The sequence below is a fragment of the Canis lupus genome, chromosome 2 (genome assembly GCF_011100685.1).
Source record: "Canis lupus familiaris isolate Mischka breed German Shepherd chromosome 2, alternate assembly UU_Cfam_GSD_1.0, whole genome shotgun sequence".
In the NCBI taxonomy this organism is placed as follows: domain Eukaryota; kingdom Metazoa; phylum Chordata; class Mammalia; order Carnivora; family Canidae; genus Canis; species Canis lupus.
In genome coordinates, this window is record NC_049223.1 from 72,709,211 (window position 1) to 72,853,389 (window position 144,179).

The window sequence follows — 144,179 nt, forward strand, 5'->3', positions numbered from 1 at the left end:
AGCTCTCCCTGTCCTGTTCTGCTGCCTGCTTCCTATACTCATTCTCTGCCCTTAACTTTCAAATCCTTTCCATCTTTTAGGGTCTAGCTCAAAGGCTATTTCCCCACCAAGTCTGTTCAGGTATTCTAAGATAGAAGGGATCTCCACCTTGTGTGAATTTACAGAGGACTTATTCTGTACTTATCTTTTCATAAGCATACAAACAAAACTTTAATTCCTTCTCATCATAAAAGTTCAAGGAGGGAGGTACAGAGTGAGAAGTTTATGTGGCCCTTTGGTCCCCAGAATTTACCAGTTTCTATTTTTTTTTTTTTTTCTAAGATTTTATTTATGGGGAAGCCCGGGTGGCTCAGCAGTTTAGCACCATCTTCAGCCCAGGGCGTGATCCTGGAGACCCAGAATCGAGTCCCACATCAGGCTTCCTGCATGGAGCCTGTTTCTCCCTCTGCCTGTGTCTCTGCCCGCCCCCTCTCGGTCTCTCATGAATAAATAAAATCTTTTTTTAAAAAAAGATTTTATTTATGTATTTGAGAGAGAGAGTGCACACAAGTGGGGGGCGGAGCAGGGGAGAGAAATAGACTTCCCACTGAGCAGGGAGCCAGATACATGTGGGGCTTAATCCAAGGACCCTGGGATCATGACCTGAGCCAAAGGTAGACACTTAACCAACTGAACCACCCAGGTGTCCCTGTCAGTTTCTTTTCTTTTTTAAAGATTTGATTTACCTATTCATGAAAGACAGAGAGAGGCAGAGACACAGGCAGAGGGAGAACCAGGCTCCATGCAGGGAGCCCAATATGGGACACGATCCAGGCATTCTGGGATCACACCCTGAGCCAAAGGCAGACGCTCAACTGCTGAGCCACCCAGGTGTCCCGTCCCTATCAGTTTCTATCTTGATTAAAGTTTCTGTGTATCTGCTACTAAATCTATTATATAATTATTTGAGGACAGGAGGTATAGAGTCATCTTTAGTTCCTAAAATAGGCATTCATAAACAATTGTTGAAGGAATTGATCAATTTCAAATCCTGTGAGCCTGCACACTACATTTTTAGATGAAGGTGAGAAGGTCTGTTCAGGAAAAGAAGTGATTTTTTCCCCAAGGGGACTGGTAAAGACATGTCAAACACTCCCTCTCCTCCCACCTTCATTAAAGAACAAAAAAGCATCTACTTCTTAGGTGTATGAAGCGTCTGGTTTCTGTTTTAGCTGGGTCTCAGAAGGAAATGACTTTTCTCTGAAATTGTAGACGCCCAACCCAGCTGCAGCATTGTTAGGCCTCAGGGTAAACAGGAAGCTTCCTGCCTTGGGCCCTTCATGTCCCTCTCCCAGACTATTAAAGACTGTTAATAGGATGGTAAAAGGACAGCTGCTGGCCATAAAATCAGCCCATTCCTTAGATCCTTGGAGAACAGCAACTAGATCCCTCCAAGTTCAGAGAGAGAACTGTGTCTGTCTGCAAGTCACACACCAGGTTAGTCCACCTAGCTGGGGTCCTCAGTTATCTCCTCTATGTTCAACTGTAGCCATAATGGCCTTTGCAGCATACCAGTTTGGTTCCTTGGTATTAGTTGAGAAGGTGGAATTTCCATTTATAGGGTTTCTGGTCCTTGAATGTATTTGTGGGAGCAATCTGTCCTGAATATCCCCCAAAAAGAGAGAAAGAGGAGAATCCATGAGAGCAAAGGATCTAGTGCTCCTATCTCTGCAATACAGAGCTGAAACAGGACCTCAAATCTTCCTACACACAGGGTGGAAGTCCCTGGATTTGCAGCTGTTGGTGAGGAGGGAGGGAGCAATTTCTGCCAACTGGAGGGACACTAGGGCAGGGGTTATCCTCTTTTGCCAAGAAGGGCACTCGGGTGTCTTGGCAGAAGGCAGAGGGCTGCCCCAATCTGCGTGTACATTTTCAGAAGCATTTGACTCTGGACCAAATGCTCTCAGCTGTGCTAAAGCTGGGGCAATGGATGGGAAATGCTTATTGGCCAGGCTGACTAGAGGCTCCAACAGAGGGTGTTGGGGCTCAGCCAGGAGCTTCCCTTCAGCTGGCAAGTTTAGCTTTCTGTCATGGTCAGAGGGAGTGTGTCAAAATTCCAATTCTCAGTGCTCTCCAGAAGCTATGATTACCCATCTATTTTGAAGTTTCTGCTTGTTGGAATTTTTGGCTCAAATAGGGAATGAGTGGTGATGATGCAAAGCCTCTTACCTCACTCAAAGAATGAGCAAAAAGAGCTCAGCAGAAGTCAATGCTCTTACTACCAGCACAGTGATGGCCTCATAACCAAATGGGGACCAGGAAGATAACATTTCATTCAACCTTGGACTGCGCAACAATTTATGAATTCATGCTGCCTTGTTGGCATCTCTGACCCATGTCTACCAATCAAGTAAGCACAGGCCCTCGGGCACAGCAGGAAAACCAGTCACGGCTCAGACGATTTACTTGCCTGGAGCAGATTTACTTACACAGAACAAGGAACCTTATTTGCCAGGTGTTGCTGCTTTTCTTCTTTCAGAGGAAAGGTCACTTAAGTTACTCCTCAGAGTTGCACCCAAGGAGGGAGAGTTTCTTTGGAGCACTGAAAGCAGGAGAACAGGGTATTTTCTCCTAAAATCACGTTTGAACTTCTACGTGTTTAGACTGGGATGATTCCATTCTTAAAGCAGCTCTTAAGATCTTAAAGCAGAAAGGGACCTACTATATTACATGGCCCACCCCCTCACCTCTCCCAGTACACTAATATCTCCCCCAGTTTCAGAGGAGGTCACTGGGGCTGTGAAAACTCCGCCAGGGTCACACAGCTGATAAGTGGGGCTCTCCTGAGAAGACTAGAATCCAGGTCTCCTGCCTCTTTGTGCAATGTTCATTTTACCATGACTTTTTCCCTAAGTATTTTTTTTAAAAGATTTTATTTATTTATTCATGAGAGAGAGAGAGAGACAGAGAGACAGAGACACAGGCAGAGGGAGAGGCAGGCTCCATGCAAGGAGCCCGATGTGGGACTCGATCCTAGGTCTCCAGGATCATGCCCTGGGCGGAAGGCAGGCACTAAACCGCTGAGCCACCCAGGGATCCCTTTCCCTAAGTATTTTGTTTTATTTTTAAAAACGTAATTCAAGGGCACGTGGGTTAACTTGGTTGGTTAAGTGTTCGACTCTTGATCTCAGCTCAGGTTAGTGACGTGAGTTCAAGTCCTGCCCAGTGTGGAGCCTACTTAAAAAGAAGCAAATAAAGGCAGCCCCGGTGGCGCAGCAGTTTAGCGCCGCCTGCAGCCCAGGGTGTGATTCTGGAGACCCAGGATCGAGTCCCATGTCGGGCTCCCTACATGGAGCCTGCTTCTCCCTCTGCTTCTCTCTCTCTATGTGTCTCTATGAATAAATAAATAAAATCTTAAAAAAAAAAGCAAATAAGTAAATAAATTCATTGCACAATCAAAAGTTGTTTAATTTGCATATCAAGATTTTTTCATATAAATAAATGAACAAATCATGACAATAATAGAAACAATATCCCATTTAGAAAAGATGGCCCTACTTTATTTATTACTGCCAGTACACTTGTTCAGGCCTCCACCATCATGTGTCAACTATTATCAGCCTGTCAGCTAGAGCCATTGATGAAACTCATATTCAAATAATTTACATTTAAATTTACATGTGGGTCAGTGGTGAGTTTACAATCATCTCTGCTATGCTTGGTTGACAAGACAAATCCAAGTGTACTTTAAACCTAGAGTAAGATTTCTTCCCTTACAGAGAAAACAGGTACTGCTCTAAAATTTGCCATAGCCAGGACCAGATGGGGGCTCTCCCGTAGCTCACATTCTTCCCATCCCTGATCAACCTTCAGAGAGACTGGAAGTTCCTAAAGGAAAGAACAAGGGTCTCAGGGCAGCACACACAGTTCTAGTGTGTATTTGTACTTCCAGACCCCTGAGATTCCAGGTCATGTCCAAGGTAGGAAGTTGCAATGTAGGAGTAGTCCCAGGAGCCAGTAAGACAGGAAGTAGCTCAGAATACATCGTGTGACTAGTGAACAGGCTTTCCAGTTGTACAGAAGTCCCACAAGAGAATTTCTGGGAACCTTTTGTCTTGCTACAGATTCCCCTGCAAGTGGCTTCCAAGGCACAGTCTCTGGGGATCTCAGCAGTGGCTCTTGATTCTGAAGCAAATAAGCTGGAAACCAGTACACAATAGGAGTGGAGGAACCCAGAAACCTGGTGAGGACCTGGAAATCATTAAGAGGGGGGGAAACCCACACATTTATTAGAATATCACTGCTTCAAATTGGACCAGCCTGGGACTTCACTGCTGCTGAGGAAACTATAGGCCCATAACTAGAAATGTAGTGTTCTGGAAAAGAGATTTAGCAGAACTTAGAATCTGCCTTATAAAGAGCTGTGTGTGACACCAGCCAGGTGACCTCAATGTTACAAATAAGCAAAGCTACGGCTAAGTACTACAATAATGGGCCAATCAGCACTAAAAACTCTATGGGGTCCAATTTTAGCCTAGGGCCTGGACTCTAAATGCTGTGACGTGGGGCTATGGGAACCTGAAGTGGTTCCCTCGTCCCCCGGGGATGGCAAAACAGGAGGGAAAAGGGGGCAGAGGATCCTGTGGTTCAACATTTTCCCTCCTAGAGGAATTCAGAGCCAAGTCTCCACATGGCCTCCCTCATCTAAGCTGGAAACTCTAAGCTGCGCTGGCACTCACTCTACTAGTTAATCCAGCTACAAACACAGAATGCTACTTTCTATTTCCCCTGTGCCTCTTACTCATACAACTCAGAAAACTTTACAAACAGTCAATGTGCGCCTCCAAGAGGCAGAAGCTGTTAAGGAGTGGCCAGCATGGAGGAAAAAACTTCCACGGGGTTATGTGGGAACTGGGGCCCTAGCCAGGAATAAAAACATTTAAAGTATCAAAGGCTTCCCATCCCTCTGTCCATCCCCCACCCCACCCCAAACATTGCACAAGGGATCTCCTCAAAGACTGAGCACCTGCCAGAGCTGAGAGTGCCTTGAGTCAACATTCCAGTAGACACTCAGTGTAACAGGACTGGAGGGGAAGGTCCCGAGCTCTCCTCTGTGCTTATTCCTTTATCTCAGTCACATCAGATCCTTCTACAACTCTTGTGTCTCTGCACACACACCCTTCATTTTCCCAGAATGTTCTTCCTCTGCCTCTTAAATGCAATTCCTTCTTACTCTTTAGGACCCAGCCTTAATATGACTCCCTCAACTCCTTCAGTCCATTAGCTACTTTTTCCTCTGCATTTCCACAATACTTTATCTGAAAACAGCAGCTCCTCTTCCATCCCACTGTACTAGAATTTTATCTGTCAAATGTCTATCTCCTCACTTTTACCATGAGACCCACTAGGGCGGCAATCTTATCGCACTCATGTTCCATTCTTCAGTGGTCTGATTAGGGTCTGGACAAGGAAAGCCCCCAAATAGTTGTTGAATGAATAAATAGGTACAGGTCACTCAAATGGGAGAGACTAGCAGCCTTCCTCATCCCTGGTCAAGGGGTTTTGCCTGTATTCACACCTTTACCCCAGCCAGGAACCCACCTCACCTGGACATGCATGTAGACAACACCAAACAGCAACAGCGCTGCAGCGTGGACCAGGTACACAAACACCCGAGGACTGAGGAATCCAGGATGAGATTTCTCTCGGGTCTTACTGTTCTTGCTCCTTCGCATCCCAAGTGTAAGGCAGAGCCATGGGTGGGTGGTCACATATGTCCATGTTGCCCAGGCAACCAGTATAGCCACTGGTGCAGCCAGTAGGAAATTGGGCACCTGCTTGAACTCATAGTATCGCAAAAAGCCAACATTCCAGTAGAGATCCTGGATATAGCTATATATTAAGGGAAGTTTCCAGGAGCACCAAGGTGGCTCATTTCCCTCCACAGTCCGGTAGCCCTTGTCCACAGCTAACTGCAGCAAGGGCTTAGGGATGGGGCGGGCAGAGCCTGGCAGACAGAACTGGGTGTAGGCATAATACTGAAAGAGGGCAAAGGGAAGGCCAAGTGTGAACAAAGACAGGAACACAGAGCCCATCAGCATCAAGAGCTGTCTTAGAGGATTCAGCACCATGAGAGAAGACAGAAATCCCTGGCACTGAGAATACACGAGGAAGCCAATGTTGACCAGTCCATTGGAGCGAACGCCAGTGGCAAGGGCAAAGAGGAGTCCACTAGTCCAGCTTCGGCCCCTTTCCAGCTGCCCCATGGCGCTGAACGTCAGGAGGGCAAACAAAGCTTCTGAGTAACCAGCTGCCAGGAAGACATTGGCGGGGCTGAGGCAGAAGAGCAGGGCTCCATAAAAGGCCTGGCGGGGACAGCGCAAAACCAGACAGCCCAGGTCATGAAGTGCGACAGTGGCTAGCACGGAGAACAAAGAATTGAGCAATGCTACTGAGATTAACAGGCGACTCCGTAGGTTCAGTAATGCCCGCAGGGGTCTCAGCAGTTCAGCTCCCACCAAGAGAGCCAGGGGGAAGCCAGGGAAGAAGGCAAAGTTATGCTCATATAGATAGCCGTGCTCGGCAATGAACAGGAAGTGTTCAGCATCCCAGTGAGACAGGCCACCCAGGAGACCTTCCACGAGTTGGTCCACAACGCCTGAGGGGGTGAGGTGAGGCGGAGAGAAGGCTTCTGCACGGTGATCTGGGATGATGGCATTGAAGAGAGCCTGTGGGATGAAGGAGAGCTAGGATTTTGGTTGAGCAACTGGAAGGCAAGAAGTACCATTTAATAAAATGAGGAAGAACAGATTTGTTAGAGGACAAGCAAGAGTTCGGTTCCAGACTAAGTTTGAGTTATACATTCCAGTGCAGAAGTCAACGAGGCAGTGAGATATAAGTCTGAGGGTCAGGAAAATGATCAGGGCTGGAGACATAAATTCAGGTGTCATAATTGCACAGAAGGTATTTAAAGGCATGAGACTGAATGAGATCACCTGGGAAGGAAGTAGGGCTAGAGACAAAAATTCTGAGGATTGGGCTCTGGGCGTGTCAACATTTAGAGGCTTGAAGCAGAGTAAGGATCCAGAATGAAGATAAAGAAGGAACAGTCACTGAGGTACAAGGAAAACCAAGAGAGCCTGGGGTCTTAGAACCAAGCAAGGAAGTGATCAATTCTATTAAATGCTGCTAGTAGGTCAAGGAAGCTGGGGACTTAAAAGTGACTGCTGGTTTTAGAAGTGTGTAGGTCACTAGTAAGTTTGACAAGAGCTATTTCTCTATCCTCTATGGAGGATAGAGAAGACTGCCTGGACTGGGTTCAGCAGAGAAAAGGAGAAAGAAGACAGTGCATACAGACAACTATTGGATAAGTTTGGCTGTAAATGGGGTAGTAGATGAACAACCATGTGAGAGAGAAGTATCTGTGAATGGGAATAATCCCATGGAAAGGAAACCACTGAGTATGCAGGGGAGAGAGGAGAATTGCTGGCGCAGGCAAAAGGGGGTGGGAACTGCTACACAGGTAGGGGAGCAAGCCTGAGAGAACAGGTTTAGCCCCACCTCACCGGTGAAGGCACAGAGATACAGAGGTGATACAGATGTGGTGGGAGCATGCCCAGGGTCACTTCTGACTGCATCTATTTTTCTGAGTTTTTGCTCAGGGAAGCAAGTTGGGGAAAAGGTGTTAAGGTCTTGAATAAAAAAACAAACACATAAAATAAGTCATCTATGACCCTGGTTATCAAAATAGGCTGTCGTGCACTGGAATCATCTAGAGAGTTTCAAAAATACTGATGCCTGCATGTCTGGGACCTTCCCCCCGAATTAATGATTTAACCAGTAGGGGATACAGCCTCGTCACTGAGATTTTTTTAAAGCTCCCCCACATTATTATGACGTGCAGAACAATCTGAGAGAATGGCAGGGTGCAAGGGCCAGGGAGATACACTAAGATAGCCAGGTAGCACTAAAGAACCCACTTGGGCCAAAGATCTTGAAGAGAAAGAGACTGGTCAATACAACTATGTGTTTCTCTCTGGGCATGATGCAGAAGTAGAGACAGAATGAAACTGAGCCACAGCTGAGCTTCAGTCTTGTGACTTAGCCAGGGAGAGGGAAGCAAGTGAGTTGTGCACGAATGCCTGGTGGACCATGGAATCTACCTGGGTAAGAAGGGGCACAGTAGCCATAAGGTGGGTGAGACACTGTGAAACGACAGTGGAATCAATGGATTATAAGTCCTGAAGGGGTGAAAGAGCAGTTAGAACTGGGGTACTAGAGGGAGTGAGCTGGGAAGATAGGAGATAGTGATTAGTTGTATCAGCTTTATTAATATTGAAACCACTAAGAAATCAACAGTAGTTGATTGTCAGCTACTTAAAGGAAAAGACACCATAACTTTTCATTCTCACCACCTAGCACAGTTCTTGGAACAGAGCTGGCACTTAATACAATCATGGTGGTTGAAGGAGGGGAGAAGAGATATGCTCCTTTCCAAATCACCCTCTGAATTAGTCTTGGTTCTCTATCCCAGATGCCAGTTCACAGTCCTGCCCTGGGGGGCCTGCCAATCACTCATCTGATGCTATTTGGAGCCATCACTGGGTCAGTTTCCCCAGCCCCACAACTTGGGTATAACCCCATTCTTAGAAGGCTCTTTCTCTTTTTGGTCAGTTTCTTTATCAGGCCACTTTAAACAGTGAAAACGAATGGGACAGGAGTGACAGTAACAGATAACAGCCCCAGTCTCCAAGCTGAAGCTACTGTTGACTAAACCTGGGATGAAATAGAGGCTGCTATGCCTCATAGTGCGGGAAGGGAGAAAGGAGGTTTCCAGAAAGGAAACAGAAAATGGCATTTGTGGGGGAAGAAAGCACACGTAACTATGCTAATATAACATGCCTGCATCGTTGACATACAGTCAACAACAGCACACACTGAGAACATGCTAGGTAAGCACCAGGCTCTATGCTAGGCACCAGACAGAATTCATCTATGTGTGAAACTGGATTAAAATGTGTCAAAGGGAGCCTTGGAGGGCAAAGGGAGTTGCAAAAGTGCAAATGCATTCCAAAGGTTGTGATGAGTGAGGCAGCAAGGGAGACACCCCCTCCCCCGCCCCGGGAAAGAGCTGGAGACATTGCTGACTAGCCGAATATACAGATTGTCTCAGGACAGAGCCGCTCAACTGACTGACACCATGCTCAGTCTCCTGGTAAGAGGACCCAGGGCAAGGCCTTGGGCTGTCGCACCCTACAGGCATCTCTGGTTACAGAACCTCGTGGTCTATTAGAGCACTAACTCAGGAGTTAGGAATGCTGGGGTCTGATTCTGGCCCTTGTCTAACTTGCTATGTGTCTTTAGGGAAGCTATTGAACCTTTCTGGGCCTCTGCTGGTTCACATGTAAAACAAGGGATTAATAAACCATTTCTGGGCGCCTGGCTGGCTCGGTTGGTAGAGCATGAGACACTTGATCTTGGGGTTGTAAGTTCAGGTGCACGTTAGCGTGGAGTTTACTTAAAAAAATAAATAAAATCTTTTAAAAAACACAGACCATTTCTAAGAGTCCTGCCCACCTTTCAATGATCAGGTGTAGGTGTCTATGGTTCCATCCACATGGAAGGGCACCTGGGAGGCAGAAAGACTATGGGGACGGTTCTTGGTGCCTAGCCCCGTCATGTGGCAATAGCATGTTCAGGACAAAAGAGCAGAGACTGACCTGTAGCACCAGAGTCAGGACACGGCAGCTGACTGCAAACCTCAGCACCTCTTTCCTGGACTGGTCCAGGGACCACATCCTCTCACCGCTGGGAACTCAGGGGTGCTGCTGCCAGGGCTGAACTCCCACAGGCTTCTAAACTCCAAAACCCAAGGAAGAAATGTCATACATGGGCTGAAAATAAATTCTTCTTTTTTTTCCCCCCCACCAAAGTAAATTCTTGAAAGCATTCTTCACAGGAGACTCTCCCTTCAGCATTATATGGCAAACTCAACCGCCTAACTGCCTAGATGAACGAAAAGGTGTCACTTGGAAGCACTGTATTGTCAGGAAAGTTCTACACAGATAGGCATGAAGGTGGCAGGTAAGCTCACAGAAAATCTTTAAAAGCCCGCGATGTAGCCCTGTGTGGGAACTAAAGACTTGGGTTCAAGTACGGACTCTGTCACTCACAAGTTCTCATTCAGTCCTACTGGGCCTCGATTCTTTATGTATAAAATAGGATCAGACTGTTTTCTTTTTTCCAGCCTGTTTTCTCTCACAAAATTGTCATGATGGTAAAGTGGCCGAAAGTGTGAAGAAGTACCACCAAACCCATGTTGTGGTTACTATTATTTGGTGTGTGCCCTTTTCCTCTTGCCCAGAATAATAAACTACATCCCAAACCAGAGTCCCAAAAGTGGGGCACAGAACTCAACTGGAAGACCATAATGACTACACACTCTAGCCTCGCTCTCTGATGTGTGTTCAGCTGGTCTGTGAAATTAAGTGGAGAAGGAAAAGAAAACCACCACCCAGCAGGACTTCAGCCAGCTCACATTGCTAAAACAAACTCAGGGGGGGAAGAGAGAGTCGACTACTAGGGATGGGGAAAACTGTTATTTCCCCATCTCTTTGTTGGAATGGCAGCAATCTATAAACAACTGCAAAGCCATTCTGAGGCAAAGAATGAACTTTAAGGCTTTTATTTTATTTTGTTTTGTTTTTAAACACAATTCCTTGGGCTAAAAGAAGTAGCAATGACTCCTAGAGAACATTCAGACACCAGTCTGGGAAGTCAGAAGTGGTGGCAAGAGCTCCAGAGGCAGCTCACTGATTTGGAGTGAACTATCCCTAAACCAAAGAACATATCAACTGAGAAATTAACAGAAATTTACTATCAAACCTTTAGGTATCATTTGTTTCTGGAATTCTTCTCTGACGCTCACTAGACTATTTGATATGCTCTCATTGTACTCTGCTTCGTCGTCTTTGCTGCTATTGCTTATTTCAGTTGCTTGCGAGGGCAGGGGCTTTGTCTATCTTGCTCCCAACCGTACCCCCAGGCCCTGGCATTACAAACAGGCATTTCAAGCCCGTGTTCTCATTGAGTGGAAGTGGCAAGAACAAGATATGGCATCACTAGTTCACTGGCTCGGGATATAAAGCCACTGCTTTAAGTATTCCTCCCACCATATCTCATGTTAAGATCAAGACCTAAGTCACAGAAGCCACAGGAAAATACAGTTTCACCAGCAAAGGAGCAAGATTGGCCAATAGCAACAGTACGCTTTCCTCCGCACAAGGGGGCGCCCGCTGCCCACTCCACCACCCGGGGCCTGGAGGAAGGGAGGGGCCGTCAACGCCACACCGGTTTGCTCATCAAAATTCAGTTCAAAGGCAAGCTTTTGAAAACCCCAGTGAGCCGCGGTAGTTTGTTAGTCCACCCAACGTTTCCAGCATCTTGACTCGCGGAATGGAGAGGAATTGTAGAAACAAGTACAGCCAACCTCGCACGGCCGTCGATTCTCTATCTTCGGGTGAATTCACTTTTTCCCTTCCTTCACTTCCCACCCACATGCAGAAGAAAAGTTGGTGACAGAAAAGCGCTTAACCCACCTCTGCCTCTTCACCAGGCTTCCATTCTTCCTTTCCTCTCTCCAGAGTCAAGCTCTAGCCCCGCGACCACAGGAGACTTGTAACCTACACTCAGCTTACAGGTAAACCAAGTAAAAAACAAAACAGAGCCAGTGAGTTGTCCCTCTTGGCTAGTTGCAGACCTCACTTCCCAACAAGCCCTTTGCGAAATCAGACACGAATTGGCAGGACACTTAGAGCAACTAGCTTACTCTATTTTCCCGTGAGATAAATATCCCCAGAGTGGTGAGTAATAAAAATCTCCATGGTTTTTACATCAGAGATCTCATTAGACCCTGTGAAGCCAGTATAATTACCATCGCCACTTTATGGATGTGGAAACTGAGGCTCATCGGGGTCAAGGGGCACACCCAGGGCTATATTTAAAGAGAATGTCATTTTTCCCCCCCTTTTAGAACTTCATGGTCTTCCCACCGGCCCTCAACCGGGCCAAAGGGGATGTGCTCTTTCAGAGCCAGGGTAACGACCCAGGTCTCCCAAGTCCTAGCCCAATACTTGTCCAAAGACCGCGCATGCTCTTACTGGGTATGCTTAGGGAAGGGAAGGCCCTGAGACTCTGGGGAAGCCTGAATTGGAGCCCGGCACCCTCGGAGGAAGACCGCGTCCTTCTAGAGTGGGGAAGTCTCCATGACCCGGTCCTCGGGGCCAGAGGCGTCGCTGGCTGCGGCGAGCCAGGGGCCGCGTTCTGCCAGCCCAGCTGGGTCCGGAGACCATTCTAACCCTCTCCTTTCTAACAGAATCCCAAATAGGCAGTGGGAACCTCCTCTCCCCATAGCGGCCACGGCGCTGGGGCTACTCCCGAGGGGGCCGGCGGGGCCTGGCCGAACCTGGCCTACGGGCCGGAAGGCCGGGGAGGGCGGGAGGCTGTAAAGGAAGTGGCGGCACCGGGAGGCCGCTAGGGCGGAGGGGCGGGGCTCCCCACTTCTCGGCGGCCTCCGCCTCATTTCCCTCGGCCTCCGTTTGACGACTTCCCTCCCCCCCCCCCCGCCCGAGAACTCCAAGGCTCCCGAGCTGGCGCCGGGTCCAGAGCGCCGGCCCGTCTCGACCTCCCAGGCGGGGCCCGAACCTCAGCTCCTCCATCCGGGCCCCCAGCAGCCCGCGCCTGCGCACCGGCTCCGCCGAGGCGGCCCCGCCCCCCTCCTGCCCGAACTCGGAGCTGCCCCGCCCCCCTCCGCGGCGGCCATGTTGACTCCGGGCGCGCGGGGCGGGGATGGCTCAGACCCAAGACTCGGAGCTGTGTGCCTTGGCGCTTTCCCGCCTCAGTGACACCTGAAGAGTTCCTTCTGGCCCTTCATGCGCCCCAAGCCCCCTCCCCCGCCTTCCGTTGGCCGTGCTGCTGTGGCAGAGTCGGCGCTCTCGCTCGAGTCGCATCCCGCAAACATCCACTGAGTTCTCGACGCGTGTGCGCGGAGGCTCCCGGAGTTGGGGCCGCCCCGCGGCCTCTTCACAGAAGCCGGAGCCGCACTTTCCCTGCCGTCAGGCATCAACCGCTCATCACGGGGCCCGGCACACAATAGATGGTCTCTGAACAGGAGGAAAAGCTTTGGGGTTTCTGTGGCCAGCAGTGGCACCCTGCGTCCCGGGTGTGAGGAAAGTGGGGGATCCCCCTGCCTTTCCCCTCCTCCACATACCGGGGACCTCGTGTCCTACTTGGATCCTCAGCCCCACCTCAGGTGGCTAATGAGGACTGTGCAGGGCACGCCTCCCCCCCCCCCCCCCGCCCCCCGGACTCTTCTTCCTCATTCAAGCAGTTGCTCTCGTAGGAAGTGGGGCCAAAAAAGAAGAAGCAGCAGCAGCTAACTCAACAAAACCGGCTGTTAGGGAGGAGCGGCCAGTGGGTACCCCGTAACGGAAACTGTTAGAACAAATTTGCACCCTCCTTTCAAGGAAAGAGATAATAAATCCTTCTCCGTTGGTGGATTTCTTGTTTCTCAGGATTCCAAAGCCTTCTGTGGTTTCAGTTATCGGCCCTCTAAACGGAGCTGGGGTCTGGGTTAGCCTCTGGCCACAGCCCTGGCTGAGGGAGGGGTTTATCTTCTGCCACAGCTACTGATGTGGGTGGGAACAAAGGGATGGTTGCTATCTCTCCAGGCAAAGAAAACTAGCCTATCAGTTGGGGGGGGGGGGGGTTGGGGGGAGGGACAGGGACGGCACTCTTTGATTACAACTCATTTCAGGCTCTGAGACCTAAGCTGCCCTAAGATACTGTTGTGTGTAAGGTGGGTAAGGTAGAAATCACATGTTAGTCCTGAGTTGGAGAAGGGGGAAAAAAAAATGGAGAAGACTCTTGCCCAGTTTTTTCAGTGACACACACTTGTTCTCAGTTCCAGAGGCTTGTGAGTGAACCGGCAAAGCTGTGGTGCACACTCGCCATGAGGGCCTAAGGTTGTGGTTGGGGCCTAAGGTTGTGGCTCGAATCTCTAGAAGTCCATGAGGCTCCCAGCAGCATTCTGTTTTGCAAAGACAAAACTGCTTTGTGAATTCACAAGGGAAAAAGACATGCATTCTTAAGGTTTCCTCTATGCATAACAAATTACCTTAAAAATCTGTTTGTAAAAAAGGACAGGGGTCTCTTGTGACAAGTCAGAATGTTTTCTAACAGCTCAACTGCCACCCATTAGAGGTAGAACTTAGTCCAGATCTTCAGCTCTACTTTCCAGCAATTTCTCCTTCCTTTCCTTCTCTGCTGCCCACCCCCCTCCTCTTCCGCTCTGTTTCCTGTTTCATTTTCTGGCTCCTGCTCTGACAGGAAAACAAGAAAGCTGAACCTTGTGCTCTGAAAGCCCTGGCTTGTCAGAATGGGAGAAGACTAGGTGGGGTGGGAGGGGGTTCTAGAAGGATCTCCAAGGCTGTAGGTAAGTAGTTGAGGAGGCAGCTCTCCAGTCTGCTTTTAGAGTCTGCAGCTAAAATGGAGCCTGCATTTACACAGGGAATCAGCTGAGCAACTAGCACTGTGGGAGAGCCAGGGAGACAGAGACGTGTCCAAGGGCTCCAGAAAGACACTATACCAACCAGGCACTCCCATGAAGAAACAAATACCCCATACCACCAACAAATGATTTCATAATATAAATCCCTGACCTAAGCAATACAAGCAATTCATCACTGTTTCCAGAATCCTAGAAAGTAAGTTACAGCATTTGTTTCTTGAACTTGCCTGGCTCTGCCATTGCTGCTTCCCCTGCTTGAAATGTCTCCCTGCCAGACCACCCTTTGGCCAGCCCACTACCTTCAGGTCTCAGCTGAAAGGTGGTCTCCTCAGAGAGGCTTTCTCCCACTACCCAGTCACAACCAGCACCCTGTACTATACCATCCCCCCTGTTCTGTTATCTTCATAGTACTTATTGTCACCTGATTATCCTATCTATGAATTTTACTGCTTTCATTGTCCGTTTCCCTCTTGTGGAATATAAGCTCTGTGAGAGCAGGGGCCCAGTTCACCAAAGTATTACCCACGCTTACACACCATGTGTACTCAGTAAAGATCTGGTTTATAAATCACTTTGTTTAACCTGATACCTATATTTTATGGACGTGGGAACTAGGGCTCAGAAAAGGGAAGTGGCTAGCCTGAAGTCATATAGTTGGTGGCGAAGGCAGAACTTGAATTCAGATCTCCAGGCTATTTTTTTTTTCTGCCACTCCACACTATTTTAATCTTTCTCAGGTATACCTCTTTCTCTTCCTTTTGTTCCACACAACATCTTTATAGGCTATGCCAAGAATCCAGCATAGGGCACACACCACACCTTAACAGTTCCTATCCTTTCCTCCACTGAATTCCTGTTTTACCCTTTGACTCCTGTGACAGAATGAGGATGTAGCACTTAGCAAGACAAGTCCTTGTCCTCATGGAGATAGTAATATCTACTTCATGGATTCTTTTTTTTTTTTTTTAAGATTTTATTTATTTATTCATGAGAGACACAGAAAGAGAGAGAGGCAGAGACACAGGAAGAGGGAGAAGCAGGCTCCATGCGGGGAGCCCGACATGGGACTTGATCCCAGGTCTCCAGGATCACACCCCAGGCTGCAGGCAGCACTAAACTGCTGCGCCACCAGGGCTGCCCTACCTCATGGATTCTGTAGTGCTTGGCACAAAGCAGTCCATGAAGATGGGCTGTTGTAATTACCTGAACAAAAAGGGGGAAGAGCGATGTTCCCACCGGAGGTAGGAAGTTTGGTAGTTCTCATGGAACACTCACCATGCTGGAGCAACCTGACAACTCATTTCGTTCTGTAGCGGCCTTGCCTTGCTCCTGAACCATATCCGAAGATGGCCTTGGCCCCAGACTGAGCAGAGGAACAGACCAGTGTATCCATTCTCAGTAATTCAGTTTCAGACATTAAACTTTCCATGGCCCCAGTCCTAGGGGAACAATGAAGTAGCTAACCCTGATCTTGGCTTTGAGGCCACATCATTATGGGACAAAAGTGACCACACTGGCTTCTGATTCTGTCACTGCCGGTTGTTAGCAGGCAGGGCTAATGCCTGTGATGACAGGCAGCTATGCCTTCCCAGAACCTCATGCTACATCTTTTCTCTGTGGGCATTCACTGGCAGTTTCCAAGGGGGCTGGGTGAGACATCCATCCTGCAATCTGAGGGGGCACCAATCAAGTTTTGGACATCCCTTTTGGCCTCTGTTGTATCATTTGAAGATGTCTATCCACTTGGGGACAAAGACCCCACCCTGCCTCTCAATTGCAGGAGCCAAACACTGATCCTTTAAAGGCCATGGACACTAAATATTTTTCATCCTTCCTTTGGTGTTTGCCTTTCAGTAGTTAGAAAACCTTGACCCCACTGAGAGGCTTAGTGGGAAGGGCCTTAGCCACTTGGGGGTGGCAGTGGCTGCAAGGCAAAAGAGCCAATGAGGTTGAGAGTATTGTTTAGGCCAGACTTGGCAGCTGTCCAGCTATGAAAGAAGGTTAAGGTCATTTGGGGGGTGGGGAGGGAGGAGCCTGGGAAAAGAACTACTGGCCACACCCCTGGGTTCTCTACTGGAGAGGTTCTATTTACTTCTCAAAAGCAAATTACTCACAGCTCAGTGGCTAGCAGTTCTCTGCCTGTGGTAACTCCAGTCAGAAACTGGAGGCCAGGCTCGGCTCCCCCTGCATTGCAGGGGAGCAGATGAAAGGAACCCAGGAAACCAAACTCCTAGGTAATGCTCCACACATAGCCCAGAAATGCACTTTCTAGACTAGAAAATGGAGTTCGAGAGGCCTGGTGCAAAAATAGTCATTAGCAACACTGCTCACCAAAATATAGATATGAAAAGCTTCCCATGTAGTTTTTTCCCAGAAGAGTCCTAGTAAGGCAGCTTGGTTGACGAAGGTTAGCCATTGTCTCTACACCTCCCTACTCAATCAATAGAGGAATACTGATTATTCATTCCTGTCCTTGACCCAAATATTAACAACCACGCTTAGCTCGATAAACACTTGATTGAAATTCTTGAGACAATTTTTACCTCATGCTGGATACGACAAAAACAAATCATGCCTGCTGAGCTCCACGGCCAGATTCAGTTACTCCTGGTTGTCCTCTGACCCAGGAAGGAGGGCCTTGGTCAGCAGGACCCCGCTTCATGTATGAGCTCAAACCAGCCACTTTCCTCAACTGTATAATCAGAGCCAGAATACTGTCTCACAGGCACAAATCTTGAATCCTCCCTTGTAGGATTATTTGATGTACCACGTAGTCTGGTACACAAGTAGGTACTCACTAGAAAACTGTTTCAAGTTTCATTTTTAAGGTCTACCACAACAGCATTTTTCTGTTACAGCTTCTGGTCTATTGCTGCCCTAAGGAAGGAGATGAAGAGAAGCTGTATATTGCAACATTAGCCTGATAAAAGTAACTGCGTGGCCAACATCTACAATTTCATTCAACAACTACTTAAGTGGCCGCTCTGTGTCTTAGGTCGGGAATGTAGCAGTGAGCAAAATAATGCTCTCAGAGAGCTTACATTCTAGTAGGAGACAACAGAGGAGAGTATAACATACAGTTGATCCTTCAACAACAGTGGGTTTGAACTGTGTGGGCCCACTTAAACAGATTTTTTTGGGGGGAATACAGTGCAGTATTATAAATGTATTCTCTCTTATGATGTTCCCTCTTACTTGATTCTAAGAATACAGTATATAATACATATGACAAAATGTGTTAATCCATTGCTTATGTATCAGCAAGGCTTTTGGTCAACAGTATGCTGTAAGTATTAGGTTTGGGGGGAGTCCAAAGGTGTACATGTATTTCTGGGGGGGGGGGGGCACTTGGCTGGCTCAGGCCATACAGAATGTGACTCTTGATCTCGGGGTCTTGACTTCAAGCCCCACGTGGGGTGTAAAGATTAGTTAAAAAACAAAAGGTTAAAATAATTAAAAGCAACATTTGTAAAATTTAAAAGTATTTTTGCCTGGGTTGGGGTGGATTGGCCCCCATAGCCTCTGCACTGTTCAAGAGGCAGTAACAATATACATTATATACAATATAGCGGGCAGTAACAAGTGCCACAAAGAAAAAATAAGGCAGAGAGGGAAATAAGGCAGGGGAGCAGGGATTGCTATTTCATTTTTTTTTTAAGATTTTATTTTTATTTATTTATTCATGAGACAGAGAGACAGAGACAGAGAGAGGCAGAGACATAGGCAGAGAGAGAAGCAGGCTCCATGCAGGGAGCCCGATGTGGGACTCGATCCCAGGTCTCCAGGATCACACCCTGGGGTGAAGGCGGCGCTAAACCACTGAGCCACCTGGGCTGCCCGAGATTGCTATTTTTTTTCCCCCGAGATTGCTATTTTTAAATAAGTTGGCCAGGGAAGAGTTCACCAGCACAATTTTTAGGCAAAGACCCAAAGAAGAGGACTTCTGCCACAGTTATCTGGTCAGAGTAATCTGGACAGAGAGGATAGTAGGTACAAAGGCCCAAAGATGGATATGTTCCTATGTGGAGGAATAATGGGGAAGAAGAAAGGGACCCAGAAAGCTAACAGCAAACCAGACACTGAGGGCCTTGTAGGTCATCAGAAGGATCTGGACTTTATTTACTCAGAGTGAGAAGCACTGAAGGATTTTGATCCTAGGTCTTAAAGAGAGCATTTCTGGTTGATATGTAGAGAATAGGTTCAACTAGGCAAAGCAGAAGCAAGGTCAGTTTGGAGGACATTTCAAGAATTTAAGTACAATAGGACCATGTCTTGAACTACTGTGGTGGTGGCTTGACTGAAGGTTCTTTTTTGGAGAGCGCGAACGACTGACATGGAAATGGAAGTAGTTTTGTTTTGCTGTTTTGTTTTGTTTTGCCAAGCAATGGAGTTACTGTTTATTGGGAAAACTATGGGAGAAGCAGGTTACTAGGGGAAAGCAGGGCATTTTAGCTCAAGGGGTGTTCAAATTAAACTTTCAAACGTTAAGTTGGAGGCTGCCTTGAGATAAATGGTTGTCTTATTGTTAAAATTTCTTAGAAAAGCAGATTTCCTCTTAGCTAACTATTTCCAAAAGCTCTTTTTCCCTAGAGTATTGTCAATTTCTTTGGCTATTTATATCCATTATTATTTCAAGAGGCTAATGTGCCTTTTACGCCTAGAACTTCCCCTTACAGGCGAAATCATCACAGATGCTTTAAGTTTACTTATTACACTGTGGAAGGTAAAGTGGAATATGGTGCAGAAAGAAACGGTCCAGGATGCCACCATTCAGGGGAAAAAGCACCCTGAGGGACATTTTCAACCAAGAAGAGGACCAGCAACCCCTGACCCCCTCAAAAAGTCAAGCTTTTGAATAGTCTGAAAACAGTAAAAAGCCTCACAAACGTCTTACCAAGATTTAATGTACATTTATTCTTAACACGTGGAACATATAGTATAAAGATTTCATACTGAATAAATGATATTCATTAAGCCAAAAAAGGAAAAAAGGAGGAATTTACATCAAGTTTTAGCTACATTGTTTGAAATACAAATATGCAGATTTTATCACTGAAAAAATCTCAATTGTGTTTCTTCATCAGGAACTTCAACTGAACCTAGAACTTTTTCACACCTCGATTAGAAAGAAAACAAAACAAAACAAAAACCCAGAAAAAAATAAACTATAAGTTGATTGGCTGCTGAGACAGCAAGGACTTTTTACAGAGACCTGTACAGCATCGCACCAAGAGGGGCGATGTCTGGCAAGAGATTAAATAGCTGTGTCTCGCTTTGTGCAGGTCACCAACTTGTTAACTCGTCATACTATAAAGGGGCAGCTGGGAGGGGGACCAAACTGTGGGGATCCAAGGGTATGTGCAATGTACAACGTCATATATATACACACGTGGCAGCGCAGCCGCTGCAGCTAAAGGTTAAAACCAGTTCTAAGAGGTGATCTCAGGGTTATTCATACAATCAAGGAGGAGAGAAAGAGGTCAGGGTGTTGTAGGTTCACACATGATACTTTGGGGGAAAAGCCTTTTTTTTTTCTCCTCAACATTTAACTAAAAACATTTTTAAAAACTACATCTTGCTGCTGACCCAGCGTTTTCTCTTGTTTCCATGTGAGACATTATTATTACAGTATGTTTACAGTATCAGGTGTACAGTACAGTACATGAAAGGGTCTACACTCTACTGCACAGGCCTCTCCAGTGAACAGGGTCTGTCCACAACTGCGAACTTCTCGGCTCCTGCAAGATTGTGAATGTACAACAATAAACCACACACAGTTCAGCAGTCACCTTTTTTGTCCTTCAGAGGTTTTTTTTTGTATTTTTTTCCTTTTTTTTTTTTTTTACCATTAAAAACAGTTATGAAATGTGGCATCCCGTTGATGCAAGGGCCGGGAAAGCCATTTTTATTTTATTTTTTTTCCCCAAACTCACTGTAAACGACAGTAACTTTGGTTAAAATAAAAAAGTCTTCTATGTAGGCAGAGCTTTGTCTTTTCAAATAGGGTGGGGGTCCTGAGGGGAGTAAGGTGAGGACAAGGAACAGAAAGGTGTGAGGTGAGGTGGGGGTGGGGGTGGGAGGAGGAGGAGAGAAACAGGAGAGACTTTTTACCCAAGGGAGAAGCTGGACAGCACAGGGTAAACTGGATTCTGAGGTGGTTTTGCATAAATAAAGGGCAACAGTCAGTTTCTAAGTTCTCCACACACGCACACACACACAGGGAGGGAGGTGTCCCACGGCTGTCATGACTGGCCAATCAAAAACAGTACATCACAAATGACTTGTGAAACCAACGAGTTCATCAACGGTGATACCGAGATGTCCAACAGCCGTGACTCGTACAGCGTGAACTCCGAGTGGTTCTCGTCCACCTTGGCCAAGGCCAGCAGTGCGCGGGCAGCCCGCCGCATCATGTCCACACTCGTTGGCTCGAAGGGCGGGTTCTGCATGTGGAGCAGGCTGGCCTGGCTCTGCTGGAACTGTGTGGCAGCAAGGCTGTCCTCCAGGAAGCCCAGGAGGTTGCCGATGCTGCCCTTCTGCACTGCGATGGCACGAGCTGCCAGGCTGTCGCCCTGTGCCAGGTTGGCCAGCAGTACCACAGCCATCTCCCGGCACACCGGGTTCTTTCGGTCACTGAGGAAGCGCACCATGGTGCTATACAACTTCTCCAAGCGGCTGAAGGGGGGCGTGGCCAGGATCAGGTCCACATTGTTGTCCTGGATGCTGAGTTTGCTGAGGGTTTCCAAGACCAGTCTCTGGGGGGAGAGGACGGCATTGGGGCCCAGGGTGGAGAAGGGGTCCTGGGCTTCAGCGGAAGGGCAGACTGCCCAGTGTAGGAGTCCGTCCAGGACAGGCAGGCAAATGCTCTCAGGGTACGGAGAGAGGTCCAACTGCCCCGAGATGTTGGCGAGCGTGACCAAGGTGTTTTCCCGGAGCATCTCCAAGCAGTCCCACCACCACTCCACTTTGTTGCAGCTCACCCCTTGGTCCTGCTCCTCCTCCTTCTCATAAGTCAGTGGTGCCTGCTTCCGCTCTGGGTGCTTGTGATGCAGGAGGATCAGCTTGCCCAGGATCAGCAGCAGACCCGGGTGTTTGGACATCTCAAAGTCGTTGCCTGGCACAAACGATAGACTTCGGATGGTATTGGAGACACAGACGCAGCGTTTGGCGAGGGAATCCTGCCAGTCCAGAAGGGTACACAGTGGGGTCTCATCTTTACTGTGGGGTTCGTCCTCTAGGATCTTGATGTTCCGGTGGCTCTGTGCCGGGCTGATGCCGAATGGAAACTTGCTGCTCTCCTTGGTGGCCTCTGTACTCTTAGCTCCCTCTTCGGTCAACGTGCTAGACCGAGTGGACAACATGTCATCCATTGTGGCTGTGATCCGTTTCTCTGGAGGGCCATCAGGTGGGGGGCCCTCCTGTTCTGTCGTCCCTGGCGTACCCTCTGGTGCTGTGACATGTTTCCGGGTGACTGGAGGGCAGGGCACATGAGGCCGGTTCGGCAGCAGCTCTGTCTTGCTCTCAAAGTGGGTCTGGATATGCTCAGTGGTGTCCCCCCCACCAATCCGCCAGTGCAGCAGGCCACTGTCAAACTCCTGCACGCGCCCAAGCTTATCTGAGCAGTCCACCACAAACGGGTCATTCTTCTGCACGATCTTTACTGGAAGCTTGTCGAACTTACTAATAAGTTTCTCCTCACTACTCTCTGTGGCTGCCTTGTCCTTGCCCGAAAAGGCCATCTCCTCGTCATTTTCCACTACTTCTTCCTCTTCTTCCTCCTCTAGTTTAGGACCTAAAAGGTCTTCTTCCTCCTCCCCCTCCATGGGGGCTGGACTACACGCCTTGCTGAATCTCCCAGGGTCCAGTAGTGTTCTCTGTCCTGGGTCACCCACCTCATACTCCTTTAAAATGCCAAAGATCTCGATCAGGCAACGTCGGAAATATTCCACAAGGAGCTCTAACAAACCTGGGAGCTAAAAGAGAAAAACAGGAAATAAATGGAGAAAGGGAGCTAAAAGAGAGAATCCTTGACCTTAGAGGCCTCCCACGGTCTGCTACCTAATCTCCCCACTCCCTTTGTAGGCCAGACACCTATATTTCCTGGAAGAGACAGAGTTGCTCCTTTCCCAAAGGCTCACCACAAAGCAAGTCACTCAATCTCTCCTATGCCCAACACACACTTCTTCCTTCTCCTTAGCCTACCTTCCCATAAGAGAAGTGTGTCCATCCTGCCAGAGGTAGGACACATTGACCAACAGCTCTGTACCTCACCATCTCTTGGACTCCTCGTTCCCCACCAATCCCTGCTTTTCTTCACCAGGCCCAGGTCCCTTCCTGCTCATCATTGCTACTGTCCCTCAGGACACTCTACATTCCACTGCCAAGCACAGCCCAACGCTAAGCATGGTGGAATGACCCCTTCAACATGAGCTGAGAGAGGAAGTGTGGACAGATGTTCACCTGCTCTCTTCTCCAAGCTCCCCAACATTGCAGGAGCCTGGACCTCCATGAATCAATCATATAATATAATGAGTGGGATGAGGCTTCAGTCCTCCAAACATTAGTCAAAGCTGGTGCTAGTAGACCTAAATTTCAACTTGGATCTGTAAAGGCCATTTACCTCTAGAAGAAAGTGTTAATCTCCAGTCAGATTAGTTTTTGGCTGAAGAGTATAACAGAATGGAAAAAATAAGGGCTTCAGAATAAGAAAGATCTAGGTTTGCATTCTGGCTTTTCTAGGAACTAGCCATGTGATTTAAACTCTCTAACCTGTGCTGCTTCTATCTATCCATTAAACATGATGGAAATTCCTTTAATTGACACAGTTGTTCTGAGGTCTAAATGAAATATACCAAAAGCCTGGCATAAAGAAATTGCTCAATCAATATCTATTCCCTTTCCTTCTCGTGGGGGAGTGGTGGTGGTGGTGGTGGTGTATGTGTGGCGAATTTATGTAATGGACATGAAGTCAGGCTTTGGAATCAGAAAGACTGCTGACAGTTGTGTGAATCTGGGCAAAGATAAGACTCAGCCTATTTACTCATCTCTAGGAGGCCACAGGTGCCTCTGAAAGCTGCTGCAAGGGTGACATGAAAGAAAATATAAAGGACCTGGCACACAGTGACGGCACCAGAAATGGTTAACTATTAATAACAATGCCCTCTAGCCAGCCAGCTCCTTGATAGATGGGTTGAAAGATACTAAGGATCAAAAGAAAGAGTGGGATGGGGGAGCAGAAACTCTTCCCAGCTGTTGGGAAGACTCAAGGTGCATGTCCTGTGGAAAGAGAATCTTCTGGAGACTCACCTCTGCAAGAACATAATTAAAATACCACCACCACCACCACCACCACCCACGAGCAGACTTTTCTCCATTTCTCCTTCTACACCTTAGGAAAAGGGGATCAGTAAAGATCTCCTATATTCACAGTGGATAAAGTGAGGCGGGGAAAAAGAAACTGCCATGCTCACTAATAAAGACAGCAGGTTTTTCTTGGTAGTCTTGAAAATTGGTCTCCTCACTCACATCAACAGAATCTCCATTTCTTACCAATACCAAAAAAGTTTCTCCCAAATTCCCTTTGAAGTCAATCCTGATACCTTACACAAATTATTATTGTTCTCAGTGTTCTGGGCCCATGGCCAGTGGCAAAGTACTGGCATAGAATCAAAGCACTGGCATGGAAGATACCAGGGAGTGAGAGAGAGGGGAGACCATGTTAGCTAGGGATGGCTTAATTCCCTGTGTCACTTAGCACTGTCTACTTCGAGAAGATCCCAGGCCCTCCCATTCTTCCAATCTTTCCCAGGCACCTATACTCACCTGACTGAGGTTGAAGGTCATGATGCTGTTGTCATCATACAGCAGGATGTTAATGGTGTCTAATGCCCATGTGCTCTCTGCCAGCAGCCCAGACTTGAGGGACATCATTACCCGCCATGCCTCCGGGGTTCCTGAAATAAACCTCCATGTCGCCCATCTACCAAGCCCAAGTTGGCCGGATGCTCCCCCAGTGGCCCATCAGTCAGGCTACTCTGAAGATAACACACGGTGGGAGGCAGTTCCTATCTAGGAGAGGACACGCATCTGCTTCTAGGCTCCCTTAGGACATCACTGCATGGTGCTTGCTTTTGGTAAAGCCTGAAATCAGTTGTTTTCCTTATCCAAAGTTCTTTGGCTCTATTTTAGACAACACTGGACCGGATTTTATCCCATCCAGAATATCAGGATGGAGACAGAAAAATGGACAAGACTTTAAGGGGCAGATGAAGCAACCTGATCAGGGAGGTCTCCTTACCGATGTCTTTCATTGTGAGCCGCCTCCTTTGCTTCAACACAGGCTGTGTTGCTTCCACAGAGCCAGGTGGGAAGGTGATGTCCCGCCGAATCATGGGTGGCTGCACGGGGGCAGGTGCTATGTGCGAGGCAGGTACTGGGGGGCCTGCCTTTTGCATCTTCATCCCAGAGTGTAGGAATGGAGACTTGCTAGGAGAGGTGCGGTTCTCCATTGGCCGGGGCAGGGGAGCGGGGCTGGATACCTGAGGAATGTGATTCTGCATGCTTGGCGGGGGCTGGTAGTTGGATGGAGGGGGCCTTGTCATGGGGGGCACGGGGGCAGAGGGACCATATGGGGGCTGACGTGTACCATGGGAAGGCCATGGGCCTTCATGGTTGGCCCTCTGATCCGTATGCAGCATTTCATCTGTTCGGTTCACACCATGATAGGCAGGGCCCTGGGGGGCAGAGCCAGTGCTCTGCCTGTTGGTGTAATTGTAGGTCATGTCATTACGCCCCTGCCACATGGTGCCTTGCTGAGCAACCTCAGCCGATGCTTGTATGGGGCCGCCCATCATTTGCGGTGGCATGTTCTGCTGGGCATTGGAGCCAGGGGGTGCAGAGACACGGTCTCGGCCAAACTGGAATGGAAACTGGTTCTGGGGGCCGCCTGCTGGTCGGCGCTCAGTAGCAGCAGCGGCAGTGGCAGGATAAGCGTTGCCATACTGGTTGTATACATCTTGCTGAGGGGAAGGCTGGGCAGCTTGCTGCTGGCTGGCAGGCTGGGGCTGGGCTGGGGGCAACTGCTGCTGTTGCGGCTGCCCCTGCCCTGTGCTGTATGGCACGCTGTACATCTCCCCTTCGTGCCGCTTGGCGGGAGGGCCGTATGTGCCATCCATTGGCCGTTTGTAATTCTAAGACAGGGACAAGCAGAGGGCAAGTTAATACTCTGCACGCAGGGACACAAGACCCATCACAGATGCCAAGATGGCTACACCGGACACTTGCCAGGCTTACTTCTGTGCCTCCACAAGAGGACACAGACTCCAAGGGAAGAAAGGAATCACCTTTACAATCTTTTGAAGTTGTTTCTGAAAGCAAGAATCATTACCTATTCCCCTCTGGTTCTCCCTTGCTCTAGGTAGAAAACTGTAGAAAAGTTCAAAAATCAAAAGATAAAGTCTGTTTCTAGTCCTTTTAGAGAACTAGAGAGACTGGACTGGAATCTAAACACGGATAAAATGGAGGGCTTGGCTCTTCAGCAGAACTGACTATGTGGGTGGGAGAACACCAAAGTATCTAAAGGAGGCTTCTTAAACTTTTCAACTTAATCTTCTAATGGGCTCTCAAGGGGAATCTGTGTGTCAGTGTACCCTGCTACCCACTCCCTCCTCACCTGCTGCTGCTGCTGATACATTGTGGTCTGCTGGCTGGGGAAGGGGCTGCCGGAAGGGGTGCCTTGAGTGGAGAACTGATTGCCATAGGAATCATGTCTGCAGGAGGGAGAGAATCAGAGGATCAGGGTGGGAAATGGCAAAGCCTGAGCCACAATGACACTAAAACCAGGCTTCACTTACCGTTGTTGCTGCTGCTGCTGTTGCGGGGGGTAGCGGCTGGGAGAATACATCCCCGAGTCTGGGTTGGAAGGCATGAGATTCGGCTGTGGAGCTCCAGTGCCCATGTTTCCCTCGGGTCCTATTCCAGGCTCCGTCCTAAACACAAATGGAGAAGTGGATTGAGTTCACTCTTGCTGTGGGGTGCTGGGGTGGGACACGTGCAGGGGCCATGCTCACCTCACTCTGTCATAAGGACCTCCATAGGGATAGTGCTGTCGCGGTCCCATTGCCACATTTCCCAGCCCAGGGCCAGCAGCACGGCTGTAGGGGTCTCCCATTCCGCCATTGGGGCCCTGCCCTGAGGACATGAAGGGATCGCTCCCTGGAGCTGAACGCAGAAAGGAAGGCAGTGAGCAAACTGGTAAGCCAGGAGGCCTAGCAAACTACACCTTGCCTGCCCCGAACACCAGGCCCTCTTCAGGGCTCGGGTTTGATCCTACTGTTTCCCCAACAGGTTCAAAAGAGATCTAAAGAGACTACCACCAGCAAAGAGCACGTACTGGTTTAGGTGTGCAAGGTGAAGCCAGTGAGAGGGAGACAAGAGGTAGGGATTAAGAGTGGTGGTTAGGACTGGAAAGGCCTTATCTCAGAGAATGGCTTTACAGGAACCCTGAATCACTCTCAACATATCCTCCCCATTTCCCTGGCCCTGTCCTCAAGGGCACAAGGCTAACAGCAACTGGTTACCTTTCCTCATGCTGCCATAAGGATCCTTATTTGGCTCGTAGGACATGCGCCCCATCATGTCAGAGGTATTCATACTGGGCTGGTACCCAGGGTTTGGAGTCATGGAATTCCGCTTCTGGAATGTGGGGTCACTTCCATCAGGAAAGGCATCCTGGATCCCAACCGAATTGCTCCTGCTCCAGAGTGAAGAAAGCCAATTAAACCCCAAATAAAGGAATTCCTCCTGTAGGCAGGGCACATGAGAGTCACTGGCTGAGCAGGCAGAGCAGGGACCACCCTGGGCTGCACAAGAACTCATGCACTTCTGCCCAGATCCTCCAAGTCACCTGCCTCTGTTCCTGGCCTTACCTCATGCCTGGCAAGGGGGGGATCTGACTGTGTGGTGTGGATGCTGGAGTTGGTGGCTTCAGGTCTCCTCCTTCTGCCATGGAACTGCTGGTTGACTGAGGTGTCTGTGGCCCCTGCATAGACCCAGATCCCGCTGTGGACAGAGATATGGGGTGAGCTGGCAAATGTTTAACTCTCACAGAAATACACAAATGCCCTGCCATCTCTGGAAAGGATTGTTGTAAGGCTAAAGCTGGGGTTCTTGAAAGCCTAAATCACCCTTCTCAGCAAGGGATGTGTAAGGCCAGGTAATAAGAAGAGAATCTGAGGGTGGTTCTTCTTCTGACATGGGGCTTGAACTCATGACCCTGAGATCAAGACCTCAACTGAGACCAAAAGTCGAACAGATGCTTAACTGACTAAGCCACCCAGGTGCTCTGGGGAATCTGAGATTTCTATTGCTCCTTGCTACTGTTTCACATTTGGGAGAATAGGAGTAGTGTGGTGATGGCATCACCATGCTAGTGATTTTGTTGAGTTCCTGCCAGTTTCCCTGACTACTTTTTTCTTTATTTCCCCAAGGACCCCTGTCTAACCTACTAAACCCTATAATGCTGGCACACAAGTTCCCAGTAAGAGCCCCTGGAATCCTAAGTAGGAAGGCTCCATCTTGTCCCAAACCTGCAGTGTACTTGAGGAACCTAGGAGCTCCTACTCACAAGTATCTAGCACTGTATCACCACTCAGGTTCCAATATGCCTCCAAGCTGATGAGAGCAGAACTACCAGTAATTAATGTTTCCATTAGTTACCATTCCCAGCAGCAGATATCCCACTGCTTAGGCCTCCCCAGCTGATGAGTCATCTCAGGCACTCATTACATCCTCAGAGGTCAATAGCAGGGCACATGTGTTTACACCCACCTTCTAGGAGCCCTGGCCTTCCTCCCTCCCCATGCTTGCCCTGGCCCCAGCCTCCTCTCAGAAAGGAGGGTGGGCAGAGGCACTCCCATCGAGTTCCATTCATATCCCCCTCTCCCTCCTTCCCATTCATTAGCATCTCAGCTCCCTGGGGAATTTAGGGCTCCAGTCTGAGCTGCATTCTAAGGCGCTGACATCCGTGGGCCAAAGCTCCCAGATGGCCCTGCCTCATTGCGATTTGTCAGATTTCCCCACTCCTCTGATGTCCCTCCCACTCACTAGTTTACAAACATTTGGCAAGTTGCCAGGTGCACAATGAAAATTAAAACTTAAGGGCTGCTGCAGACTACCTCTCAAGGGAGTCGCCACTGCCCGCTCCTAGTGTGCCAACATAGTAAGCCCTGAGGTAGTGCTGGGCAAAGCACACGTCCTTGGAGTCAGGCACTGTTGAATAAGAACCCGGACCCTTGAATGCTACTTGCGAAGGGTGAGCCTTAGTGGGGCGGCTCACCCGATCCTTACCAGGAGAGGGAGGCTGGATCTTGGGCTGGGACTTCTTGGAATCAGAAGCTGCAAAGATGTCTGGGGGAGGGTCTTCTCCCCGTTCAATCTTGCACTCAAAGGCATAGAGACACTGGATGTACTGCTTTTTCAAGGAGCTGGCAGCACTGCTCGAGGTGCCCACATTGAGGTTGGTCGCAAGTTCCCGCCATTTTTTGTTCTTGTTGACCTGTACAACCAACCAGAAGAGTCGAGGTACATCTTCCACCTGGTCTTCCTGCCAATAAGCCCCAAACCCCCACCAGGATACCAGGTACTCATGTTTTATAGAATCGCAGTTCTCAATTAACCACTAAAGTTAACCCCCCTTGAGGCATAGTCCACAACAAACGTTAAATCCAAGGCTAGCTCCCCTCTACCCTCAGCAGGTTCTATCCATAGACCACCGCAACTAGCAAGCTAGCAGACAGTGCTTATTTGAAAGAGCACAAATTTTAGATCACTATTAGTGGGAGAAAACAGAATTCAGAAGGTATGATGCTTTACAAGTATAGTTCTGAAAAATGCTGTGCAAATCAACATCAGATGCAAACCCCTTCAAAGGCAACAATAAAAATCAACCTTTTCCAGAGATGTGGCAATATCAGCTACCACTCTGCTTGACTTACTTTGTCAAACTGGAGGTTTCCACATCTGGGTTGTTTCTTGGTGTGGGGCTCTTTGCCAATTTTACATTCTGTGCCACAGCTGCTCTATTTCTCAGTGACATGTAACTAACTACAAGCCCCCTTCCTATACGAGACACTGTCCTGATTGTCCAGGAGATGCTTCAGGCCCTCTAACTTCTCTGTGCCCTCCCAGTAGCCTACACTAATCTCTATTCCTAAGCTTCAGGATGCACTGACCAAGACCATTCCCAAACCCTACAATTAGATGATCTTTCTGTTCTAGCCAGGCAGGTCCTCCTTTTCCATGTATTTTTATGCTTATTCATCCACCTCAAAGGCTGGGAACACCAGCTTTCCAGTCTAAACCCACAAAGGAAGCTCAGTATGTTGTGGTATCTACTGACCTGGTACCTGTGATACCAGAGAGAAGAGTGATAAGGAAGCAAAGAGAGGGACAACCTAGAAGGCAGGGTGGTGACCAAAGAACACTTCCCAGAGCAGGCTAATATCGGCGCTGAAGCCTGAAGGTTGGAGATGGCGCTGGTCAGGTGTATTCTAGACTCTGTCCCATCTCCATGCCACATAGGCCAGTCAATTGGAATGACCCCTTCCTCTACCTATACCCTACTAATCCTTCACAGAAGCTCAGGACTCATCATCTGCCTTCTTGGAAGCTTCACAAACTAATTTATAATGACACTCTTTCTCCTCTAAACTCAGTCTTGAGCATTCAATTACATCATAGCACCTAAAAGGATGGCATCGTTTCGCAAACTGGAAGACAGCTCAGGCTTCAGGATTCCCTCTGCATCCCATCCTAGGTTCAGTGAATCCAGAAGCCCATCCAATCAAAAGTATGCCGAACCTAACCTGGCAACCCCTCCCTTTCCCTACAAGCAGGAGAAGCCCGATTAGGAGATTTTAATACTGGGGAGAATGGCAGGAGTAAGCCCAGGGTCACCTCAGAAGCCTGCTGTGGCTCTGCTTCCCACGCCAGTTATGTGGCGATGTGCACGTGTCTTGTTTTGTTTTGTTTTCCTTTGTGGGGGAGGGGAATAAAGCCTGAAGGGAGAAGGAATTCATAACTGACTGTTGGTTGGCTTCATTCCAATCACTTTCTTTTCTGCTGGTGACAGCTGTTTTCCTCTTCTGATTTAGAAGGTTTGGAATATGTCTCTCCCTGCCACGCCTCCCCCCGAGCTCAGCCACAAACTCAGATCCAATAGCAGGCTTCTGATCTGATGACTATAGAACACGCATAGGAAGAAAGTTTGCAAAGCACAGCATTGCCTCAACTGTTTGCCTCCTGGGCTGAGTGTGAAGCAAAGCTATAAGGTATCAGAGCAGGGGCAAGGCTCAGGGTCATGTTCAGTTCAGAGGTTTTTAACAAAGATTAAAGCATTCATTCACTTAAGTATGCCATATGGAGTAACTAAACACAACTTCCCCGCCTACTTCATCCTTCCTAAACTCTTTCTATTAAATAGCTCCTGAAATCCCATCTTCACTGGGATTGGAATGAAAGGGTCAGCAACTACTCTGGCTACATCTGTACCATCTTGCAGACCAATTTACATGGCAGAAATCTCGTTGCAAGCTTTGCATTATTATTTTTAGCTTTTGACAGTCTAGCAGGACACACACACTAACCCTACTTTACAAATAAGAGGAGTTAGGGCTAAGAGTGGTCATACACCTTGATTAAGGTCACATATAGTGTTAAGTAACTGAAGAAAGAATTCAAAACCAGACCCATCTCTCCAAACCATGCCCTTGCTTACTATGCCAACTGCCTTCTGTGGAATCAGAATGCCCACATTTTCCCCTATCTTTGTACCCCAGTGAGACCCTAGGCATTCGGTAAGCTCAAAGCTAACACTTCATACTACCCAGGGAGGTCTCGGCCTCTTGTCTTTGTCTTATCTTCTGGAAGCCCTGTGCTTCCAGTCTGTCACAGTATGTGCCTCAGAGAGCAGGAGACGGTGATGTCCCTGTGGGATGCTTGGCACCAGGTGAAGCCACTGAGTACCTAGAGAGAGGCTTGTTGAAACCACAGAGGAAGCCAAGTGCTAGGCACTCACCTGAGTCAATCCACCAATCTCCTTCACAGACACATAGAGGCGATAGAGGTCCAGAGGTTTCCTACCCACAGCAGGCAGATTTGTCATGCCCATGGCCTTCTCCTCCGTGAAGGCCAGATAACGGTCCACCCACATCTTCCTCTCAGGCTCACCACCCAGCTCATACAACTTGGTGATCTTCTCATTGGTTGTAGTAGAAGAACTGGATTTCTGGAAGGGGCAGGTCAAGATTCATAGGAACCGGTCAGATTCAAAGCCTATGCTAAGGGTCTCAGAAGTCCCTTGATTAGGGCAATGGTAAAGCTTATTCTGGGGTAATCACTAACACATACCTTGCCTTTGCAAGGTCAAAAGACTAGAAGGGAGCTAGAAATTCTTCCTGTAAAGGAAGGAAGCTAACACTGCCTGTACATTATGCATTGGGTGCTGTGCTAGATGCCTTTATATGTTAGGTATTGTTATCTTCCTCTTAAAAGATAAGGAAGCAGGCACAAGGAGGCCATTCCTAAAATGTCATAGTTTTTAAGTACCAGAGCTAAGTGTCAAACCCTTATCCACCTGACAACAATGTCACTATACTACTCCCATGCTATTACTGAGGAGCCTTGGCATGCTTTTATAGACTGTTTCAGAGAACTCAAGAAACTCAAAATATGATTTTGAGAAAATGGGATGGACTAAAACGAAAAGAAACTTCCTCCTCTCAAGAAAGGAAGGGTCTCCTACCTGCCTGAAAGGCTTTGGATGTTAATTATCCTGTCCAAGACAGGAGGATGGCTAAAAGGGTCTGAGAGTCAGAGGTGAAGGTCCACAGGAGGGGCAGCTGTATATGTTTATTTCTCCTACTTTATAAGATAGGGAAAATGTGGTATGACAAAGGGCAGAAATGTCTCAAATGATTCAAACACTGAATAGGTCCCCAGACTGCCACACAACCCAACAGCACACTCAGGACCATCCCACAGGGAGGCCAAGCAAGGACCCAAACCCCACCTGCCTCATCTTCCTCTTTATAGAACACAGGGCACCAACCATTCCTGCTGCTCTGAGGAAGGTCCAGGAAGAGAAGAGCAACTAGTTGCCCATGGCACATACCACCTATCAATGCATGAGGACAGGGTACACAGTTTCACAGAGGGCAATCCAGAGAATTCTCACTGCAGGCCTCGCATTTCCTCTATCACAGACAGCTGTGAGAACATTGTGTTATTTATATCAGGACCCCTTAGGCTAACTGAAATCTAATTCAATGAGTTATTAGCCTGGGACCCTTCATGACTAGAAGAGGCAAGAGCAGCCTTTTCCAAGACGATCTAGTCCGTGTTATAAAAGGCTCGTCTAGTCACCCTTTTTTCTTTTTCCTTCCTATCCCTGGAAAGGATGGGACAGAGAGTTGAGAGGAGTCAGGATATAAACCATTACCTTGGATTTGGATTCTGTCTTGGGTGTCCCATCTGCCTTGTTGTTCATTTTGGTGGCTGGAGTTAACTTGACATCCCCAAGGCCCATCATCTCTGGGCTGGCTGCCATCCCTATAAAAGAGGAAAAAAAAAAACAAAAAACAAAAAAAAACCCCAAAAAACTCAAGTCCAAAAGTTTGTGACATGAAGATCATTCTGGAAGAAATTCTTGAGGTAAGCAAGGATGTGGACTTACCTGCTGAATTGTTGGCCATAGTCCCACCCATAGGATACGGGGGTCCCTGAGGGTTGATCATGCCAGCCATACTATTAATCCCTTGTCCGTAGGGAGGTCCAGTTCCCATCATGCCCCCCTGATTCATATTGGGGTAGCCTGGTGGCCTGAGGAAAAAGACGGAAAGTGAGAGAGAGAGACAAGAGTTAGAGACACAGAGCTTTCATATTTGGACCTGAGCTAAACAGTTTGTGATCCAAGATCATCAAATGAGGCTTACAAGGAAAAACTTAACGAGTTTCCCAAAACACAACCATGTAACACCTGACCTAGATATTCCTATCTACTACCTCCCATAAAAGGTTCTAAGATGGTTCAGGCTCCAAACAGGAAACCATAGCTCAATTTTAAAGGATACAATTCTTGAAGAGGGGACACCTACTCTGTCCCTTAAGTACTGCCTCTAAGGCACCTCCAATGTCAAAAATGTATTTTTTTAAAAAATTTTTATTTATTTAGGATAGTCACAGAGAGAGAAAGAGAGAGAGGCAGAGACACAGGCAGAGGGAGAAGCAGGCTCCATGCACCGGGAGCCCGATGTGGGATTCGATCCCGGGTCTCCAGGATTGTGCCCTGGGCCAAAGGCAGGCGCCAAACCACTGCGCCACCCAGTGATCCCTCAAAAATGTATTTCCATCTAAGGGCCCTCTCTATGACAAAAAGCCTACATTAAACACTCAACTTTACCACTCTGTCATATCAAAACCCAACCAAATTGGACCCCTCAAGGCATAGAGCACCCAGAAGTGTGTTCTTGATGGACCTACTGCAAACTCCATGCTTCCATCATTCTGAAGTGCTATCAAACCCATCACTTTACCACTGATCACCCTATTAAACCTTAGTTCATCAACATTCCAGTAAGACAAGAGTTACTTGGGATCCCTGGGTGGCGCAGCGGTTTAGCGCCTGCCTTTGGCTCAGGGCATGATCCTGGAGACCCTGGATCGAATCCCACATCGGGCTCCCGGTGCATGGAGCCTGCTTCTCCCTCTGCCTGTGTCTCTGCCTCTCTCTCTCTCTCTCTCTCTATCTCTCTCTATGTGTATGACTATCATAAATAAATAAAAATTAAAAAAAAAAAAAAAAAAAGACAAGAGTTACTTTAAGAACTGTAAGAATGGGGGATCCCTGGGTGGTGCAGCGGTTTGGCGCCTGCCTTTGGCCCAGGGCGTGATCCTGGAGACCCGGGATCGAATCCCACGTCGGGCTCCCTGCATGGATGGAGCCTGCTTCTCCCTCTGCCTGTGTCTCTGCCTCTCTCTCTGCCTGTGTCTCTGCCTCTCTCTCTCTCTCTCTGTGTGACTATCATGAATAAATAAATAAAATCTTTAAAAAAAAAAAAAACTGTAGGAATGGGGTACATGGACAGAGCCTTCAAAAACCAATAGAATAATTAGGTATGCCTGGGTGGCTCAGCGGTTGAGCCTCTGCCTTTGGCTCAGGGCGTGATCCTGGGATCCAGGATCGAGTCCCACATCAGGCTCCTTGCAGGGAGCCTGCTTCTTCCTCTGCCTGTGTCTCTGCCTCTCTGTCTCTTATGAATAAATAAATAAAATCTTAAAAAAACAAAACAAAACAAAACAAAACAAACCCATATAATCATATTTACTGAAGTGAACGGCCATAGAAGTTGAGTGTCCAAGGAAGAATGGATGAATATTCGAAGTCAATAAATCAAATCACATGAGCTCTCTGTACTTTACTACTAGACTCAAATACAAAGAGCCACACAGAATGGTTGAGAAATGGCAAACCACAACCCTGTCATCCTCTATTTCTCACACTAGAGATCCAAGTCATGTGTATCATTAAAAATCCTTTTGGAAACCAAAAGACTAGACTGAGAGAAGAAATGGAGAAACTCTTCTTTTACTCATCAAAATAATCTACACTTTATAAAGTTCTTTACATACAACATCCTGGTCGTGAAATTTGATAACAATTGAAGGTGCTTAAGAATCAGCACTTAAAAAAAAAAAAAGAATCAGCACTTTTGTTACGTTTTTTTTTTTATTACAAGGAAACCTAGTTTTCTAAGGAGCTCTCAAGAAAATACATATTTACCAAGATGACATGATTCAGATCCAGAAGCATCTCAACAACCCGAATCACTTTACAAATTTATTTCCTTCTGCTGACACCCTCTTCACTTCCCAGGCCTTACCTGTTTTGGATAGAGTTGGCAGCAACATGCATGGCGACAGCAGTTTCTTGAGTTTTCCGGTTCATGCCCCCTGGTGGGGGACACATCCCTGACCCAACCTGAGGTGGCATATTGGCCATGTTAGGGCCATAAGGTCGGTTGCCCATGGAGGCATGACTCATTCTCCCTGGAGGGAGTGTGCCATAAGGTGGGATGCCAGGCTGCCCATGCATCTGACCTCCAGCACCCATAGGGTTCATGCTTCCGGCCATGCCTGCACTAGGGTAGTTAGCATTGGGCAAGGCATTATAGTTTGGCTGCCTGGGGTAGCCTCCTGGGAAGGAAAGTAAAAGAGAAAATGCAGAGACTTGGTTAGTGACTCACCAGCAACTCCTTAATCTCACTCAGCTCTAAAACTCCAAAGATAATAAATGATAGGAATCACTCAGTATTTGGCCTGATAAGAGCCTTCACCCCATTTAAAAACAGTTTTTAATGAAAGGAAAAAGAAAGAAGAGGCCAGGAGCATAGAAAGGCAGGCCTCAGTTGTCCTCTCATCCTAAAGATAGCACAGAACAGGACAAGGCTGGCTGCAGGCAAGAGTGGCTTTGCTGCTACCCAGGCCCCTCAACTCCCAGAACTCCTTCCTTTCTACATATGTAATCCACCGTCTCTCCCACGCTCTGTGTAAAACATTGTTTTAGATCCATCCAGGGCTCATTTTGAGCAAAGATACATTTTATTAGGATTAATTTATACTTTAATTACCATTAAGTGTCTGTGCCCAGTCTTGAGCTAAATACCTTCTCCCCATTTTACTGATGGAAGAGAGGTTCAGGGATATTCAGGGACTTTCCCATGCTGATAGTCCTGCCCTATTTTAGGGCCTGGCTCTGGTGGATTTAAAGCAAAGGGCATGGGCGGCCCGCGTGGCTCAGCAGTTTAGCGCCGCCTTCAGCCCAGGGCCTGATCCTGGAGACCCTGGATCGAGTCGCATCAGGCTCCCTGCATGGAGCCTGCTTCTCCCTCTACCTGTGTCTCTGCCCCTCTCTCTCTCTCTCTCTGTGCCTCTCATGAATAAATAAATAAAATCTTAAAAATAAAAATAAAAATAAATAAATAAATAAAGCAAGCAAGCAAGCAAAGGGCAGTCCTCTTACCATCCAGATCGCAGCATATGAGACAATGAACTATTTTCTCTTTCCACCTCTATATACCTCTATATACTCCTAACTGGGCAGCATACTCACCCTGTGGGCCGTACTGACTCCCCTGGGGACCGTAGCTCCCCATGGAGTTCTGCTGGTAGGAGCCCATGCCTGTGTGCATCTGTCCACCCGAAGGCTGACGCGGAGATAAGGCCGAGCCGGGCTGGGGGGAACTGTACTGGGGCATCTGGGGGTTCCTCTGCATGTAACCTATTTGTAGGTAGTGTTCATATAATTATTACCTCAGTACAATGAGAGCAAATGTTCTCCCTTATTGTAGGACCTCACCATCTACATTTTCTTTAGCAACTACTTGTACAACACGTCTCTATCTTATTTCCTATGTAATTATGTGCCCTTTTAGACACCCTCCACAGTGACATAGCCATTAACCAGGGCATGCCAATTGTTTCTACTAAATGGGGATCTGAAAAGAAAAACAGCAATAACAACAAAATCAGACATGATTTAAAGGGTAAAGATTTGATGCCAAGTCTTTAGTATTTGCTGACCAAATGAGACACAATGTAGGGAGGAATCCATCAGAACACAAACACTGAAAAACAAGACTGGGGGTAACACAATTCTGGAGATACCAAGTTGATCAAGCCCACTCTAACTTCACAATTTATTGTAGCAGTGTCCTAAGCTTCTTGGTCACACAGTTCTCCAAAAGCTATTGCACAGGATAATCAAATGGCTCCCTCAGACTCCTGCACCTCCCTGAAAACCCAGAATCTCACCTCGATCTTGGGCAATGCTCGATTGATTCATGGAAGGATGCATGATGCTGTCCGACTGGCCACTGGGTGGCCGAGGTGGCATCTGGTTGCCTGCTCCAAATACAGAAAGAAGCCAATCATGGCTAAGCCTGGCAATTCTAACTAGGAGGTCATTTCAGAGCTGGAAATGGCTCCTGGCAAGGCCAAACACCTCCCAATACCACATATACAAAAGGGACCCGACCAAAGTGCTCCCATCTTTCTTCTTCAAATGCTGAAGAGAAACCTCGCATATTGTGAACCAGGGATGCTCTTTGTGGCAGTGGAAGGCTGGGGCTCCCTGATATCACTGGGGCCAGTCCCTTTTCCCTCTCCCCAAAGACCCAGTATTTGAGGGTACCTGGCACTGCAGCAGGCGAGAGTGGTCCTGAGCGAGACTGAGCAACACTGGCAGGAGAGCCAACAGGGGATGGGGAGGGGCCTCGGATGCCAGGCAGGTGAGGGGAAGTATGAGGAGAGAAAGGAGACTGAGCTGGATTACTCTGCTCTCCTTGGCTGCTGGAAATCCCTGATGTGCTCACTCCAGGGCTCAGAGCTCCTTCTGTCCCCATGGGGAGATCGTCTATTGAACCAGATAGATCCTGAAACATATGCACAAGGATATGGATTAGTAATATTAGGCAGAAAGACTTCTGTTTCAACAGCTGTACTATACAATTAATATCTTCCTTAAACAAGAGCAAATATACTGCACACGTTATGTAATCATGATACTAAAGCTTACAGATGGCAAACTCCATTCATAGCTAGAAAGGAAATATTTTGGACTCTGTGGGCCATTAGTCTCTGTCACAACTACTCTGTCACCAGAGTGCAAAAGCAGTCACAGGTAATACATAAACAAATGAGTGTGACTTTGTTCCAACAAAACTTTATTTATAAAAACAAGTAAGTAGCCCATAAGCTGTAGACAGCTGACCCACGGTCTTTCTACTAGAAGCAGATCACCTGGTACTTTTGTCTTCTTTCCTGTCCCCAACTTCTACAGTCAAGAAAGCTGCTTTCAGTGAGGCTTCAGTTCTTTTCTGGTGGGGAAACTTTACAAAACATTGCCAGGATGGCACCAGGAGCTAGCTGCAGGAGACTTTTTTTTTTTTTTTTTTTAATGCGCTGCAGGAGACTGTTAAACAAGTTTGAGCAATGTTCACAGATCCCCTCTGTAACAGATTATTAGAACCTACATTTACCAGGATGCACTTACTCCAAGTTACCATACAGTAAACATAAAGCGTAGGACGTGTGAAAGGGATATACTGTATAGGAAAGACAATTCCTTAACTGCCAAGAAGGTCTGAGACTATGTTCCTAACAACTGGCCCACAACAGGGATGAACGAATGTTTACCAAATGAACAAATCCAGTTTTCCTCCTAGCTTATTTTTTCAGTGAGAACTTGATGTTTATTGGGGGGGGGAGGGGTTCACTTACCTTGAATTAATCAGTACAGAGTTCACTCTAGGTCAGCAAGCTGAGATTAGCAACCAGGAGCTCAATATGAAAAATATTCACCACAGGAAATGCACACCCAGCCCCAACTTCATTCTCTAGCAATACTACTGGTTCAACACCACACGTTAATTTCAGGCTGGGGACTAACTGCACCCAGAAGAAAGGATGAGTTTTGGGTATGGGCTCAGGTCTGGGAAAAACCTAATGGTCAAATGGTTAAGAAATAAGTTCTCTTTAATTAATAAAGAGACACATCTGAAGAGATCCAAAATGGCCTGATTTAAGTCTATTCCTATTCCTACAACAAGCTCACTCTGAAAAGAGTAGTTTGAGATGACACTGACCCTGGAGTCTGACAGTAACATTGAAGGTCAGAGGGCACCTCTTAGCCTCTCCCCAAGTATCTGACTTGGTTGGACCTTTTGTAAAACCAGCTGGTTACTTTAAGCTGGGAACATTTCTGCTGAGTTCTATGGGAACAAAACTTGCCCTGAAGGCAAGGCAGGGAGATAAGTATGCATTTGTACCTGTGTCCAGTTCTCCAATGTTAGTTAGTTCAGAAGTCGGAAAATGCTAGCTTTCCTATAAGAAGCAGACCTAGCATACCATAGCATGCTTTATTTAAACATGCAATTAGAATTAGTCCCAGCATGGACAAGAACTCAAGAAGGCCCTCCTGTAGGTAATACCAGAGAGTGTCTTTTCTTCCGAAGGACTAAAGTACCTGGAGCTCTAAGAAGCCCTGGGTTCATCCCAAGAAAGGAGGATTCCACCCTCATGTTGAGGGCTAAGCTTTATCAGGGACACCTGGCTACTGAGCCAAGGAGAATAAACTCAAAGAGGGAGCGAGAGGAGAAGAGAAGCCAACTGTGTGTAGACCTTGAGAACCACTTGTTAGGCCCTGATCTATAACAGAAACCACAGTTCAATGCTCTCTTTTAGGGACCAGTCAGTTCCCTCAGGATTCCTTCCTTCCTTCCACCCCCAGTCCTTATTGATCTGCCAGCTTCCGGTAACAAGAACTACTTGCTTACAGAAAAAAGAAGTCAGTATATTTTGAAATAGAATAGGAATCAAGATCCATCCATAAGAACTTGGCCCTATTCAAATGGCTTTGAAAAATTAAATGTTTTGAACATTTTTGTTTTTACTTATTCTTATTTTTTAGAGAGAGAGAGAGAGAATACATGCAGGTGCTCACACGTGCAAGGGGGGAGGCAGAAGCTAAGAGAGAGAGAATCCTCAAGCAGACTTGTTACTGTGGGCAGAACTCAGGGCTCAATCCCAGAACCCCGAGATATCACAACTTGAGCTGAAATCAAGAGCCACCCAGGCATCCCTTATTTTTTTAAACAATTATTTTAAAGATTTATTTAAGTGTGTGTGTGTGTGTGTGTGTGTGTGTGTGTAGGCAACACATGCATGTGGAGGGTGAGAGAGCAGAGGGAGGAGGAGAGAGAGAAACTCAAGCAGACTCTGCTGAGCAAGGTGCCCGATGTGGGGTTGGATCTCATGACCTCTGAGATCAGGCCTGAGCCGAAAGCAAGAGTCTGATACTTAACCAACTGAGCCACTGAGGCTCCCCTGAATATTTTTTTCTTAAAGATTTTATTTATTTATTTGACACAGTGCAAGCAGGAGGAGTGGCAGGCAAAGGGAGAGGGAGGAGCAGACTCTGCTGAGCCAGAGTCCCAGGATCCTGGGATCAAACCTGAGCCAAAGGTAGATGCTCAACCAACTGAGCCACCCAGGTGCCCAATATTTTTGTTTTTAATTAAACAAGTAAAATATGAATATCATCATGGTAAAAACAGTTCAGATAGTATAGGTAAAGCCAAGTTCCCCTTTGCCCTTTCTGCTGCCTTCAACTGAGGAACCCCGGCTCAATTTGGTATCTATCCTTGGAAATCTTCTGAGGAACAGAGGAGGGAAGAAAAAAAGGAAGGAAAAAAACCAACAACAACCCACCAACCATGCTATAGGTGGGGGCAGAGCCTATGGAGGGCTTCTTCAGCCACACTTCTGTTAAAAACCAGGTTCCCCACAGATCCACAAGTGAATGTTCTAGTCCAGGTGAGAGATCCTAGGAGCCTGAGGAAAACAGGCAGCCCCTGGGACTAGGCTTGCAGGACCCTTGAGGTATCTGTGGTGGCAGTGTGGTGGCTTCCTTTACAGAAACACTCTGAGGGTGGCTGTCAGTTTTGTGCCCTGAGCTCCTCAGAGAAAAAGTGCTAAATAAACCACTGTCAACAGTAGCTCCACGTGGGCTGGGACGCCTGGGCATAGAAAATAGTGGGGAAGGAAGCAGCATTAATCTTATCTCTCTGATTTGGCTGGTTTGAGGCCAATCTCTCAAATTGTCATTTTCAGGCGATGGCAAGTTATAGCATGGGGGTAGGTGATTTTAAAAAAAAAAAAAAAAAAGTTTTTTTTTTGTTTATTTTTATTAGAACTAGAATGTTAGCATAGGAAGGGACAGATCGTTTGCCATTTACCATTTGAGCATGTATGATGGGCCTGACACTTTATGGAGTTCCTTAATTTTCTACCATTCTTGAAAGCAGGTACTACTACCATTAACATGTTGAAGATGCGCATGCTGCTGCTCAGAGAGATTAGGTTATGTGCCCAAGTTATCCAGCAAGTAAGTGGTAGAAAATAGATTTCAAACCCTGATTTCCTGAACCCCAAAGCCTATGTTCTTTCTCTCTCCATTATGCTGTGATACTATACTATATGATACCACACCTCTGAGTTAGAAGACCGAGGCCTAGTTCTTGGTACTTATCAGTTGTGGCCCTAGACAAGCTGGCAACAAACTGCCTGGCTTTCTCAGTTATACAATAGGTGGACTGGACAAATTTGAGTTGGTGGTACCCCTGGGCCGTATGCATGAAACTCCCCTGGAAACAAAGGGTTGGGGCCATATAGAATACGCAGTACCAGCAGTAGCAGCCTGGAATGAGAGATTGACAATACACAGCAGTGTAGGATGTAAGAAGTATCAATCAGTTCCAGTAGCTTTATCACAGTATATGTCTTCACTGGGAAATGGGAGGGACTAGTGGGGAGGAAGACTCCAAAAGAAGTGTCTCCCCTCTATCTACATGAACAGATACTGCTCTGAACTCCATATCCTTTTATTACACAGGACACACCTCTGCTTTCTACCCCACAAAAAGCCAGTTTTTCAGGTCTTTTGTTCCACAAAAAGCCGGATGTCTGGTTGTTGAGTCAGACCTCAATGTACCGAACAAGTTTGGCTTTCCACAACACACCTATCACACAAAGTTCAATCAACCCAAGCCCCCACTCTCCCTGGTGGGGGCCACTTTTAGCATTTCAAAAGTCAGGGTGTCTCAATTCTTCCAAAAGGGCCCACCTAACAAGTACCTTCCAGGAGGTCTACTGAAAGAATTGTAGCACTGCCCCTAAGTGGAAAGATCTCTTTTTCCGGGTTTGCTCTCTTCCAAGCATAATCCTGCTGAGAGATGGGAGGTGAGGATCAGCCCACTCAGTGCCCTGCCAGTTCCAAAGAAGCAGCAGGGCCAGGGAGAATTTCCTCACGTGTTTCCAACGTGTTTCATGCATTTTATTGCTCATCTACCATGCAGATCAAAAGCGCTGGAGCAGGTCCAACTATTTCACACAGAATCTCACACTCCAGGCTGGCTACAGCCCCGAAAGCCTTCGTTTCTTCACTTGAAATACTGCCCAATGTTATTTTGGGATGTGACCTGATAGAGGAAGCCCATAGGGACTCCATGACGATAACCGTTCCAGCTGTGATTGGTTGCCCAGCCCCAGCAAGTGCCAGCATGGGTTTGTCAGGCTCTGCTGACAAACAGAACTCGGCAGCTAACACCTTTTCTTCACACCACAACAAAACCATGCCTGAAATCACACAGTCCATACCTCGTTGGGGGGTGGGGTGGGGGGAGGCCTGCTAGTGCTCTCACAGGAAGGGCTGCAAGTTCTAACATGAATTGGCTGCTTGATGAAGTACATTTTTAAGCAGGAAGATACCAGATCAGGGTTAGAGGAAGGGAGTTTAAACAGTCTCCTGACAGAGCCCAAGAATGACATCAGTTCATTTTGCCGAGCAGATTAAATAACATCAACAGGCAAGTCTAAAGAACAGGCTCACGGAAATGCTCAATTCAGAGTTTTCTCATAAATTTGGATGAGTCCTTGAGAAATGGAGCTTTTGTTAACCCCCAGATGGAGTTCTTGTCCTCTTTCAGTTGAAAAGAACTTTTGCCAAGTTGTGCTGACTACTGGCGGGGAAACCACCTACCAAGGGAACCAGGTAAATCCTACATACATACTTAGAGGGTGTGTATGTGTGTGTGTGTGTTGAGAACCCTGCAATTCAGCCACACTTACTTAAATGACTTTTCCTTGAATGAAAAAAGCCCAAATGCACAGACTGAAATCACCAAATCTGCATTGGCATTTATCAAGTGTTTTCCCAGCAGTGTACCTAACAGATCCACAGCCACAGCAGGAGGCTGCTCCCATGCTGGAGAATGGGAGGAAATCCTGAAGAATACAGAAAAGACTGGAAGACCTGACCCTTGAAGAAAGGCAGACAGCAGGAAAGGAGACAAACTTCAAGGAAAAAGTACAGCAAACATAATTACATAGTAACTACTTAAGGTAAATAAGTTTTGGGGAGACCTGGTTTTTCTTTTCTTTTTTTTTTTTTTTGAGACCTGATTTTTCATAATGACTTCCTTAAGCAACTTATTTGTCAAGGGTCAGGGGAGAAGAGGCTATCTCTGCCAAACACTTCTAGAAAATATTCAATATAATAAAGCTTCAGTCGTAGGCCCTCTTTTCCGCAGTCTTTGTTAAATTCAAGTTAAGGGATCTGACCCCCAGACTGGTAGGGACTCCAGAATTACAGAACTGCACTTGCTCCAATGAGTGGTCACAGTTCAACAGATGAGCTGCTGTCCCTGTCCAGAGAACAGGCTATCTGGTGCGGGCTGAAATGCCAAGAATGAATCAATAAACAGAACAAACTGCCTCTTAGTACTGGTGTACTTTTGAGTCAGGGGCTAACAGGTGGTTAAGAAGGGGAAAGGAAAGACACAGAAGCTGGCACTATCTTTCTAGCTCAGGACCAAACACCATCTCCTGCTTGAACTACACCAACAGTTTGGAATAGCAGCAAGTGCTCTGGGAAAGGCTAAGAGAATGTGATTTCCTAACCCCTACCTGAAGTTTCCAAAAGCCCCTCACCAAACCCCCTCTTCTCTTTTTCACAATAGGCTATCATTCTGGGGATAATGGGTCATTTCTTCCCAGTACCTTCTGGCTGCCTGGTGGGGGATGCATAGTAAAGAAGAGTCAGAACTCATCTGGTACCCAGAATGCTTTCTGGGGGCCCACCTCTAAGAGGAAATCCCCTATATATATATACACATCAGAACATAAATAAAACTTAAGGAGACCAAATCTCCAAATTCAAAGGGTGCTGGAATGAAGAATAAAGGAAGTCTCTTTGTATCTCCCTCTTGAAGGGAAACAAATATAGGACTCTCATGTGCTTAACCCTCAGGTACACAGCTGGCTCACATTTAATTCTCACAGCCATCTTCTAGAAGCATGTATCTTCCCTGTTTTTTTGCCAAAGCAGGAGCTCAGAAGTTAAAAAATGTGCCCAAGGACAGAGAGCTATCATACAGAAGAACTGGAGTTCAAACCCATATTCTGATTCCAGAGCTTGCGCTCTTTCTACTATAAGGTAGAAGCTTGCCACTCTCAGAAGCTGGGTTCCATATGCCAAACAAAGCCTGGTCACAACCTGCCTCTGGACATGCTGAGTGACTACTACATCCATGGCTTTAACAAGTAAACCACCCTAAGCCTTGCTTGGCTCCTCTGTAGAAGGAAAGAGTAAAACTAGGTAATTTAACCATGTAAGTCTATAATGCTACACACTTCCTCTTGCATAGTCGCTCCTCCTATAAACCATTTCTCCTTTCTAAACCTCCTTTCGTGATTTATTTCAAATCAGCCCTTTTATCTGTAACTCTCAATTTAAACTTACTTACTTTCACCACACTAAATGGTATAGTACTTTCTCTTACCTCTGGGTCCTTAGAAGGGTACTTTTTTTTTTTAGGATTTTATTTATTTATTCATGAGAGATACACACACACACACACACACACACACACACACAGAGGCAGAGACACAGGCAGAGGAAGAAGCAGGCTCCATGCAGGGAGCCTGATGCGGGATTGGATCCCAGGACTCCAGGACCACGCCCTGGGCCGAAGACAGGTGCCAAACCGCTGAGCCACCCAGGGATCCCCTAGAAGGGTACTTAATGTATAGGGAGGGAGAGAGTGACTTAGAATCTAGGGAGACCCTCTGGAAGCTAAGTCCTGTGAAGGTTGGTATCTGGTCTTTGCTGGTATTCACACTGAATGTGCTCTATGCCTATTATCAGACACAGGGGTGTGGCCCAGAGAGAGAAGTCAAAACATCCCTGGCCTCTAGATGGCCTCATCTCAGGCGATTTCAAACCCTCATCCAGCCCTGCAGCTATCATTCCAAACTGCAGGACAATTAGGCCTTGTTTAGGAGCCCCATTCCCCAAACTCTAAGGTGGGGAAGCTCCTTTGTGGAGGGAAGCTAAGCAAGCTTCAACCCTGTGTCCACAGTTGTGATCCACCAAGGCTGGTACCAGAGCTTTCCTATAACACAGCAGGATGGTCCACTTCCAGGTCACCTGAAGAGAACTGGGTGGGAAGACCAATTACTTGGAAGTTGAGCTACAGGTGCAGCAGCTATAGACTAAAATCATTTTTTGCCTTGGAGACTTCAAAGACAGGAAGAGCTTTGTGGGGACAACGCCTCCACAGCCAGCACAGCTTCCCTGGCCCTTCACCTTCACCCTAGGGACAATGCTCACAGCCCCTCCAAGGACTCTTCTGGACCCACCGTGGCAGGACTGATGGCACTGTGCAGATTCTGCCTGTAGGACCAGAGCAGGACCAGGCCAGATCCTCCCCTAAATTATCAGTGAGCAGAAAAACACCAAGCACACAAAAGACAACATGTTTGATGAGTTATTCAATGAATAATCTACTCAAAAGCATCCTCTTTAGACCCATTCTCTAGTAGTCTTCTTTCCTTTAACCTTGATCCCCCACCATAATCCCATACCTGAGCTCTAGACCTCCACATGGAGGGGATTCTTGGGTGCTGGCATGGAGGAAACAAACTCTCCTGTCTAAAACTGCAAAGTACGACCCCCAAATAGGCCCTGGCCACTTGGGTAAGAGCACTTGATAGAACTGCAGTGCAGGGAAGGAACGTCTGGAAAGGAGGCTGTCGGGAGGCGGGGCTCTGTGTCACTGGAGAAATTTCAATCTAATTACAAAAATACAAGAACCCGCTGTTCTAATCTACCTCGGCAAAATCTCTTGAGGTAGGTTTGCCCCTTTGGGTGGGGGCCGAGGGCGTTTCTGAAGTAAGAAAGGGGAGAAGAAAGACCATGGGGCTGCCTGCACTCCCGCGGTGGGAGCCCCTGCGAACAGCAGCTCGGCCACTGCAGCAGCCATTGATTTTCCAGGGGTCGATATTCTGCTCCCACAGATCTGCTCGGCTAGAGGTTTAATCACATTGAGTGCTTCAGCCCAACATCTCCCCTGCACTTCCCACTCCCCAAACCAATAAAACAAACACCAAACACAAGGGGAGTCAGCAATGGGTAGATGTATCTCCCCACAGCTGGCCCCCACCGCCAAAAAATTCTAAATACCAGCTCCAAGGGAGCCAAAGCTATATGGGCAGTTCGCACGAAGCTGCAGGGACAGACCCATAGGTGCCATTGCCTAAGGCTCCCATACAGACCCTACTAATAATTCTGAGATTTTACATTAAAAACTCTAGTTTCCCAACTTGTGGGGGAAAGAGAAAAAGATCCTAGAACTCCCACAGTGTAGCGATTGGTTGAAACCTTGTTTTCCAGTTTGTCACAGTCCCCACCAGGTGTATTACCTACCTGACCTGCCTTGGACACACACCCCTCCCCTGCAAAGGCTTCTCACTTGGGCCAGGAGAGAATGTCTTAACTAGTCAGAAACCACCTCTTGGCCAAAAATGTACAGTGCTTTAAGGGTCACTAGCTAACAGACTCAAATCTGGAAGAAAAAAAAAAATGAAACTGGGTCAGAGCTGGGCCTGAGTTAGAGCAGTCAAGAACAGTGCATATTTATGGAATAGGGCTGTTCTAATCCCAGCAGGAAACGAGCACTGTAAAGCTCAAGAAAGCAAAGAAGTTAGGAACTCCCTACTTTCCCCAAGTTAAGCATTTCCTGTTAGGAAAGCCAACCACACAGACCTTATTCCACCATGATCAGCTGAAATCCTAGAACTTGAGCAAGGAGGGTGGGAAAAGGGGGAGAGGAAGGAAACAGAAAAGAAGTCAGAGTTCTAGATATGAGAAGTCTAAGGGAGAGGGGGTGTGGCCTTAGGCTTCCACCTCCTCTAGCTGCCCCTCAGAATTATAGCAACCAGAAAGCAAGCAAGGATGCAGTGTGCATAAACAGGGAAGGCAAGGTTGGCACTGTGCTGAACACAGCTTAGACCAAGGTCTACAGAGCTCAATGGCCTCCTTGGTTTGGCATTTAATCCCCTAAATTTATATTTGCCAGTGGTCTTCCCTACTATGGCCTACTGGTTTAGATAAAATCCAAAGATTTGGGGGAAGGTATGGAAGAAACATCTGAAAATAGGGAACAAATAGCATCTTAAGCCAGAAAAGACAGGCATCAACCCAAACGCCCAAAACCAGAAGAACAACTCTGAACACAAGGAAAGACACAGTCAAGTTCTAAAAGGAAAAGATGAGGGGCACCTGGGTGGCTCAGTGATTGAGCGTCTGCCTTTGGCTCAGGGCATGATCCTGGGGTCCCAGAATCGAGTCCCGAATCAGGCTCCCCAGGGATCACGCCGAGCCAAAGGCAGATGCGCAACCACTGAGCCACCCAGGCATCCATGACCAACTATTCTTAAGAGTTCCTCTGAACACTGATCCCGTTTGTCCAAACTTTTTCTTCTACCTTCCCCAGAATGTCAGGAAATTACCTTCACTTATCTCCATAAACAATATTCAATATTCCTCCCATATCAAAGCTGGCCTTAAAGGGCAGGTTGGCTGACTCTCAGCTTGAGCCTTCAACTCTTAGTTTCCACTTTCAACAAGACCTGGCTTCTTAGCTTCCTTGGGAAAGGTCAAATGGGAAGCAAGCTAGCCATATGAAGGTGAGCTCTGCCCAATGGCAATCAGTGACTATGTCACAATACCAGCCAATTCCATGTGGATACCAACTGGGGAAGATGGAGAAGTTCAGGCTGTGGAAGTAGATGGCATAAGAGAGCAAGCACTGGCCCCCAAAGGTTGAATGCCAAATATGTTAGAAACATGGGGCGGTAAAGAAAGACAACAGAATTCTATGCCTGATTTATCAGGTATGTTAATATAGCTCCATATACCAGGGGTCCTCCCCTCTGGACCAAGTTTGGTGGAACAGATTCTCACTCTGGTGTAGGAGGGTCCTCATGGCTTCTGAAGGATAGCATTTCTAGGAGGGCTTGGTTTATTACTTGTTTGAAAAGCCCAATACCCCTCTAACCCCCAAGGACAAATGAGAAACAGCTTGGCAATCACACATCTGGGGGCTAGCTTTCTGATTTTGCTGGTCTTTTTAGAGAAGGACAATGGCAGAAGCCAGCGCATGTACTTCACTGAGGTAATCTCCCAAACAGCTTTGCAGAAGGTTATAAAAGCACCAATAGGAGAGAGGGGGAAGTAGGGTAGGGGGTGGAAGAAAGCCATGGTCACCAAGGCAACTGAGTTCATCCATATGTTGACTCAGGAATTGTAGGAAATTCTAGTTTTTGAGGTTTCTTCCTTCCAGAATATTTCCTACATCTTCCTGGAGAGTAGACCTAAATCCAGAAGCTACAGTATCACTACCTTTGCCCAGAAATCTCAGCCCCACATTTCTACACACCTCTTCCTCCTCTCCAAAGAGAAGAGAATATGGCATTTTTTCTTTCTCTTCAGCTTTTTACCTATACTTTTTTTTTTTCTTTAAGATTTTATTTATTTATTCATGAGAGTCACACAGAGAGAGGCCCAGACACAGGCAGAGGGAGAAGCAGGCTCCCCTCAGGGACCCTGATGCAGGACTCAATCCCAGGACCCCGGGATCATGACCTGAGCCAAAGGCAAATGGTCAACCGCTGAGCCACCCAGGTGCCCCTTTACCGATCCTTTATAGGAATTGGTCCTAATAGTGAAAACACTGGACTAGAAGTCAGGGAACTGAACGTTCTGATTTACTAAATGACCTTGGGCAAGTCCATTGCCCTTTCTGGGCCTTCGGTTCCTCATATGTAAGTAAGGTAAGGAATAAGGGGGATGGTTGTAATTTTTGTGTTGGTGCAGTGAATATTCTGTGGACTAGCTCAGGCTACCTCCATCCCACTGAGGTTAAAAAGCTAAAAAAAAAAAAAAAAAAAAAAAAAAAAAAAAAAAAAACCCACATTTCCCAGAATCCCTTGTGAATGGGTTTAGATACAATTCAGGTTCTACTAATTAGAAGCAAACTCAAGATTAGATCAAAGTATGGCAGAGACCATATTTCTGTCTCTTTTACTTGTTCCTACAACAGCATTTTGGCTTCCTCTTCCAGTAAACTGGATGCTGCTTCTGGTGGCAGCAGCTGCTCCTTCTTGACTCTAGCTTACTAATCCCTGGATAGCAGACTTAGGGCAATTAATATGATAGTGGCTCAAAGACAGGAGTTTCCCTGGTGGGTCAAATCTAGTTTTAGGTCCTGCTCCTGAAGGACAAGCCTAGAGCATGCTTGCTTCCTCAATCTTTCTAGCAATTTTGTAAGCTCAACTCCCTATATTAAATCCCTCTCTATTAAACATACCTAGGCCTAGGGTTCGGTATAGAAACCACTCCATCTGACACAGGATTATCAGATGATCCCCCAAAGAGTAGTTGTGAAGAAGAGAGAAGGACAGAATTATTCACAAGGCATATTCTCTACTAAGACATCTTCTGGGGAAAATGGGTAAGATGGAAGAGCCTTAGAACTTTACAATACATTTGTCCAGAACAAGCTCCTTCAATTCTTCCCTTTTTTAAAACCTCCCTGTACTTTCTCCCTCCCACTCTAACCCCAGGGCGGGGGGGGGGGGGGTGGTGGCTATTGAACTGCTCACACAGGATAGAAGGCTGAGTCAGCACATGCTTTCTTTCCATCACTATACTCTGCAAGCTTTTACTCTGCTGAGGATAGCATTACCTGCCCAACCCCATGTAAGTATTCTCTGGACTTTAGGGAGGTTTGGGATAAAAAGGGTACCAAGTGTCTTCTGCAGTAGCAAGAAATAGGCTTGTAAAGCTCCAGGTGAAAAAGAACCAGTCCTGACAACACTGCACAGCTGAGGAACGAAGACAGGTTTGGGTACAAAAAATCCCAGCTCCTCTTCTTGTAGCAATTTCTGGTCTAAGCAATGAGCCACCAGCTTCCTGTAGCGGGGCTAGGGACAAACTGAAGAACAAGGTCAAATCCAAGGGGTATGGTTTGCTAGGTGGGAAAGAGGTATACTTCCTGCCAGTCCTCAGAAGGGCTAACTGATCCCAGGAGCCATCATACCAGAAGTAAGGCTCAGTTAGTTTTCAGACTGAAGTTCTTCTGAAGAAAACAAAAGGTTCTAGCAAGAGGAATCTGTGTGAGACACACAGGCAGGAAGCAGAGCTGAGCCACCAGTGACTAGAATAGAAACAGGAAATGGGCCCAGGAACAAGCATACAGTAATGTGCTGCAAGCAGCACAGGCTCTGGCAGGCACCAGGCAGTATCAAGGGCTGGAACAGCGTGACTAAGATGGAGAAGCGGATTGGCTAGCCCTGCCAGAGAACCAGCGTTCTAGAGAAGGGATGGCTACTTGCACAAGGTACACGCTGCTCTGAGCAGTCTGGGCAGATATGACAGAGGGGGTGGGAATTTCCTTTCTGAGACTTTTTAAGAGCACCTGGGCTACAATTCAAGGGGAGCAAGCATAGATACCCAGTCAGATACAAAGAAAACAGGTCACCAACCTCAGAAAGGCCCAGCTTCTCTGAATACCAAAATTGCTAGTGGCATTTTTGTTACCCCCTTGAAAATAAGCCATCAAAAGCCTAGGCAAAAACTGTTGGCCTGTTTCCTTTTACCATGAAATATGACAAAAGGCAACACAGTGTAAAATTTAAATCCTTCAAGCATTTCAATTTTTTAAACCTTCAGAGGATTTCTGTCACTCCCCCCAGGAAGCCTACACAACAAAAAGCTGGTTCCCAAGCTCAGGTGGGCAGCAAGAACCTGGGTCTGCCCAGCACAGGTTTACCAAGTGGGACTAGCTGCCCTGGCACAGGCACTAGATGCAGACCTGATGTCCAAGCAGAGGTGCCTGCATAATGCTGGGCCAACATGAAGAAACTGGGGAAGAAATCCCAGAGAAAGTATTCCAGCTAGGTTCTGAAGCCACAGTAGGAGTCTGCTGGGTATTCAAAGAGAGTGGGAGGGTAGGTGGGCAGACATCTTTAGCAAGAAGACAATGGCAGGAAGGACCGGGGGTTGTGAGGAGCTTGAGACACACCCAAGAGGCTGGAGAAGAGGCTACACAGGTCTGCTGGGAGCTGCAGATGGCCCCACAATGGGGTCAGGCCTGTAGATACAGGGAACCAGGGCCCCCAGAGCACTGTAGAACAACAGGTGGTGGTCTCCCACTCCTATCCCCCCACACTCAGAGATTCTTGAAATTTTATTAGACACAGTAAAACTCCAAAGTCCCCAGCTTGATATTTCATTTGAAAATTTTACTCTCAGTTCTCAGGGTCTAACTCCTTGCTTCTAAACCATTAGACAAATGAATCACCTGGGGATCTTGTTAACGGTGTTGGGATTCAATAAAGCTGTGCGGGACCCAAGAACCTGCATTTCTAAGACAATTCCCAGGTGATGTCTGTGCTGCTAGATAATGGACCACATTTTTTCAGGAGCAAGGATCTACCTGATTAACATCAGCATTAATCAGGACACTGTGCTCTAAGAAGAAAAGCACTGAACAAGGCTTGCTTCCATCCAACCCAAGGGGAACCAAACTCTAGTCAACTTTTCACATTTTGAGGTGATTCCCTAGTTCCTCTAGCTGACCCGTCCTATCAGTTTGGGCATGTTCCCTCTCCCACCCCTCCCTGTACCTCAGCTGTCCTTTTCATAACTCATCTGTGCCTCCATGACAAGAAATCCAGGGAAAACAAAAGTGAAATCCCTTCAGGACAAGTCTAGTAAATATTAGATGGTATAGGGGTTGAGGCTTTTGGCTGACCTTGAAGAGAGGATTAAGATTGTCCAAGCCTTTCTTCTGCTGGGTGGGATGCTAGAGGAAATACTTAATTTGAAATATCAGATAGAGCTGGACTAAAATCCTAGTTCTGACCGTTAGTTTCCTTCTTTAAGATTTTATCTATCTAAAAAAAAAAAAAAAGGTTTTATCTCTCTCTGTCTATCAGAGAGAGAGAGAGAAAATGGGCAGAGAGGAGGGGCAGAGGGAGAGGGAGAAGCAGGATGCCTGCTGAGCAGGGAGTTTGACATGGGACTCAATCCCAGGACCCTGAGATCATGACCTGAATCAAAGGCAGATGCTTAACTGACTGAGCCACCCAGGCACCCCTCCTCTTAGTTTCTTCTAATACGAAAAAGGAGTGGTTACTAGGTATGTTTCAATTCCTGCTCTTCTAGGAGGATTGGTGTTGCCTGTAAGCTCTGTTCCTGGCCTCACTCCTGCCCTCTTAATATCTGGATTCTACAGGAACAACATAGTTCCCCTCCCATTTCCTCTTTCCAGATCACTGTAACCCAAGTTCTGAGAACATCACAGTAGTAAAACATGAGTGCTAGCTAATAGCTACAGTGTTATTAAGTGAAATCTAAAGGAGGGGCTTGGAAACCCAAGTGATTTAAAGGAAAAAAATTGTAATTAATTTAACGAACATTAAAAATCCTAATCCTCTTCTCCACCTAATATCCAGCATCAATAACCTCCACTCCTACCTAACCAGAAGAAACAAGTATGATCCAGCACTTTGACAGCAGTCTCTAAGACTTTTCCAGTCAAGGGTATAGTGTCCTTTGTGAGCTAACCCAGGGAGTGCCCTTGATTGCTTTCCTTCACAACTCCTGAAAGAGAAGTCTGTTTATACCCTCCTAATATTCTGCCAGCATCTCCACCCTTCTATCTATCTGCCTTATACACATGCGGGTCTTCAGATGAAGTGGAGGAATTTGGGCTGATTCAGCTGCCCCCTCCCTTCAATGCCTTTCAAGAATGCTCTTTGTCTTTATACCTTTCCCGGTTTATTTCCTTTCCTCTAGCCCTCAGAAATCAGGTCCTCTCCACATCTATAAAGGATCCCAATAACCTGCTGCCTGACAAATCCAACTTTATACTCTTTGAAATATAAATGTGATGTGGACCATTCCCCCTTTCTTTTGGCTTTCATAAATATGATAATCCTGGTCCTCCTTCAAGCTCACCAGCTATTTGCTGGGCAAAGGCACTGTCCAGGGCTCTCACTGGCTCCTCTCTCCATAAGCCATGGCCTGGGAGGCCTCCTTCATTCCATTGTTAACTATGAATTACACCACAGACAGACATCTCCCCAACTCGAACCAGACTCCACTCTTAACCAACTTCCAGTCTCCTATCTCCAACTAGCAGCTAAACATTTGTCTTTAAACATTTCACTACATGGAACTTACCTTCTCCTCCAAAAATGTGTTTTCCTATTAACCTTTCTATTTTTGTCAATGAGATCTTTCTCCCCACCTCATCTCAGGTCTATAGTCTTTCCTGCACAAATCAGAGCTGGGACTAGGCTGGCTATGCAAAGAGACAGAGGGGAACAACTCCATACCTCTCGTCAAAATTATTCCAACAGTTGAACTTCTTCCCTTGCTTCCAGACTCTCTCCTTTGCAAACCACACTATACACGAATGGATTGTTTTTTTAACGTTATTTTTATCATGTTACTGCTCCAATAGCCTATCTGCAGGTCTGTAAGATCAAATTCATATGGCTTAGTAGGCCCACTAGGGCCCTAACCCCTGTAATCTAGCTCTCCTTTCTGTTACTCCCTACCCCCTAGAAGCCTAATCTCATCAATCCCTCAGTATCAGCTATACTATACCCCACCCCTATCTGGCCTCTGCTCAGGCTAGATTTTTCCTTTCCAACCTCCCAAGTATGTCCATAACTAAGGTCATTTTAAATTCTGCCATGATGTTTAAATTCTGCCCTCAACTACTCAGACATAAATGATCACCGACTTGACCAAATTTTCAGAAAGCACCCATTGTAACACTCAGGCATACATTCTTCTATTTGTTTTATTAACGAAACAAAGAGGATACTCAAGGGCAGCAACCATGTCATATCACAGGCTACCTCTCAGAAGGCATCAAAGTCTAACCCTTGTCTAATGCCTGTCTGCCTTCTATAGAATACCCACAGCAAACAGTGTGCTAGCTTTTACTCGAGGGACAGGAACCTTATCCACTGTTTTTTGTTTGTTTTTGTTTTAAATATTCTCATCCTCCAGATCACAAAAGAACTTGTATCACCCTTGGGCTTAAACCTATAGGCAACAGGTAGTCAGAGGTTTTGTTTTGTTTTTGTTTTTGTTTTTGTTTTTTAAAGAGAAAGAGAGGCAGAGACACAGGAGGAGGGAGAAGCAGGCTCCATGCCAGGAGCTGGACGCAGGATTTGATCCCGGGACTCCAGGATCGCGCCCTGGGCCAAAAGCAGGCACCAAACTGCTGAGCCACCCAGGGAATCCCCCTAGTCAGAGGTTTTTAAAGCAGTAATGTTAACTTGCCAGATTTCTTTTTAAAGATTTATTTATTTGAGAGAGAGAGAGAGAGAGAGAAAGAGAGAGTGAAGCAGACTCCCCACCAAGTGGGGAGCCAGATGATGATGCAGGGTTCGATCTCAGGACCCTGAGCCCAAACCAAGAAGAGTCACTTAATTAAGCCACCCAGGTGCCCCCAGGGTTGATTTTTTTTAAGATGACTAGTCTGATGATTATGGAAGGAAAATAAACAGAACCACCAGGGGCAAGGCACTAGGTAGGAGGTAAAAGGGGCCTTTAAAAAGGGGGGCAGGGGCAATGGGTAGGACAGGGGAAGCCAGATTCGAAAGCCATTTCTGAGGTAGACTAGGAGGAGATGACCAACTTTTGGAAGGGATCCAGTGATGTGTGCCACATGGAAAACTTCCAGGGTGGTACTGAAAGTGCAAAGACTACACACAGTGTTTCTCTCAAGTCTCTTTTCTTTCCACCATTTTCAAGCCATAGCCTTCCCTCCAGATCACCAAGAGTCACCACTGTTATATTCGGTTACCACTGTGGTTTCCTAGTCTAGTAATTTTTTTTCCTTCTCTTTTCAAAGGGCTACTACCTAAACTCACTATTTTTTTTTTAATGTTTTATTTATCTACGATAGTCACACACAGAGAGAAAGAGAGGCAGAGACACAGGCAGAGGGAGAAGCAGGCTCCATGCAACAGGAGCCCGACGTGGGATTCGATCCCGGGTCTCCAGGATCGCGCCCTGGGCCAAAGGCAGGCGCCAAACCACTCTGCCACCTAGGGATCCCTAAACTCACTGTTATTAAAGTATGGTTTTTGGAACTTCAACACCACCTGAGAGCTTGCTGGAAATGCAAATTCTTAGCTCCCATCCTTATACCCACTTAATTAGAATCTCTCTGGGTAGAGGTCAGTAATCTATGTTTTAATTAATCTCCAGATGATTCTCAGTGCATGCTTAAGTTTGAGAAGCACTGATCTGGTTAACCTTTCCAGATCTGGGCTTTCAATCCTATATCCATTTTCCACCACTGAATGGAAACTCTATCTCAAGCCTAAAATGTAAATTTACAAATGTGCCTCAGTAAGAAAAAAATTGGGAAACATTCACTAGAGAAACCACACATACTTGAATGAATCACTTAAACAGAAGCTTGTATTTTATTTTTTTTATTTTTAATTTTTATGTATTTATGATAGTCACAGAGAGAGAGAGAGAGAGAGAGAGAGAGGCAGAGACATAGGCAGAGGGAGAAGCAGGCTCCATGCACCCGGAGCCCAATGTGGGATTCGATCCCGGGTCTCCAGGATCGCGCCCTGGGCCAAAGGCAGGCGCCAAACCGCTGCGCCACCCAGGGATCCCTAAACAGAAGCTTTTAAAGATGCAATTCCAAGTCATTCCCGGAAATGATTATAATTGAAAGTCAGATACCAATTTTCAGATAAGACCCTTAAAGATTTTGCCCCACGCTCAAGAAAATTAGAGACTTAATGAAACACCTTGGGCAACTCGGGTGGCTCAGTGGTTTAGCGCTGCCTTCAGCCCAGGGCGTGATCCTGGAGACCCGGGATCAAGTCCCACGTCAGGCTCCCTGCATGGAGCCTGCTTCTCCCTCTGCCTGTGTCTCTGCCGCTCACGCGCTCTCTCTCTCTCTCTCTCATTAATAAATAAATAAAATCTTCAAAAAATAAATATATAAAAGTTAAAAAAAGAAAAAAAGAAAAGAAACACCTAAAGGTTTGTTCACCCATTCCTTACAAGAACTTTCTTACCATAAGGTGAAGTAGTGGCTCTTTATAAGATAGATGACAAACCCTAACCCCTTCTTAAAGCAACTATTAGAAAGCATAAATAAATTCATCTGTCCTCTAAATGAAGTTTGGGCCTTCCTATAAGGCTGTGATACCTGCCTTGCCCTAGCAGTAAAAACAACAATTTTACAATATGGTCAAGCTGTCCCCTGTCAGCCATACACTTTGTGAATGAACAATGTAATAAATACTGCTCAGGTTCATTTGTTCACTGAATTAGAGACTACTTTATGCCATGCACTATGATGGCCAAGAGCAAGACAGAGACAGTCAGCCCACACTGAGCTTGTGTTAAATAATTGAAGTTACACTTAAGATAAATACTGACTGAAAACATGGGTGCTACGATAGTCTGTTTTAGCAAAGGAAGCTGACACAGTTTGGATTATGAATCTCTACCAGGGCTACAAATCAATCACAGCTTCTAACCATAGCAGAGCCCAAGTTCCCCCAGCCCCTCAAATGATTCAGAACTCTGTGAACCCTGGACATTGTTTTTTTTTTTTTTTTTTTCTTTAAGATTTTATTTATTCGTGAGAGACACAGAGAGGCAGAGACATAGGAAGAGGGAGGAGAAGCAGGCTCCATGCAAGGAGCCCGACATGGGACTTGATCCCAGGGCCCCCAGGATCACGACCTGAGCCAAAGGCAGATGCTCAATCACTGAGCCACCCAGGCATCCCCTGGCCATTGGTTTTGAAAGATCATTTGCTCCTCGGGTAATTCTAAGATGCAGCCAAGGTAGAGAACCACTGGTCTGGGGCATCATGTGATAGGTGTTAGGGGCACATAGATCAGTAACACAGTGCCTGCTCCCCCAAGCTTACCATCAAATGAAGAGACCCAAATGTAGAGGTATTAGCAAACTGCTCTGGTGACATGAAGCAAACAAACCTCAGATATAGGATAGTATTTTTCTTGGTACACGGGTAGGGAAGTGATCCCAGAGGGCTATATAAGGTGCTTTTACCTATGTTAGCAAGGTCTGCTTGCTTTCTTTCTTTCTTTTTTTTTTTTTTTAAAGATTTTATTTATTTATTCATGAGAGACATAGAGAGAGGCAGAGACATAGGCAGAGGGAGAAGCAGGCTCCATGCAGGGAGCCTGACGTGGGACTCGATCCCGGGACTCCAGGATCATGCCCTGGGCCAAAGGCAGGCACCAAACCGCTGAGCCACCCAGGCGCCCCAAGGTCTGCTTTCTAAAGATGGGTCCTGAGGCACCAAATCATTCTTTACACCTTTTAAGAAGTCTTAAATATTGCAGAGGTTTTTGTTTGTTTGTTTGTTTGTTTTTAGGTAAAAACTGCCTTTAGCCAGTGAGGGCATCAGAGCAGTTATTTAGGCTGAGTTTTGACATTTGATCAGGAAGGAGTTTTCTGAGGAAATAATCTTGAAGATGTAGTCTGAAATATGAATAAGAGGAGTTAGGAGGAAATGTGTATTAGACAAAAGGAAAGGCCTGTGCAGAGATCTAGACGCAGAAAAAAGCATGGGGCTTTACAAAACCTAGACAAAGTCCATAGCAAGGCAAAGGGCAAAGAATTATGAAGTAGATGTTCTCAAAGTGTCACCCCTGGTCTAGTAGCATCAGCAGTATCAAGGAATTTGTTAGAAATGTAGTCTCAGTCCTCCTTCCAGATCTAAATCAGAAGCGGGGGGCAGCTTATATAATATTAAGGATTTTGGATTTTATTCTAAGATTAATGAAAAACAGTTGAGAAGTTTTAAATAGAGGGATAACATAACCAGGATAAAAGCAGCTAAATGGTTTGGCATTAATAGCTGAGCAAACACTCCTCAAAATCTAATTTTTGTAATAATCAGGATCAGAAATCATGAGTCTTTAAATCAAGGGTCACAATCATAATGCCCTTAGGGCTAAATGGATAAGGTGAATGAGCAAAGAGGGGAATGTGAAAATGGGAGAGGCTTAGCTTCTCTTCTGGAGCCAAATACAAAGAGGTGCCCCATATACATCTGCTGAGTGAAGGAATGCACCAGCAAACCTAGGGATTCCTTGACACAACTGCTTCAGAAAAGAATGGGCCTCTTCTAGGGAATCCCGACTTCTTTCTTCAAATGTGACCGTTTCCCAGCCTGGCTAGGCAAATCTGGCATCAAACCAAAATTTCAAAGAATAACCACCTTTTGTTTCTTAGTCCAAGTAGCAGAGGGATAAAAAGCAATTCAACAAACAACATGCCAATAACCCAGCCAGCTCACCTCCCACATAGAGCTTCTACCACAGAGCAAATGACCCATTTGGATGAATCTATAGTAGAAGCCTGAGCTTGGGAATGCTCCTTGTGATAGGCTGCCCAGGAACAATCCTCCCCTGGGCCCACGAAGCTGCCAGTGCCTTCACTTCAGCAGGTCAAATCAGAAGCCCTGGATTTGACAATACAAGGCTCTCAACCCTTAGAAGACATGCAATGTGTTTGTATGCTAGGCTTTCTCAGGACTGAAAAATAACAAATACAGTTCTGCTGGAAGATTACTAGGAGCAAGCAGAAACTTTTTGATGGGGAACAACTTAAAACACTGACAAAAATCCACTGATTTGGTTTCTTGCCACAGTTGCACCTCACTCATTTAGCTACAGACCACAGATGATGAGGGAGTAGTTACATTTCTGACTGAATCAGGTTAAAAAACACATTCCAGTCAAGTTTGGGATGCAGAAAAGGACTGCAACAGTAATTAATGAAAAGGGAACAACAAGGGATTGCCTTATTCAGACATACCCTCACCCAATTCCTTAACTGAGAGTCAACAGTCTCAGGGTCCCATCTGACAGGGGCTATGCACCCTGGCCTGAGATGCCTGTTATAACAGGTACTGAGGGATCCCGTAGACCTTGCCCTATCCAGGTAATGCTCAGAGATCTTCAGGGAAAGCCACAAGAGGCTTTGTGATGAAGAGAGTTCTTGCCTCCTACCTATTCCTTAAAAATCCAGAAACCATTTTCTCCCAAGTCAGAAGAACTAAAGAGAAACCTTTGAGTAGAATCAAGATTTCAAAAGACTTATCTAGACATGTATGGCTGAATTTCTATTTACTAAAGCAGGATTTGTAATGGAAGGTTTGCTACCAACTATCTTATTAGATTTTAGAGTAGCCCATTTCATTCCTGTGCCCAGTAGATTAACTTTCAGAGCCTGTGTAACTTGTTCACATATACCACTAGAGCTAAGACTAGGGGTAAATGTTCCCAGAACCTGTCTACTATTATCTAGTTGGTACTATCTCTCAGGTATCAAATATAGTCCCTATGTCCTCTGAGGAGAGGATGAGAATGTCTGACATTAATGCAGTGCCCACAATGCATGAACACTCTATTTTGATCTATCTCATGTTAATAACCACCCCACAAAGTGGGTTCTTTAGGTTCATTTTACAGATGCAAAAAAGAAGGCATGGGAAGGTTAATAAGTGACTTGCCCAAGGCTACAGAGTTAGTGGCAGAGTCAAAATGCAGACTCAGGAACTCTGGCTCTAGAGCCCAAGCTTTTCATCATCAGACCATACTGCCTTTCTCAGGATACAGTCAGTCCATCCATAAACACCAATCAAGCATCTGGGCACCAAGCACTCCACTAGACAAAAGAACCTATTCACACAAAGGACCAGAAAAACTGCTTTTACTCAGCCCATGATCAGTGTGACATTCCATGCTGGATGCACCCCAGATCCTACCTCCTAGCCAAACATTAAGACAAAACCCTAAAAATTTAGCCCTCAAAAGTAAGGTCAAAATAACCCTAAAACTTCGCTCAACTTTGATGGAGAGCAGACAGAGCTTATAACATCTTCATCTTCTCTGTCCCTTACCTGGTCCATGCCTCAGAGCCCAAGATTTAAAAAACAAAACACAAAATTAAAAAAACTCTACAGAGATCACCAAACCTACTTCCCAGGCAGCAAGCCAAAACAGACATTCCACAAGTTATCCATAAATTTCTATTTAGAATTTTCAACCTGAATTCAAGAAATAGCTCATTGTTTATTTAGGCCACACCACCAAAACATCCAACCAGAAACCAGTTTTCTTTGCTTTTTTTCTCTGCTCCATCACCTTTCAGAGGTTGGCAAGAATACTCACAGGCAAGCTTGAGGGTCTTGACTGAAGACTCAGGTTCATATCTTCTTGTCCTCCCTTACTGGAGGTCATTGAGGGGGCTGAGGATGCCTGAGACCCAAATGAATCTTGAGATAACTCCTAAAATAAGAAAAACAAATGCTGTGAAGGCCTGGTACTGGTAAACCAGGCAAGCTTGCTTCATGGTAAAAGGGCTATAGGACTGACTGTCTCACGGAGGACAGGTGGGAGCAAGAAACTCCCCAAGTGCCCTCTATATTATCTGAAAGCAGAAAAATATAAGGTATGGCTCATAAGACAAGAATATCAATGAATACTGGGTGACATATGGAATTGTTCGATCATTATACTGTACACCTGAAACTAATTTAACACTATGTTAACTGGAATTAGAATAAAAACTTAAAAACAAAGTTGCTGGCTTAATTAAAAAAAAAAAAAGAATGTCAATAGTGGATTAAGACTCTGAACAGCACTGCTGACCATCTATCAGCACAGATAGCTATTCCTTGGGGTTAAATGCTGAAGTATGGCTAACTAGAAGTTTTATCCATCAAGGAATGAAAGCAATTAAAAAACAAAACCAAAAAAACAACCTCATGGTAGAATCTCTGCATTAAAATGAGTACTGCTTCCTTCAAAGACATTGCCTTAGGATAAGATATTTATTCCAATAATGGCCAGAATCATTAGTGGACCTGTCAGGACTCGGGTACTTCTTCTCATTTTTGCTCTTTAAAGAATAAAGCCCAAATTGTTATTTTTAGGCTTCTTCATCTACCTTATTCAGAGACATGGCTACAAACGTATTTTCGCTATTTCCTAAAATCAAATCCACCTTTAACAAATGAAAGGACTTGCCACCACTGAGAATATTCTAAAGAATGTAATGTGAGCTCTGATGGCAATTTCAAATGAAGGGGTCCAAAATATTTTGAGCAATAGCAGAATGTGATGGCAGTTGGAATGAAAGTACAGTATAGCCTCCTAAAGTAACTTTAAAAAAAAAAAAACACTCACTTGGATGATCAAGTTCTGAATGCTAGGTTATAAAATAAAAACAAAAACAGTCCCATTATCTTTAGTTTCTTATCTGTCTATGTAATTTTCCATTGCCTTATTTCTTCATCAGTAAGAAGAGCCACAGGTATTTTATGCAGTTAAGAAGGTTATGCCTTTATTAGTTCAATCAATCTAGTTAGCATGTTTACCCAGAGTTTAATTGGTTTTTAAGTGCACATTAGAGAACCAATTTGTATGGCAAAGTCCTCCTGACACCAAGCCCCGAGCTGCCTGTGGTCACACACGGGGAAGGGCGAGAGGCAGGGCCACCTTACCTGCGGCGGAGGGAAGCGCTGCTGGGAATAGGCAGTTTGCTGTGACTGCTGAGACTGGGGCTGAGGGTATGCAGCCTGCTGGGAGAGCGTCGAGGAGGCTGGCTGCTGAGGTTGCTGCTGCTGGTAGGGAGACTGTGCCTGTGGCTGTGAGTAGGGGGGCTGGCTCTGGGGGTGCTGCTGGGTGGTGGGCTGCTGGGAGGGGTATGGAGTTGGGGACTGCTGATGCGGAGGCTGGGATGGCTGCTGGGAATAGGGAGGCTGAGAAGCCTGGAGCTGTGGTGGCTGAGACTGTGGCTGCTGCTGATAGGAAGGCTGGGCGTGAGGGTTCTGGGACGGTGGCTGCTGGGAGTAGGGCGGCTGCTGCTGCTGGGGGTGAGGACTTTGCTGGTTGTAATATGGAGTTTGGCCCTGTTGACCATACCCACTGGGGCCTTGTTGTCCATAAGGAGGAATCTGTAGAAAAGGAAAGGATACTTTTAGCACAGACTCTTCTGGATGAATAAAGGTATTCCGTCAGAAGCTACAGTCTGAGGAGGAGTATAAAAAGCAGGTATGCCAAGCCTCCCATCTAGAAGATCCATGGTTTTTCCTACTATGCCTTTCTAAACCGAGCCAGGAAGGACAGCCCAGCTGGGTTACTAGTTGGTTTGTCTACAAGTGGACTGCATTCATTCACAGAAAACTTACACTAACATTTGGGCAACTTAACAAGAGTTCAAGAGCAGCCGTTTTCACCAATGAACTTCCTCTTTACCATGGTTTAAGACTGTTCTATAAGCATTAGGAATCTATATCCTAGCCACAACAAATAGTCAATAGCAGCCTGGCTAAGGCGACTGAAAACCTAGGGTTTAGTAACCCAGACAGCATGCAAATCACTAAGCTACTCTGGTTCTCTTTTCATTCAGTCTTCATTAAAAAAATATCTGAGAGCCTACCTGCTTACTTGTACCAGGCACAATTCTAGCATTTGCAGGGTGGGGCAAGGTGGGGTGTGTGTATTTGATAAATTGGCCAAAAGAAAAAAAAAACATCCAATAATATCCACCCATCTCTCCATCTTCTCATTGGAAAAAAACCCCCAAAAAACAAAAAACTCCCTAAAGTGACAGTATCCTATTTTCCACATTTAAGGGCATATTTTGCTAGAATTCTTAGAAGTAAAGTTAGGCTTTATATTCTATCCATCTCCGTTTTCAGTATGAGTATTACTCAAATATAAATGATAGAAAATGCTGTCAAAACAAAAAATGACAATAAAAAGATAATGGTGCAGATGGCCAGACAAAAGGAGATGAGGGAAATCTTAACATTTTTAACAGCACTGTTAGCATCACTACTGTTCAATCTTCCGCTTTTCTTCTATTCCCAGTCCCTCCTAATCATTTAAAATCAGATGCTATATATTGAAGACTTCAGGAAACATCAAAGGCCCTTTCCATCCCCAGGGCACACAATAAAGGGCTTTTCTTGATTGTAGTAGATAGGTGCCCAGCTCCTGCCTTTTTTCCACACCTCCTTCAGAGATCACTACTCAGTGGGTATCAGCAGGCCAACCAGGTCAAAGGACACAGATATGTACAGCCTGTGGCCAGGGAGCAGTTTTTCTTTGTGCATACATGGGATGATGCCCACAATCTTGGCCTTGTAAGTAGCATTGTAGCCAACTGAGCTCTTGGCCTATGCTCCTTTCGAGACGTTTAGATGCCAAAGACTCATTCTGATTCTACAGCTCAAGACCACATCCTGGACAGCAACAAGGGTTAAGGTAATTGGAGTCATCATCTACCTGCTGTGCATAAGAGAGGCCACCCATGGCACTCTGCGCCCGGCCTTGCATGGCCATCGGGTACCGCTGCGGGGTCTGGGACCCATATGGCTGCCCTGGGTACCCATGTCCTTGCTGCGGTCCTGATGAAGGTCCCTGTTGTTGCGAGTATGGGTTAGTCCCGCCATATGGCTGAGGTCTCATCTTGCCCATCTGATCCATTGGACTGGATGGCTACAAAATAAAAAGCATTTCATTAACCTGAAGCTTTGATAGCCTCTGGCCAATATGAACATAAACCCAAGCGTACAGGTCTGTATGCCACAAAGGAAAACAGTTACTGTGAAAAAGTAGTGGTACAGACCAGTAATCCTTGGGCAAGTCATTTAATCTTCCTCAGAACCTTGATTCTGCCATATGCAAAATGTGAATACCACCATGAAAGCTATGCACTACCTTTATAAGTGTGGTACTACTTGAGATCCAAGGGACAGGCCAGGTGTGGAGCAATGAATATATGTACTCTGTGGTGTAGAAAATCAGAACAAAGACCCTTCATTGGGAAAAGACGGTGCTGTTATACTCTGCCAAGATCTAATTCAACACCACCAAAACTAATGCTTCAATACTATAGTTGGGAATTCCCTTGTTTTTTTTGGGGGGGGGGATTCAAATATATAAGCATGTAGACTTTTCCATTCTTTAATAGTGGAATCTTTTTTCTTGCCTATCTGTAACCTGTTCACACTATGGCACAAGCACTTACATTTGTGCTTTCTTCCAAATAGATACTGTGGCTAAGTTATAGTTGTTGACTCTGAATTTAGAGCCTTGGGCATCTCAACTAAAAAGTTCATCTCCTTTAATATTCAAGAGTTTGAATGTGTACGGAGGATAGAACCTTTGTCTCCTTAAAGGACAAGATATAGAGGTACACCAATAATGGAAGTTCAAAATACAATTCACAAGTATTTGGCTACAAACACAGCTTTCTTTCAGCTCTTTGTGGGACAACAGATTCAATCAGCTCATTCACTTTCTGACACAATTCTATCCTATTGGATCTATATAGGTAGGACAGACCCAGCATGTTTTCCAGCCAGAAATACCTACCTATATCAATGGGGATAAGAGTAGGGGGTGTCTCTAAACACCTTAAATAGATACACCCAAGTTGAAGATTAGGCCTGGACTTGACACAAAACTTGAGAACTGAATCTTAAATTGGGAATGGGGAACAGATATTAATACTCTGGGCCTGAATATCATTAGCCCTGAAATTAAGGAGTTCAGTGGTTCTCAAACTTTAGCAGGCATCAAAATCACCTACAGGGCTTGGTAAAACATAGGCTGATGAGACTCATCCCTAAGGTATCTGATTTTACAGGTTCAGGGTCGGGCCTAGATTATATACTGGTAATAGTTCCATGGTGATTTTGATGCTGCTGGTCCAGAGGCCACACTTTAAGAACCACTGGTCTAGATTAAACTTAAGGTCCCTTCCTGTTACTGCTATTCAGTAGTTAATTTTCTATAACTTAAGGTAGATAAGACCTTAAAAAAACAACAAAAGCCCTCTAAGATAAGTGGAGGGAGGCACATTCAGATAACTGGTTCTCTGCACATTTCTTTTGGGGGCAGAGTACTACCTAAATATTTTTATAATAGAGGGAGAGTTGAACTGTCATGAGGAAAATGGGTAAGACAAAAGCCACAGAAACTCTTCTAAACACCAAGAGGGAAAAAGCAAAGGCAAATTCTTAGGCTGCAGCAAAGTCTGAGCTAAAAAGGTAACAGTGAAGATGGAAGCACCCTTCAAGTTTCTAAACTACCGTGAACCATAGTAATAGTAAATTGTATCCCAAATCACTACTGCATGTCAATATTACTAAAGTGATGTTTCTAACAATCCCACCTAAACAATATTTGCGCAAGTCCTCCCTCTGTATCAGAAGCCCCAAAAAAGTCTGTCATTAATTTTGGAGCTACATGAATTCTTTGGGGACTGTTTAGGAAATTCAAATTTAACAACAACTGGACTAGTGAGTAATAAATAGCATGTGGTCTTCCCCAGATACACTTAGCAATGAAGCCAAAACATCACCAGTCTATCCCATAAAGAGCTCAGGGGCTTACACAGCCACATTATGCTGCATATAACGACCAGATCCTCATCTCATCCCCAACTGCAGCTGCTGTCCATGTGGCCCTCAGGTGAAGAGACTACATTTGCTGAACAGAGAGACTAGCCCACTCTAGGTATCTCTGTCAATCCAGGTCTCCTCATAACACAAGAGGGGCAGTCATTACCATGGTTACTGTGGAGCTTCTAGAGCAGTAGCTATCAACCAGGGCTACAGATCAGAATTTTCTGTGAGGCCGCACAAATGCCTGGGTCTTTCCCCAGAGATTCCAACTTAGTGAAATCTGGAAGGGCTTGGGCTTCCCCACCCCTTCCACCCCTTAAGATTCTTGGCTGACTCTAATGTATACTATTAACTGAGATCTAGAGACACCCTGTCCAATAAAATTTTCTGTGACATGTGACAGGTATTTAAAAATATGGCTAGTGTAACTGAGAAACTGAATTATTTTTATTTACTTTTAATCAAATTCAAATAACCACATGTGGCTAGTGACTGTCATACTGGACCGCACAGTTCTAGAGCAATGCTCACAAATCGTTTTCATCTTTCCCTGTTCACCAATAGCTCCAAACTTCCTATTTATATCCGGTACAGTATTGCATAGAAACAGTAAAGAATGTAGTAAGTCTGTAAACTTGAGCTCAAATCCTAACTCTATCACTGTCTGATCTTGAACATAAGTCCATCTAAACAGAGAAAACTTTTTCACCTAAAATGCACATAACTTGGAGTGCCTGGGTGCCTCAGTCAGTTGAGCACCCAACTCTTGGCTTCAGCTCAGGTCATAATCTCAGGGTTGTGAGATCAACCCCCCCCCCCCCCGCCCCCGGGGCTCCACGCTCAGCAGGGAGTCTGCTTAGGATTCTCTCCCTCTGCCCCTTCCCCACCCTCAATAAATAAATCTTGAAAAACAAAAATAAAATGCACATAACACACTACACACAGTGCCTGGTATTTAAATGTCCAATAAGTAGTAACTATTATCGATAATGATAAATAGTGCTTCTGCCTGGCTCTAAAGCCCTCCACAGTGTGCTCCAGTTCTACACATTTTTCAGTTTCACATCAACCTAGGCATGCCTAGCTCTACACAATGGTATCCTGCCTCGCCCTCCTATCCACAATGGCTTTCACTAGCAGAAACAACCCTTCAACAGGAAGGCACTTCCCATTCTTCAACACACTCTCAATCTGCCACATTTCTAAATGTCCTAGAGTAAATTCAGTCAGAATTGTAAGATTTACCACTTCGTTGTCTAGTTAACTGACTGCATCTCTCAAGACTAGGAAGCCAGAGATTGGGTGTTTTTCCCTTCAAAGTCCTTTAGTGCAGAGCTAGGGGTCAGTAACTCCAATGTGCTAGGCTGCCCTACTGTAAAAAGTAGGTAGGGGACACTATGGGGAGAAAGCCCAGATCAAATCATCTAGCCATAGGGCCAGGGTGCACCCTAAACCAGGCTATGACTTTGAGGGAAGAAAAAAAAATGTGGATTGAACTGAAAGAAAAAAAGAGGGCAGGATGGAACAAACAGCCAAGGGAAAACAAGCACACTTTTGAGAAGATTCTTATGTGCCATCCTACACCAGAGAAGTCTTCAAACTGCAAAGACATCCTCAAACATACTGCTTAAAAACAAAAAGTCACCTTTTGCTCCCTCATATCTAGGTTCCTGTACTCCCAATGGAGGACAGTTACTTAAGAGGGGGATAGATAATAAAGGTTTCAAGGATTCCTCTATCAACTTTAGGAAATCTTTGTAGGCCAAAAATAAATGCAAGTCAAAGAAATTCTTATTCTAAAAATAAAATTAAGACATTTCCCCTTCCTGGACATCAGATTTCTGACCCCTTCCCTTCACCAAACATTTATCACCAACAGAATCAGCAGCATTGCAAACTAAAATATACTCAGTTCAAACAATCTGACTACTCTGGTCTCATGTCAAAGTTAAACATCTGTTCGTATCAGAAGAGGTAGAGACCTAACTCACACTTCTGACATTTAAAACTATTGTGAAAGATTTGTGATTTGTAGTTATAGATGAAATGCCATCTTACAATCTCTCATAACAGAGAAGGGGGCCTTAAATCATCACTAATCAGTTTTATTGAAAAATAGCAATTTTAAGCCAGAAAAATTCCTACTACATACAAGACAGAAAAGCCAGTATCAGCAGTCAAGCAGGCACCAAGGAAGAGGCAGGGGATGGCAAACACCAAACTCTGGTTGCAAAGAGCCAGAGATTCCACTCTGGGAATGATGGAGAAGAAACTCTTTCAATAGGAAACCACAGGAGTAGATTACTGTGATTACACTTCAAAAGCAAAGGCTCTGCCACAAAGACACATAAATGAGAGGAAAATGCTGTCATTTTGATCAGGAAAGTAGGGCCCCTTGCTATATACTCTCCTGCATCCATTAAAAAATAAAAATAAAAAAGAGGGAAAGAGCCATAAGGAAAAAAAAATCCAATTCCATCTACCACTTATCTCTTTCCAGATCACTGGCCATGTCACAAACTGTGTGCCAAATAAAACGCATCAGAAGATGCAGTTTAGGGGCATCAAAGGCAAGGATGCCTAGTAGGCTAGATCCTCTGAATATTCAGAACAGCTTGTTGACTAAGCATTTGCTTAGAGTCCCTCTATTCCAGGCAAAAGAAATTATATGCCCCTCCAGACCAGTGGGCTAATGGTGGGATCCCTTACAACTTCTTATTGCACCAAGGAAAGCCCTAACAACCCTCAGGATTCCTGAGATAGAACAAACTTCAAATTTTTCAAATTCTGACTGTGACTGAGAAGACAGCAGAGAAGACCACCCTCAATGCCCTCTTCCTTCAAACTTCCAAGTAGAAAGATACTATTCACCAAAATGTATCACACCATTCTGTAGTGGCACCAAGAAAGATAAACTTAACTTTCCTGAAATAAAAGTCCAACCTAAGAAAGCTCTGGCTTCAGTCTCAACCCAAAGATACAGAAAGGAAGTGACCAGGCAGCAAATGTTTAAGGAACCAGATTTGGTACCCAAAGACTGGAAAGAACAGGAGTAGAGATGGATGGGCCAGGGCTGCAGAAAAGGTGTCCATCAGAAACAAGCCTGGACTACCATTTGTTCTGTCATCCTAAATGCCAACTAGTTGGGGTCAGTATAAACTTAGTGCCATAACCTGGAATTTGGACATTTAAATATTATTTCTTACTCCTTGTGCTTTCAATTCATTCCTGGCCAGATTTGTTGTATGACTTTTAATAATAACAATAAAAAAAGGCATCCCTGGCTCTTTAACCGAAAGAACCCCCTAATTGATTCCCACAGTAATTAACCTGCATTTTACCTCAGAGAGCGGTAGTTAAGGAAGTCGGCACTGCTATTTATAACTCATCTCAAATTGAGGGCAGACTGCCTAAAATCTAACACATCCCAGCTGTACTCCTGTTTGAACTGGGGCCAAGGGAATTTTTTAAAGCAATCTTGGCACCGAATGAATGACACCAACAGTATGAGAGCGCGAGCGGTTGTGTTGTGGTGACGTAGCACTGGAGGTGGAATGGGAGGGGGCCAGTGTACTGTGATCCCTCTCGTGCACGCCTGCTGCTTGCTGAGTCCCAGTACAGTAAGCTGGGAACCGCCCACTGAGAGCCAAACACAGGAAAAGGCTTTTCCTGTGGAACGCCTTGAAGTGAGAAACACATGGCTAATCTGCATAAACGCGAAGCCACACCGCCCCTGCCAGGAAGGTTAGTGCTCGTAATCTCTGGCCATGAAGCTGGCTGCCTGGGAGGACTTGGACTGGGGCCTGATAACCCAGAAAGAGCCGAGAGAACAGATGGGTAAGGACCCCGGCAGAAAACAGCCCCAGGTCACGTGACTCGCCACATGGCCCCGCCAGCACAAACTATTGTCTGGCTGCGGAGCTCCCATACAAAGGCACCCGGCCTCAGCTTCCTGTGATTACAGGGACAGGCGGCAGCTGTTGATCCAGTTCCCGTTTGGGACCCTCCCCTGTTGAGGAGCATTCCAGGCAGGGACAAATATAAAAGGTAAGGCCTCTCCCAATCAACGCTTTCAGCTTCCCCCAAGCTCCACGTGGCTCCACTGGGATCCTAGGATGGACAGAGTAGACTCCCCTAAAAAGAACTACCCTTTTTACCTTGGTACACAATAATTAACCAGAGTAAATTATTCTCATTGTGCCCTCTTCCCCAGCCACATCTGTATCCAAACCTCTTCATCCTTTTCTTACTCTTCCAGTATTTCATGGCTGGGAAAATTGGTCAAGGACCCCTACCCAACCTGAAGAGAAATTGCCCAGAAACGTGCTTGTTTAGTTCCATCCTCAGATTCTGTCTCCTAAAATAAGGAGACTTCCTTTATTTTGTTTTGCATTTTAAGCAGTCAGGTTTCCCTACTGTTCATGGGCCTAGGATGACAATAAGACATTCCTTAACCTCCAATTTGGCCTCACCCAGAGACAGTATTTAAGATTTTTCTGAAGCTAAGCTGATGATAGGAAAAAAAAAAAAAAAAACCTCATCAGACCAACACCTGACCCAGGAAATCAAACCCACTCAGCCTAAAATTGTTATCCTCCTTAACCTGAGAATCACACCCCAAAATTTCTACTTTACGAGAGATGAAAAACAATTCATTCTAGTTCTAGTTCATTCAAGTTCTAAGCAACTGGTCATCTGCCTCTGGGAGAGAAATTACCACTATCACTGCAAAGAGGTATAAAAAAACTTACAAAATTCTCTAAGTGTTCAAATTGAATGTAAATTTAAAAATCCAACTCAATGAAAAGTTCTATCAACCCTATTCTGTTTACAGAAATGATTCTAGAAAATTAGGGCGTGTTCCTCCTTTGCAGACTAAGAACTCATTTCAAAGCCATCACCTGAAGCACCAGCCTAACCAAATCCCTAGGAGGGGCTGCACTCAGACATCAGACTTGACCTTCCAAACCATACTTGTCTCTAAAGTGATAGAGAACAAGGTGCCTCTCTCCCTGGCTCAGAGATATTTAGGCTAACTATGCTCTTTCCAAATCAGATGATCAGAGAAAACTCTCTAAGGGTAGAAAAAAAGAGACCAAAGAGGTAAATTATTGAATCACCTAGCAAACTCAAACAGATTATGAGAGCCAACTGTAATAACCACCTCACAGCTGTCCACCCAAATGAGGCATGCCAGAAAAACCACAACCAGGTGGCTGCTATTTTCTTTATTTCTTCTTTGGTTCCAGAAAGAGTCCTTCAAATAATGCAGCAATAGCACCAAACTAAAGAACTCAACAAATGATAAAGTCCTCATCCAGAGCACTTTCATTAGCCACCTTTCACAGAGAATATGCTCTTCTGAAAATGATGAAGATCACTTTTTTGAAAGGCCAAATTTAACCAATCTCTCCCATTTCCAACGAATTACAAAAGCCTCTGAGGAAACCACACAGCTTCTTGAAAAAGAATTCCTCTTTAGGTACTGCTTCAATCCCAGGTTTTAAAAACAGTAAGGCCCCAAGAAGATGATTAAACAGGAACTGAAATGCCATTTGATAAAATTAAACATCCTCTTCTTTACAACTTTTTAATCTCAAGAGTAAGGGAGCAGCACAACATGGTAAAGAGTACTAGACTAAAAGGACACCTGGGTCCTCTCCTAGTTCTCTGACCAACTCCCTGGGGTAGACTGGGGATGGCAGGGTGGGGGGAGGGGAGCGGTAGCAAAGTACTAACCAGGATGTACCTTAACCTCCTCAGCAACACAGTGGAATCCTGCCCTCCAGATTCTGAATCAGCAGCTCTGGGACAAGGCCAGGAATCTCCTCAGGCGATTCTCATGTCCAGTCTGGGAGCATTTGGGCCACATGCCCTCTTTCCAAAACTCCTCCCATCTCCAGTACCAAGGACTCTAGAACTCAGATCCACATTCAGTTTCCTTAACCAAACAATGGTCTAAAGAGGGCAGTGCCTGGCCAATAGAGAAACCACCAGGAATGCACCTCAGATTCCCAGATTCCCAAATAAATAAGCAGCATTCTCAGTCAAAAGCCAAGCTTTCCCAAATTCCTCTACCAAGTCCCTACATTGTCTTGTTCACCTAAACATGTATCACTAACATACTATATACTTATCCTGTTCATGTCTCTATCCTAGGCTAGACTATAAGCTCCAGGTTGGTAAAGACTTGTGTGTAAAACAAACTTTCCTTCTTTAAAAGTAGGAAAAGAAAGAGGACTGTGGAAGAGAAAGTGAAATTCTAGAGGCCTTGCAATTCCTAACCTCATTCTTGCAGAGAAAATGCTTTGGCCCTGGGTGGCCAGTCCTAAACAATGGTTAAGAGCTCTGCCTTTGCAAGGTCTTCGACTTCTCCATCCCTCAGTTTCTGCATCAACAGAATAGAGACAATAGTAGCACTCTTTAGGCTGAATGAACCGAGTTAATACATTAAAACAAAACCCTCTTCCTCAAACCAGTTGGACATACTCTGGCCTCACCCATCTCCACCAGGAATACACTTTCTTTAGGTATATTAGTATAGCTCTCTTCCACATCAAGTAACACTTTAACTTGGCCTTCCCTGGTGAACACATCTAAAATTTCAATCCCGTGGGGCACCTGGGTAGCTCAGTGGTTGAGCATCTATCTGCCTTTAGCTCAGGTCATGATCCCAGGATTCTGGGATGGAGTCCTATATTGGGCTCCCCGCAGGGAGTCTGCTTCTCCCCTCTGCCTAGGTCCCTGCCTCTCTGCGTCTCTCATGAATAAAATTTTAAAATAAATAAATAAACAAAATTTCAATCCTGCACACCTTAGACCTGGTCCATGATTAACTTTTCTCCTGAGCATGTATCACTAGAAGACTATGGTTTACTACTGATCTTGTTTAATGTCTATATCCTAGACTAGAATAGATAAGCTAGTGGGTATGTGTCAAGAGGTACTAGAGGTAGATGTGTGTTTAATTGTTATATCCTCTAGCACCCACAATTTTGCTATCAAGTCCTAAATTTCCAGAAACAAGGGTAGGCAACTAGAACACTTAAGGTCTGGTCACATACTCTCAAGACTAGAAACCCAAAGTGATCAACTAGAGGTTAACTAACAAATAGACTGAGGTTATGCCTTTTAAAAAAGAAAAAAAAGCACAGGCTTTGAAACTACTTTGAGCAAGTCACTTCCCTTGGCACCAGAACCATCCATATAATGGGGATTAAAAACTAACAAAGATATAAGACCATTGAAATGATTAAATATGTGAAATGCTTGTTAAAGTACCAATTCATAAACTACACATACAACAGACATTAGTTCCCTCTACCCTCAATAAGAGAAAAAGCAGAATAAGTTGGAAGCACTTTCAAAATACCAGCTTAAAAATCAAGAACATACAGGTCAGACATCAAAAGGGTTGACCAGTCCAGTTTTCAAGCTCTACCTACTTTCAGTCTGTTCTCCCAAAGGAATCCCAAGGATTCTCCTCCCAAGAATCCTGACAGTAAAGCCCAATAGTTTTCAACCAGGACAATATTAAACCCCTGAGAAGTGTTTGGAAATAAATGTATGCAAGTGCCTTTTTTTTTTTTGGTTATCACATCAACTCTGTGGTGCTACTGGCATTTATTACCTGGGGAGCAGGATGCCAAATGTCCTGCAATGCATCTCCACACAAAGAAGAGCCTCGATGAGAAACAATGGACTCTAGCCCATTACAAGTCCAATCTTAGATGGAGAATTTCCTGTAACACTTGACCCTGGAGCAGTGAAGGGAAAGGGAATCAGAACTGACCAGTACCCATCCCAAGAGCCCAATATTACAAAGCCACCCAGTAGCCAAGGTAATCATAAATAAAAATTCACTTTAAAAAATAGTTGGAAGATAATTTACTGAAGGTGGTACTTCTCCAGCACATTTATTACAATTATGGTTACTTGTAATTATTTACTTACATCTTTCCCCACTAGAAAGTACTTCATGGAGGCAGAAATTAGGACTCCTATGTTCACAACACAGTGACAGATACATTGTAGAAGTTCAGTAAGTATTTGTTGCATTACTGTAAGCAACCGGCAAATGGAAGGTAGGTACTCACAGGTTTTCCAATAAAAGTTCTGCTATAAGACTTCTTACATTGGCAAGTAAGTCAATACCAGGACTGGGCAATTAAGCGAGCTAAGAGAAAGTTATTTTCCTGAAAATTCCTGAGAAATGGGGAATATGATCAAAGTCTAGGAAATCTTGATGTATGCAAGAAAGATAGGTTGGGTTACTGCATCCCAATACATGCTCAATAATTAAAAACAATGTATAGACCTTGCTACCCACATGAGGTGGTATGAGTTGACACCAGTAAAAGATACTTCCTCCCACAAACCATTCTTTGGTGTTTCTACTAGTGGATGGACCACAAGCCGAACTGAGAGGCACAGGTTTTTAGATATTTTCTGCCCTGCTTACTTATCCCTTATCATTAAGTGAAATGGCACACTTAAGGAATACACGGAGAGACAAGGGTCGTGTAACGTTATAAACAGAGCTTCACCCAGGAGGGTACATAGCAACTTTTCAATAAAGACAACACTTCTAAATCACACCTACTTCTTCTGACCTAGTTTCTAAAATATTCTTCCTTCTCCCATATTAAACTGCTTCGCAGATAACTGCTCAAAAACAAACACAAAAGGCAAAGGCCAAAGCTGCTCCTAGTTGCAAAACTTTAAGGCCTCATTTGCTTTCTCTTTAAAAAGCTCTCATCCCCCCCACACACACACTCCTTTTATTTTATCTCTAACTCCAAACTTGGACTGGTCTTGCATGGGTTATATAAAAAGATCCCAAATTTCTCTAAGTGCACAGTTCTACATCCTGCCAAAATTTCTCCTTCTGTACTAAAAAAGGTATCTGTGACACATCACTGAGCTGTAGGAACTTGATTTACATGCAGTCGGAGATTCCGTTTGTCACCAATCCAATCAAGTCCTGTAAAGACACTGAGAAGCAGCAATGCCACTATGGTTATTTAATTCCTGGGGCTGCCTTGGACCACTTTCCAAATATGAAGGTCTTTCACCTGGTCCCCTTAAGTCTACTCTGAACTGAAACGGGGACAATCAAGTAAGTTAAAGAATGGCCCAGGGCACAGCCAACCTTATTAAGATTAGGTGCCTCCAAATCCTCAGGCTTTTTTAAGGTCAGCAATTCCCCAAATGAAAAGCCGTAGAGTCCTGTATGTTTTCCAGCTCTTTTCAGCTCCAAAAGTACATTGGCACCCACCTCCTCTATACCACTGTTCACAAGAATGTGTCCCAGAGTCCCTGGCTTCATCATTTATACCAGAAATATACTGAACCAGACCAAAGTTACCAGCTATCTTTTCTGAAGCTTATTTGTCTCTCTATTTGCTATCTCTGGCCAGTATAATCAAATTGAGATGGATACTTGGCATGCTAAGTTATATAAATCTAGCTAAAATTTATCTCTTCTTCACCACCACCCCCCTCCCCATCCCCAAGTCTGTTCTGGCTCATATACTCTTTGGAGATAGTCTTATTCAAGACTATCTTGATAGTCAGAATTCCCTTCTGGTGAATGTGTCTGGGTGGATGAACCCAGCTATCTCAATCTCATTTTATTTTAACCCAAAATACCATAATGAGACCACATATTGGTCACTTGAGGTTTTATGTAGGGGTTTTAAAGAAGCCGATTCAACATTGCTTTGGAAAAGCAAAAGATTCAAATCACAGACTAGAAAGAAAAACAATATGTTACAAATCTGTCCTGTACCAACACAACCCCATAAACAGACTAAGGAGGGCTAAGAAACAGTCTGCAGACCAATAAAGTGGGGAAAAGAGAGAAGAGGTAGAGATCATTTAGGAAAACTTCTGTTTATTAGTTAGACAAAGGCCTTTCCTGCCTCTACTTGGGCAAGTACCTCCAACAGAGGTAGAGAGAGACCAGGAATCTTTTCACTGAACTGATGTTGATCTGAAAGTGGTTTAAGTTGCATCTTCAGTACTTTAAAGACATTTTACCAGCTCTATGTGGTAAAACTAGGTCTCCATGTGCTCTGCATTCTACTTAGTTAGACACCACCAAAAGAGAGAATGAAAAAGAGAAAAAATAAGAGAAAAATCAAGCTAGAAGGCAGAGGGATGATAAAGTTTAAAACACACACACAAGCACACACAAAGAACATATGACTCCCTACTAGAATTATTTGTCTGTACCTACAAATGTCAAATCACAGATCAAACTGTCAGCACACTGCCTCCTAGAAGCCTTGGCCTTCATCGCAGCTGGGTCACGGTGATCACACCGTCACTCCTAGGCTAGGCTAGGAGGGAAAAGAGGCCTGGTACAAGGAAACTTGTAATGAGATCGATACAGAAACCACACCAGGCTTTCAGAAAGCACAATTGTACTAGAACACTGGTTCTCCACGAGGTTTTGCATTGTTACTGTTTATTACCTGACCATTTCTCAACTTCCATTTCTATGCCAAGCACAATCATTATTTATTAAGTTATACAACTGGGGACAGGTCTTGGCTCAAACGTTCACTCATCAGAGAGACCTCATCCACTTCAAAGATGGGCAGCTTGTATGGAGTTAATGTACAGGGTTTATTTGTTAGAACTTCACAACAAGGGACACAAAGAAAGGAATCACAGCAAAACTCTGGCTAGCCACTGGGGACTAAGGGGTGAGAGAGGGAGGGAGGTCATTAAGGATGACCTACCGAGAGACCACCAGATCACCACAGGCCCTGGTCTCAGATCAGCTGGCCATCACGAGCAGAAGGGACATCATAACATTTAACCAAAGCTCCCAAACTGGCCTATGAGCAGCATTTTCAAGAATCACTTTCTTAGGCAATTTACTTGGCTGGTCATACCTAGTGACCACACAGTCACCATCCTACAATGAACTTTTCCACCTTCATCAAACAACCAGTACCACAGATTCAGATTATCTTCATGCTACATGTCACCAAAGAGCTAAGAGAAATGCAAGGCAAGGAGTCCCCAAGCCCTATAAAGAAACAGATCTGTTCGGTCACTGGAGTTTATCATTATTGCATAGAAGATCCATCTCAAAAGTATTTCCTTTCTTCTCCCACAACCCCAAACACTTTTAACCTTTTCTCTATCCAGTAACTCTCTCACATCATGAGTGGAGCAGATACATCTGAAATATCAGCCTATGATGTAAACTGGAAAAAGCCCCTCAGGTAATTCAGATATACTCTGTAGCCCAGTTGAGCATAAATGCACCAATGTGGTAGCTCTAACTTGGGTATGCATCACAATGGCCTGGAGGACCTGTTAAAACACCCTGCTAGAGTTCTGGATTCAGTAGGTTTGGATGAATATTTGCATTTTTCTTTCTTTCTTTCTCTTAGCTACCTCCACACCCAGCATGGAGCCCAATGTGGGGCTTGAATTCATGACCCTGAGGATCAAGATGTGAACTAAAATCACGAGTCGGAAGCTTAACTGACAGAGCCACCCAGGTGCCCCTTTACTCTTCTAAACTGGGCCCAGGTAATGCTGATGCTGATGTTAGGAACCCCATAGAGAACCACTGCACTAATCTATTTCTCAAACTAGAACAAGTACTTAATAAAAAAAATTTTTTAAGCATTAATATAACTTATATTTAGCTAAGAACTATAGGATAGGTTTTAATTCAGTGAAGACCAACTGTCTTTAACCCATCAGTACTATCCCACTCTCAAGCAGGGGCCTCTCTACCAACTAGGAGTCATGTTCAAGTTTTATTTGATAATAGTACTTTCATATATCTTTTTAATACTTATTAAAGCCTGGTATTTTTTACCTCATTATATAGTTGAGGATACAGATTCAAAGAAGTTAAGTGACTTACCTAAAGTCACACAGCCTAAGGGAACTTTAAACTTTGGTTATAGAGCTGTTTCTGCCATGGAACTTTGTGTGAGGTACTTAATCTTTATGTGTTCACTTTCCCCTAATGGAAATTAAGACAATAATCCTTGCCTCTCCTGCAAGTGCTCCAAGTCATAGAAAGTAAAATCACTCTGCAAATACTCCCATAATGCAAGTTACTCTCACTTTGATCTAAGTGAAGGACTCTATGAGCCTCAATCCCACCCCTACCCTCACTCTACTCAAAGATCCCTCTCGAAAAGAAAGTGGCTTGAGGATCAAATGTTGCCAATTCTTACCATTGAGATGACATGGCCATTTATCAGAAACTTAAATAAAATTCTAGATGGACAGAAATTTAGGCATAATGTACAACTGTAACTAAAGGCTTTTAGGGCAGCCCCAGTGGTGCAGCGGTTTAGCACCGCCTGCAGCCAGGGTGTGATCCTGGAGACCCGGGATGGAGTCCCACATCAGGCTTCCTGCATGGAGCCTGCTTCTCCCTCTGCCTGTGTCTCTGCCTCTCTCTCTCTCTGAATAAATAAATCTTAAAAAAATAAATAAATAAAGTATCCGATACTGAAAAAATCAATTAAAAAAAATAAAGGCTTTTAATCTTTCACCCCATTTAAGAGTTCCAGGCTATTACAAAAATAATGTCCCAGTAAGTCTTAGTGCTTAAATAATTTATTTTGAGGAAACAAATTTAGTATTTTATGTTACAGCTCTAGAGAATCAGACAAACCTTTATTCATATCAGAACTCTACCTTTTACTAGCTTTTTGCCCTTGGGCAAATTTCTCATTTTTACTCTATTTCCTCATCTGTAAAGTGGGAGGAGTAACAATACAACCCACCTGTTGTGGTTTTGAAGATTAAATAAGTAAATTCATGGAGAGACCCAGCAAAAACTTGGCTCACTGTTAGGTGCTCAAATGCATGGTCGCTGTCATTAATACTCACCTACATCATGCCATCATTTGAAAACTGGGATCTCAGTGAGATTCTCAGCCTATTCCCAGACCAGGACAAAATTATATATCAACTGCCTATAGAACTGTTCCCCAAATCCTTTATAATAGAGTTATCTCTTGCAGCCAGATTCCTAAACAGGTAAAAAGTTAGAGGCCTATTAGTGGTGGACTAACCCAAGAGCTCTACCACCTTAAGCAATCTGTATGCATCAGACAAGACACAGTAACAAACAGCAACTAATTCTCACATTTCTGCTCAGGTGATTTGTTCACTAAGGACAAGTGAAAGCCATAATAAGGTCTACCCAGAGAGAGGGGGAAATCACTGTTCAAGAAGAGCCCAAAGACATTTTTGTTTCCTCTAAAAGGAAGTGCCCAGCACTATGGAGCCTTTAATCATCTACCACGTGGCTGAACTCACATTCTGCTTAAAGTCAAAGTATACCAGGCGTAAGTCAGTTGAGAGTAAACAGCTGGACCCAGATGCACTCATGCCCAGCAAGCAAGTTGTGACCTCAAGGAAAACAGGAGGCAAAATAAAAACCACCAAGCACACAGCAAAATGGGTTTTTAAATGACTGATATCACACCAACCCCTAAGCTCCCCTGCTGCCGTCATGCTGGTGCTAGATCTTGAGCAGGGAGTTCCTTTTAACAGAGATGTCTATAAACAAGCAAGCTGAAAGCTAACAAGTTTAAGAGGGAAAAAGCATACAAAAATCTTGGCTGCCGGTGATGAGCCACAGAAAATCATGAATGTGCCCGTGCCAAGGGAGGAGGAAGTCTAATATCTAACATCGCAGACTTGGGAACCCAGAAGCAATGAAGCCATAAGGAAGCCCAAATGCAAAAGAGGAAAAAAAAGCACATGGCACATTTCCTCTTCATATGTGTGGCAATTTAAGCAGCACTCGGCCTGCGGAGCACATAGCCCCGGTACCCAAAGCCCCTTAGTATTTCATATCAACATTAGCTTCCTGGAGGGCGACAAAAATCTGTCCTGGATTACTGGGTGATTTCTAATATGTACCATAACCAACACTAAGTCAACATTTTAGGGATCAAATTTCCTACTCTGCAGCATGTTGGAATGCATTCTTGGCATTAGACTTCTCATTGCACTACACCCTTAGAAAATCCAGAAGCCACTGGGAAATAAAGACTCAACCTGTCCCAAGACCATCTTCTAGTATGTATAAATGACTAACAAAAACAAATGAAAGTTCATTCAGATGTCCTTTTACATTCAAAAAACTAATTCCATCCCACTTGAATGGGAGGAGGAACAATTTCAGAGAAGGATACTCAAGGTATGTTAGGTCAACATTCACCCTAACTTGGATTCCTCTAAAACCTAGATGAGACTAAGGAGTTCATCTCAAGCCCCTACTCCCCTGCTATCCACGGCAGATGAACCACTGTGTCCCAATTTCGAGTTACTAGAAACTCGCTTTACAAAATGCCAGAATGGCAAGGCAAAAGAAATTGGAAGAGAGATTTCTAAACTAGAATCTGTATTCCAGACTCCATACTTGCATACTGGAACAGTGTAACCTGGCCTTCTCTTCCAGGTAAAAGCACTGTAGCAGCCTGGCACTGGTCTCTCCATACATCTTCAGCTGTTAAGCATGCACCTACAGCCCTTGAAAAGTGCCAAATCATGTGTGGTCCAGTTGCACATGAACCAGCAGGTAAAGAGAAACCAAAATCACTGCATTTCAGAGGCTCCCGTAAGGAATAAGCATGTGTTTGCAGCATTTATGAGCTTCTTGGCCACAGCCAATCTAATCAAAAACAATATTAAAGGCTACTTCTGTGAACAGATGGGCAAACTGCATATGTGCAGGCTTACCCACCCATCAACCCTCAATATAAGGTCTGATCCAAGCAACTCAGCTTCAGCACAGCTCCCAATTCTTTAGAAATAGCAGCAGCCTAAGTGTCTGGACAGGTACTTCATAGCTCTTGTTTTATTTAAGAAAAGTCAATTAACTCTGCCAAAAAAAGAAAAAAAAACCCAAGCTCTCCAACTAAAGTTGAATCGTCGTCACTGCAGAGTTGTCCAGGACACACTACTCTGAAGGTGACAAGACCTTCCAAACCCAAAATTACTACAAAAGAGCCCCTGAAACTGGCCAAGAACTTGGCAGGTTGTACTAAAGGCCCCACATAACCACAAGAACCACTAAGACCCTGGAGCCACTCTCTTTCACGGAATTTTATAGTTACAGTCCAAATTCTCAAAGTCACTAGAATGAAGCAACTACGGGTCTGGAGATGGTTGTGTAACGTGGTTCCTATAAAAGCCCATGGAACTCAGGGTAGCATTATGAAAAAGCAAATTAATATTTTAACTTTCCCCCTCTTGAACATTAAACTTCATGAAACACTGCCTCTGAAAAGCTGTCCCGGGTTAACCTTGCCCAACTTTGCTCCTTTATTCTTGAATTCCTTCAGCCCATACACTTCGTTTGGTCTATACCAATTTATAAACCCTGCTTTGCAAGTTTTCCAGATGTGTGCATATAAGCATGTTTCGCCAAGAAAATGAAATTCCTCTGAAGCAGTTTCTAAGTCCCTTCCTAGTATCTAACTGGTGTGTTCACACAGGGCTATTTCCTACTCCCATTTGAATCTCCAAATCCCCTTGAGCTAGAAATCATACTCTCAGTGACAAGCCTCATGTTCTAATACTCTTTTAACACCACAACACTGAGAAAGGCCTGGGCAACCAATGTCCATGTCAACCTAAGTTTTTGTATTTTGTTTTAAAACAAGCTGATAGCCTTTGGTAAGTTAGAGGAACCTAAAAATTATGGTCAGGGCCATAATAACATTCATATTCCCTACTACTATGCTAAGTCAAACAGGCATTTCCAGGACTCTGGTCTATAAAAACACTTCTTGTGAAGAAAATTCGTGTCAGAGTCAATGGATTTTGTTTAAAAAGAGACTTTGAGAAGATAAATATGGTTATCTCACAAGGCTACCAAAGCAGAGTACTACAGGCACACAGCTAAAATACTTCTAAAATATTTCTTCCTCCATAAAAAGAATGTTTCACTGAAGGAACCCAGAAATGTTTTTAATCCTAAAATGGCAATTTCAAAAACAAAGATTGAATCTACCCATATAACCCTTCAGGCAGGATCTAGTGAGTCCCCAAACATTTGGACTTTGTACTAAAAACCCAGGAACCTGGGAGCATTAATTTTAATATATGTATGTATGATGCACAGAAGGAGTCCAGTAAAAACTATACAATAAACCCAACCTGTAAAGTGGGCTTATAATTCTGAGAGCCACAGCAAAACAGAAGCCGAGGACGACCCAGAAGCTGCAGTATCTTTTTTTCCCCTCCTTTCTGGTATTCCAAAAACGCAAACCCAACCCTAAAAACATCTCACCAAACTACAAAACCTTTCCGAAAGAACGAGGCTCATAAGTCAAACTCAAAGTCTCATAAACCAAGTTTTTGGAGCACACTTACCTCAATACTGAAACTTAGAATCTTCTTTCCAAACTTCTGTTTATTTTTACTCTGAAACTGCAATCCATTTTGAACAGGGGCTCCATTGCCCTGAACTTAGCCTAGAGCCAGGACCATGGAGGCTTCTCTTCGAGGGCAGCATCTTTTCACTTCCAATCTCTTTTAGATCATCTCTCCGTGTCTCCATAACCCCAGTACTACCTCTTCCCTACCCACATTTCTTTTTCTCCAATGTTATTTTATTCCACCACATGAGAACAGACTAGCATTATCTTTGCTTGAAAACTGTTTATTAATTTGCCTGTCAAACATTCTATAGAGCCGTTTACATCTTACTACAGAAACCTCCTGGGTACATATTGACAGCTCAGCAAGTATTTACACAAAGCTCTGAAACATTTGGTTCCTTCAGAAAGGAAGAAGCTGCTGTGTCAAGCAGAGAATTATCAAACACCTTTTCCTCTACCTTTTCCCCTCTTTTATAAAGGAAAGCTCCCTTCAAGCATACTTCTAACATGCCTAAATTATACTTCTAAACTAACTAAGCTAGGAGGAGAAAGAATGGAAATTCAGGTGTGCTGGAGAAGAGAACATCATTCCCAGGATCACCTGCAAATCACACCATGTAGTTTCAAAAAACCAAAGGTATGAGAAAAGGCAACAGGCCTATGAAATTGACCCTGTAAATGCTTGGCTTTTCCTGTTCCAGTCTCAGGAACTTTTGCTCCTCTCTCAGCAAAACTTACAGGGCAAGTTCAGGCACTCAGATTACAATCAACTGCCCAAACCAGACCTAGACCTGCCCAAACACCCAGAGAGTCTGGAAAACTTAAGGCTATCTCTCCCCCGCTTTCTATCCCACCAAATGCAAAGTGTTAATATTAAGAGAATCTACTCCCTACCCTACCATGAATCTACTCCCAAAATCCCCTCTTGGAGATTCTGAAGCAACTGTTTTTCAAGTCTTGCTTTAATGAAGTCTGCCCAATTTTTCAATTAATGTTTAGTGTTTTAACAACCAGCCAGGTGGAATGATTAATGACAAACAAAGTTTCAAAGCAAAATAGTCTGGTAGCGCTTTTTCCGTAAAGGGCCACAGATCATTGTGGTACCCACTGTTCAGAGCTTGCTCCTGTAAATCCTTAGGAGAAAAACAGCCTTGAGTTCTTCAGGCCCACAGGAAGAAAGATAAGTCTCAAGACCCCTACCGGTACCTGTACAGGAAGAAGCTGCCCTCATAATTAAGTCAGGTATGAAAGCACAGCCCAATATGTAGCATCAGACAGAAAGAAGGCCATGCAGTCCACCAACTTCACTTTACTGATGAAGAGAAAATAAAACCGAGGTGAATGGCTTGCCCCAAATCACACAGCTCAATCTAGAGCTGCATGTGGAACCAAAGCCTCTTGCTCCTGAGTCTTGTGCTCTTAATCCCTCACCACTATGTCACACACAACTCAGTGTGCATCAATAATGATAATGACCAATCTAAACAAGGAGAAACCCAGAGATAAAAGCCATGAGAATCAGGACTCCATTTTAAAGACCAAGGTATCCTAGCTCACTGGCAGGAAAGAACAATTCAGTCCCAACGTATTTTGAATACCATATTTTAACCAGACATTTGCTTGGTTCAGTTGCTTCTAGAATTTTGGGATTTGAAGCCAACCAATACAACCTTGAAGGGGGGAGCAGGGCAGCGGCGGTGGGGGAGCTATTGGGAAAGGGCCCTGATCATTACTTTGTTAGCCTATTTCCACATTTTAAAAAAGAGTTTCACTAACCTTGCTGCCAAAGCCTACTTTAGACAGCACACCTACAGGAATCAATCCAACAGATGAATGTTTAATGCAATCCAAGACATCTTATTACAGCAGGTGCCACTTGTCATGGTTTACTCTGTGTCACATACAAAGGAAGGAACCTTAAAAAGTCCTTGCAGGGCCTAATACAAAGAAGCCAACCTTGGTTCTGATGCTTTCTCTTCACTTGCCACCATCCCAACCCCCATCATCCCTAGTTCTCTCATGGACAGTAGAGAAACATGAAGCCTCACAACTAAGTGCCGTCTCAGTGTGGTTTTCCTGGTCCCTCCTACTTGAGAGAGCTCCAAGAGTCCTGTATTTTAGCCAGCCCAGAATTTCTGCCAGTAGGCATTCCCATAATAAGCCCAAGATTCTTGTATTTGTTTCCCAGGAGTAAGAAATATCATTTTATATTTCTATACCAAGAACTAACAGCCAAACTTCTACAATCAAATCCATCTTGATCCTGGACTACATATTCTATTTCATTTTTTACTTTGATGAGCTGATACTACTCTCAAGGTATGAGAGCTAACAGCATCCCAAATAAAAAACTTTACATGAGGTTCAAGTGCATAGGTGACCAAAAAGTATTTCAGCAGTAGCAGGATTCAACACCTTGAGACACACTATTAGTTATGGAAAGCGATAAAGGAAAAGTTTGCCTGCTGGGATCCTCCCGCTCCTGTGAAAAAGACAGAGCCACAATACAAACACTTAGCTAATCTTTATTTCATAAAGGAAGAGTCAAATGAGAACATTACCACCTTAGCTGTGTCAATCAATTCTCTGCAAAACAGTCTTAATCCAAGACTGAGAATGGGACAGAGCAAGACCCTATTATTTAAGAATGCTTAAGAATAAGCCATCATCGTCTGACAAGAGATTTATCCCTAAGTAGCAAAGAGGAATTCATATCAAAATCTATCCACCTACATGCCGCATGGAGCCTACCACAAAACTGAAAAAGTTGCACGGTCTCTTCCCACAAGTGAACACTCACCAGCCCATTCTCTGGGTATCAGGGGAGTAAGCAAGTGAACTGAAATTGAACAGGAACTTATGTTGCATGAAGTGCTAAGAACAGTTAGTGTTAAAAGTGAATCCAAAAAATTCACCCAGAGGCAGCACAGACAAGCTTCCAGAGAGGGACTACATCTATTTTTCTACCATTTACTCAGCACAGAGCATAGTACTTAGCACATAAAAAGTGCTCAAATATTTGTTTAATGACTGAAAACCAGAAATCACTATATGGCAAAAGTTGGTTTTATCCCCCCCCCCAAAAACAAAGTGTATGCCTGAATACCCTCAAACCAACATAATTCAAACTAATTTTTGCTTTTAAATGAGTCTGGACCTACCCAAATTACTTCCTCTAAAAATTTAAGAAAGGTAAATGGCTCAGACCCTCTCCCCTCAAGGGGAAAAAGATGTAATAGGTCTCTTATCCAGAGACAAGAGGATACTCTCTTTTCTAAGACAAAACTTAATCCTCTAGCACCAGAAATTCAATTTAAAATTTCCGTTTCTTGCCCAAACACAGAACATTACAGACAATGTAGAGTCAAGGCACAGAGATCTAAATCTGCCATTTAATACAGCTATTTTCATAATTCCCAGCTCAATAGAAGAGGAAAGCAGTTCTAGGATGAGGAAGGAATACGGCTCATCAGTGAACAAAATCTAATAGCAGGAAGGTACAACTGGGTACTGCTAGGGTGGTGGTGGTGGGGGCACAAAGAGCTTTTTCTCTCTGAAAAGATACAGGACTCCACAGAATACCCAATATTCTTGACTAAAGCACTGAAGTAAGAACATGAAGGGATATTAAGAGCAAAATAAACTAGAATGCATAAAAATGTACCTAAATGTTGTCATTTCTAAGCAAGTATCAAGTATCATTATAGGTGATATTTTCATTATCTTGGAACACAGAAAACACAATGGAACATACCTTAAAATGCAAAGAAAAAATTAGTTGACCTCTATCTCAAAGCTCTAAAGTGACTGATGACAAAACAGAAAACTAGCCTTTTTGATATCCCAGGAACAAATGATAAATTTTACCAAACCAGGCCTTTAGGAGAAAGTCCCTCCCAAGATCATAAAAGATATCGGCTTCTCTTTAAATTGAGCTGCTTTCTCAAAGTTCAATTAACAAAAGAGTTAACAAGATTCAACATGTAAACAAAGAATGAGGCCAGTCTTCCTTAAAACAGAACACTTGAACGTAATATGAAATTCTCTCAGGAAGCTTCCAGTTCAAAAAAAAAAAAAAAAAAAAAGAAAAAGAAAAAAAAAGTTTTCTTCTACCCCCTCCCATAAAGATCCCACATTTGTCACTCAATAAAAATCCCAGTAAAATAATCTCAATTCTGCAACGCGAACAGGGTCAAAATTACTCAAGACAAATGCATCTTCAGAGCCATCAAAGAAGTCATTTATACCACCAGGAAAGTCACAAAACCAAAACAAACAGCAAACCCATTGTAGAGAAAAACTCAGCTACTGTTCTGACAACACAGAATCTATTTCAGGCTGCATAAAACATAACAAGCAAAATAAATCCAAGGTACAAGCAAAATGCCACTGCCTCCTCTTTTGTTTCGGCACAATGTAACAAGGGCAGCCTGTCTGGGGCTCTGCTCCTGCTGATACAGTATTGCTGCTTAAACCTTCCTCCTCAAGGTCACAGCCAATTTCAGCTCTGGAATAAAAGGCAGATAGTGGCAGCGATGGTTTGGGTTATCACTGGCAGAAAAGCAGAGTGTAAAAGTTTATGAGCTCATCAGGATTGTTGTACCATTACATCAGAGGCAATTATAAATGGCCAAGAGCAGGAGATGGGGAGCCAATCAGATCACAGATAGGATGTCAACCTAAGACCAACTGTCTCCTGGCTTTGACAGAAGGATTTTACCTCCATAATTCAAATCCCAAACCAAAGCAATCTGCACTTACTACTCCAATCACTCAGCTGTTTACCAGCACTTCCAGGGAGAAGCCCAGGCCACTGGGCCGACGGAGACTAAGACAGGAGATGGCCCGGGCTGCCCTGGGTGAACCGCAGCCGGCCTTTAGCTGCCCCCAAGCAGGCCCCTGCCCTCCCCCGAGGTACCCCAGAGCCCGAGGGGCCCCTCCTTGAAAGCACAGATGGGGAACGGCCTAGAGGAAGGCAGGAGGGCGGGCAGAGAGGAGCGGCAGGTGAGCAAAGAATTGTTCACTCAACTCCCGAGCTCCTAGCTCTGCACACCCCAACCTGAGCCCCCAACACACCCCTCAACCCCGGGCCAGGCCCTTCCCCGCACATTCTGCCCCGCACCCCCTCGAAGACCCCAGGAGCGCGAAGGGACCAGGGGAGAGGGAGAAGGGGAGCAGACACCTCAGGGAAAGCCCCACACAAAGGCTGAAGGAGGGAAGGAGAGGAAGGCAGACAGGCAGCCATTTTAAGAGAAGAGCCAGACAATGGCAGCTCCCCAGCAGTGGGGGCCCCGGACTGGGGGTAGCCCAAGGCTGTGGCCTGCTCCCCGCAGCCGCCACCCACTCCCAGGACCCCGCTCGCCCCGGCCCCCTCCCCACTCAGCTGTGTACCTGCGGGGTCCGGGCGAGCGGCTGCGCCCCGCCGCCGCTGCTCCCGGGGCTCATGGGCGCGTGGTGGCTCCTTTGTTGGGCCCCTCCCGAGGCGGCTGCTGCCGCCGCCGCCGCCGCCGCCGCAGCCCCCCAGCACTGCGAGGCCATGTCCGCCGGGCCCTTGCCGGCGCCCCCGTCCTGGGGCCCGCCGCCGTAGTCGCCCCCGGGGTAGCCCTGGTAGCCCCGGGCCGAGCTGGGCGACGTGAGCAGTTGGTTGAGGGTGGGGGTGGCGGTGGGCTGGGGGGTTCCCCCGCCGGCCGCTGAGGGGCCGCCTCCCCCCATGGCCCCGAAGCGCTGCTGAGCGAAGGACGAAGACGACGAGGAGGCGGAGGCGCTGGAAGACGGAGGCGGCTTGGAGCCGGCGGCCGCCGCCGCGCCGGAGCCCGGAGTGCCACCTCTCGGGGAGCTCAGCGCGTAGGCCTGGGGGGGCGGGGGGTAGGCGCTGCGGTTGGGGTAGTAGGAGTTGTACTGGTGGTTGGGGAAGCCGTGGTCGTGCGAGTTCTGCTGGGGCCCCGCGTAGGGCTCCAGGCCCCCGCCGCCGCCGCCGCTCTGCAGCGCTGCCAGGCCAGGGCTTTGTTGTCCGCCATGTTGTTGGTGGAAGACGGCGGCCGCCGCGGCGGCGACGGCAGACGGGCTCCGGCCGTAGGGTTGCCCGAAGCCGTAGGCTGGGGGCGGCAAGGCGGCCGCGGCTGAGTGAGGAGGCGCCCCCACCCCATCGCTGCTGCCGCCGCCGCCGCCGCCGGGCGGCTCCGTGAGGTTATTGTTCAGGGCGGGCCTAGGGCCCGCGTTCCCGTTCGAGTTCTTCAGGTCCGGCTCCGCGCCGGGCCCGCCGCCGGCGCCGGCTCCACCGCCGCCGCCACCCCCATTGCTCTCGGCCCCGTCCTGCAGCTCCTTTCCCAGTGGCTGCGGCGGCCCCACGGCGGGGCCCTCGCTCTCCTGCCCGGCGGCTGCCTTCATTTCCCCGCGCTCGGCCGCTGCCGCCGCCGCCGCCTCGCCCCCCGCCTCCTCCCGCTGCTGCTGCTCCGCTTTCTTCAGCTCCGAGGGCGGCGGCGGCGGGTTGCCCAGGCTGCTGGCGGCGGCGGGGGCGACCTGCGCGGCCATGATCCCCGCTGTCTCGTCCGCGGAGAGACCCGGCCCTGTCTTCGTCTTCTCCCCCCCTCCCACCCCGCCCCGGGGCCGAGTCCCCCGGGCTGCCCTCCCCACCCGCCCGGGCGGGCCTCGCGGGGCTCCGCTGCTGCGCGGCGCTCGCTCGCTCGCTCCTCTCCCCCCCGCCCCGCCGGCTCAGGCTCCGGGCTGGCGGCGGCGGAGGAGGAGGAGGCGGCGGCGGCCGAGGCGCCGGCGGCTCAGCTGCTCCCGGCTCTGTAGGCTCGGGACCCGGCTCTCCCGGCTCATTCCCCCCAAGCCCTTGCCTGGGAATGAGGGGGGCGGTGGAGGCTCCGCTCCCCAGGGCCTGGCCCCGCTGTGACTCTCCGCTTTCTGCTGCCGGAGAAAGGAGGAGGGAGGGAGGGAGGGAGGCGAGGGGGAGGGGGCGGGGAGGGAGGGAGGGAGGGAGCGGGGGGAGGGGGACCCGGGACGGGCGGGCTGGAGGGCGCGCGGCAGCAGCCCGGGCGCCGGGAGGCAGAGTCGGAGCGCGGGCCGGGCCGGGCGCCCTGCCTCCCCTCCCCGGCCGCGGCGCGGGCCGAGGCTGCTGCGCGGCAGCGGGCTGGCGGGCGGGCGGGCGGCCGGACTGAGCGGCTAGAGCGCCCCACTCTCCTCCGAGTCCCCCTCACTCCGACACGAGGCTCAGCACTGCCATTTTACCCAGCGCCGTCGCGGCCGCCTGGCAAACCCGGAATGGAGCGCGGAGCGGGCGCAGGCCATGGAACGGACTCGCTCCCTTCCCCTCACAAAGGAGGAGGGGAGAGAACGAGCCGCGGCGGCGGCAGGCCCTCTGCCGCTTTCGCTCGGCAGCGCCGCCGCTGAAGGCTTCGGGGAAAACCCGGCCCGGAGCCCGCGCCTCTCGGAGCCTGCGCCGCCTCCCTTCTGGCGTTCCTATCCGGGTCGGTCCCCTCCAGGCCGCACCGAGGGGAGCGGGCAGCGTGAACTTTACTCGCGGCTGCAAAATTGGCCAGAGCCCGAGACCGCGGCCGCCTCGGCCCAGGCCTGACCCCCTGGCAGCGGGCCTGGTCTCTTGGCTGCTACTTAGCACCTCTACAGCACTTTTCTTCAAAGCCTTTTACAAACCCGGTCTTAAAGACCCAGCTGAGTGAGCGAGCAGGGCCTTACATTTTATCCCCTTTGCAAGCCCAACGGAATGACAGATCATTGTTCAGACTTTCCGTTTTCCCACTCCCCTACCCTCATTAGCCCGGCCTCATAAGGCCCATGGGCCTGGGGGGCCATGAGGTCCGATTATCCCCATTTTAGAGAATTGGAACACAGAGGGAAAGGGACTGCCCTGTCAGAGGGCAGAGGGTGATTTTAAAAAGTAGCCAAGTTCCCCAAGTTTTCCCATCTACTTAGCCTTAAAAAAAAAAAAAAAAAAAAGCAATCAAGTCGTGTGCCGTATCCAACAATGGGAACAGAAGAATGGGTTTGAGATCAAAGCTGATCATCTCAACCTTAGATCATCTCAACGCCGACATAAGATGATGACCACTGAAACTACTTTGGGGGCATATGACAGCCTTCTCAGGAGAACTCAAGCCCGATCTTTTCCTCCTGGGAGAACTTAGCCCACAATGACCAATAGTCCCAGTCTCTGAAGACAATACCTATAAGAATGTGAGCAGTGGACAGAAGAGGCTCCAGGGACTGGAGGAAACTGTTCAAAGGCACCAGTGCAGAAGAAGAATGGCTGCTGGGAGGGAATCCGTTTTCTCTCTTATTATTTTAAAGATTTTATTCATTCATGAGAGACACAGAGAGAGGCAGAGGTAGAGGCAGAGGGAGAAGCAGGCTCCCTGCAGGGACTGCATCCCAGGACCCTGGGATCATGACCTGAGCCAAAGGCAGATGCTCAACCACTAAGCCACCCAGGTGCCCCCCATTTTCTCCTTAAAGAGAGAAAAGGGGCAGTCTAACAGGTCACTTAGAAAATGGATGCAACTAAATTTGTTTTCTATCCTCCAGTGTAAAGATTCTTCAAAGTTTACTATTATATTCCAAGAGATGCCAGTTGAGCTAGAGGTATACATAGAAAACTCTAGATAGAGCTACAGGCCCTATCAAATCCCAGCAGCAGCCTTTTCCTCCTCATGCTGACTTGGAATGCTCTGACGTGACAGGCTACAAAAGCCAGAGGGGATTCCAGCTCCTCACCAGGCCCAAGGCTGCCTTAGGAGAGGCCCAGGCTATAGTCACTAGACACCAGAGCCTCTTTCCCCCTCAGATTTTATAAATGGAGACTTCATGGCCACAGATCCATTATATTAGAACTTCCAGATCATGCAGGCCCCTTCGACAAGTTCTAGCCATGCCACTGGTCACCGTGAGTAATTCCAAAAACCTGAAGTCATCCCTACTCTGAAGAAAACATAATATGATCTTACACTACAAAGGCAAAACCTTCTTGTTAATCTAAGACTGGTGGGGGTGGGGGGGTTCTGTCTCAAGCCAAGAATCAAACTATCAGGCTCTGACTGACTGGAATGGGCCAGTGCCCTCGTTTCACTCACTGAAGTCCTCAGGGGCAACTACTCTCCCGGTGCATTAGGTCCTAGAAACCAAATTATAGGCTGCCTCATAAATGGAGCTTGGCTATTTAATCAACTGCTTCTGAGCTGGCAAACAGTCCTGAGTCCTGCACACAAATGAGGACTTTTTACATGCAATTACCCTGCCATTTTCCTCAGAGCTGGAGTGTAATGGGAAACCTGGAGCCCAGTGAAAATCTGGAAGCCAAAATGGATCTGTCTCCAGAGAAAGCCCTCATCCCTTTTTCAATGGTTGTGAAATTCGGAAAGTGCCCAAATCCCTTTCCTACACGTGGGCGAGCTGTTTTGAAAACAGCCACCATTTTTATCTAGCAACAAGGTAAAGTGCATTTAACAATCTATCCACCTGGGCTGGAGGAGGCAATGTGGAATTTCTCTTTTTCCATTTGTCTTAAATCTCCAATCCTTTAGGATTCTCTTCCACCCCTACCCTTAGAGCCCTATGCCACTATCCCAAGGACTCCCGAGTTGAAGGGAACTTTCTTAGAAACTGGCCCATCAGCTTTCCCTAGGGGCAATGGCAGCGGGAAAGGGGGGAGGGGAGGTACTGGGCACGTGGCTGGCCGGAGCTCCAGGACCCAGGTTTGGGGCTGCGGGTTCTCCCCGTGGACTTTTCTCCCCCACAGCCCCAGTGTTTTAACCCCACACCCAGGCAGCTCAGGAATCCCGGCGCAGATTGGAGAACTAGGACTAGGACAGCGCTACCCTCACGAAAGCGCCTCAGCCACCAACAGCCTGATGGCAAATATGGACTGAATCGTTGACATGGAAACCGGACTAAAGTCTTGCTCACTCCCTCACAAGAGAGTTCTTATCGCCATCCCCGACCGCACAGCACTTGGCAAACGTGGACTGGATCTCCCGCCCAACGGATCAGGCGGAGTTTCGGCGCTCAGCTTTAACTCCAGCGGCTGCGGCAGCCAAGGAGGGGGGCAGGGCTGCCAGGGCAAACCGCCTGAAAATGGCAGAGGATGTGCTCTCATTTTATCCGGCTTGTACAGTGTGCATGGATTGGGCCCGAAAATAAAGGAACAACCTATTAAAATCCACGCAGTCAACTGCAAAATGTGGAACCGAGGCCTGGAGGGCTTGCTAAGAGGGGGAAACGTTTGCTGGGAGGACAGCCCTTCCTTTCTCGCAATTTGCTTCCCCTCAGTGTCCGAAATACAAAACTCAACAAACAAACAAAAGATGGGGCTCGGCTCCTTCCTTTCCCCACTCCTTCTGGGGGAAAACGTTTTACGCCGCGGGACCCTAGTGAGGGTTTGCCTTGGTTCTGAAAAAGGCGCAGGGAATCGGAGGAGAGTCGGGTTGTGGCCCCCACACGCGTCCCCGCCGCGGCAAAGCAGCAGACACCCAGCGGAGCTCTCCCGAGTGCGAACTGGAGCTGCGAGTTTGAGCAAAAGGGCAACTATGTCAGTTGACGGAAGCCAGAAGCAGAGTTCAAATCCCGGCGTGGATTTCCGTCTGGAACTGCCTGCTTCTTAAAGTTTGTAACTCCGTGTTCAGAAACAGCCCCAGCGGAGGCTTTGGGAGCAGTGTGAAAGTCTAGCACTACCATCTGACAGCGAGCAGCAAAACTTTGGGCTGCATATTAAGCGAGGAAAGTGGATTGAAGCGAGAGTCAAGGCAATTCATTATATTATCGGCTCCCAGACGGGAGCTGTAAGACACGAACTGGATCGCCACAGAGAAAAATGGAATGGAGTCTAAATGGCGCACAACAGCTCTTAGCGGTAAAATTGTGCCTGCCCGGCACCTAGAATGATAAAGCAGCAACCCCAGAGGCATCGAGTTTGGCGGGCGCTCAACAACTATTTGTGTAGATGCTTTCTTCCATTCATCTCAAAGTTTTAGAATAATTTGGAGGAATTTACATTTAGAATAATAAAGAACACATTTTGAGAAATGTTAATTTCTAAATGAGGCTTTCTTTTTTTCCCCCTCCATCGGAAGAGTAGCTCTGCAAAAATACCTTTGAATGTCCAATCAGCTTGCTTTTTTTGGTACCAACATAAAATGAGAATTACCTTCACTGACACCTCCCCAAAAACTAAAATCAGAAATAAAATAAAGATCCACGCTGGTCTGGTTTGTGGCAGATTTCAAACAAAACCTAACAACCTAGGTTCAATATAACATGAGGAAATGGGTATCAATTCTCACATTCTAATATGTACCTTTTCCTTATCCGCCAATCTCATTGGTGAGCTTGCCAGCTATTCTTTTGGAGAAACCAGAGTACAACTGGTAACAATATTTTAAAGACAAACAAACATACCTGAACTGGAGTTTTATAAAACCATTGGACAGATCAGGAATTTGGACATTTCTGCTGAGCCCCACCAAAGGTTTGTATTCACCAACTGACACAAAAATAGTATATGAGAAACCTACTTCCAAAAAAGATTGAAAGCCACTTTATATTCCATCAGAAGAGAAACTTAATGATTTTGTACTTGGTACATATTACACTAAGTTGTTTTTAGATTTGGAGAGCTAAGTACCAACAATATTACCAAGGAAAGATAAGGTCAGCAATCTTAATATTGAAGGCTATTGCCCAGGAACAGGAAAAGTCTATTATCTTTGACTTCCCATATTAAACCAATGTAGGCTGCTTTTGTTTTTACTTTCCTTTAAAACCAATCGAGGAAAATTTCACACATGTAAAATGATTGTAAGGGAAATTTTTGAAAGTGGAGGGTAGAGGGCAGAAAATCAGAAGGAAAATCAAATATTCTAGGTGGGTATTTCTTTCAGCCCTGATCGGGTAAAGCTTTCTTCCACTGCCATTTTACTGAGATAGGAAAAAGATCCAGTGAGTGGGGAAGTTTCTCGTAGCAACTCTGGAATGGATCTGGAATGGAGTCTTTTGCTCCAACACAAGTTATGTAGAAGAGAGTGGGAAAGAGAAGGAAAAGCTGTGTGAGCACTGACAAAATGGAGGGAGGCCGGCTTGTACAACAGGATGGGAGGCTAAAACAGCCAATATGCTGCCTGTTCTCTGCAACACAGCTACCTCAAGAGAATATTCCAGCATGATCATCCCAGGCTTTTTATGTAAGAATCAAAGAAAATCCAAAGGAACCTATTAGGCATAAGACAGGAAGTGAATGGCCCCTAAGGGAAAGCATTCTAGCTTTAATAGAATTTAAACCCAACTATCCCTACAGAAAGAAAATGGCTTCTTCCAAAGATAGAAGAAAAGTGGGCCAAACAAAAAAGTGATCTGTGGGATACTGTAATGGTAGCGTGGTAGCACTCCAGTGAAATGCAGAGCTTACCAATGACACCAAAGGAAAACTGCCAGGAAAAACTACAGTGGGTTTTGGCACTTTTCCAAATTATCACTTTCTGCCCCAAAATTTACCAACATTGGATTTGGAAGCCATCAGAGGGGCAGGAGGGTGGAAACCAGCAGGTTAGTTCTCATTGTCCTACAGCTCCGAGATACTACTGGAAACCTGTATACATGTGTGTTGTTGTTCTGCCAGTCTTGCTGTGGAGGGAGAGAACAGAAGACAAAGAAGAAACAACTCAACACACTTCATCAAGCCTATCCCCGACAGGCCATTGAAAAACAGCACTGAACCCCCGATCACACACACACATACACATACTCTTGTCTACCGCTGTGTGTTTTCGTTAATAGAGTCCAACCACAAACTACACTCAAACAAAAGAATACGCAATGCCCTATAACATTAGGCACTATTTTTGCCCCAAACACTAAGACCAAGATGTAGATTATACTTCTTGATCATGAGATCCCTTTTGACCTCAGAACAGTCCAAGAGCTCATTTATTTTTTTCCCCAACCAACCACAGCTACCTAAAAATATGGACACTCTGCCCAGCAAAAACTAGAGTTTATGGCTAACGTTGTGTTTCCCCTTTCGCTCAGCTAAAGTTGGAAGGCCAAAGTATTCTAGAAAAGAAATATTATAGTTGACTCCACACCTACTCTCTGTTTTTTTATGAACTAAGCAGCAAGTGTTTCTAAGATGGAATCACAGGGATCCCTGGGTGGCGCAGCGGTTTGGCGCCTGCCTTTGGCCCAGGGCGCGATCCTGGAGACCCAGGATCGAATCCCACGTCGGGCTCCCGGTGCATGGAGCCTGCTTCTCCCTCTGCCTGTGTCTCTGCCTCTCTCTCTCTCTCTCTGTGTGACTATCATAAATAATAAAAAATAAATAAATAAAAAGCATTTTAAGATGGAATCATAGGAGACTTGGAGTACTATGTGGCCTTCAAAAAGATCCTCTCTAGGAAAAAACTTAGAGGTAAGGAGGAAGCACTGATTGGCTACTGAGGGTTTTTAGTAATCCATCATTAGCACAATTTGTACCTGATCATGGAGAGGTTAGAAGCCTTTAAAAAAATATTTTATTTATTTATTCATGAAAGACAGACAGAGAGAGAGAGAGAGAGAAGCAGAGACACAAGCTGAGAGAGTAGCAGGCTCCATGCAGGGAGCCCGATGCGGGACTTGACCCCAGGACCGCGGGATCATGCCTCGGGCCGAAAGCAGGCACCCAACCCCTGAGCCACCCAGGCGTCCCAGACAGAAGCCATTTTTATAAACTTAACCAAATATTATAGATCAAGGGCACTCAGTTTCCCCTTTAAATACTCCCTTTTCATGATGAAGCAACTCTACCCTATGCACCTGCCCCTTGAGCAATCCTTGAGTCGCGTGTGCTTTTCTGGCCCAATTTACACCAAAATGGGTCTTCTAAGGCTCAGAAATCTTGTGAGCATATTATTCTTCCAACCAGAAATTAATAGCATGACTATTGCTAATAACAAGATCATTCCAAAGCCATATTGATATACTTCATTAAGTATTTTGTTCCTGGCTTTTTTTTTTTTTTTAAGATTTTATTTATTGGGATCCCTGGGTGGCGCAGCGGTTTGGCGCCTGCCTTTGGCCCAGGGCGCGATCCTGGAGACCCGGGATCGAGTCCCACGTCGGGCTCCCGGTGCATGGAGCCTGCTTCTCCCTCTGCCTGTGTCTCTGCCTCATTCTCTCTCTCTGTGACTATCACAAATAAATTAAAAAAAAAAAAAAAAAGATTTTATTTATTTATTTGAGAGAGAAAGAGAGCACAAATAGGAGGGGAGGGGCAGAAGAGGGAGAATCAGATTTCCTGCTGAGCAGGGAGCCCCACGTGGAGCTTGATCCCAGTACCCTGAGATCATGACCTAAGACAAAAATCAAGAGCTAGACACTCAACTGACTCCACCACCCAGGCACCCCTTTTGCACAGACATTTCTAAAGTTCCACAATAAAACTCACAGGACAGCCTTGCAATAGCAAGAATGCTAGGAGTAAATGCAATAACAAACAGGAACAGTCATGCTGATCCATAACCGTTCATTGCCATCACCTTTTGACTTCCTGTGAGTAGTCCATATTTTCAATGATCTGCTAATTGAAGATTCATTAATTTAGTAGGTTCTTCACCATTGCAAATATTACTATCTGACCTAGTCTCTCCCTTACCTCTACCCCACACATGCACACATACACATACTCTGACATCATGTTTTATTGTGTCATACCAAAACAAGAAATATTTAACAGGAACAGGAGAAACATTCTAAACTAAAACTGTGGAGGGGACTGGATAATAAGAGACATTTGTTTTCTACTTTAAGGTTTTTACTTCTATACTTCAACTGCAGAACACACACATGAATATACATTATATATATATATATATATTTTTTTTTTTTTTTTTAAGGGATCACAGATGCTGGCCGGGATTAGCGTTATATCAAACATTATTAAAAATACTCTATACCACCATTTTCCAAACTAAATGAAACAGAACAAAAACATGGAGAAGGCATTTACAGGAATGGAGTGCTACAAAGAGGATGAAAACTGTTAGAGGTCTTCTTTTGGGAAGAGTGGGGGTGGGGATGAGTTAGGGAAAGACAAGATTTAAAGAAGGATAAGTGGGGATCCCTGGGTGGCTCAAGTGGTCTCGGCCCAGGGTGTGATCCTGGAATCCCAGGATCGAATCCCAGGATCGAATCCCAGGATCGAATCCCAGGATCGAATCCCAGGATCGAATCCCACATTGGGCTTCCTGCATGGAGCCTCCCCACTCCTCTCATGAATAAATAAAGTCTTTAAAAAAAAAGAAAGGATGACCTACCTAATATTCAAGGCAAAGAGCCTACAGTTTGAGAGCTATCTCAGCATTTGAGACAAATGTTCAGACTTTCATTTTAAGTCAGATTTCCAAATGGCTGTTTTTGTTTATAAATTGTAATGATCAAAATTTTAAAGAGATTCACGCAATCTAATCATATGAACTATGTATGCTCAGATGCATCGGAGCGGAGACTCTCTGTGAGTCAACTATCTCTGAACTGAGTCAACTATCTCTGAACTGTGATGCTTTGAAACCAGTCTAGAATTTTCCACTTTTTGATTTTGGATATAAATTCTCTCATTCAGTTTACTACAAATGGGAGGCCCTTTGACATCACTCTGCTATGATGTACAATACTGTGTACACATTACCTTTGTACCTCCTGTAAAGTACATTGCGAGCTATTGTCTACCTACGAGGAAAGACAATGCCTCCGAAATAGCATATAGGCTTTTTTCATTCAAAATTTGTAAGTTCCTACCACTCAGGTCAAGATCCTTCATTTTCAAAGAAAGTTGATGAAGAAAGAGAAAAGAGAAACAAAGAAAAATTTAAGACATGTCAATATTCATTCTATGGGTCCTTGAGATTTTGGTGAGTACAAGAAAATAATGGATGATAAAAGTACTGTGAAATCACTGGCCTCGTTATCAAAGGTATTATTATTAATATTACTAATGCTCATATATGCAGGTTATATTTTAGTCACTCTTTTCTCCTAGTGAGAATTAAGAGAAGTGAATTAAGATAACTTCTGCTCCTCCCTCTTTTCTCTCTTCTCTCTTTTTTTTTATCTCAGTATCACATAGGCTCTTACCATGGGTAAGTGTACTTGGACTAAGTAGTACAAAGATGTCCACGAGGTACAATTTATGCCACACAGCTGCCCTCAAAGCTCAGGCTCCTGTACATAACAACACTTATGACAGAGACTCCTGCATAGATTGGAACCCAGTGCTCCTAAGGCAACTACTACGTGGAATGATGAGATACTTATTCTGCCTACTTGGCTGACTCCGAGCTTAGAATGGTCTTTGGTCTTTTTAATGAGAGAAACAAGTGTCCACCAAAACGAATGGCTAAGATGCACCAAATCAAATAATGTTCTTAATTGGACAGATGAGGAAGAAAAGAACAAGCTGGACTTAGAGTCCATTTAATTGCAACTCTCCCAACAGAGTCCTGGTGCTAGATGAGGAAACAGAATACAGCCTTCCAACATTTTGATCCTTGCTATTGAGGACAAGAATTTGATCTTTAGGTCAGTGTTTGGAGGGTTTCAAAATTAGTGACCTGGGAAGTCCCAAGCCAGCAGCTAGCACTTCCTCCCTCCCTGAACACATAGCTATTCCTTTCAGAGGGCTGGTGTCCTCAGTTCAGTCTTTTGGAGCACCTCATGCAGCAGTGACACAAAGCAGAACAGTTAATGGAAGAAATCCTAAATATTCAGAGCTGCATTGAACTACGAACCCCTTGTTTTCTTTTTCAAATTTGAAAATATGTGTTCAGGAGAATTCTTTATAAAATAGGTTTTAAAAAAAGTTCATCTTCAAAACTAGTTTTCTGTTGGAGTGATGTTTACCTTAAAATCTAAACATTATAAAAGTTGGAATGATGTTTACCTTAAACTCTAAACATTTGCCAGTTGACAGCATTAGAGTCTTCTATAATTTAAAAATCAAATAGAGAAGAAAACAAATTCTTGTCTTCATATTGCTTCGGCCTTCATACAGGTAATGCTAAGTACATGGTGATCGAAATCTGTTGGCAAGAGGTTAAATTTATAAAAGGATAAAAAAAAAAGGGAAGAAACAAATTTTACTGATGCTGCATGGCAGGAACTTGCCAATGATAATGTCTGCCACATTTTCTTCCAGAAACCAGGAAAACCAAGGAGATTAAGTCAGCCTAAAAGTCAAAAGAATATGAAAAGAAAAGTAAACACACATATCGGGCAGCCCCTGTATCTCTGTAACTTCCAAAGAATAACCCAAGTGTAACATGGAGGAACAAGGCACCTGAGTACTCACCTAGTGGTGCAGGCCAGGGATCGCCTAGGTCCGAGAGCCTCAAGAAGGAAGGAATGGCTGTCCTGGCTCCAACCTGAGCTGTGTGCCTGTGATGTCATGTCATTTGCAGCAGGAATCCCTCTTCCACGGGGAGCTATTAAGGAGCTGCTCTGTTCCAAAACAGGGTTTTCCAAATTGCCTCTCTCTGTAGGCTTCCCTGAGGGCCAGGCATTAGGAGAATTTGCCTGCTGTACCTATAAAGGAAAAGGAAAATAACAGGCCCTAAAATGAAATTAAGCAACTCCATTTGAAAATTTTCTCAACAAAAGTAAAGATCACTGTGGTTGAATTATTTCAGCTTCACACTTAAGAATCAAGGAGACCAGGGTGTCTGGCTTGCTCAGTCAGAAGAGCATGTGACTCTTGATCTTGGAGTCAAGAGTTCGAGCCCCATGTTGGGTGAAGAGATTACCTAAATAAATAAAACGTAATGGGATGCGTAGGTGGCATTCGGTAAAGCATCTGCCTTTGGCTCAGGTCATGATCTCAGGGCTCTGGGATGGAGCCTGGCATAGGGCTCTGTGCTCAAGAAGGAGTCTGCTTCTCTCTCTCCCTCTGCTCCTACCCGCACTCCCCTCCACCATTTGACTCCCACTCTTTCTCATAAATAAATAAATAAATAAATAAATAAATAAATAAATAAATAAAATCTTTAATAAATAAATAAAACTTTTAAAAAAAGTCAAGGAGACCAAAATTCCTTATTGAAGATCTGAACTTTTACTTTGAATTTTTAAAATTTTTTAAAAAGATTTATTTATTTATTTATGATAGACATAGAGAGAGAGAGAGGCAGAGACACAGGAGGAGGGAGAAGCAGGCTCCATGCTGGGAGTCCGATGTGGGACTTGATCCCAGGACTCAATCCCGGGACTCCAGGATCGTGCCCTGGGTCAAAGGCAGGCGCTAAACCGCTGAGCCATCTAGGGATCCCCCTTTGAATTCTTTAATATTTAAAAATAAGCACAAATCTACATATGAAAAATTATATTCCATATGGATTTTACTAGAGCTCTATAGTGCCTTTTTCTTTTCTTTCTTTTTTTTAAAAAGATTTTATTTATTTATTCATGAGAGACACAGAGAGAGAGGCAGAGACACAGGCAGAGGGAGAAGCAGGCTCCATTCAGAGAGCCCTATGCAGACTCAATCCTGGGTCTCCAGGATCACACTCTGAGCCAAAGGCAGATGTTCAACAGCTGAGCCACCAGGCATCCCTACAATGCCTTTTTCAAATGGATAAAGAAAAATAATCTTAAGGAAGCATCTCCTGGAGCACCTGAGTGGCTCAATCAGTTAAGCGTCTGACTTAGGCTCAGGTCATGATCTCAGGGTCCTGGGATTGGGCCATTTCAACTCAGAGCTCAGCCGGCTTGTCTCTCTCCCTCTCCCTCTGTCCCACCCCACCTCATGTGCACTCTCTCTCTTAAATGAATAAATAAAATCTAAAAAAAAAAAAAAAGAGAGAGAAGCATCTCCTATACTGCCAAAATTTCAAGATCTAGGAGATTTAGAAGAAAAAAATGGAGTGATGCAGACATGAAAAAGAAAGAAGGGTAGATCCTCCTATCTCACACATATTTGGTGACAATAATAGTAATCTCATGAGTGACCACTATGTGCACACCATATAGTCTCTAGTACTCACAAAAATCCATTAAGAAAGATAGTGTTATCTCTATAAATCTATAAATGAAGATACTGAAGCTCAGATAAAGTAATCCAAAGCCATGACACTGGTAAATGACAGAGTCAGGATTCTAATCTAGCTTTCTTACAAATTCCAAATCCTAACTTTTCAATAAAAATAGATAATAAATCCCATAATGTACTTTAGTAATGTACTTTTTCAAGATACTGGTATTAACTGTTATTAGAAGAAGCATCGTGTGTGTGTGTGTGTGTGTGTGTGTGTGTGTGTGTCTATGACACTATACATATAAATGCCACTATCAAGTATGAGGTCAAAATAAAACTATTTAATTGATCTTTTAGGTTTATTATTATTTTTAAAGATTTACTTATTTATTTTAAAGTGAGAGAGTGCAAGCAGTTGCTGGGGTGTAGGCAGAGGGAGAAGGAGGAGAAACTCAAGCAGACTCCAGGCTGAGTGCAGAGCAGGACACGATGTTTGATCTCACCACCCTAAGATCAGAGCTGAGCTAACACCAAGAGTCAGACCGTTTAACCAATTTTGCCACCCAGGCGCCCCAGATCTCTTAGCTTTAGTTCCAAGCTGACATGATACTGATCCCAGTCAGACAATAAACACAATTTCATTGGGTGTCTTAGAGTCTCTTTTTCAAAATGTAGTTCTAAGACTAGAAGCTTCAGGATTACCTAGGACCTTCTTAGAAAGACACAATGTCAGGTCCCATTTCAGACCTTCTGAAACATAATATGCATTCTGACAAGATCCTTAGGTGCTTTGTATGCAACTTCAAGTTTACCATGGCACTGTCTTAGAGATGAGGGATTCCAGAAAAAGAGATGCCCCTCCCCCACACCGAAGCCGCCCTTATTCCGAAGATGGGGAGAGAGAGAATGTTAAAAGCACACTCATATTATTATATTATTACCTTTCCTCTCTGTTTTTAAAATAAATGTTCATCAGTCATTATTTTTCTTTTAGTAACAGCTTTATTGAGATATATTAAAATTGACCCATTAAAGTGCACAATTCAATGGTTTTTAGCTTACTCAGAGTTGTGCAACTGTCACCACAATCAATTTTAGAACATTTCATCACCCCAAAATAAAACTCCATACTCTTTAGCAGTCACCCCTCATACTCCCCAGCCCCAACCCTAGGCAACCACTAATCTTTCTGTCTCTACAGATTTGCCTATTCTGGATCTTTCATACAATACAATATGATATATGATCTTTTTGATTGGCTTCTTTAACTTACCATGTTCTCAGAGTTCATCCATGTTGTTCATCAAAGCCATCTTAATCTTTCCTCATAAGTGGGAGTTATTCCTTCAACAAAGGTGTGGGTGGGCCCCTCAGCCACTCCTCCCCATGGAACCCCTGAGTGTCACTGCTCCCCTAGGAGAAGCCATGCTCTTCCCATTACTAACTACCCTAATAAAGAGGTCTTTAACAGAGTTCCTTTTTCCCATCTTCTCCCTGGGATTTAGCAGCTCGAGTACAGCTGGCCCTTGGCCAAGTTTTTCTCCACAACACCTGCAGGCACTACCAGTGCTGCCACCTTATGCCCATTTCTTGAAGTAGTGGACACTGGGTCAGGCACTGTCTTCCTCCCCAGAGCCCTGCTCTTTGCTGTTTCCACAGCAATCAAGGTTGTGACTCATGACAGAGTGTGACCAGGAGAGGTCGAGGGTGTGCTGTGTGGGAGCACATGCCTGGTACCTTCAAACAACGAAGAGGCAGAGAAAGAAGCAAGTGCAAACGCACTAGGGGTAAAGGGGACATGATTTTGCAATCTCTCTTCCTGATTCTCTTGGCTGTTTCTTCAGCTACCATTTCTCTTCCTCTCTTTAGCTCACTTTCATTTCCCTATGTTATTCTTCAGAGAATAGGGAACCTAAACATTTCTCTCCTTTCCTTTCTACCTGGACTGTTTTCTCTTGTGCTTACAGCAGCACAACAGTTGTGTACTTAGACATTTGGGCATGCTAAGTTACTTCTTAAAAAAGTAAAAAAAAAAAAAAAAAAAAAGAGAGAGAGAGTTGGTCTAAACTTTCTGCCCTACTGAATAGCAGAGCAAGGAAAAGGGTTTCTTGTTCTCCAAAATCAAGATGTTCTACTTTAATAAATGAAGACTTCTTGATACGAAACATAAATTATCAGTCCCAAAGAAAAACCAGCATAATAACAAAAACACTTTCCTAGTTGCTGGTGGTTGGATTTGGAACCTTGCCTGAGTTAATTTCGGGGTATGTACTTTGACTACAGATTGTTGTAGGTTATTTTGTACTCCCAAGTAGCCCATATGTGCCGGGGTCGTGCCGTTAGTCCTGAGAAAGGCTTTCCAAACTAAGGCTTTAGGTACCTCAAGCTTTCATTGCCACTCTATCACATTCGTTCAAGAAATGTTTGGATACTACTACACAACAGCCCTGTGCTGTACACAAGGCAGACAAGGATCCAATTCTCAAGGCGTTTTGCACAAGGGGATGTGAAGGAGGAAATACTATGGTACACTGCAGCCCTAACAGACCTGTCATGTGTATGGCGGATTCCCACAGCATATCTTAATGAATCTCACTCTCTCTGAGTGAAGCAGGCAAGGAAGACCTTGGTGTCTAGGACATCAAGGAAGAGAAGCAGATGGGCTCATGTGGTCCTGACTGGTAGCCTTGCAGAACCTTCAATCACTCTGACACTTGAATAACCCTCTGAGAGCCATAAGGTATCACAAAGGCAAAGAACCATAGTATTAATGGACTTCATGATATTATTGAATTCACTTAAATAATAGTTTGTATGTATTACACATTATTTATAAATTCATCTTATATGGGACGCCTAGGTGGCTCAGCGGTTGAGCACCTGCCTTCAGCCCAGGGCATGATCCTAGAGCCTCGGGATCGAGTCCCCTATCGAGCTCTCTGCATGGAGCCTGCTTCTCTCTCTGCTTATGTCTCTGCCTATCTCTCTCTGTGTGTCTCTCATGAATGAATGAATGAATGAATGAATGAATAAATAAAATATTTAAAAAATTATTCATATATATAATCTTTGTTAATTTATGTAGTTCCATATTTTTAAAAAATATTTTATTTATTTATTCATAAGAGACACAGAGAGAGAGAGAGAGAGAGGCAGAGACACAGGCAGAGGGAGAAGCAGTCTCCAGGCAGGATGCCCAACGTGGGACTCGATTCCAGGACTCGAGGATCACGCCCTGAGCCAAAGGCAGGCACTCAATCACTGAGCCACCCAGGTATCCCTATATAGTTCCATATTATTTAGCAGCATAAATAATTTACATTGTGGAGTAGCACGGGGGGCTTAGGGGTTTAGCACCGCCTTCAGCCCAGGGCGTGATCCTGGAGACCCCGGATTGAGTCCCAAGTCGGGCTCCCTGCATGGAGCCTGCTTTTACCTCTGCCTGTGTCTCTGCCTCTCTCTCTCTCTCTCTCTCTCTTTCTCTCTCTTTCTCTCATGAATAAATAAATAAAATCTTAAAAAAATTTTTACATTGTGGGTTTGTTTGTGTGATCATCATTTAATTCTTAGGAACTTAGAACAAGGTGTTGCATACCTTTACTATTTTCTACTTTTTATTTTCCACAGAGCTGGCCCTGCCAATGGGAGCTTGTTAAACTTTTACAGTTAGTCAGCTTGTAGTGGAATGCATTATTTATTTTCTCTTGCTTGGGGGTCAAAGCAACCAACCAGATCTAAAGACGCATTTAGAAGACCTGTCAACATAGGCTGGTGTGTATTTACTCTGACTTTGCTATTACAACTCAGAAAAGCTCCATTTATCTACACGTTTGAAAAATGTGAAGAATCTGAATTTGTTTTCTAAATAATTTAAAGTAGGGCAGCCCAGGTGGCTCAGCGGTTTAGCGCCGCCTTCAGCCCAGGGTACGATCCTGGAGACCTGGGATCAAGTCCCACGTCAGGCTCTCTGCATGGAGCCTGCTTCTCCCTCTGCCTGTATCTCTGCCTCTCTCTCTCTCTCTGTCTGTGTATCTCTCATGAATAAATAAATAAAATCTTTTAAAAATAAATAAATAATTGAAAGTAAGCCCTTTAAGTATAAAACGCTTAAAAATCTGCCTTTAATGAAATATTTTAAATAAAATAAATTTCTGCATTCTTGAAAGGTATAGCAAATATAATTTACCTTCTTACTTTCTTGGTCATTGTTAGCATTCGGAACTAGAGTGCAAAGTGATGCATCCTCAAGAAACACCGAAATAGGGATGCCTAGGTGGCTCAGTGGTTCAGCGTCTGCCTTTGGCTCAGGGTGTTATCCCGGGGTTCTAGGATCGAGTTCCGCATCAGGCTCCCCACAGGGAGTCTGCTTCTCCCTCTGCCTATGTCTCTGCCTCTTTCTGTGTGTCTCTCATGAATAAATAAATAAAATCTTGAGAAAAAAAAGAAACACGGAAATATGCCAAGCTGTTTGCTCTACCCCAAATGATCCAAGATTGATGTGTTTTGTGTTCTTTTATGTCCTTCTAATGATTTTTTCTTCCTTTTTTTTTGCCTTCCTAATCTTCACTTTATTTATTTTTAAATTTTAATTCCAGTAGAGTTAACATACAGTGTTTTTTTTTAAGATTTTTTTTATTTATTTATTCATGAGAGACGCAGAGAGAGAGAGAGAGACAGAGACACAGGCAGAGGGAGAAGCAGGCTCCATGCAGGGAGCCCGATGTGGGACTCGATCCCGGGTCTCCAGGATCAGGCCCTGGGCCGAAAGTGGCACTAAACCACTGAGCCACCACGGCTGCCCAACATACAGTGTTATATTCATTTCAAGTATACAACACAGTGATTCAACAATTCCATATATTATTTAGTGCTCATCATGATAAGTGTACATTTTTCCCAAGATTTTATTTATTAAAAAAATATATTTTATTTATTCACAAGAGACACAGAAAGAGGCAGAGACATAGGCAGAGGGAAGAGAAGCAGGCTTCATGCAGGGAGCCCGTTGTGGGACTTGATCCCTGAACTCCAGGATCACACCCTGAGCTGAGGGCAGACGCTCAACCACTGAGTCACCCAGGCATCCCTGAGAAGTAAGTGTATTGTTAATTCACCTATTTCACCCATCCCCCTGCCCACCATCTGTTCTCTATAGTTAAGAGTCTGCTTTTGGTTTATCTCCTTTTTTTCTTTGTTCGTTTGTTTTATTTCTTAAATTCCACATATGAGTGAAATCATATGGTTTTGTCTTTCTCTGACTGACTTATTTCACTTACCAGTGTACTCTGTAGATCCACTCATTGTTGCAAATGGCAAGATTTCATTCTTTTAAGGACTGAGTAATATTCCATATGTGGGGTGTGTGTGTGTGTGTGTGTGTTTGTGTATCACATCTTCTTTATTCATCTATCAATGGACACTTGGGCTGCCTCCATACTAATAATTTTCCTTTGGCTTTTTGGCCCCTATTTTGTTAAGATATTAGGTAGTACCTCTTATGATGTCCTGATTGGCTGGCTTTGGCAATCCTCTACCTAATCTGTGTCCTAGGAAACCAGATAACCAGGTTTATTAGCATTGTGTGTAAAGTGAGAGCAAATAGGTTTTGAATCTGAGAGTCTTTCCTAAAAGTTAGTAGTACCAGCTTTTCAAAGGCAGTTCAATGTTCCTTTTTACTTGCTCCAGTATTCTCTCTCTCTCTTTTTAAAGATTGTATTTATTTATTCATGAGAGACACAGAGAGAGAGGCAGAGACACAGGCAAAGAGAGAAGCAGAGTCCATGTAGGGAGAGCCTGATGCTAGGACTTGGTCCCAGGACTCCAGGATCACACCCTGAGCCAAAGGCAGATGCCCAACCACTAAGCCACCCAGGTGTTCCAGCTCCAGTATTCTCAATTCCCCTACAAATACCCTAGATTGTTAGATAAATTACTTGCTGTGGAAAACTCAGGTATTACCAGAGTACTTTTCTGCTAACACAGTTCAGCCAGATACGATTTTTTTCATCAAAAGTTCTTCCTTGTTTTTAAATTGTTCTTTTTAGCTCTTCCTGATTTCTGATTTGAAACCATTAGTCCTTCCAGTATGGGCATAAAGAAAACCTAAATAACTTAGAAACCTGGTATTTCAAGATCTTCTTATAGATTACAGAGAGATTTCAAAATATGGTATTTTTTTTCTGATAGGAAAAATGTCTGAGTTGTAGTTCTAAGTTAAAACCAATGTACTCGGGGCACCTGGGTGATTCAGTTGGTTAAGCATCTGCCTTCAGCACAGGTCATGATCCAGGGTTCTGGAATTGAGACCCACATTTGGCTTCCTGCTCAGCAGGGAGCCTGCTTCTCCCTCTCTTCCCTGCTTGTGCTCTCTCCCTCTCTCTCTCTCTCAAATAAATAAAATCTTAAAAAATCCAACATACTCAATTTTAAAAATGTATCAACTACCATCTTAAACTTACCATCTTCTTTCCTATACTTATAACATCTCTGCAAAATTTGTAACAATCCTAATTTACATTTGTTGGAAGCTGAAGCTAATAGACATTAAGTGACTTAAACAGGGTCACAAGAATAGTAAGAACAAGAGCTGAGACTCAAATCTAATCCTGAATCAAAAGTCTGGATTCTCTTTTCTTTTTAAAGACAGAATAAGAAATTTATTTGTCAAATAACAGCCTGGAAGATTCTTGACTGCAGGTACTTCTGCTCCACCTGGTCAATCAGGACTTGGGTTCCTTTCGTTTTGTTGCTTTGCTCTCTCTTATGGAGATTTCACCTCAGCTGCATGGTGAAAACTCAAGTCTCAGGCACATCTGCTCCAACTTACTCTGGATCAGCAACAGCCAAACAGGAACAGGCAAGGGAAACTTTAAATGGCCATGGGTTGAGGAAAAGAAGAAATAGGGGATCTGGGTGGCTCCGGATGAATGAGGGTTAAGGACAAGGGTTGCCCATCTCCCTACCTCCACCCACCTCCCACTCTCTCATTCCCATTAGAAAGGTACTCTCAGAGTCTGCACATTTTCTATTAAGCCGAATAGCCTTCCTTATACTATTGGTGAGAGGTAATAAGAAGGTATTCAGCATGTATTCTATAATTGTGATCAACTTGACCGTGGACCTATTGGTAATAAATGTAACCAACCAGCTGTATCTGTAATCAGCAATTATTACTTGAAGATACGGTGGAAGTGGTTCTTTTCAGCCACTAGAATCTCCCCCCAAAGGAGAGGTTGGGGATGACTTAGACTAGCCTAGCTTGAGGCAAAGGCCAATATCTTTTAAAGGCCATTATTGGGTTCCATAGAGCAGATCTAAAGCCACCTGAGGAAAGCCAGATGGTCAAATATTAGGCTACCAGGAGCATAAACACCTCATCCAGACTGCAAAGGCAAATATTGGGTTGATGTAATAAAGGGTTGAGATTTTAGTGAGAACAAGTTCAGGGGATCCCTGGGTGGCTCATGCCTTCGGCCTAAGGCATGATCTTGGAGTCTTGGGATTGAGTCCCACATCAGGCTTCTGCATGAAGCCTGCTTCTCTCTCTGTGTCTCTCATGAATAAATAAATAAAATCTTAAAAAAAAAAAAAAAGAGGGATCCCTGGGCGGCTCAGCGGTTTAGCCCCTGCCTTTGGCCCAGGGCGTGATCCTGGAGCCCCGGGATCGAGTCCCACGTCGGGCTCCCGGCATGGAGCCTGCTTCTCCCTCCTCCTGTGTCTCTGCCTCTCTCTCTCTCTCTCTCTCTCTGTCTATGATAAATAAATAAATAAATCTTTAAAAAGAAAGAAAGAAAGAAAGAAACTGAGGCATTGAGTGGCACTCTCATTGCTCTTGGCTTGTATAGCATAAAATATTCACTACCTCGTTCTTTACTGAAAATGTTTGCCAACCCCAAGCTAGAGAAATTAAAGACTGCTTCCCACACAGGTGACATTGGAGATAAGACTTGGAGGAGCCATAAAAGTACTTTTGCTGAAGGGAGCATCATGAGATAAGGTATGAAGGGATATATCATAATACATTGGAGAGGAGTCTTTAATGGAGTAAGACTACACTAGGTTAACCCTCAATCACTGCAGCTTACAACTATTGGAACTTAGGCAACAAGAAACAAATAAGAAAACATTAGACATAATGTAGGGCAGCCCGGGTGGCTCAGCAGTTTAGCGCCACCTTCGTTCCAGGCCGTGATCCTGGAGACCAAGGATCAGGTCCCACATCGGGCTCCCTGGATGGAGCCTGCTTCTTCCTCTGCCTGTGTCTCTGTGTCTCTCTCTCTGTGTGTCTCTCATGGATAAGTGAATAAAATCTTAAAAAAAAAGAAAAGAAAAGAAAACATGAGACATAATGTAAACATGGCACTATAGCTCTTAGCCCACATCTCCTCCTCCTCACACAAAGAGCCAAAGTGAAACTTTGAAGGGTGAATTTTTTCTTAAGATTTTATTTATTTATTCATGAGAGACACACAGAGAGAGGCAGAGACATAGGCAGAGGGAGAAGCAGGCTCCCTATGGGGAGCCTGATGTGGAACTCAGTCCCAGCACCCCGAGATCATGACCTGAGCCAAAGGCAGACAGACATTCAACCACTAAGCCACCCAGGTGCCCCTGAAGGGTGAATTATTGACCTTGGTTAACTGTTAGTTCAACTGAGATTTGACCACTACTGAGTTTTGACCCAACTTTGATGGGGTAGAGGACCTGAAGAAAGGAGAACCCCTAGAATCCCAATGCTGTGTACCACAATGAAGATGAGATGTTTCACATCTTCTAGGCAAAAGAGTAGTAGGTGTCCAAAAGTCCAAGTAGGAGACAAACTATAAATCTGAAAATCTGAAGGAAAAATATTTCACCCAGGGATCCCCAATGCCTCAGTTTCAATGACTTCACTCTACCATTACAGTGCAAAAGCAGTCATAGACAATAGACAAATGGGAGTGGCTGTACATCAATAAAACTTTATTTAAAAAAACAAGCAGTGAGCTAGATTTGGCTCATGATCTATGGTTTGTTGACCCCTACTCTACTTAGATATTTCTTTTCCAACCTAATTGTTCATGCCTCCATTATCACATTTGTACTGTAAGTTTACCTCCATCAGACCATGAGTGCTTTGAGGGAAACTATTCTATCTTTACACCTCTCTGAACTGAGCAAAACTGAACTCCTAATGATTATAGGTACTCTGTAAACATTTCTGGAAAAGTGGGGAAGAAATTAGGAAGAGGTAGGTTCTTTATTAAGCAGGAAATAGAATCATGCAAATCTTCTACTGATAGGCAAGTGAATGTGAACTTGAACATGAACAGAAGTTGTTTATAAAATACCTGCATTAGATTCTTCTGAAAAGTTTCATTTCAGCAAGTTTGCATTTGGAGATTTATATATGTGTTAGCCAGCCTCCAAGATGGCCCTTAGTAATCCTTACATCCTGGTACTCACGCCCCTTCCCATGCTGAACAGTGATGATCTATGTAACTGATAAGATACTATGGAAATAAAGGTGTATGACTTCTGGGGCAAGTCAAAAAAGACATAAGGCTTCTAGCTCGTTCTCTCTTGGATCACTCTCTCTTGAGGACAAGCAACTATACGGAGTGGTCCATGGAACAAAGAAATAGGGCTTCTTGCCAATAACAATGTGAGTGAGCCATGCTGGAATTGGATCTTCCCATCCTCTGTTAAGCCTCAGATGAGTGTTTCAACTGACATTTTGATTATAAACTGATGAGAGATTCTGAGTTATACTACTTAGACTCTCCTGAAATCCTGACCCATGAAAGCTATATGAGAATGTTTACTATTGTCTTAAAATTTTGGAAATTATTTGTTATACAGGGATAGATAACATACAATATGCTAAGTGGCTCTCATTCTATCTAAAATCCCTATAGTCTTTCAGAACACCTCTTTGGGATTTCTTCTAATATTTAAAATATCTAACTCTATACTTGTTCAATGTCTGTCTCTTTCATTGGGAAGAGACCACATCTAATTTTTCTTTCTTTTTTTAAAATATGTTATTTATTTATTCATGAGAGAGACAGAGAGAGAGAGAGGCAGACACATAGGCGGAGGAAGAAGCAGGTTCCATGCAGGGAACCCAACGTGGGACTCAATCCTGGGTCTCCAGGATCACACCCTAGGCTGAAGGCGGCGCTAAACCACTGAGCCACCCAGGCTGCCCTCTAATTTTTCTTTAAGCACAATTCCCAGCATTCAGGAGGCATTCAAATATATATGTATATTTTTAGTAAATATCTAGTAACAAACAAAATAGAGAATCTTAAACCTAAAAGTGATTTGCTCCCAATGTTTTGTTTCCCTAAAACATATTATAATGATGTCTTTCCAAAAATCATCCTTCACATAGGATTAAAACATTTACGTAAAAAAAAAAAAATTACGTGCCTCTATTGTAGCATTATCACACCAAATAGGAGTTGACCATCTGTGAACTCCATTAGGGCAAGGTCCTTAGCTTATCACGTTGTATTTCCAATATTTGCAAATGCCTCCCCACAAAGATATTTAATAAATGCTTGCTGAATGATAAATTAAGTGATCGATTTGTGGAATGACTAAAGGTGGACTTCCCATGATACTATACGAGACTTGAAATTGTGCCATATCACTCAGTATTGCAGTTTGGATTCTTTGCTTTGTTGTAATATCATCAATTATACTGAATTAAAAAATAAAATCCTCTTGGGACGTGTGGGTGACTCAGTGGTTGAGTGTCTGCCTTTGGTTCAGGGCATGATCCAGGAATCCAGGATTGAGTCTCACATTGACCTTCTCCTGGGGAGCCTACTTCTCCATATGTCTGCCTCTCTCTGTGTCTCTCATGAATAAATAAACAAAATCTTTAATATATATATATATAATCCACTAAATAATGCCTCTTGACCAAACCATATTTAAATAAGAGATTCTACTCAGACAGTAAATCAGAGCAAAGATAGTAGCATCTTTTTTTCCAAATGCTGTTCCAGTTCAGCAGGTAGAGAACACAGGAAATAGACAGTTCATAAGACATGTGGATCTACAGACTAGTCAACCACTATTTATGCTGAACCAGCAAATCCAAGGATACGAAGATTCTGCAATTAGAAGAGCTCTCTTAAAAGACAATGCCATTCAAAATACTAGAAAGTTCAAGTGGTAATAGGATTTGGATAATTAATGATACATGCAATAGTAAAGCCCAGAGCAAAATGCCTTGAGACTGTATAGTATTTACAGTAATTCTTACAAATGGCCATGGATGAAAATACCATTATGATGGTGTCAACAAGTTAGCAGAAATTTTTAAAATTAATTTTCATTTTGGGGCACCTGGATGGCCCCATCAGTAGAACGTGTGGCTCTTGATCTCAGGGTTGTGAGTTCAACCCCACATTAGGTTTACTTTACAAATAAAAAATTAACTTAATTTTCATTTTATTTTATTGTGAAAATTTACAAGAGAACTATTAAAGAAAAGTACATCTAAAGTACACGGTATACCAGAACATAACAATGATCTGTCCTGACTTCAACTAAAGCTGCTTATATAAATTATACAATAAATATACACTCTAATTAAAACTAGCAAGAGTATCAGTTGATTTAGGGATGACTGCAAGCTGAATCAGTTAATTTTCTCCCGTTACTTAGAGTTCCTATTGCAGTGGCTACTAATATAACTTATTCATATTAATGTATCTATATAAAATTCCATCATCAAAATAATGAAGTTATATCTTTCACTAGTGATCCTTCTGTTGATGCCTTCTTGTGCCATATACTACAGGGATGCCTGGGTGGCTCAGCGGTTGAGAGTCTGCCTTCCACTCAGGGCATGATCCCAGGGTCCTGGGATTGAGTCCCACATTGGGCTTCCTGGGGGGAGCCTGGTTCTCCCTCTGCCTACGTCTCTGCCTCTCTCTGTGTCTCTCATGAATAAATAAATAAAATCGTAAAAAAAAAAAAAAAGAATTGCTACAAAACAAAAACAAATCTATCTTAAAGGGTCAAAGTGTAATGACCAGTATGAAATACAGATCCTAGTAAAGAACCAAAGACATTTAAGCCAATTCTTTGAGGATACTACCATGCCAAAACATTTTTCATTTAGGTCACTAAAAAGGGGAGAGCACAGCAATGCCAGTGATGGACCACACAGCTTTGAAGATGACCTCCTAACAAATTCAGAGGACCCACCAACATATATCTGGTGTTCGAATAGAACATTCAAGCATGATCCTTTAGGACTGGGCTCTGTTTATATAAAGAGTATCTCAGCCCCAGTTGTGGCTTGCTCACCAAGAATCTTTCATTGCAATGATCACGAGGGAAGGAACTTTGTTAACTGATAAAGCTAGCTAAGCTGTTAATTAATAGTTCCTAAGAAGTAACCATGAAGGCCTGAATTATAACTCACAGAAGTAGCCAACTTCATTATATCCCAATTTATTTATTTTTAAATATTTTATTTATTTATTTATTTATTTATTTATTTATTTATTTATTTATTCATGAGAGACACAGAGAGAGAGAGAGAGGCAGAGACACAGGCAGAGGGAGAAGCAGGGTCCATGCAAGGAGCCCTACGTGGGACTCGATCCTGGGAGTGTGGGATCATGCCCTGGGCTGAAGGCGGTGATAAACTGCTGGGCCACTGGGGCTGCCCTAAATCCCAATTTAATATATCTAATTTCATCACATATTCTCAGGCTACAATGGCAATCATTCATTCAACATTTATTTTTTAAAGGTCTATAATTGGGGCATCTGGGTGACTCAGTCGGTTAATCAACCAACTCTTGATTTCAGCTCAGGTCATGATCCCAGGGTCCTGAGATTGAGACCCCTGTCGGGGTCCATGCCCAGTGGGGAGTCTACTTGAGATTCTCTCTCCCTCTCCCTCTGCCCCTCCATCCACTTGGCTCATGTGTGTGCATGAGGTCTCTTTCAAATAAATTAATAAGCCTTTTTTTAAAAAAATAAAGGCCTATGATTTTCCTGGTACTGTTTTAGGTATTAGGGATACACAGGTAAACAAAGTAAACAGAAGACTCTACCCCTAAAAACTTACATTTCAGTGGCAGAAGACAGATAATTAAAAAATAAAGTATAGGTAGTATATATATCTGATGATATGATGGAGAAAAATAAAACAGGAAAAGGGGATAAAGAATGCCAGGGTTAGGCAAGGTTGCAACTTTAAACAGGCAATGAGGAAATACCTCAGTGAAAAGGAAACATCAAGCAAAAATCTGAAGTGAGTGTGGGAGTTTATTAATCAGTTTAGGCTGCCATAACATAATACTATAGGTTGGGGGGCTTAAACAACATTTATTTTCTCACCGTTTTGGAGGCTAGAAATCTGAGATCAAAGTTCATAGCTGGGTTCTGATAGCTCTCTTCCTAGCTTGCAGATGGTCCTTCTTGCTGTCTTCTCCCATGGCCTTTCCTGGGTGTGTGCACATGGAGCTCTCTGGTGTCTCTTCTTATATGGACACTAATTCCTATTGGATCAGAACCCCACCCTCATGACCTCATTCAACCTTAATTACCTTCATAAAGGTCCTATCTCCAAATAGTTACATTGGGGGTCAGGGCTTCAACATATAAATTTTGGGTGGGGGACACAATTCAGCCCATAGCTAGAAGTGCAGTGAGCAGTGCACCTATCTGGGGGAAGAATGTTTTAGGCAGAGAGTTTGGGCCAGAGATAGAAGTCAGGGTATTATTAGCATACAGATGATATTTAAAGCCATTAGGCTTGGGCAGCCTAGGTGGCTCAGCGGCTTAGCGCTGCCTTCAGCCCAGGTCCTGATCCTGGAGACCCAGGATCGAACCCACATCAGGCTCCCTGCATGGAGCCTTCTCCTCCCTCTGCCTGTGTCTCTGCCTCTCTCTCTGTGTGTCTCTCATGAATAAATAAATGAAATCTTAAAAAAAAAAAAAAAAGCCATTAGGCTAGATGAAATCATCAGCAGAGTGACTGTTGAGAAGAGATATAAATCCAAGGTGTGCATCCTGCTGCACTCCATTCCAGTGTTTAATGGTGAGAGAGATGAGGAGGAAGCAGCAAAGGAGACTGAGATGGAGAAGCCAATGAGAGGGGTAGGAGAAAGCCAGGAGGGAGTAGTATTCTGGAAGCTAATGAATATGGCTTAGTATTTGCTTTCAAGAAGGAAGGGGTGAGAGCTCTGTCAAATAAAAATGAAGGCTGAGTCTTGACCATTTGATCAATAATATGGAGGTTACTGGTGACTTTATGAAGAGTAATTTTGATGCACTGGTAAGGGTGAAAGCCTGGTTGGAGTAGGATCAAGAGAGAAAAGAAATTTAAAACATTGAGTAGAAAAGCATCAAAAGAAAAAATAGACAAATTGGACAAATGCAAATGATAGATACCATCAAGAGATGAAAAGACCAGGAACCTGGCTGGGTCAGTCACTGGAGTGTGAGACTCTAGATCTTAGGGTTGTGAGTTTGAGCCCCATGTTGGCTGTAGAGATTACTTAAAAATAAAATCTTACAAAGAAAGAAAGTGAAAAGACAACCTACAACATGGCAGAAAATATTTACAAATTTGATAAGGGACTGGTAAATGGAATATACATTAAAAACTCTTACAAGTCAAGAACAAAAAAACAAGTAACCCAATTTTTTACAAATGGACAAAGAATTTTTTTTCTTTAGAGATTTTATTTATTGATTCATGAGACACACACAGAAAGAGAGAGAGAGACAGAGACACAGGCAGAGAGAAAAGCAGGCTCCATGCAGGGAGCCTGACATGGGTTCAATCCTGGGTCTCCAGGATTAGGACCTGGGCTGAAGGCAGTGCTAAACCACTGAGCCACCCAGGCTGCCCCTGGACAAAGGATTTAAATAGACAATCTCCATATAAGATATGTAAATGACCACTAAGCACATGCATTGATGCTCCACATCATCAGCCACTAGAGAAATGCAAATCAAAACCATAATGAGGGGCACCTGGGTTGCTCAGTTGGTTAAGCAGCAGACTCCTGATCTCAGCTCAGGTCTTGATCTCAGGGTCATGAGTTCAAGCTCCGCATTGGACTCTGTGCTGGGCATGGAGCCTACTTAGAAAAAACAAAACAAAACAAAAAAACAAACCATAATGAGATATCAAATCATACCCATTAGGATGGCTATAATCAGAAAGGCAGACTATAATAAGTGTTCGTGAGGATGCCGAAACTGGAACCCTCATATATTGCTGGTAGGTTTGTAAAGGGATATAGCATTTTAGAAAACAGTTTGGCAATTGCTCACAGGTTAAACACAGAGTTATCCAATAACTAAGCAGTTCTACTTCTGGGTAATATATCCAAGAGAAATAAAAATATATGTCCACACAAAAACTTGTATGCCAAAAGGTATATGTGAATGTTCCAGGAAGATTATTCGTAACAGCCCCCCCAAATAGAAATAATCCAAATATTCATCAACTGATGAATGGATAAATGAAAGTGATATATTCAAATACTAGAATTATTATTCACCAATAAAATGGAATCACAGATTGATATATGTTACGACATTAATGAGCTTAAAGATGTTATGCTAAATGAAAGAATCCAGTTACAAAAGATCACATATTGTATGATTTCATTACATGAAAATTCCAGAATAGGCAAATCTATAGAGACAAAAAGATTAGTGATTATGTAGGGTTCTATAAGATGAGGAGTGATTAATGAACAGAGGATTTCTTTTGAGGAGATGAAAATATTCTAAAATCGGTTGTAGGGACGCCTGGGTGGCTCAGTGGTTGAGCGTCTGCCTTTGGCCCAGGGTGTGATCCTGGAGACCGGGTATCGAGTCCCACATCGGGCTCCCCGCATGGAGCCTGCTTCTCCCTCTGCCTGTGTCTCTGCCTCTCTCTCAGTATCTCTCATGAATAAATAAATAAAATCTTTAAAAAAATAAAATAAAATAAAATCGATTGTAGTGATGGTTGCACAACTCTGTGAATATGTTTAAACCGTTCAATTGTATACTGCAAATGAGTAAATTTATGGTATGTGAATTGCATCCCAAAGAAGACATTTTTTAAAAATTGCATATGATGACTTGAGGAAAAAAAATATAAATCTCTAGTGGATACATACTCAACATCACCACCACTTGGGATTCAATTCTAAGTGTATCTGACTCCAGAGACTGTGTGTTCTTAACCACTCTCTGAACTACCTCCTAAGGATCATTTCCTTAGGTTAGATTTCCAAAAGTAGAATTAATTACTGAGACAAAGAATATAAACAATTTGCTGGAAGGGCTAAAGGAGTCCGTGCAGCCATCTGGACTTGCCAGGTACATGGCCCCCTTCTAGGCAAAGTGATCCAAACTGTTCTTTCCTCTTCAAGTGCTATGACTCATACAACCTGTTTTGAATGAAACAAACCTTGCTATCACAGTTGATTAACACATGAGCCAAAGGCAACAACATATACATTAGCCAACTAATGTTGAGGCAGTAGCAGTAGCTGTTTTCGAAAGCAGCATTCAGTACTAAATAATGGCAAGTCAACCCATTCAAATTCTGTCTTTAGGGACATACAAATGCCAGGTGAATAAAGGGAAAACAAGTAACTGAAGGCTAAGTTGTCGAGACTTTAGCAGGTTTGTGGTAAGTATGGAACATGAATTATTTGTAAAGAAGCTTTCAGTTGTTATCTAAAGAGTGAACCCAAACACCCCTTGAAGACAAGCTCACCCAACAAGGAACCCATGCACAGCACATTAGGGGGAAGTTATTTACTACTACTGATACTAGTAAATTAGTAGTGATACAAATGATAACTACTATGGTATCACCCATATGATACTGTTCTAACCATATGAAGCATTCTTCAAGGACTTTGCAAAGAGAAACCAAGTCATTTCATCAGGTCAAATCATAGTATTAATAAAAATGTTAAATAAATTATCTTTTGTTCAAGAGGAGAAGAAATGAACAGAAGTTAGAACATCTAATCCAACATAGCCTCTAAACCTTCTAAATCTTCATCTCTCCTTAAGCCTTAAACCCTCTTCCTACCCTGAACTTAGTGAATGAATTTGCCTTCTGTGTCACTGAGAAAAGAAAGGCAATCAGTTGGAATTACCTCATTCTGGGATCCCTGGGTGGCTCAGTGGCTTAGTGCCTGCCTTTGGCCCAGGGCGTGATCCTGGAGTCTCAGGATCGAGTCCTGCATCAGGCTTCCTGCATGGAGCCTGCTTCTCCCTCTGCCTCTCTCTGTGTGTCTTTCATGAATAAATAAATAAAATCTTAAAAAAAAAAAAAAAAGGAATTCTCTCATCCTCTCACCGCCAAATCGACCATCCTATATCCATCAGCACTCATATTCTCTGTCTTCTTTCCTGTAACAAAGGGAAAGTGTCCCTATTCCTATTAAAGGCCAATTAATTCATTTAGGCTCTGTGTCCCATCCTCTTTAGTCTAGTCATGGACTTTGCTCCTGAAACTTTCTCTAATCTCTCCTGCATCATTGATTCCTCCCTTTCTATTGAAAATATGTAAATATGTTCTACTAACACCTTCCTCATACTTAAAACAAAAACAAAAAAAAAAAACTCTTCTGGGAATTTTTAAAAAATCCTTTTGGAATGGGGAAGGTTTTTAAAGTATGATACAAAACCTAGATAAATTCAGCTATGTAAAAATTTTAAATTTTTGGAGAGAAAACATAAATAAAGTGAAAAGACATATCTGTAACTCATATCACAGAGGGCTAACGTGCCTGATATATTAAGAGCTTCTACAGATGAATAAGACCAACAACTCATTAGAAGAATGAATAAAAGGGAGGAAGTGACAATTCAAAGAAATAAAAATAGCTTTTAAGCTTTTGAAAATATATTCAACCTCACTCAAAGTAAAATAATGCAAATCAAAAGTACAAGAAATCATTTTCACTTACTAGATTGGAAAAGATAAAAAAATTGCTAACATATAGTATGGGGAAACAGGCCTCATCATTGCTGGTAGAAAATATATTGGTACAAATTATATAAAAACATTTGGCACCATGGGGATCCCTGGGTGGCGCAGTGGTTTGGCGCCTGCCTTTGGTCCAGGGCGCGATCCTGGAGACTCGGGATCGAATCCCACGTCGGGCTCCCGGTGCATGGAGCCTGCTTCTCCCTCTGCCTGTGTCTCTGCCTCTCTCTCTCTCTGTGACTATCATAAATAAATAAAAATTAAAAAAAAAAACAAACATTTGGCACCATATCTATCAAACTTACAAATGTACTTACCCTTTGACTCAGCAATTCTAAGAAATTTTATCCTATAGATAAGTATTTATACACATGTGAAAAGACCTATGTATAAAATTATTATTTGCAGCTCTATTTGTAATAACAAATTATTGGAAACCCCCTAAATATTGATCAGTAGGTATCACTAGGGGATTAAATAAATAAATTATTGTATAATATTGTATAATAATGCAATTATCTTATTGCAGGGATGTCTGGGTGGCTCAGCAGTTGAGCCTCTGCCTTTGGCTCAGGGCATGATCCTGGAGACCCAGGATCGAATCCCACATCGGGTTCCCTGCATGGAACCTGCTTCTCCCTCTGCCTATGTCTCCTGCCTCTCTCTCTGTGTCTCTCATGAATAAATAAATAATATCTTAAAAAAAAAGCCATATGCAACCATAAAGAAAGCAGAAGACATTTTTATATCCCAATAGAACAATCTTCAAGATATATTGATAAATAGAAAAGGAGAAGAAACAGTATGTACAGTGAGCTACCATTTGTGTGTTTAAAAGGAGGGAAGATAGAAGAATATATATATTCATGAATATATAGAAAATATATACACAGATATATACATAGATGTACATACAATATATAGGATATATTGTATATATGTATGAATATATAGAGAATACATACATAGATATACATAGATATATGTATGAATACATACATATTTTCTATATATTCATACATATATACATATATATTTAAATATAGAACCCTGGGTAAATAGAGATCCCTGGGTGGCTCAGCGATTTGGCACCTGCCTTCAGCCCAGGACATGATCCTGGAGTCCTGGGATCAATTCCCACATCAGGCTGCATGGAGCATGCTTCTCACTCTGCCTCTCTCTGTGTATCTCTCATGAATAAATAAATAAAATCTTTAAAAAATAAATATATGTAAGTATTTTCTCATATATACAGAGAATATTTCCAGAAAGATTTGTGAGAGACTGGAAACATTGAAATGAGGGACGAAAACACTGTGATTGAGGAAAAGGTACGGGAGTGAGATTTTCATTATATACCATTTTGTACCATATAATGTAATCTATTGAAATTTTTGGTTTTATTTAAAAACATTTTTATTTTTTATTTTTTTTTTTTTTTTTATTTTAAATTTTTTATTTTTTATTTTTTATTTTTTTTTTTATTTATTTATGATAGGCACACAGTGAGAGAGAGAGAGGCAGAGACACAGGCAGAGGGAGAAGCAGGCTCCATACACCGGGAGCCTGACGTGGGATTTGATCCTGGGTCTCCAGGATCGCGCCCTGGGCCAAAGGCAGGCGCTAAACCGTTGCGCCACACAGGGATCCCTAAAAACATTTTTAAAATTTTCCCTGTCCTACCTCCCTCCTATCACCCTATTTCTTTACAAAACTACACAAAGTATGTGTCTATATTTGCTTTTCCTACTTTCTCATCTCCATTCTCTCTTTAATCCATTAAAACATAGTTTTTGTCCCTGCCATTCTTTTTTTTTTTTTTTAAGAGAGGCAGGAGAGGAGCAGAGGGGGAGAGAATCTTAAGCAGACTCCACACCTATCATGGGCCTGCTCAGTCTCACAACCCTGGAATCATGACCTGAACTGAAATCAAGAGTCACTTGCTTAACTGACTGACTCACTCAGACATCCCTGTCCCTACCATTCTATTGAAACTGCCTTTTCCAGGTCATTATAACTTCTATCTTACCAAACCCAATGGCAATCTCTCTACTTTCATCTTAACCTCTCAATAGTATTCAACACTGTTAATTATTCCCTTCTTGAAGTCATTTTTTTTTTCTTGGTTTGTAGAATACTCCATTCTCCTAGTTTTCTTCTTGCTTCCTTGGTCACACTTCAATCATATTGGTTGGATCCTCCTCTTCCTCTAACTATTGAAGTTTAACTCTGCCTTTGGCTCTTTTCTGCTCTATCCATACTTTGCCCTAGGTGATCCCATCTAATTTTACAGTTTCAAATCTTGCCATAGGCTGCCTAATTTATAATCCAGCTCAATTTTTCTTTCCCTAAACCCCCAAACTCATAATTCTTTAGTTTTTCAAGGAACACCAACCTGTTTTCTAAAATATTTTACCATTTTACATTCCCACCAACAATATATAAGGGTTCCAATTTCTCTGTATTCTTACTAATAATTATTACCTCTTTTTCATAGTATAGCCATCCTAGCAGATATGATGTGATATCTCACTGTGGTTTTTATTTGTATCTTCCTAATGAATAATGATGTTGAGCATCATTCATGTTCTTGTTGGCAATTTGTATATCTTCTTTGGAAAAATGTCTATTCTAGTCCTTCGACCATTTTTTAAAAGATTTTATTTATTTCTTTGAGAGAGAATAAGAGAGAGCATGAGCAAGGGAGGGGCAGAGGGAGCAGCAGACTCCCTGATGAGATGGGAGCCTGATGTGGGGCTCAATCCCTGGACCCTGAAATCATGACCTGAGCAGAAGACAGGCACTTAACCAACAGAGCCACCCAGGTGCCCCTCTTTGTCTATTTTTTAATTGGGTTGTTTCAGGGTTTTTGTTTTTTTTTTTGTTTTTTTTTTTTTTTTTTGTTTTTTGGTCCTTGTTGAGTTGTGGAAGTTCTTTATGTACTCTAGATATTAATTCCTTGTTAGATATATGATTCGCAAATATTTTCTCCCATTCTGTGTGTTGTCTTTTACACTGCTGATGGTATCTTTTGATGCACAAAAGTTTTGAATTTTGGTGAAGTTCAATTTATCTATTTTTTTCTTTTGTTGCTTGTGTTTTTGTATCATATCCAAAGAATCACTGCCAAATCCAACGACATGAAGCTTTTCCTCTATTTTTTCTTCTAAGAGTTTTATCATTTTTGTACTTACATTTTACCTCTTTGATCCATTTTTATTTTTTTATTTTTTATTTTTTTAATTTTTTTTTTTAATTTTTATTTATGATAGTCACACACACACACAGAGAGAGAGAGAGAGAGGCAGAGACATAGGCAGAGGGAGAAGCAGGCTCCATGCACTGGGAGCCCGACGTGGGATTCGATCCCAGGTCTCCAGGATCGTGCCCTGGGCCAAAGGCAGGCGCCAAACCGCTGCGCCACCCAGGGATCCCTCTTTGATCCATTTTTAGTTAATTTCTGTGTAGGGTATAAGGTAAGTCTTTTGTATCCAGTTTTCTCACTACAATTTGTTGAAAAGACTGTTCTTTCCCCATTAAATGGTCTTGATACCTTGTTAAAAATCATTTGACCATATATGCAAAGGTTTATTTCTGGATTCTCTTTTCTATTCCGTGATCATGTCCATTTTTATGCAAAGTAGACTTTTAAAATACCATTTTTAATTCTTCAGACTGGCAATATAACAAAACTTTGATGGGGCAGCCCGGGTGGCTCAGCAGTTTAGAGCCACCTTCAGCCCAGGGCCTGATCCCGGAAATCTGGGATCCAGTCCTGCATGGGGCTCCCTGCATGGGGCCTGCTTCTCCCTCTGCCTGTGTCTCTGCCTCTCTCTCTCTCTCTCTCTCCCTGTGTCTCTCATGAATAAATGAATAAAATCTTAAAAAAATTAATAAATTCAGTATTGGAAGAATGTGAAGAGAGGGATGCCTGGGTGGCTCAGTTGTTGAGTGTTGGCCTTTGGCTCAGGGAATGATCCTGGAGTCCCAGGATGGAGTCCCACATCAGGTTCCCTGCAGGGAGCCTGCTTCTCCCTCTGCTTATGTCTCTGCCTCTCTCTGTGTCTCTCATGAATAAATAAAATCCTAAAAAAAAAAAAAAAAAAAAAAAAGAATGTAAAGAGAACTCTTAAACATTGCTAAAGAAAATGAAAATTGGTAAAGTAATGTGGTAGTGTCAAAACTTAAGATATTCTATTTTTTTTAAAGATTTTATTTATTTGAGAAAGAGAGAGCATAAGCGGGAAGAGGGAAAGGAGACTCCCCACCTGAGCAGGGAGCCCGATGTGGGGCTTGATCCCAGAACCCTGAGATTATGACCTGAGGGGGAATCAAGAGTTGGCAGCTTAACTGGCTGAGCCACCCAGGCACCTCTTTTATGTCACTTTTCATAGTTTCTAGTTGTCTGCCAAGTTTTTCAAGTTTGGTTTTTATCTCCTTGAACATAGTACACAGAATCATTTTATAGTTAGTGTCCAATGATTGCAACATACAGAATCTCTGAGTCTGTTTCTTTTTTTTTTTTTAAGATTTTATTTATTTATTCATGAGAGACACACATAGAGAGAGAGAGGCAGAGATGCAGGTAAAGGGAGAAGCAGGCTCCACACAGGGAGCCTGACGTGGGACACGATCCAAGGTCTCCAGGTCCCCCCTGGGCCGATGGCGCCGCTAAACTGATGAGCCACCCAGGCTGCCCTGTGAGACTGTTTCTATTATCTGTTTTTTCTCTTACTTACTCATGGTGTCTTGTCTCTTTGTGTGCCTGGTTATCGTTGCTCTGGACACTGTATTTGAAAAAAGCAATTTTTCATGTAAATAATTTGAAGCTACGGATGATGATATTTTTCTTCAAAGAGGATTTTTATTTACTCTTGCAACTAGCAATTACAGCCAATTTAATACAAGTTTAGGCCCTGAGATTTGTTTTGTTTTGTTTTGTTTTTTTAAAGAATTTTATCCTAAAGTCAGTATCTGAGAATCTTTTTTTTTAAGATTTTATTTATTCATGAGAGACACAGAGAGAAAGAGAGAGAGAGAGAGGCACAGACACATGCAGAGGGAGAAGCAGGCCCCATGCAGGGAGATGCAGGGAGCCTGACGTGGGACTCGATCCCGGTTCTCCAGGATCACACCCTGGGCTGAAGGCGGCTCTAAACCGTTGAGCTACCCAGGCTGCCCACCTGAGATTTTTTTGGACTGCTTAGATGACATGAAGTCAGCCTACTCTTTATTTTTAAAACATTTTTAAAGATTTTATTTATTTATTCATGAGAGACACACAGAGAGAAAGAGGCAGAGACACAGGCGGAGGGAGAAGCAGGCTCCATGCAGGGAGCCCGACATGGGACTCGATCCCAGGTCTCCAGGATCACACCCTGGGCTGAAGGTAGGCTAAACTGCTGAGCCACCCGGGCTGCCCCAATAAATCTTTATTTTAAAAAAAGAGAAAATCTTATTAGCTCCAGTCAAGGGCCCATTTCTGCTCTTGTGGCCAGGGGTTGAAGGTCGTTTAATATGCACAGCATTCACTAGCTTTGAGAAGGGCAGTTTCCTAAGAAGGGAATATGAGCATAGAAGAAATGATTGGCATATTTAATATATACCAAATTACATGATGTTCTTTAAATGTACCCTCCTATATCATATTCCTGTGCTTTTTCATGTGCTGTCTCCTCAGCCTAGGATTTGTTCCCCTCTGTTCACTAGGGAAACTCCTTTTTCAACTCTTATCTCAAAAACAAGCAAACAAAAACAAATAAAAAGACACCTCTTCCTCTATATGCTCTTTGTAATGTGCATAAATCTTTTCATAGCAATTATTCTATCCTGATAGATAGGAATTATTATTATTATTATTACTATTATTATTGTTACTATTTTGCTGATATTACCTAAAATTGTACCAGGCACATTCAACAAATATTTGTTGAAGAAATGAATAAATGTGAGTAAAGAACAACTTTTTTCTAGGTTTCCTCAGATCTTACGATACATGATTCCATAAAATTCCAACTCCAAAAAATAACTTATTTCAGTGGTTTGCCCTTCACTAGACCTTATTAAAAGTTATAAAAACCTTTTTCCTGGGATGTCTGGGTGGCTCAGCGGTTGAGTGTCTGCCTTTGACTCAGGGCGTGATCCTGGTCTTGGGATCGAGTCCCACATCAGGCTCCCTGCAAGGAACCTGCTTCTCCCTCTATCTGTGTCTCTGCTCCTCTCTGTATATCTCATGAATAAATAAATACAATCTTTTTTTTTTAATCCTTTTATTACTCTTTTTTAACAAACGGCCCCAGGGATAGGGGACCAGGGGAGGGGGGTGGAGGGGAAGCAAGGCCCCAGCCCCACAACCCCTCCCCACCCACCCCAATAAATACAATCTTTAAAAAAAAAAAAAACGTTTTTCCTTTTCCTGCTAAAAATAAATAATACAGATATGCTTTGAGAGTGAGTAGACAATGATATCATTTTAGAGGCAATTTCCTAGTTTCTTTTACTAGAAAAGAAAGTATTAGATTTAGTACTTTCAGATTCTGATTTGTTTTTTTGTTTTGTTTTCATGCTTGGAAAACAAGGCTTCAAATTCATTAGTTAGCTTTATGGCTACTTCACACTTTGCCCACCTCCCTCTCCAGTCCCCTCCCCCCATTTTTACCTCTTTTTTTTTTTTTTTTTAAGATTTTTTAGATTTATTAAAGAAAAACACAGAGAGGCAGAGACATAGGTGGAGGGAGAAGCAGGTTCCCCACGGGAAGCCTGATGTGGGACTTGATCCCAGGACCTTGGGATTATGACCTGAGCCAAAGGTAGACGCTTAACCAACTGAGCCACCCAGGTGCCCTACAATTGTCATTCTTTTTTTTTTTTTTTTTTTTTTTTTATTTATTTATGATAGTCACAGAGAGAGAGAGAGAGGCAGAGACACAGGCAGAGGGAGAAGCAGGCTCCATGCACCGGGAGCCTGACGTGGGAATCGATCCCGGGTCTCCAGGATCGCGCCCTGGGCCAAAGGCAGGCGCCAAACCGCTGCGCCACCCAGGGATCCCCTACAATTGTCATTCTTACAAAATTTAACACAGACACAATTTTACCACCAAGTATATGGTCCATATTTAAATTTTCCCAGTTTTCCTCATAATTTATGGCTTTTTTTTCTTTCCTTTTTTTCCCTTTTCTTTCTTTCTCTTTTCTTTCTTTCTTTTTTTTTTTTTTTTTTTTGATTCGGGATTACATTTTGTCCTCAAGTCTCTTTATTAATCTGATTATTTTTTTTTAATTTTTATTTATTTATGATAGTCACAGAGAGAGAGAGAGGCGCAGAGACACAGGCAGAGGGAGAAGCAGGCTCCATGCACCGGGAGCCCGACGTGGGATTCGATCCCGGGTCTCCAGGATCACGCCCCGGGCCAAAGACAGGCGCCAAACCGCTGCGCCACCCAGGGATCCCTGATTATTTATTTATGATTAAAGTTAAACATTTCAGGTGCTCCTGGGTGGCTCAGTTGGTTAAGCATCTGCCTTCAGCTCAGATCACAATCATGATCTCAGGGCCCTGGGATCAGCCCTGCATTGGGCTCTCTCTCTGCTCAGCAGTGAGTCTGCTTCTCCCTCTGTGATCTCTCTGGCTCTCATTCTCTCTCAAATAAATAAATAAAATCTTAAAAAAAAAAGTTAAACATTTTGGGAAAAATATTACAGAAGTGGCCAGTTGCTCTTTAAGAAAGAGTGTGTCGGGACGCCTGGGTGGCTCACCGGTTGGGTGTCTGCCTTTGGCTCAGGGCGTGATCCTGGATACCTGGGATCCAGTCCTACGTTGGGCTCCCTTCATGAAGCCTGCTTCTTCCTCTGCCTGTGTCTCTGTCTCTCTGAAATAAATAAATAAATAAATAAATAAATAAATAAATAAATAAATAAATAAATAAAGTCTTTTAAAAAAGAAAAGAAAAGAAAGAGTGTGTTTGGGGATCCCTGGTGGCTCAGCGGTTTAGTGCCTGCCTTTGGCCCAGGGTGTGATCCTGCAGTCCCGGGATCAAGTCCCACATTGGGCTCCCTGCATGGAGCCTGCTTCTCCCTCTGTCTGTCTGTCTCTCTCTCATTCTCTGTGTGAATAAATAAATAAAATCTTAAAAAAAAAAAAAAAAGAAGAAAGAGTGTGCTCAAGGTGTAATCAACCACTTGCTCCATCTCTGGTTTCCTTCCTAACACTTCCTTGCTAGCTATTTGTTTATCCGTCTGCCTGCCACTCTCCCTGCTTGTGCTCTTTCTCTCTGTCAAATAAATAAATAAAATTAAAAAAAAACAAAAAGTGCCATTATGCCTGCCACTTGCAATTTACTTTTGAAAGCTTCTTAGAATATTTTTTATTTTATTTTTTAACCTTTTTTTTTTTTATTTAAATTTTTATTTATTTATGATAGTCAGAGAGAGAGAGGCAGAGACACAGGCAGAGGGAGAAGCAGGCTCCATGCACCGGGAGCCCGACATGGGATTCGATCCTGGGTCTCCAGGATCGCGCCCTGGGCAAAAGGCAGGCGCCAAACCGCTGCGCCACCCAGGGATCCCTTTTTAACCTTTTTAAAAATATTTTATTTATTTATTCATAGAGAGAGAGAATTAGAGAGGCAGAGACAGGCAGAGGGAGAAGCAGGCTCCATGCAGCGTGCCCGACGTGGGACTCAATCCCAGGACTCCAGGATCACACCCTGCAACGAAGGCAAGCACTAAACCAATGAGCCATCAAGGGATCCCTATTTTATTTTTTTAAAGATTTTTATTTATTCACCCACGAGAGGGAGAGAGAGAGAGAGAGAGAGAGAGAGAGAGAGAGAGAGAGAGAGAGAGGCAGAGACACAGGCAGAGGGAGAAGCAGGCTCCATGCAGGGAGCCCGACGTGGGACTCGATCTGGGGTCTCCAGAATCAGGCCCTGGGCTGAAGGCGGTGTCAAACCGCTGAGCCACCAGGGCTGCCCTTAAAATATTTTTAAAAGTATATGTGTGTGTATTTTAAATAGATATATACATATACATATATAGTAAATAAGGTAAAATATTAATGCTAACATTGATAACTTTAGATGAAGGTATATGGCATGGTCAGGGCATTATTCTCATCTCCATGTAGAATTGAAATTTGTAAAAAGTTAAGGACGTCTGGGTGGCTCAGCAGTTGAGCCTCTGCCTTTGACTCAGCAGGGCATGATCCTGGAGTTCTGAGATCTAGTCCCACATCAGGCTCCCCACATGGAGCCTGCTTCTTCCTCTGCCTATGTCTCTGCCTCTCTCTCTGTCTCTCATGAATAAATAAATCTCTTAAAAAAAATAAAAGATTTGAAATTTGTAAAAAGTTAAAAGTTTGGAAAGAAGAATAAAAGAGTACTTCTCTAGCTCAGAATAAAGATTTACTGACCATACTAGAACTGTCATCTCTTAAAAGCCAGATTTATGGTACAAGGACAGTTACTGCAGAAAGTTTCTTGGAAATCTCAAATCAAGACTAGCAGCATCTGCTGCTCTATATGCCTCACCCAACCCTCATGATGGAAGTGCTACAAGAAGTATCTAATGAAAAAAAATAATAATAAAAATAAAAATAAAAAAAGTATCTAATGTTTCTGAATGGGAGAGTTAAGCAGGCTCTCTATCTTACTTATAATCTGGGGTGGCAAGGAGGTGGAGTGGCCATTTTAAATAAAGCCAGGATGAACTTAGAAGATAAATTTATTTCTGACCTTCTTTCTTCAGACTCATGATCATTTGCATTACCAATAATTCCACCTGCACACATAGGTTCCTCCACATCCTGCCTTTGTGAAGATAAATACAGAGACCATTAACTTGAAAGGTGCTAATATGATGAAAGCCCTCTAGAGAAGAAACACAAACCTAAGATAATAATTTTAAGAAATAACACAAATACTATAAGCAGTAATGGAACAAAACAAATTCAGAGCTCCAGTTAAACTCTCAAAGCTGAAAATGAAGTGAAAGCAATTTCTATATGTCAAGAAAATAAATACTGTGGAAATTCGGAAAACGTGGACTAACTGGCTCAATTCTGTAAAGACACATGACCAAATGGTATCTGTACAAGTGACAATTAACAAAATAATTTTTTTAATATTTATTTATTCATGAGAGACACAGAGACACAGGCCCAGGGAGAAGCAGGCTCCCCGCAAGGAGCCCGATCGACCCAGATCCTAGGATCACAGCCTGGGCCAAAGGCAGACGCTGAAACACTGAGCCACCCAAGTGTCCCAACAAATAACAAAATAAATCAAGGATGTTTATCTGCATTCATATATGTTGTTAATTTAAGGAGAGAACTAGGTAAATGTCTTTCTAGATCCTAATGATAAAAATATAATCAATTACTTCAATTTAATTTTCCACTCATTCATTCAAATATATTTTGTAAAGATTTATTTATTTATTTTAGAGGTGGGGGGAGAGGGAGTTAGGGAAGGGCAGATGGAGAAGGAGAGGGACTGAAGCAGACTCCCTACTGAGCATACAGTCCAAAGCCCCTGATATCAAGACTTGAGCTAAAATCAAGAGTCAGATGCTTTACCGACTAAGCCACCCAGGCGCCCCTCATTCAAATATTTTTTTGAGAACATGCTATGTGTAAGGCACTGGGGTTGCCATGGGGTGAGGGGGTTTGAAAATAAAAGGTGAAAATGAGCTTCTAATTTCAAGGTATAGATGTATATACTTTTTTGAATTAATATAATTCATGTACTACAAAATTTACCATTTAAATTTGAAGTGTACAGGGGTGCCTGACTGGCTCAATTTGTGGGGCATGCAACTCTGGATTTTAGGATTATTACTTCAAGCCCTATGTTGGATGAAGAGATTATTTTTAAAAATAAAAATCTTAAAAAATAAATAAATTTAAAGCATATAATTCAGTGGTTTTGAGTATATTCACAAAATTGTGCAAGCATCACCACTACCTAACTCCAGGACATTTTCATTACCCCCAAGGAAACTTTGTATCTACTTTGCAACCACATTCCATTTCTACCTCCCCCTAGCCTGTGTTGGCCACTAATCTACTTTCTGTTTCTATGAATTTTTGTACTCCGCACATTTCATATAAACAGAATCATACAATATATGGCATTTTTAGACTGGCTTCTTACATTGAACATAATGTTTTCATGCTTTATCCATGTTGTCGCAAGTTTCAGTAGTTCATTCTTTTTTTATTTCTAAATAATATTCCATTGTATTTTTAAAAAAGATTTTTAATTTATCTATTCATCGATACACAGAGAGAGAATGAGAGGCAGAGACACAGGCAGAGGGAGAAGTAGGCCCCATGCAGGGAGCCCGACGTGGGACTAGATCCTGGGTCTCCAGGATCACGCCCTAGGCTGCAGGCGGCGCTAAACCGCTGCGCCACCGGGGCTGCCCTCCACTGCATTTTAAAAAAAATATTTTATTTACTTCTTCATGAGAGACACAGAAAGAGAAGCAGAGACATAGGCAGAGGGAGAAGCAGGCTCCTTGCAGGTATCCCTATGTGGGACTTGATCCCAGGACCCTGAGATCACACCCTGAGCTGAAGGTAGATGCTCAACCACTGAGCCACCCAGGCATCCCCTATTGCTTTTTTTTTTTTTTTTTTTTTAAGATTTTATTTATTTATTTATTCATGAGAGAGAGAGAGAGAGAGAGAGGCAGAGACACAGGCAGAGGGAGAGGGAGAAGCAGGCTCCGTGCAGGGAACCTGATGTGGGACTCGGTCCCGGGACTCCAGGATTACATCCTGGGCCGAAGGCAGGCGCCAAACCGCTGAGCCACCCAGGAATCCCTCTAAAAGTTTTATTTATCTAAGTAGTCTCTAAACCCAATGTGGGGCTCAAACTCATGACCCCAAGGTCAAGAGTCACATGCTTTCTGTGCCAGCCAGGCATCCTCCATTATATGGCTATACCATATTTTGTTTATCCATTCAATTGAAAGACACTTGGATTGTTTCCACTTTTAGGCTATTACGAATATTGCTGTTATCAACATTTGTGTACAAGATTTTGTATGAACTAAGTTAATGTACTAATTATGTATGAATTACTGTGTATCAATGTATTGACACAGAAGTAATGGAATGTAGTAAGCATCACGTAGTGGAGTTTTATTGGTTTTGGCTTCCCAGTGCCTATTCCTCCTTCTTATTAATAACAGTACCCAAGACACCTGCGTGGCTCAGTGGTTGAGCGTCTGGTTTTGGCTCAGGTCATAATTCCAGGGTCCAGGGAGTGAGTCCCACATCGGGCTCCTCACAGGGAGCCTGCTTCTCCCTCTCCCTATGTCTCTGCCGCTTGCTCTCTCTGTGCCTTTCATGAATAAATAAATAAAACCTTAAAGGGACGCCTGGGTGGCTCAGTGGTTGGGCATCTGCCTTCAGCTCAGGTAGTGATCCCGGATCTGGGGATTGAGTCCTGCATCAGGGCTCCCTGCGGGGAGCCTGCTTCTCCCTCTGCCTGTGTCTCTGCCTCTCTGTTTGTCTCTCATGAATAAACAATAAAATCTTAAAAAAAAAAAAAACTTAAAAAATTAACAGTACCATATTCTCTTATGTGTAATAACATAAAGAAGTTTCCAAGGAAGCTGACTTCACACTCAAATCCAGGGTAGATTATTTGGCTTAAGTCCAGCACATCCTATCTCCATGGACATTGATTAGTTCAGTGACGGGTAAGTGACCTTAATTCAAACCAATGAGATATGAAAAGATCTTTGCTGGAGGCTTCTGGGAAAGATGCATCTTAGTTATTCTGAAGTAGCTCCCTTGAGAGATGTTCTTTTACTACTAGACATGAGGGAAGACATATAGCCTCCTAGAAACTGCTACAGCCATATTGAGATTGAGCATATTAAGCCATCTTGAGCACATTTTGGAAAATCAAATATTTTGAAAAAGAAATGGAAAGAAACCAGGTCTTTGGTAGTATCATGGAGCCTCAATACTGAGGACCAAACTTTGCCTGAGTTTTCAATTGATGACTAGTAAATTCCCTTAATTGTTTTAGCCAGTTTGAGATGAGGTTTCTGTTGCTTACAATCAAAAGATTACATCATAATATTAATAGAAACTAAATTTTTATAGCACCTTATAATGTAAAAGGCGAAAGATTTATATGATCTGAAGAGAAACCAGAATTAGCACTTTAAATGTAACTCTGAGCTATGTGAATTCAGTGGTGGAGACATTGGATACTGCCAGAAGGAGTCATGAAAGTCTTCATGCAGAAAGTGACAGTTGAATTACAACTTGCAATTTAGAAAGTATTTACGAAGTACAATGGACTAAACAAATTAAGCAGATTTCTTTTATTGCAGACCTTCTCAGAGACTTTAATATTCATTCATAATATATTCATATTTGAATTATAAATATATTCAAGAGAGGGATATAATATTTGGTGTTTACTTTATTTCACTCTGAACACCTAGTAGTATCTCAAAGAATCTAGCTGGCTTGATAAACTGCTATGTATAATGTACTGAGTGACTAAAAGAGAAGAAAAGATCATCTTGGCCATCTTATTAGCAAATTTTTGTGAAGATGAAAACATTTGAAAAAGTTTTTTAAGAGATTGGTAAATTCTGAACAAGTATAATGGATGTAGGTAGCTGCTTCACTAAGTCAGGTGCATCAGCTAAACTCTTTAGTCAAGAAGAAATCTGAAAGGGTAGTTATTAACAGTGTCATTCTTTAAAGTTTATTAGTAAAGCTCTTTTTCTCTAGAGTCCTGGAGCAAATTAAACAAATAATTTTTGTAAAAGTACTTTATTTTGTAAAATAAGCTAAAGTGAAAAAAATTTAAATGTATTTTCCACTGTATTTATAGGAAATAACTGCAGAATAGAGGCATGAGTAATGGACAATTGATTCCTTTATATCTGATAAAGCACCTACTAATAAATCTGTTTGTTACATCTCAGTTTCACTACATAATTGTGAAAGAACCCTGAAATAAATACATCTTTGCAGCTCTGGCTATCTAACAGGAACAACTGATAATTGGAGAAAACTCTGCAAGTTCGTAGGTGATAAAATTAGAGAATGAAGGGTTGTTACTTTATTAGACAGAATCATTAAGTGTCTAAAAACCCATTTACAATAATTGATGGTAACACCATTTACCACAGATGAACAATCTTTTCTCGTCTTCATTTTTCCAAATCAGGTATATGAATAACAAGGTGATTAAAGCTCAAAAAGGAAGAGACCAGAGATATTCCATATATGTATCCATTTTTTATTTTCAAAAGAAAATTGTACAACTTTGCCATAAATTGCTTTCAACAAAGGTTTGGTGTACACATAAAAAGATGGCGGGGAGGTGAGAATGAGGGTGAGTTTGGGAATGAGAGTGGGAGATAAACTAATAAAAGAAACCCAAAGACTTGGCAGCCCAGGTGGCTCAGTGGTTTAGCGCTGCCTTGGGCCCAGGGTGTGATCCTGGAGACCTGGGATCAAGTCCCATGTCAGGCTCCCTGCATGGAGCCTGCTTCTCCCTCGGCCTGTGTCTCTGCCTCTCTCTCTCTCTCCTGTGTCTTTTATGAATAAATAAATAAAATCTTAACAACAACAAAAAGAAACCCAAAGACTGTTTCTAGAAAAACTATATGGGCAGACGGAAGAAAATACAAACACTGGCCTTAAAACAAAGTCTCCATTAACTTCTTACATCCATCAGTCAGGGCTTATCCAAACTCCCCGCTGAACGCAAAACTGAGGAAATAAGGAAGATCCAGGTGATTGAGAATTGAGAACTAAGTAAGATAAGGGTAGGAAAGAGAAAGAGATTGACAGATAGACAAAAGTCCATATAGTCAGGCTGCAGGAAATAGAAGATGCAGATAGAACACAGGTATTGAGATAGAAAGACCAGTGTACTGGGAGTCAGGATACTGCATTCTTGCCACATCTCTCAGATATCAGCTTTATGATGCTAGCTTCTGTTTCCTCATCTAAAGTATAAGGAGATTGAACAAACTGCCTCTGATATTCCATCTCTAACTTTCTAAGAATTGATGGAAGGCTCCCAAGTAGTGGAAGGTAATATAAGCCAAGATGGAAATTTGGAGGAATCTGAGGCCTAGCAAGAATCTCACAGAGAGTGTGAGGACAGGAACAGCTAGGGTAAGAAAAGAAACTGAGAAGCTGAAGACTCAAGAGCAGATACCATATGAACACTCTCCATTTTTCTATTGATGCTGTAAGAAAAGGGAAAATAACCTAATTTAATAACCTAAAATAGACCTAATAATGTGCTCACTGCTATTAGGCTGATACCTAATAATGTGTTCACAGCCCACTGCTGATACTCAGTTGTTACAAAAATGGCAATTTCATATGGTTCAACTTAAAAATTTTCCATTATCCCATTGGAGACAAGGAGTCTTCATATTGATGATAATTAACTTATTTACATATAAAACAATAGATTTGAGTTATTAATTTTTATGAAGCTGATATTACTCAGTAACTAGTAGAACTATTAAATGCCCCCCACCATCTATTATTGTGGTTAGATTACTCTCCTTAAGACTATAACTCTAAGATGCTATATCCCCCTTTTTTCCCCTATATTATGCCTTAATTTTCTACAAGAAAACTGAATCATAGAATCACAGAAATGAAAACCTACAATTTTCTTTAGTATACATAGTATTGAAGAGACATTGAAATGGAGTGGCCTATGGAAAATTTAAACAATAATACACCATCACTCTATAGGAGAAGGGGTACAAATAATATCATATAAAAGAAACCCACCATGTACAGAAAAGGTTGGCAGTAAGATGTTGAACCTACAAGAGTATAGGGGTCCCCCAACTGTACAGCTCAGAAACTTCAAACTGATCCTTGCCTAATCATGAAGGAACTGAAAGAGGCATTTAGTTATGATACTGTGGTTCTCTAGTAGGAGGAACTAGCTCTAAGGAACCAAGACACTAAAAAGAGAAGTAAAAAGGGGTGGCTCAATTTTTGCCATCCAAACACAAACACCAAAGGATTCAGTCGGTGTTGTAAAAAGCAGACTGACTTCTGGAGATCTGAGTTTTGCCCCTAACTCTGTCACTAACTTGTTGTATGACCTTGAGCAAGTCTTCACCTTCCAAACTCTGAATTTTCACCTCTTCAAAGTGAGGAGTTAGAGCAAACGATCTAAAGCAATATAATTCCAAACTGACAGAAAATTTGAAGAATAGTAGAAGTAGCTCCCCTAATTCCTTTATCCTAATCAAATTTTATTTATATTTGCTCCATTTGCTTTATTATTATATCTTTGCATATGAACTTATAAATATATGTATTTTTTTCTGAACCATTTGAGACTTAGAGAACTTATACTCTTTTACTCCTAAATACTTCGGTGTGTTTTTATTTATTTATTTATTTATTTATTTATTTATTTATTTATTTATTTATTTTAAAGGATTTTATTTATTTATTCATGAAAGACACAAGAGAAAGGGAGGCAGAGGCACAGGCAGAGGGAGAAGCAGGCTCCATGCAGGAAGCCCGACGTGGGACTCGATCCCGGGACTCTAGGGTCACGCCCTGGGCCATAGGCAGGTGCCAAACCACTCAGCCACCCAGGGATCCCCCAGTGTGTTATTTATTAAGAACAAGGCTATTCTCTTATGTGGCTATAGTATAGACACAAAAATTAGGACACTTAACACTAACACAATACTATTATCTGATTCACAATCCATGTTAAATTTTGTCAGTTGTCCTAAAAACATTATTTAGGTGTTTTTTTTTTCCTAGTCCAGGATCAAATCTAAGGTCACATATTGCATTTAGTTGTCATGTCTCTTTTGCCTCTTTTAATCTGGACCAATTCCTCAGCTTTTCTTTTCATTTCCTGACCTTGACATTTTTGAAGAGTACAGACCAGTTATTTTGTAAAATGGTTCTCAATTTGGGTTTGTCTGGCATTCCCTCATGATCGGATTCAGTTTGTATATTTTTGGCAGGATTATCAGTGAAGTGATGTTGTGTCCTCAGTGCTTCTTATTAAGAGATACATAAAGTCAGTTTGTCCTCATATCAGTGATGTAAGCTTGATGACTTGGTTAAGGTGGTGTTAAAGAGGGTCCTCCACTATTTTCCCTTTATAACTATTAAATAGTTTATGGAGATATACTTTAACATGTAAATATCCTGCTCCTCATCTAACTTTCACCTACCAGTTTTAGCCCCTACAAATGAGTTTCTTACTCCATTATTCCATTTATATTTATTAGTTGTCATCCTACTGATAGGAAAAGCTTTTGGGTGCCCAGGTGGCTCAGTTGGTTAAGCATCTGACTGGCTCAGGCCATGATCTCAGGGGCCTGGGATTGATCCCCACATTGGGCTCAGTGGTGAGTCTGCTTCTATCTCTCCCTATCTTTCTCCTTCTGCCTTTCCTCCTGCCTATGCTCTCTCTCAAATAGTCTTTTTTTTTTTTTCAAATAAATAGTCTTAAAAAAAAGTCTTCAATTTTCCTACATTTATCTAATGATTTTTTTACTTATTTATAACAGTGTGGAATCATAGACTCTTATTTTATTCAATTGTTTATAATCCATTACTAATACAAGTTATTTTTATTAAAGAAGGGGTTCTTAATCTTTCTTTGTACCATGGATTCCTTTGGCAGTGTGGAAAATCCTATAGACCTCTTGTCAGAATGTTTTTTAATGTATTAAATAATTGCAGAGAATATTACATAGGTTTACAAAGGAAACCTGTGTTTCTGAGTGGCTCAGTTGGTTAAGCTTTGGACTCTTGCTTTTGACTCAGGTCATGATCTTGAGGTCATGAGACAGAGCCCCACCTTAGGCTCTGCGCTCAGCACAGAGTCTGCTTAAGATTCTTTCTCCCTCTCCCTCTACCCACCATCCCCACAAGATAAATAAAGAAATTTTTTCAAAAAGAACTTTGTGGGGCACTTGGGTGGCTCTGTTGGTTAGGCATCTGCCTTCGGCTTAGGTCATGATCCCAAGGTCCTGGAATCAGGTCCCACATCAGGCTCCCTGCTCAGCAGGGAGTCTGCTTCTCCCTCTCCCTCTGCCCCTCCTTTCCGCTTGTGCTCTCTCTCTCTGTCAAATAAATAAACTCTTTTAAAAAATGTTCTTTTTTTTTTTTTTTTTTTTTTTTTTTTTTTTTTATTATTTTTTTTTTTTATGATAGTCACAGAGAGAGAGAGGCGCAGAGACACAGGCAGAGGGAGAAGCAGGCTCCATGCACCGGGAGCCCGACGTGGGATTCGATCCCGGGCCTCCAGGATCGCGCCCTGGGCCAAAGGCAGGCGCCAAACCGCTGCGCCACCCAGGGATCCCAAAAAATGTTCTTATAAAAATAAGGAAACCTATTATACCAAAACTGTTATCAAAATACTAGAAATTTACAACACAATGTGTTTATTAACACATTAAATAACAAGATCTAGTAGTAAAGAGTGCAAACTATATCAACATGTCCACAACAACTACAGTGTGATAGGAAATGATCTGTGATTTCCATCAGTGGAATTCACAAGTACCAGTATTGCTAATATTGCTGTGATTTTGTTACTAATGTTCATACTAAAAGGAAATGCTAAATTTCAATATCAGTGAAAATAAAGGTGTAATTTCCTCCCCATCTATGTTCATGGACCTAACAGATTCTATCCTGGATGCCAGGTTTAGAACCCTTGATATAAGTCTTATTGTAATCTCCCTAAGGCCCTACCATAACATCACATTATGATTCAAGCCCAAAGTTTCAATCCTCCAACATAAAAGTTATCCCATCAATATATAAAAACTAGATAAAATTTGAAAAGACACCTATTTGAGTAAAAGAAAAAATTGCTTTAGGAGTCCAGAGCCCTGGAGCACCAAGGCAAAAAAGTAGCCTCCTGAAGAATAGCCTGGAGTTGGTTGTGGATCCAGCCAGACTCAGCGTAGAGAAACTGAAGCCCAAATAAGAGGAATGACATAGCCAGGATCCCACAAAGAATGCAGTCAGAGGCAGTAGCCAGAAAAGTCACCTTTAGAAGGTTTGGTGAAGGGTGCCTCCATGGCTCAGTCAATTAAGAAACTGCCTTCACCTTAGGTCATGATCTCAGAGTCCTGGAATCAAGCCCTGTATCAGGTTCCCCACTCAGTGGAGAGTCTGCTTCTCCCTCTAACCTTCCCCACTGCTTGTGATCTCTCACTCAAATAAATAAAATCTTGAGAAAAAAAAAAAAAGACTTGGTGAATGAAAAGACTTCATAGGCAACTATTCAAACTGTGGCTTCTAAAATGCCTGAAGAAATGGAAGCCTTATGACTTCTAGCTTGGATGCAGGACCAACAATAAGGATCTGTTTATACTATATGACAAAGAAGTTGACAATAAAGGAGAAGAAAAAGCCCGAATTCCATTAGAATAAAGGAGATGACGTGTGTCAATTTTTCTAGTCTACACTGTGATTTTCCCTTAAGAAATCAGAGAGTGCCACTGTGCTCCCAGATCAGTGCTTATGCACCAAAGCAGCTTGATTCTAATGTCTATGTGGTACCATTGCAGATTATGAGTAACAAATACAGTCCCATACAAGAATTATTTTTGGGGGGTGCCTTGGTGGCTCAGTTGGTGAAGCGTCTGCCTTTTGGCTCTTGTCCTGATCTCAGGGTCCTGGAATCGAGCCCCATGTTGGGCTCTCTGCTTAGCACAGAGTCAGCTTCTTCCTCTCCTTCTCCCTCTGTGATCTCTCTTGCTCTTACTCTCTTTCAAATGATTAAATAAAATCTTCCAAAAAATTTTTTTAAAGAATTCCTTTTTTTTAACATATAGGAATTCTGAAAACCATCTCTAGATTTAATAAAAACTAGTATGTTTTCTTTTGTAATTTTTTCATTTTACTTAAGAAAGACTGTTCTTGAGGTTCTCATAATTTAACTTTCTGAACTTAAAAGTTAGAAACAAAATGAAATTGAGCTGAAAACCTAGTTGCTTATCTTATAGCACACCAATCCCATGAGAGGCATCAGTTTGCAGACTAGGATATAACATCAAGGTGAAGTTGCAGTGAACTCTGGAAGCAAAAGCAAGAGCCCAGCAGACACATTTAGAATAGTTGAATGGAGCTAAAACTTAAAAAAATCATTTTAGAAGAATAACTTTGAATAATAAAGTTCAAATGCAATGCTTTTTAAATTGGTCAAAAGTATTTAAATTTAAGTTACATTTAATCTCTTGACTCGTCATTTATTTTCTTCCCGGGTGGGTGGGTAAGAGTTTTGGGTCTGTCTAAACTAATCAAAGGATTCATCCCACTCCTGCTTTAGGAAGTTTGAATTACACTGGAAACTAGATTTTACTTTTCTACCACTGCTCTTCCTTAAAACTCCTCAGCAAATCTGTGTATGTAGGCAAATGCTTAAATGCAAGACTATTCTATCCTTCGTGAAATAAAAACGGTTTGCGAACACTCATGCAAAGGTAAACAGCATATCATTTCTAAGGCTTTCCTATCTTTCGTCAGCATTTAAAATCTGAAGATCTGGACATCCTTAGACTTAAATTTCTCTTTCCTGCCATTCCTATGATCTTATTTTTCAATATTGGACTGTGTCATTATTCATATTTCCATTAAATCACTGCTCACTCCTGCTCCTTTCTGTTTAGATGGTCCTTTTTTTTTTTTTTTTTTTTTAAGATTTTATTTATTTATTCATGACAGACACAGAGAGAGAGAGAGGCAGAGACACAGGCAAGGCAAAGGGAGAAGCAGGCTCCATGCAGGGAGCCGGACATGGGACTCCATCCAGGGTCTCCAGGATCACACTCTGGGCTGAAGGTGGTGCTAAACCACTGAGCCACCCCGGCTGCCCTGTTTAGATGGTTCTTAACTATTCATTGCTCCCGTCTCTTGATCCGCATGATCAGAACCTGAGAACTACACATGAATAAAAGGCGAGATTTTTGTAAACCATAAGTTAATATATAACTTATGTTATTTTTAAAAAAAGAATTAATTAGAAATAATAAATTTTCACTAATTTGATCCTATGATAGAGTTTTATCTCCACTACTAGATGGTATTTTAAGAATAGTCCTGTGTTGGGGTACCTGGGTGGCTCAATCGATTAAATCATGTGACGTCAGCTCAGGTCATGATCTTGGGATCCTGGAATGGAGCTCCACCTTAGGCTCCACCATCATCTGGGAGTCTGCTTGTCCCTTTCCCTTTCCTTCTGCCCCTCCCCCTACTTGGTCTCTCTCTCAAATAAATAAATAAAATCTTAAAAAAAAAAAAAAAAGCCCTGTCTTGTCCAATTTTTTAACCCACAAAATACCTAACAGTGCTATCTACGCACATAGCAATCACCCATTTGCTAAACCTAAGCTCAGAAAGTGTTAGCACACAACACTCTTAGTCTACTTACCAAAAAACTCTTGCAACAAATCTGGACTGGTTCTTAAGACCATGGTTATGCTTAGAAGACATGAACCCAATAAATAACTTAGAAATATTTACAGTAGAAGAAAATCATGATAAAAGTGTCATTCCAAACAAAACGTAACAAAACATCCATATTTTTAGTGCTTGGAATGAAACAACGTTTGAATCTGAATTAATGAATCTCTCGATATACATAAAATTACACAGATCTCTTATTTCCTTTAAATCAGTCATATCTTTAAAGTCTGTGGTACACCGAAAGTTTACAGTGCTTCAAGATTCTCTGTGATATCTCTTGCAAGCCTCTCACGGACTCAATATTACTTGAATTAGAGCTGAAGTCCATGGAAGAACTGACTTTATGCAGAGGGAGAATTCAGGATAATAATAACCAACCACACGCAGCCCGCGTGGCTCAGCGGTTTGGCGCCGCCTTCCGCCCGGGGTGTGATCCTGGAGACCCAGGATCGAATCCCTGCGTGGGGCCTGCTTCTCCCTCTGCCTGTGTCTCTGTTTCTCATGAATAAATAAATAAAATATTAAAAAATAATAATAACCAACCACATCAACAAAAAGGATGTTACTTTTAAAATAAAGTGGTAGTTTTTTTTTTATCGAGGAAACAAATTCCATCAAAATGTTTTCAAAACCTTAAAAAATTATCTCGAATGGGGGGAGGACTAAGAGAATTACAAGAATTACAAGAAAACATTACACAACACGGTAAAAAACGATTTCACTTTGAACAAATAACGTCTTATCACCTTTAAATTCTAATGTGTCTAAAATCTCGAATTGGCCCTTCTGACGTAGCAAACGCTGCATGGTTGACTTGGGGTAAATTGCTTCTATGGCTTTTGCTAACTGGTCTGTTGTGGCTTGCCCTGTAGGACTGAGGGTCCCAAGATCTAGAATGGGCAACTGGCTTTCTTTCCAAGGTTGCTTAAAATTGTAGGAAATCGAAGGTTTATCTTTCCAGTGTCAGTTATGGTGTGATTTGGGGGGAGAATTCGAGGAGTCCTCAGAATCCAGCGTGTCAGAGCTCTGGGCCTTAACTTCCCCATCTGTAAAATGGAGCAGGCGATCTCCACTTAGAGACAGGAAGAATTACAGGATCAAACCCCGAGGCTCCGCCAACGAGAAAGCAGCCATCCAGTTGGGGCAAGGAGTAGGCGGCGCGCTGAGAAGAGCGAGAACAGGGCAGTTCGCAGGAAGTGCTTCAGGGTTGGGAGGGGAAATAGAGGGCGGAGGCGGGAATGTGAAAGCCGAGCGCTAGCTGCGGAGTTTGTACCGAAGCTCGGGGGGGCGGGGCGAAGCTGAGGTGAAGGGGTTAGTCAGTGGATAGGCAAGACGGGCCACCTCCCCCGAAAAGAGAGGGCTGGGTGCGGGGGCGGCTCTGAGGTGGCGGCAGAGGAACGTGGGGGGAGGGGGAAGCGAACGCTCTCAGGAAAGGGGCGGGAAGCGCGCGCCACCGCGCGCATGCGCGCGCCCAGCTCCTCCAGCTCACAGGCCTGGGCTTCTGACCGCGCGCGCCCAGCGCCGACGGTGCGGACGTTAGAGAAGGAGGAGTCACGCTACCCCTCCTCGCCCCGCCGGGCCCTGAGAGCCCTGCCGCGCGTACCCCATGGTGGCGCGTCGTCCCTTTTTTTCTCCAGTGGGGCTTTAGGTGGCAGGGAAAGGAAACACGTTTCTCTCCTTTGCTCTTTTCCCCTTCCCCCACGAAAAATGGGACGGGAGGTCCTGGGCGTGTCAGGGAGAGTCCGCTCCGGGTTTTCCCGCCCACTTTAACTCCGTGAGCGCTTCGACCGCGCGGCGCTTCACTCCATCGGGCGCGCCCGAGCCCTCCGCCGGAACTCGTTCCGCCTCCCCCACACGGCTTTCTCCGGCCATGCAGAGTGGGAGCTCAGACCTCTTTTCCTGAGCTCCTCAGGCCAGAGTGTCGCCCCCTATCTTTTGAGGATTGCGACTCTGACAGCCCCTGGCAGCTAGAATTCTCTATTAAGGTTGCTCTGAGGGACTACTTGATGTCTCCGTGCGCTCGGTGGTGCGGCCGCGCTCTGAGCTCTTCCTGGAAACTCCCGCCTCGGGGAGCCAGGAGAGCCCGGCCGGGGGGAGGGGAGCGGAGGGGACGCGCACGCCCCCTGTCCCGGGGGAGGGCTCCGCGCCCCCGCCCTCCTCCCCGCGGGGAGGGGAGGGAAGGCGCGAGAGGGGGAGGGGAGGGAGCGGGGCGCGGAAACGGGGGGGGGCGGCTTCCCGCCCCACCCCCCGCCTCGAGAACAACGGGTTCCCGCTGCTGCCCCCTGCCGCCCACAGCGCCCCGCACCCCGCGCCCCTCCCCGGCCCCGTGAGGGGCGTCAGGGGCGTCGGGGGCGCCGCCGCCGCCGGGGCCGTGGGAACCGGAGCCGAGACTTACAAGAACTGACCGGTTTCCTGTCAGAAAACTTCCAGTTACTTTAGAGAAGCCGGTTGGGCCAACTTGGTCCCAGCCGGAGTTGGCCACATTTCACTACAGCTTGGTGACCTCCCTTCTACTTTAAAACAACGGGGAATAATCTTGGGGGAAGCAGTCGGTTGATAAACCAAGAGCAACACCACGTTGCACCGCTCCGACTCAAAGGAAATTAAACAAAATCCTGATTGTGAGGAATTTTTAAAGGGCTACCAAACAGAAGGAACTCGGGCTTTTCAAGTTAAAGCCTCCTCGCCCCCGCTACTGTATGTACACAAAGATTTAAGTCGTGAGAGTTGAGTACAGCAGTACATCTGCCTGTAAGCTCACTTGAGTCTGTAGTCTAAAAAACCTTCGTGAACTTTTAAAAAGGCGTTTGTTTCTGAATCCAACAGGGAAAAAAACGAATTCGAAAGAGCCTGAAAAAGTTCAATTAGAATAGCAGCCACATTTCAACATTTCCCAGATTTTGCAATATTAAACTGTGAGGGTTTGTGCCAAATTTTAAGGCAAGAATTCTTACTGCCAAATTACAAATTTCTCAAAATGAGGGGTGTTCAACCAAATTGCTGCCAGACCCCATAAACAGGCACTAACAGCACTGCTATAATTACACCTTATTATCTCTCTGTCTTCGATTCACTGCCGGATAAAATCCTCATCCCGGGTGTCACTAGCTGGTCTTTTTCTGGGGCTGAACAATCATACACCTCCCATTCCTCGGTTCATCCAATGCCTCTTTAGTTGTATAAACTGATCCCTGTCTATTCCATTCTTCATAGCCCATCTCTTCCTAAAATGTAACCCAGTCAGATAGGTTATTTTCACCCCGGCTTCCCTAGGGACTAAGAAATGAAGAAGATGAAAACAAATTTATCGGAATTACAAGA

At 44.0% G+C, this 144,179-nt stretch overlaps 2 protein-coding genes and 1 long non-coding RNA gene across 16 annotated transcripts; all 3 read right to left on the bottom strand.

Annotated features, from left to right (window-relative positions):
- Window positions 1–3,426: 3,426 nt before the first annotated feature.
- PIGV (phosphatidylinositol glycan anchor biosynthesis class V) lies at window positions 3,427–13,948 on the bottom strand. 10 transcript variants are annotated; one of them, XM_038531436.1, is made up of 5 exons: window positions 13,930–13,948; window positions 11,577–11,670; window positions 9,699–9,833; window positions 5,586–6,725; window positions 3,427–4,230 (listed from the first exon to the last, which is right to left on the bottom strand). In XM_038531436.1, the coding sequence occupies exons 3-5, from the start codon at window positions 9,774–9,776 to the stop codon at window positions 3,949–3,951; spliced, it is 1,500 nt and encodes a 499-aa protein (XP_038387364.1). In that variant the 5' UTR covers window positions 9,777–9,833; window positions 11,577–11,670; window positions 13,930–13,948; the 3' UTR covers window positions 3,427–3,948. The 10 variants fall into 10 exon arrangements, with proteins under 10 accessions (XP_038387364.1, XP_038387360.1, XP_038387362.1 ...); XM_038531432.1 differs by lacking the exon at window positions 13,930–13,948 and adding an exon at window positions 13,247–13,290; XM_038531434.1 differs by lacking the exon at window positions 13,930–13,948 and adding an exon at window positions 12,885–13,228.
- A 5,487-nt stretch (window positions 13,949–19,435) lies between these two features.
- Window positions 19,436–88,955, bottom strand: ARID1A (AT-rich interaction domain 1A). Of its 5 annotated transcripts, none has more exons than XM_038531446.1 (20): window positions 87,801–88,955; window positions 63,896–64,108; window positions 62,107–62,559; window positions 60,773–60,889; window positions 37,791–38,031; window positions 37,412–37,504; window positions 36,711–36,878; window positions 35,482–35,794; window positions 33,276–33,421; window positions 33,042–33,151; window positions 31,620–31,829; window positions 28,892–29,099; window positions 27,472–27,604; window positions 27,124–27,296; window positions 26,614–26,764; window positions 26,398–26,532; window positions 26,217–26,313; window positions 24,843–25,734; window positions 24,368–24,498; window positions 19,436–22,518 (listed from the first exon to the last, which is right to left on the bottom strand). In XM_038531446.1, exons 1-20 carry the CDS (start codon window positions 88,938–88,940, stop codon window positions 20,788–20,790), a joined length of 6,855 nt encoding a protein of 2,284 aa, XP_038387374.1. In that variant the 5' UTR covers window positions 88,941–88,955; the 3' UTR covers window positions 19,436–20,787. The 5 variants fall into 5 exon arrangements, with proteins under 5 accessions (XP_038387374.1, XP_038387371.1, XP_038387376.1 ...); XM_038531443.1 differs by having other exon boundaries at window positions 27,124–27,299; XM_038531448.1 differs by lacking the exon at window positions 87,801–88,955 and adding an exon at window positions 66,011–66,167 and having other exon boundaries at window positions 27,124–27,299.
- Window positions 88,956–98,845: 9,890 nt separating this feature from the next.
- On the bottom strand, window positions 98,846–99,973 carry LOC119870050. The gene is made up of 2 exons (XR_005355086.1): window positions 99,736–99,973; window positions 98,846–99,613 (listed from the first exon to the last, which is right to left on the bottom strand). It is a non-coding gene; the product is annotated as an uncharacterized LOC119870050 (long non-coding RNA).
- Between the last annotated feature and the right edge of the window lie 44,206 nt (window positions 99,974–144,179).

What these genes read in the sequence shown, in the direction of transcription:
- PIGV (XM_038531436.1), bottom strand. Translation starts at nt 9,776, where the DNA reads ATGTGGTCCCTGGACCAGTCCAGGAAAGAGGTGCTGAGGTTTGCAGTC. An exon ending in TCCTGACTCTGGTGCTACAG is followed by an intron (nt 6,726 to 9,698) that starts GTCAGTCTCTGC and finishes CCAAAATCCTAG; the next exon opens with CTCTCCTTCATCCCACAGGC. An exon ending in TTGTCTACATGCATGTCCAG is followed by an intron (nt 4,231 to 5,585) that starts GTGAGGTGGGTT and finishes AATGATTTCCAG; the next exon opens with GTCCTCACCAGGTTTCTGGG.
- ARID1A (XM_038531443.1), bottom strand. Translation starts at nt 88,940, where the DNA reads ATGGCCGCGCAGGTCGCCCCCGCCGCCGCCAGCAGCCTGGGCAACCCG. An exon ending in GCCAACTCTATCCAAAACAG is followed by an intron (nt 33,422 to 35,481) that starts GTAAGGCCTGGG and finishes CTTTTTCCTCAG; the next exon opens with GCCACCAGGCTACCCCAATA. An exon ending in GGTCCTTATGACAGAGTGAG is followed by an intron (nt 26,533 to 26,613) that starts GTGAGCATGGCC and finishes ATTTGTGTTTAG; the next exon opens with GACGGAGCCTGGAATAGGAC.